The sequence below is a fragment of the Zosterops lateralis genome (genome assembly GCF_965231275.1).
Source record: "Zosterops lateralis genome assembly, chromosome: 2".
Classification (NCBI taxonomy): domain Eukaryota; kingdom Metazoa; phylum Chordata; class Aves; order Passeriformes; family Zosteropidae; genus Zosterops; species Zosterops lateralis.
In genome coordinates, this window is record NC_139763.1 from 61,983,070 (window position 1) to 62,127,248 (window position 144,179).

At 41.1% G+C, this 144,179-nt stretch overlaps 1 protein-coding gene and 1 long non-coding RNA gene across 11 annotated transcripts; both read right to left on the bottom strand.

The window, feature by feature from the left end:
* Positions 1-14,536: 14,536 nt before the first annotated feature.
* LOC310906094 lies at positions 14,537-18,596 on the bottom strand. Its single transcript, XR_014589347.1, has 3 exons — positions 18,537-18,596; positions 18,257-18,426; positions 14,537-16,555 (listed from the first exon to the last, which is right to left on the bottom strand). It is a non-coding gene; the product is annotated as an uncharacterized lncRNA (long non-coding RNA).
* Positions 18,597-21,688: 3,092 nt separating this feature from the next.
* On the bottom strand, positions 21,689-111,871 carry TSC22D1 (TSC22 domain family member 1). Of its 10 annotated transcripts, none has more exons than XM_083854884.1 (4): positions 111,415-111,871; positions 107,914-110,780; positions 23,950-24,001; positions 21,689-23,092 (listed from the first exon to the last, which is right to left on the bottom strand). In XM_083854884.1, the coding sequence occupies exons 2-4, from the start codon at positions 110,745-110,747 to the stop codon at positions 22,835-22,837; spliced, it is 3,144 nt and encodes a 1,047-aa protein (XP_083711010.1). In that variant the 5' UTR covers positions 110,748-110,780; positions 111,415-111,871; the 3' UTR covers positions 21,689-22,834. The 10 variants fall into 10 exon arrangements, 5 of the variants coding, with proteins under 5 accessions (XP_083711010.1, XP_083711008.1, XP_083711012.1 ...); XR_014589315.1 differs by lacking the exons at positions 21,689-23,092; positions 23,950-24,001; positions 111,415-111,871 and adding exons at positions 71,854-73,952; positions 74,916-75,105; positions 81,683-81,789 and having other exon boundaries at positions 107,914-110,789; XM_083854882.1 differs by lacking the exon at positions 111,415-111,871 and having other exon boundaries at positions 107,914-110,786.
* Positions 111,872-144,179: the final 32,308 nt, after the last annotated feature.

The following is a 144,179-nucleotide window of genomic DNA, read 5'->3' on the forward strand; positions in this document are numbered from 1 at the left end:
AACCAGTCTAACTCACACAACCTGGCCTTCTCCATCAGGCACACTGTCACCTCAGAGCACAGCCAGGGTGGGAGGTCTCTGCACCACACAGTGTCACAGATACAGCCTTTCTCTCTCTCCACACCCAGTAAAATGAGAAGGCGTGCAAATAATATGAAAAAGAGGTCCCTACGCCTTTCTACAAAGATAGCTCTGTCTCAATCAATAACTGTTTTTTTTTTTTTCCCAGCCCTTAACAATGGGATATGAAATGTCAATACTCAAAGCAAACACCAGAATACCAGCCTTGGGAAGGGCCATCATATTCCTTGTTTGCTAGCCAAAAGTTGGCCTAAAAAGCATGTAGCAATAGGTTTATTGCTTTTTGGTTGTCAATAACAATCTACATTATTTACAGTAGAAGTCACCTGGTCAAGGAGCCATGCCATGGGGCACCCTCTCTCTCCTGCCATCTTTAGTCATACTTTCACAATACAGATCTTGTTGCAGGGCTACTGCAAACAGCTGGACAATTTGCCATGTGTTTTCTTGCTACAGCTTGAAATAATTCCTGGGGACGTGTTATATCCTGAAAGCTGAGACAGCCCCAGACCAAAGCAGCCAGTGAGCCGGCTGCACTCTCATTTCAGGAACCGCTTTGTGTGTCACAAGCAGGCAATTTACACCAAAACACTCAAGATTGTGCTCACATGGGCTTGAAATAAGTAGGGCTTGTCACAAGAGGAAGGGGGGTTTTGCTTTCATCTTAGATGGTAATCTTGCTTCTTCTCCCAAAATCAGAAAGTGACACCTCAGGGTTTGGTAGGACATTGTACCAAGCTGTCAGCAGACTTCACTGCCCAGGGACCATAAGGAATGGGGCAGCTGGGAGAGCTGGTGGGGAACACACAAGGAAGGTGCAAGGGACAGGCATGGAGAAATAGTGGGACAAGCATTGGGGACCACTGGGGACATGCAGGGGGTTTGGTAGGATGTGTGAAGGTGTGGGAAGCATGTGTGGCACATGAAGACACTTAAGAAGGTGCAAAGGGACATGTGGGATACAGGGGAGGTGCATGTGGGGGCACAGGAGACTCATGGGCATGTGGTGGGGCACGTGGGACCACGGCAGGACAGGTAGGAAAACATGGAAGGACAGGTGTGGGAGGACAGCACGATGCAAGTGGAGAAGTAGTGAGAGATGGGGGCACATGGGAGAGCATGTGGAAACAAGGGGGAGATGTAGGGGTTTGGGAGCCAGGCATGGCATGACACAGGTAGCAGGAGGAATGGGTGTCACAGAGTGGGGACACACTGGGGATGGAGGGGACAAGGCTTCTCTAGGCAAGTGTCCTCACCTCCCATAGAGCCCCCCATGTGTCCCACTGCCACAGCATGTGGTGTGCAAGGGGGATGTGCACCCTTTGAGAGGCAGAGGAACAAGCACCAGCAGCTCCTTCTGAACCAGCCCTCCACAGAAAAGGTGGGTGTGATAGAATTATACCCAAGAAACATAGATAACACATGTATGTGTAATTATTTGTGTATACATACTTACAATTTATATATATATATATTAAATAAGAAAGCAATGATGGCCAAGCAGTGGATCTGGAAGGCAAGTGAAGCACGGTGAACCCAACACAGAGGAAAGATAGCCCAGCTCTGGTAAGGCAGTGCTGAGGTGGTGTGGGGGGTGTTGGGGGCATTAGGGGGGCTCTCTGAGGGTCACTCAGGTATGCTCCCCTGCAGCCTGGAGAAGGCAGGACTTCTTTTTCCCAGACATCCTCTTCAAAAGGGAGGAAAACCTCCTGCCTGTTCATTGCAAAGTGTATCTCTGACTCAGTGAAACCAGTAGAGGAAGCATTAAACCACACCCTGCAAAAAAAACAAACCCCTGTGAATGTGTACATCTGTATCTACAGACAGATGGCTCAGGGGGAATGGAGGCTTTGTGGCTGAAGGGATCCAAAATCTCCCCTGTGGCTGTGGTGGTTGTGCCCAGGCTCAGGCTCTGGCCCTGCTCCATGGGCTGAGAGCCCATCCAGCCACACAGGCCCCCCAGCTCACCAGCACTTGGGCTGTCAAAGCTGGCAATAGCCAAAAGCTGGCTTTTGAAGGACGGCTTTTAATTCCAGCCTAGTGTGCCTTGACTCAAAACTCACAGTTCTTCCTTGGTCTAAATCTACCAAGAAAAGGAGATAGGTGGAAAGTGCACGGATGTACTCCTTTCCTTTCCCTCCATCCCAGCAGTGAAGTTTTCCCCAGAAAGGGAGGAAAGGAGATTTTTTGGTGTCCCAAGGCGGTGGAGGGAGACCCACAGCCAGAATTTTTGTGTGGCCAGGCAGAATGACCCACTACACCACGGTGAGTGGGACTATTCCTCAGATGTGTTTGGCCACAATCCAGCTTTACTGTGGAATCGTCCTCACATCTCTGAAGATAAACTTTAAAATAAGTATATTACAGCTCTTGGTGTTTTCCAATCCTTAGGAAAAACTTGATGATTTGCTTTTCTTACAAAAAAAAATGCAACTCAAAATCACCTATTACAAGCCAATTTAACCCACAGCATTCCTACAGCCTGGTGCCTTTCCGATAAGGCGGCATGAGGGTTTGGGTGGATTTGTTTTTGTCATGTTTACTTTAAATCAAGTCAGTCTGTTTTTCTCTTTCACTTCTGCTGCTTGTTGATGTGTGAGGCAGCGTTTTTGCTCAAAGTGCCCATGACTCACAGCGGGAGCTACCACGCACAGCATAAACAACCTGGGATTCTCCGTTGCTGCCTCACATCTCCTCTGCCCAGAGCTCCAGGTCTCACCCCTTGGCGTTAAGGTGATGCTCCTGCTGAGTTTCCTTGTGCTGGTTAGTGGGACTTTGCACTCCCTGCACCAAGATTGTGTTTGAAGCTCGATTTCCATGCTTTGCATCAAGCAGACACATTGTCCTCAGTGGGAGGGGGACCAATGTGGGTGACACCCCTCAGGCCCATTGCTCTGAGCCTCCTTCCCTGCTCAGCAGCTGCCTTGGGGAAGGGGTGGCCTTGGCAGCTGCCACCAGGGACCTGACCCAGGACCTGCCCCCTTGGGGTGGGCACCCAGGGCAGGGGGAGAGGAGACGGAGGCTCTTGGAAGGCACCAATGAGACTGAAATTAAAAAATGGCAAAGAAAAGAAAGAAGAAAGGGAATCCAAAGTAGAAATTCAGATACTCTCTGGAGCTGGGGGAAGGAGTCAGTCTGTTACTCAGCCTTTACTCTGCTGCTGTTAAGCTCTGCCCACTGAACGAGTCCAATTAGTAATTATCAGTATATGGCAGCTGTTATTTCAGTCCTGGCAACATCTGCATTTAGAGAACATCTGGTTTTCTGTGAAGCTGCAAGTGCTATAGTTAACATACTGGTATTTAATGGTTTTGGTTTGTTGTTTGTTGTTTTTTTTTAATCTTCAACCCATTCCATAGTGCCATGCTAGCAGTACCCATGAAAATGAAACTTAGCAGTTCAAAATTACTATAAATTATTGAACTTCTCCTTTCCACGTTTTTCCCCAGCCTCAGAGCCCTGCCTCATGCTGCTTTATTGTACTCACTCAAAATAAACCAAATAGAAGTTGCAACATCTTAGCATATTTCACATAAGGCTATTCCTGGCACATGCTGAAAAGCATCTATTTTAATGGGACTTGAGGGGGGTGGGTAAACCATTTCGCCGGTTGTTGGGAGGAGGTGCCTGTATCAGTAGCAACTGAAGCATCTCTACAAGAGAAATAAAAGGAGAAACCTCCTGAGAGATAGATGCTATTGAGTTTTTGAGGCTTTCAGATCTCAGGGCATCTTCTATTTTATTTATAGCTCCTCTGTGACTAAATATTATTTTTCAATTACTATATTATGTTTTTTTCAGTTGAGTTTCTTATCCTTTCTTCGAAGCAATGTGACCACATAGTAAACTGTTTTTGAGGAGTGTTTGCTGTTTGAGGTTACAAGATGAAACCACAGAGTTCCTTATCATGTCTTTCTGCATCTGTTTTGACAGAGTTAGCAGAGCAAGAGAGCAAAGCAGTAACAACCGAAAACTCCTTTTTCCCCTCTCCCCACCCATATTTTTGAAGCCACGGGAGAAGTCCCCTGTAGGATCCAGCTGCTGTCTCTCTTTGGTTTTTTGTCTGCAGACCAGGTATGAACATGCTTCTGAAGGGAGGGAAAGCAGGAAGGTGGAAAGCAGTCACCAGCCTGGCATGGTTCCCCCTGAAACTTGTGTTTGTGCCTTGGGAAACAGCTCTGGAAATAGCAATAAAGTTTGTTTTGCTACCTTTCCTCCCCAACTTTCAGCGTTCAATATTTAATGGCTACTAAGTCTTGATAGAAAACATGTCTGGACATGAAAGCTGGTGGACGTTTTTGCTCTGTGCTTGGAATCGTGGGCAGCAGTGTAGGGGGTTTGGTGGGCTGTTTTCCTGAAGGTTGTTGCCAAGTATTGGGAAGGCAGCCACTGTCACTGCTGCCATCTGGAATAGCTTTAATTGCTCCCAAGGGAAGACTTTTGGGTGAGCCCCGGTGACAAAATCTGTTCCTGTATTTATAGTTTTAGGTTACAAGCTCATTAGAGACTTCTAACAGGGATGAACTGAGCCACCTTTCCAGGCAGGGATGTGGGGTTTGGGGGGCTGGACCCTCTGATCCCTGAGCTGTGCAGTGCTCTGCTGGTACCTAGAGGTCTTTCCAATCCACTCAGCCTTCTACAAACCTTGAATTGCATTCAAAGGCATGTTTTACATGTTCCAGTAATCACACTGGATGTATCCCAACGTAACATTTCTGTATAAGTGTGCTGGTACAAATCACTGTGTAAGGCTATCTCCTTGCAAGGGTTCAGCAAAGTCTGACCAAGCTGGGATTGCTGCTTAGTCCTGAGCTTTAAGAACAGCCATACTTGGACTACTGTGGTTTTTTGATCCTTTGACGTTTAACTAAGAGGGAAATTACTAAAAAAAATCATTATAAACAGCTTCTTAGACATATGTCTTAAGTTATCATTATCTCCAAACTATTGCTCCGTTTCACACCAAGGTGCCCAGCCACTTCAAGGATCCTTGGGCAGACAGCAAAGCTGCCTCCTGTGCCCTCTCCCCGCATATTCATCACACTGAACCAGCCCTGTAGGAAAACAAAATCTGCCCCAGAGTACCTGCAGTGCTGGGATGCTGAGGAGGAGGAGGCAGTGGAGGAAGCAGTGAGCACAGGAGCTGAAGCGTGCTCTGACTGAGACCAAATCGACAGCACACATCTGACTAGGTACACTCCTCTCCTAAGCTCATAGCTGGATTTGGGAGACAACACAATTTTTCTAGCAGTAAATTACCTCCTCAATCAACAGATTGATTTCTGAGCAAAAACATTTGTAGTATCGAACTCTGAGGGACATTCATTATTTGCACACAGCCTCCAGCAAAGCACACGGAAATTTTGCTTGACAAACAGAATTAGTGTCATTATCTAGAGAACACATCTAGAAAACACAACACTGATAATGACACAGGTTTAGTGCTGTCTCTTGGAAACTCCAACTTTTCTTCTTGAATAAGATGGCTGGTGGAGCTGGGTTTAGACAAACATTTCCTGCTGGCAGAAGCCATTTCTGAATCACTTGTGAAGCTCCGTGTAAGTCCAGGAGGCTTCGCCCCGTGGATGACTTCTCACTGCTTAGCCTTCATCTCAGAGTCTAACCTGAGCCTTGCTCTTCCTTCAGCTTCAAGCCATTGCTCCTAATCTGCCACCTTCAAGAGAAGAGCAGCAGCTTGCTTTTGTTTCTGTTGGTATATGTCACTGAAAGCTATTTTCCATCCTCTTCCTGTTCACCCAAGGAGGACCCTAAGTGATCTCAGAGGTTACATGCCAGAGGTTACCTGTACCTTTTATGTGTTAGAGCTGGTTCTTACAGGCCTTTTCTAAATACCAAAGGTGAAAAACACACACTGCATCTCAGGTTGGCTGCTAGAGATTCATTAACCTTGTGGCCTTTACCCATAAACCCTTTTTCACAGAATGAATGGCATGGTTTGTGTTGGAAGGGGCTTTTAAAGACCACCTCATTTCAACTTCCCTGACATGGGCAGGGACACTTTTCACTAGATCAGGTTGTTCAGAGCCCCATCCAACCTGGCCTTGAACACTTCCAGGGATGGGGTATCCATAGTTTCTCGGAGCACTCTGTGCCGGTGCCTCACCACCCTCACAGAAAATAATCTCTTCCTAATACCTAAAATAAACCCACACTCTTTCAGTTTAAAGTCTTCACCCTTTGTCCTGTCACTACATATCTAAAAAAATCCTCTCTAACATTCTTGTAGCTTTCTTTTCCTATGGGACCAGCCATCAGTTCTCTTCCCAGTGCTTTTTCCACAACACCTTAGCATTTCACCTAACATCCTCTTTGCTGGTAGCTGCTCCCCAACCGATCCCCCTGGAGCTGGGTTCACAGCCCCAGGGTCCCATCAGGCAGGGGTTTGTTACACCCAGCCCCAAAAGGTGAGGGTAACCCAGGTTCTTGTTCTCTTGGGGTGGATTAGAGTGAAAGGACATTGGATATTGATCCGCTGATCGGATCAACAGTCTTGATCTGTTGGGGGTGGGGGGAAAAAGCCCGTAAACCACAAAGCCTAATGGGTTCAAATACACTCAGTGGGAATGCCCAGGTACCTCCTCCCCTGGTGGAGAGCTTTCAGTCCTCTGCTGGAAGGCTTTAGGAATGAGTCTGAGAGCACTTTGGGGACCTTTGATGGTTTGTGACATGTTCTAAGACATGACAGCTGCCCCTCATATCAGCACAGTTGAGCCAGGAATGCTCCATCAGGAGGGATGAAAACCCTCAGGACCTTTCCCAGGAGGAGGTGTGGGAGGAGTTTTACAATGGAGTGACTTATGTAAGGGAGGGCAATTGGCATGGTGAAAAGCACCATCCCAACCCACCTCACAGGATCTGCCTCTTATCGGCCTCAAAGGCCGGCTTGTAGCCTCTGTTTTATGCAGACCAGAGGTTTGGCATTAACACATCCAAAACCTCCCCTCCTTCCCCTCGGGGGGTGCAAAGCACCCTGCTGCCTCCACAAATGGGCTATTGTTTTGAGTCATTAACCATTAACATTTTAGTCTCTCGAAGGGCTGGTTGATGGCAGGACCTGATGGTATTGCCTTCCCACCAGACATGAGTGGTAACCTTCCCCCATGGACACTCCTGTTCACACCCTGTCACACCTGAAAGGCATCTTCTTCAAAACTACTTCATCTCCTACACTGAGTGGATTCTCTCTCTCTCTCTTTTTTTTTTTTTTTTTTTTTTTTTTTTTTTGTGTGTGTGTGTTGCCCCTGATTCACCTGTTGCGTGAAGGGAGGGATTGACAGGTCTTGCAGGAGGCAAACCAGGCTCACTCTTCTCCCTGCTTCACCCTGAGTGGTTGGGGGCAGAGCTTTTGCCAGTCCCAGGGGACGTTTCCCCATCTAGCCACATCCACATCCCTGCTGTACCTCTCCAAGGGCACCCAAAATCGGTGCTGGTCATAGGCCCCCATGCAGAGGTGAGCTCAGTGCTCTGGCCTTGCCAGGGGTAGAAAGCACCCGTGTCCTCTTTGCCTTGACCCATTTCACTCCCTTTCTCTGCTTTACTTCCTGTGACAAATTTGCTGTGCCGGGTCTGTGGAAAGCAGCTGGAACAGTTTCATGCCAGCACTGTTTTTCTCCTTTATACCACTCAGCAGGCTTGGAGCCATTCAAATCTCCCTTTCTTTTCTTTATTTTTTTCATCTTTTCAGTGCAGCTTCCTACAATTTCAGCTTTTTGGCTGACTCGAGGCTTGAAATCTGTCTTTCCTCTTCCCTGTGCTTCCTCCTGCAGTAACCTTTCATGTGCCATGGCCTTGCTTTCCACAGGCACATGGAGGTCTGGTGTGAATACCAGAGTGGAAAGCTGCTGGCATCCAACAGAGGCATATATAAGGAATCTCATATAAGGTAGAAAGTTTTCAGGACACACTGCAAGCTGTGCTGGCTCCATCCTGCAGACAGGTAAGGCAGGTAGATGCTCAGCACACAGGAGGACTGCAAGCTCAGGCAGGTCCTCAGGGACAGTCAGGAAGCAGAGCCATTCCATGTCACAGCTGCCTCTCCTACAGCACAGCTGTGCCTCGGGCTTGGACACACCCAGTTTTGATGGCACAAATGCAAACACATTTCTGGCCATCTCGTGTCTTCTGAGGACTTGCCACAGTGTGATGCAGGAAGGCCAGCAGTCAGCTGCTCTTCCATTTGGCAGATGCCTGTGCAGCTGGAAGCCTGTGGTAGGACACCAGTGGGATGTCCCACCAGCAGCCAGCCATGCTGCTGGCAGCTGCAAGCTCAGCTGTTGCTCTGCAGTTGGACTAGATGATCTTTTCCAACCTAAATGATCCTACAATCAGCAGTGATGTTCACATTATTGGATAACAGTTAAAGCAGGGCAGGATGACTTATCAGAGGGGAATGGGAACCCTCAGTGGGATTCTACCAACCTCCCTAATCAAGGACCTGCAACACAAAAGGACATTTTTGTTTTATACTGATTTTAACCATATTGGTAAGCCAGCCTGAAGCTGGTATGATTTTACTCTGTCTTGCCAGGGAGCATTTGTGTGATGACTGTGTGTTTATTTCTGGATACTGTCCACTGTGTGCACACTGTCATATGAGTCTGTTTGATGCTGGAGGAATAATAATAGTAAAAAATAACAATAACAATAATAACAGTGGATATTGTTATATGCTTACATGTATGGTGTGATGCTGGCACCCAGTTCCCAAAGACCAGGAGTCAGACATGGAGCTCAGCACACTGTTTCCTGAAACAGATTCCCAAGTACCACAGACAACTCTCTCAAGTTTATGCTCCAGATCAGGCAGCTCCTTTGGGCTTTATTTTTGTTTAAGAAACACATTTGCCAAGAATAGGCATATTTGCTGATCTGGATTTTTTCCTGGGACATTAAACGAGCCAATGGCAACAATGCAACAGTCATCCTTGTCACATGGTCAACCTCATTTTACTTTTTAAACAAATGAGGCATCTCCAGCCTCACAGCCCTGCCAGCTCCGTTCCCCCATCCCAGCAGCAGAGTGCAGGGCAGACTCAGTGCCTGGCAAACCCAGCCTAGTCAAAAGCAAATGACAAAGGAAAATACCCTTACCAAAAAAAGGTGACTTTCTCTTAAGAAATGCTCTTTCCTGCTTTTTATCTCCGATTAAGTTTTTTATTCATATGATTTTGTGGCATTTCATTTGTCCTGCATACTATATAGGCAAACCTTATTATTTTTTTATTCTGTTTCATTTTAAAACTATTAAAACCATCTGCCACTTAGTAAACACTAACATACTTTCTTTTCTAGATCAAAGTGTCTCCTGTCTGTGTTGTAATGGAAGTTTGACATTATTTTTTTTACAAGACAGGCAGGAGAGACTTTGATCAGGTGCCAAACTGTTTCACTACAACAAACAGGCAACACTCTGAGCTAGAAATGATAAGATGTTATTATGCGCTGTGATGATTTCATGACATGTCAGCCATGATGTTAAAAAACCCTACAGAACATATAACTTTGAAAATATCACCGTGAAATTCCAGTTTTTTCAAAATGAACAACTTATGGATTGAAAGCATTCCGGTTACATTTTTTCCTCTACAGATCTATGGCCATTTTGTAGCATTTTTGGCTTTTTTTTTTACAATTATTTTGATTTTGATCAGTATCTTCTGTCAAAAACACTTCATTGAAAAAATTCTGATGGATTCAACTTAAAAAGCCCTTTTATAGAGAAGATATTATTGTCCCTGTCAGAGAATGAAGGAATCACCTGCCAGCTCTTTCGTAATTCCTAAATAAATGAATTGCTTGAGGATTATTTCATCCATATTTTCAAATGCACTGCTCCAACCAGCACCCCCCATACATTTGCCTTTTATCCTGGGATGCAGAATGACTCCACAGAGAACCCATGGCTTTCCAATAACATATATACTGTAGCTACACGCTGTGGAAAAACAATCAAAACCATGCACATTGCAATTTCTGTCTTTATTTGCATTCTGAAAAGAAGATGAGCTCTTCCATAGTCACCTATGCCAAGCACATGGACACCACAGACACTCTGGGTTCCTGAACACAGGAGCTGCAGGTAGAGCAGGTAAAGTCAGCCAGCCTCTCTTCCTCTCCCTAAAGGTAGGTTTTTTTCCTGCTTTGTCAGCAGAAGCTATTCCAGCTTTCCATGTGGACAGTCACAGCTGAGGAAGGGTTGGTTATCTCTGATGGACACGGCAGCTGGAGGAGGTGTCTGCAACTCAGGATAACTGGTAGTAGAAGGGAAGCAGCATGCACAAGGTCTCACCAGTGGGAAAAAATGGGCACTCCTCCTCATCTGCACCTTGCAAATTATTTCACCCCAAATGACATGAGAAACTTCATGGGCCAAGACAAAAGTTGCACCAAAGAAAAAATCTGATTGGATATTAGAAAAAAAAAAAAAAAAAAAAAAACCCAAACAACATCAGAAGAGTGTCCCCAGAAGGGCTGTGGATTTTTTGTCCTTGGAGGTTTCCAAAACTCAGGTGGACACAGTCCTGAGTGATCTGCCCTGATGCTGAAATTAGCCCTGCTTTGAGTGAGAAGTTGGAGCACCTGGCCTTCACAGGTCCCTTAAAGGTTCAGCTATTCTACATCTATGCTACCATGTCCCTGCAATCATGTGATGAATGCCAGGCCAGGAGATAATGAGTCTCAGGCTTGCCCAGGCGTGATCTTTTATCCTTACCCACAGTAGCAATGGCATTGGCTGTGCTGGTGGTGCAGGTCATCATCTCCCATTCCAGGTATGTGCCATGAGGCACAGCACCAACCTTTCTAGGAGAAAGTCCTTGGCTTCCCAAATAATTGCATTTCAAGCATGCATTTGAACCAGTCTGGGGCTGAAGGATGCATATCACACCACCCAAGGTCAGGCAGAGACCCAGGGCAGCACCAGTTTGGGGGCATTTTGGCACAGCGAGTTGTTTGTCCAACACAACCACATGCTGGTGTGGCATCCACACATGGAGCATGTCTGAGCACAGCCCAGGCACTGCATGCAGGGGTTCTGTGTCAGGATGTGCAGCACAAACAGGCACCAAGCACAGGTCACTTCATGTTTGGGTCTGCTTTCATTCCCTGATGCTTCGGGTCAGCAGGTGACACAGCCTGGGAAATGACTTCCCAGCATCAGTAGAACAAAGGCTGCTCACTAAACAATTAAGCCTTAGATCAGCCTCTCATATTTTAAAAGCAAATTGTATAAAATCAAAAGCCATTGTGTACATTTGTCATTTCAACCCAGCAGTAAGTGTTTTAATGTGCGATAAATCATTATTCACAGAATCACAGAATATGCTGAGTTGGCAGGGACCCCCAAGGATCATCAAGTCCAACTCCTGACCCTGTACAGCACCATCCCCAAGAATCACACCATGTGCCTGAGAGCATTGTCCAAAAATGAGCATGTCCAAAGCTTCTTGAACTCTGCCAGGCTGGTGCTGTGACCACTTCCCTGGGGAGGCTGTTCCAATGCCCAACCACCCTCTGGGTGAAGAACCTTTTTCTGATATCCAACCTGAACCTCCCCTGACAGCTTCAGGCCATTCCCTGGGGTCCTGTCACTGGGCACCACAGAGAAGAGATCAGTGCCTGCCCCTCCTCTTCCCCTCACAAGGAACTTGGAGACTGCAAGGTCTCCCCTCAGTCTCCTCCAGGGGGAACAGACCAAGTGACTTCAGCTGCTCCTCATAGGGCTTCTTCTCCAGGCCCTTAAATCCAGAGCCTGGGAAGCTAGAGGTATGGTTTGGGCATTGCAAACCAACCAGAAGCAATGCTATTATTCTGCGATTCCAGTTTTTCAAACAACTCTCCTGTCCTTTGCTATGCCCTGATGAAGTTCTGAAAGGATGACATGTAGTAGACTGGAGATGGGACCATTGCTGCTGGTGGTTATTTTTGCTGAAAATGGCCGCTTGTATTTTTCAACCTCGTTGACTTAGCCAGCAGTTTCTGGAAAACAGAAAAGTCAGTGCTTTGTCTTGACCCTTCAAAACACAACCTAAGCTTTAGGAAACCTGTTGTTGGAGAGTTTTGGATCCACAGATCTTCCCTCACTGTTGGGGCCACTGAGAAAGCACAGCTGGCTGTATGAACAAAATGCTACTTTGGAAAGGCTCAGTAGAGCTGTAGCATTCTATAACCCCAATCCGAACACTGTTTCTCCTCACCCATCTGCACAGCTGAAAGAGAGTGGCTCCTTGCCTTCCCCATTTTTGTAAACAAGGCTGCAACCTTTATTCCTGCCTTGAGGAACAGATTGAATTGCTTTTGATGATCCAGAACAATGTCATCCTTTATTCGCTCTTCAAAAGCAATTAGTATTTCAGCTTGATTATTTGCAGATAATATGAGTCACCAGATAAAACACATTGAATACAAAATGCTCCTTGGGTGGGAAAGAGATAAATGGTATTTAAGGTTAAAAATCCAAGCATATGCTTAAATATCACAAAACTGTCACACATTAAGGAAAAACAAAATCAGTCCCACTATGTGAAACAGAAAGATTGATCCTGTGTTTGTTTAACCCCAAACTGTTTCTTAATTAATTTGTTGCAGGATCAGGGCTCCATGACACAAAAGGCAGACTGTGTCACTGTCACAGTACAAGAACAAGTTTGGTCCAACACGATTTCAGAGTTGTCAAACTATCCAAAATTTCAGGCCAAAAATGTCATTTAATCTTAAAAAACAATTTTGGATTGCTTTTTTCGCTTATTTCTTTTCTGATTTCTAGCTTAGTGTATTGCAGCTCGTTGATATTTTCAGCTCTTTTACCCAGAAACCCAAGGCTAGAAGCTGACTCATTCTTAATAGAAGGTACAAGGCTCACAGGAGCAGCATTATTTCAGGAACTCACATTTTAATGGGAACATCAAATCTATCTGGCATTACGATAAGGTCACCAGAAATTAGCAATACTGAGGGTTTATCCTGGATCAGTTTCTAACATAGATGATAGGTGATATATCCTTTATCTGTACTGATGTTGCCCAGTAGCGTCACTGGCAAATTTTGAAGTATATATAGAAAGAGAGTTTTGTGAAAATTTAAAGATTGCTTTACTTTTCTCTTTTTCTGAACAGAAAATTAATGTCTGAGAGTTTTCATACACAACATCTCAAAAGGGTGTGTTTTAATTTCAACCTTTCCCTAGATTGGTTGGTCTTCCAGGAGCTGGAACAGCCATGAACTCCCAGGCTTTGCTGGAAGGATTCTTTCTTCCCCCTACGATGTACAGCCCTGTCTGCAGAACTCCTATAGCCTTCTACAGAGTATTTTATATTTACATTAGGTTTTTAGCATTGATACAAGAATTTTTTCCTCTCTAAATTACTAACAACTGGTACCCGTACTTTCACATCCCCAAACGAAACCTTTTTAAATAAAGGGGTGCTTGCCATCGAAGCAGTGTGGTGAAATGCAAAGAGAATTGTGGTACAAGTTAATTTTACCTCTAGATTGCCTATAAGCAGCCATGCTGAGATGAAATTAGAAAATCCATGGAAAGTGGAAATGTTTTCCCCTGGGCTACAGGGTGCAGAGGTGCAGCCCTCTCCCTGCTGCATGTGCCTCACCAGAGTCTGGGGGCATAACCCTAACCAGGAGCTCCTTGAGGGAAGGGTGGGTGGGCAGTGGCCAGCTGAAAGGTCCTACATCACCTGTCTTACAGGCCTTCCACCTCCTGATCCAACAGGCTTACCATGGATGGCCTGGGGGGTCTAGGCATGTGCATGTGTTCTGACAAAATCCAGATTGTCCAGGAGCAAGTTAAAACACTGCAGGCTTTGAGGATGCTCCAGTAGAAAAGCAGCCCCAAATCTTCTCACCATCAACTCTTTAAAACAGAAAGGGACCTCTCCTAGACTAATTCCTTTCCATGTAAGATTTCACTTGATTTATTAAAAATAAACTAAGAACAATATTGTAAAATGAGAAAGCCCATGGCTTCAGGCTTCCCACCAAGGCTTTGCTAAGCCCTATACTTAGGGGCACAGACAGGTATGAGACTGACCAATCTGCTACGTTCAGCTGCATTGTTCTGATCCCCATTCAATTTTCTCCCATCCCAGTTAAATATTCAGTTTTACCCTCCATCAACTGGGGCCCAGTTCCCCCTGAAGGCAGGGGAACTTGCAGTGAGCTGCAAACCAAATCCACTCTTCATGCTTACCTTCACTTTTCATTTCTCCTCAGATCTGGGGTTTTCATCAACTATATATTTTCTACAAAGAAGCCCTCCTGGCTTCTTGTGATTTTGCAAGTCTTTATAATCAGTTCTTACAAATGCTTTAAGCAAGACCACTGAAGCACTTTGTAACATCCTTCTGGAGCATTTATAAACAAAGCTGTGGTTTGTGTCAGGGACTAGCCTGACATCACTTAAGAGACCAACATTTACCTCTAGGATCATGGAAGTATTCCAAAGAGCTGTTCCTTGCAGGAGTTCAGTGGTCTGGCCTGCCCAGATGCTTGGTTCTCACCTCAGTCACCTCATAAGGGTCACTGCAAGCAGGAATGGTGGTGCTGGAGCAGCTGCACCAGGGAACACTTCACTTACAGCACCAGAGGCTGAATTAAGTCAGCGAAAAAGTCCAACTTCTTTTGGTATGGACATTCCTATAAATTCATCATGCTTTCATCTCTATGCAAAAGATGTTACCCCTGGAGCACCTTTGGAACTCCTTAATATCCTACCTCCCACGGCAGAAAGATTCTACTCTGCAGCAACCACCTTCAGTACATTATACAGCAGGTTTGGTGGCTCCTCAGTAATGCCAAGTTCCCAGCTTCTCTCCGGCTTTGCAAGGAAGAGGAAATGAGCTCCTGCCAGCCTCCTGTTGGGGAATGAGTCCTCATTTCAAGCACCTGTAAGCGGGGCCAGCAGGGCAGGAGGGGGATGAAATGCAAAGCACCGCAGGCTGCAGCCCCAGTGAGCCCTGTTCTGTCAGCAGCTGGTTTCACAGAGATCATGAGTTTAAGCACAGATCTAATTGAATTGCAGATGTCTTTTCCGATGGCTATCTGCTAGCAAAGTGTCAATTAAAGCAGGAGCAAAAAAGCAGAAGAGGGAGGTTCTCAGTCATAAAACTAATGGAAAAGTGGCCATTTACAAGCAGCCCCCACAGAGAGCATAATGCAGGTACATTCTTTTAACAAGATTTTTTTGGGGAGGTGTGGGGGGAGAGATCTGAAACCTCAGCACAGACACCCAACTTCCAAATCCTAGAGATCCTGAGTATATGCTGGACTAAAAAGCAGCTAACAGTAATTTAAACAATACACAAATAAGCTCATCTCTTTTGCTTCCAGTACTCCCTGATGAACAACTTCATCTGCTTTCCATTCTGAAGGCCATTGAGATTTGTTCTTCTTGACTTTGGTTTTAAAGGCTGGAAAGTTTTATTCACTGCTGTTTTGTTACTTCCAAGATTAAGGTGGATTGCCCTGAGCTTGCACTTGCCAGATCAAAACCTCTCGTCATTTTACAGCACCATTAGAGCTCCAAAGAGGGAGAACTTTAACAGAGCTCTCAGTGCACCCAAAATCCAAGACCATCAATTGGAGTGTTATGACCTTTATTTTTGCCTGTAGCTACTTTTTCACGATGACTTGAACCACGTCCAGTGTGTATTACCACATACACATCACTGATAAACCACCCCCACCCAACGCAGCTGAGGAATCAAAATTAAGCTTCAAGATGGCCTGAGAATCTGACTTAGCTCAGGAAAAAGGTTTTTGAGAACTGTTTTCCCTTTCCTCAGCCGATTGTTACGCTGTACCCAAATTCCTGTTGTGCAACAGTTTGGAGGCCTCTTGGCCATGTCCTACCCAAACTCTCTTGCTTCTTGGCGCAGCACAACTCTCCTGGGGACATCTCAACGGACAATCACCCCCTGGGATTCAGGTTCAAGGAAAATAATCAGAGTTTTGCTCATTTTCCCTTTTGAACTGCTGCCCTTTTCCGATATATTTACAATGTAAGGAAGTCAGTTTATTCATGGTTTGGCTTTTAACTTCGTTGTTGAGCTTGGCTTTGCTCCTGTTGGAAATTGGACCCCAGTTGAGGAGGGCAGCTGCCAGTGTCTGCTGGAAACTCCTTGCCTTGGATTTTGAAGCAGGGCCTTTGTTGACCTAGCTCAGCACATACTAAATAAATGCAGTCAGAAGAGTCTGCTTACTCATTGCAGGAAAAGAACTGGCCCAGGGCAGGAGTTTTTCAGAATATCCCCAAACATTCAAATGCCTGAGTTCACTCCAGACTTCTCAGGAGGTCCCTCCAGCAACCATCTTCCATTTAATTTCATACATCTGAAGTAACACTGAACAGCAAAGGTTGGAATTGGGCTGATTTCCTTGAATTTCTAACTTCTTTCAGGTTTACTCCAGCAGAAAATTCACCAGGAATTTAAAAAATATATTCCTAAAGAGAGAGGAGAAAAGTGAGAAATAATGCATCATCTGTAAGATGTGACCTGTTACTAACATGCTCAGGATGCTAAACAAGAGGTTTTGCAAAGGGCACGTAATAAATAAACAAGTGTTCAGCCAGCAAGCTGCTATTTCTCCCTGCAAAGAATAAATAATAATTAAAATTCTTTGTATTGAGATTTGTAGCTACAAAAAAATCATGGGTGGTAATTCCCAAATAGCCTTGTGGGGTTCTTTCTGCAGCTGAACCACAGGAAACTGCCTCCCAGGCATTGATTTATTCTGTAAGAATTAGGGAGAGGCATCTCTAAGGCACTGCATTTACTCCCCTGCTGCTGGGAGGTTTTGTCTGGGTGCTCTCTGGACAGTTTCCAGGCATGTTATTGAAGAGTATTTCTCCTTCCTTCCACAACAGTCACTTGCTCACTCTCCCCACTGGGATGGGGTGGAGATTCAGAGAAGTGAGAAGACTTGCAGGTTGGTATCAAGACAGTTTTACAGGTGAAGCAAAAGCTGTGCACACAAGCAAAGCACAACAGGGAATCCATTCATCACTTCCCATGGGCAGGCAGGTGTTCAGCCATCCCCACGAAAGCAGGGCTCCATCACATGTAATGGTGACTTGGGAGATGAACTCCATAATCCAAAACATCCCTTCCTTCTTCTTCCCCCAGCTTTGTATGCTGAGTATGATGCCATATGGTCTGGGATATCCCTTTGGGGTCAGCTGTTCCAGCTCTGTCCCCTCCCAGCTCCTTGCACACTCCCAGCCCTCTCACTGTTGGGGTGGGGTGAGAGGCAGAAAGGGCCCTCACTCAGTGTCAGCCCTGCTCAGCTGTAACAAACACATCCCTGTATCATCAACACTGTTCTCTGCACAAAACCAAACTATAGCCCCACACTAGCTGCTCCTATGATGAATCCTAGCTCTATCCCAGTCCAAACCAGGATATTCTCCATTCCTGATTCCATGCCATTTACTTCATGTTCAGGTCCCACACTATCCAGTACATCCTCATGATCCACCCCCACTGCCCCCATCCTTTGATACAATACACAGGTATCACTTCCTCAGTCTATGGATCACCCCTGTGAAATGTCTGTCATGCACCCACAAACATCCACAAAATGGATCTGAGTTCATCCTCTGAGTTCATTAGTCCATGACTTTGGTCAGGACAGGAGACATGGTATGCTGTGTGGAGTTACTGGGCACCAACAGCAGGTCAGGTCAGGCCACTGCTGCACTTGCACTGCTTCCTGTAAGGCTTGTCCTCCACTGGTTTGGGTGATCCCTGCTGGAGTAATTCCTGTAACATGCAAATTAAATTCCACATTACAACAATTTCAAGAGATTTCCATTACAATCTCCACCTCTGGTTCATTTGGAGCAGACCATGGGGTTTAAAATTGTAGTTAACTCTTCTGCTTGCCCTACTCTGGCTTGGACTTTTCCAGAGACTGCAGTCCCTTAGGAGTGTACCTGCTCCAAGTGAAGCCTTATCTACAAACCACAGACTCTTCAAGGGTTTACCTGCTGTGGCATGGACTTTCTCACAGCCACAGTTGCTTTGAGGTAGACCAGTTTCAGCATGGCCTTTTCCATGGGCCACAATGCCTTCAGAGATGTTCCTGCTCCAGCATGGCGTCACCCACAGCCAGTCCCTTTGAAAATAAACCTGCATGGCCTTACCCATGACTGCAGTCCCTCCAGGGGTGTATTTGCTCTCTCCTGGGCTTATCCACAGCCACACACTTGGGGGAACTCTTGCATGACCTGAAGCACAGCCACTGATGTTCCAAGGTGTGCCTTCTCCAGCACGGACTTACCCTTGGGCCACAATCCCTTTAGAGATCCAGCTGCTGTGACAGACATAACCACAGGCACAGATGCTGTGAGATGTACCTGCTCTGGCATGGCCTTATCCAGGGCCACAGATGCCTCAAGGTGTCCAGCTCCCACATGGACTCACCCACAGGTCACAGGCCCTTCCACTCGAGTTCACGTTGGAGTTCCAGCCTGCCCAGAACAGCAGCACAGCAGCTCTGGCCATCTGCCAGCCCAACACATTGCCATGGCTGTTATCAAAATGTTCCCAGGCACCACAGAGTAAGGTGATAAGCAGCACAGTAGTGCAGCGAGCAGCCGCTAATGAGCACTAGACTCAGGCAAGCAAGCCCTATGGCAAACAGGAGCCTGTCAACTAACAGCAAAACAGCAATAGCAGCTATAAAATCGATCGAGCACATTCCAATCGCATCTAGCGGTACTTCGAGCCAGAAGCAGGCAACAGAAAGGACTGTTGTGGTTTAACCAGGCAGCTGCTCAGTGCCACAACAGCCACTTGCTCTTATTTCTCTTTCCTTCCACAACAGTCACTTCCTTACTCCCTCACAGTGGGACAGGGGAGAGAATCAGAAAAGTGAGAAAACTTGTGTGTTGAGATAAATACAGTTTAACAGAGAAGCAAAACAAGGAATCTATTCACCACTCCCCGTGGGCAGATGTGTTCAGCCATCTCCAGGAAAGCAGGGCTCCACCACACGTAACAGTGATTGGGGAAGACAAACACCTACATTCTGAACTTCTTCTCCTTCTTATCCCAGCCCTATACACTGAGTACACCACCGTACATTATAGGATTCCCCTGTGGTCAGTTGGGGTCAGCTGTCCAAGCTGTGTCCTCTCCCAGCTCCTTGTGCACCCCCAGCCCTCTCTGGTGGACTGGGCTGAGAGACAGAAAGGGCTCTGACTCAGTGTCAGTCCTGCTCAGCTGTAACAAACACATCCCTGTGTTACCAGCACTGTTTTGGTCACAAATCCAACCCATGACCCCGTACCAGCTACTCTGAGGAAAATTAGCTCTATCCCAGCTCTAGCCAGCACTTTCAAGTACTTATAGAGACCTCAGAATCTGAACCACCTGGACTTCCCTCAGAATTATTTGCCAAAGAAGTATTGGTTAAAAAAAAAAAAAAAAAAAAAAAAAAAAAAAAAAAAAAAAAAAAGCTGTAAGAAGAAAGAAGACCAACAACCTGGTCTCAATGATAATTTGCTTTGATCAGCTTATCATATTGCTGTTAAAAACAAAGCCATTGTGCAGCTAATTGACAAGTGACAAATAGCTTGAATATAGCCTGAAGAGTTACTGAATTGGAGATAAGCAGAGAATAAAAAACTTGACATATAAAAGATAGGTTACATTTAATATGACTTTAAGTATGGATGAAAACATTAGCATCTCAGACTTTGTAAAAAGAAAAATTTTGGTGGAAAGAGACAACACTCTTGACCACTGATAACATTTGATTTAAAGTTCTCTGAAAAATTATTTGTTCTAGAACAAAAGCAAAAATCAAAACAATTCATTCCAGAAGTATTACAACGTAACTGACAAACATCTACTCTTTGTCTGGATTTCAAGCACAATTTTAGAGTCAACTTGAATCTGTTTCATGAAAAGGCTGCAGCTTTGACAGAGCTATTGCTAAAATCATCTCAGAAAAAAAAAACATTGCTTGGCCTCATTTTAGCAATTAATAAACAGCTACAAGAACCAGCTCCACAGTTTAGAACTAATCAGTACATAAATGATCAGATTTGCCAGCATTGATTTGCCACTGTTTAGTACAGTGTACTAAAATTATTAATGCATTACCTAAGCAAAATCCTGAAACCTTCCAAATCCTTTATCAAAAAACAGTCTAAAAACCCCCAAATTCAGAATTTAGAATATGTTGATGCTGTTCTTAAAAGAAATAAACCCAGAGATCAATTTAATTAATTTAAAAAAAAAATTCTTCACAAATTTTGATAACTGAAGCAGGTGAAAAAGCTGACCCGTGTAAGTATATAAAAAAGTCAATTTTCACAATATTATAGCCTGGAAGCACTAGAGACAGTCAGAATATAAATGCAACTGGAGACAATTAAGCCCTTTAAAAAGAACCAAAATTAGCATTCCTTTTGTTGGATCCAAATCATTCAAGTGTTGTTCTGCCACAAAGGCCATCAACAATTTCTAATTTTAGCATAATCCATTAAAAAGAAAAGTCCTGCATTTCTTTCTGGTGTTTCCTTGTTAAGAGCACTCCTAAACCGTACACTGAAATCTCGAGAACACCAGCCATGAATTCAAATTCACACTCCCATGAAGATACTCACGCAAGCACTTTAATATGGCAACCCCAATAAAGGCAATTCAACTACTTGTGATTCAGCTAAGCAGTGCCTGAACTGCTGCATGGTCAGTATCCACTGAAAGCAAAAACTTGGCTATAAATTACACAAGAGTGACCCGTCTTACCATTGAGCCCTCAGCTTTCTAGTTTCCTCTGCTACACTTGATTGTTCTCAGTAACGAGAAGCTCCACAAAAATAGTATCTCCTGATTTTCATTATGTGAAGTAAACAGTCATATGACCTTATTAAAAAACCTTTGTAATTACCCCTCATATTTAAAGTCAAATTAATTTCTTGTATTTAGATTTTAAGTCACTGCTGTAAAACTACAAATTCCTTTGCTCCCCTGGTTGCAGTGTATCAATCACACCTTCACTACTCATTAGCCTAGAAATTCGTAAGCTTAGATTCAGTTTTAAGCACTATTACTAAAGAAGCATTTTTTCCAAACTTACACACACAAAAGTGGAAATTATTCTCAACATTTTTCAGAAGGCAGAATTAACACTGTAATAGAGGCTGACCTGGTGGGATGGTTGAAGTGCTTTCGCCCTTTGTCACCCCGTGTTAAGGGTGGGAACTGTGCCAGCATGGGATGACCAGTGCACAGGCAAGGGCAGTTTGTCACTAGAAAACAACTTATATATTCATATACAACAGGTATCTGTGGCCCAACAGTCCTGACCATATAGGACTGGATTAAACCCAGAATTCTGCTTAGTCAGGTGCCCTAATCCCTTTTCCTCTGATTAACATCAGTATCTACCTGTTTTAAAGAGACACGGAAAGCAGAAGCTGCATTTTTAGCTGAAACTAATGACCTAAAGCCAACAGGCATCATCTTGCACCAAGACTTAGCTTCCTGACCTCACCACCCATGTAGAACTGCATTGCAACATCCTAAAAGCAGCTGTGGTTAACACCAGTACAATATACGAACAGTGATTTATCAACATTGTATGCTTTATTGAAAGTTGACAAGTGCAACAGTTAAATACATTGACGTGTTACAACTGTAGAGAACATGCACAAAAACATATGCATACTACTATACAGATCATATGCAAAAAATCCATACTGGGAAATCCAATTTTTTTTCTTTAATTCTTTGCTAGCAGGGCTTGGTAATTTTTGGAGTGGTTTTTTCCCATCTTGAACCAAACTACAATGAACAATGATTTACTTCGAGATAATCAGCAGCCAGGGAACTTCAGAAGTTACACAAACAGCATTAATTTGCCAAATTCTGAACAGTTGCGTAGGTGCATTCTTATTTATGTAGCATAAAAAAAAACTTTTCAAACTTCTTCAGATCAGCCAATGAAACAACTAAACTTCAATCTGTACAACCTAAATAGTTACAGTTTTCTATTTTACAAAGTAATTACACTAAATACACAAATATACAGTAGGCAAATAACCTTCATTGTAATTATCCTATGAGCCAACAACTGTATTGTCACCTACCTGTTTTCCTATATATAATACAGCTTTATGCACCTGTCCACTGCTTCAGAAAACGGTGCAAATATTTGCACTTAAGGTTTCAGGTGACAATTAAGTGTTAAACACTGAGATTACCTTTCTCCCTCTTCCTCTTAGATCCTATGCACCAGTCCACACTTTGGAACCCCAATGCACTACAGGGGGTTGAGCCATCACTTTTTACTCCAGTCTATTTCTTCACGTTTCCAAGCTTGAAAAGCACTTGTATCAGCTGTAGCACTGGATGAGTGGAAGATCTAAAAACAAACCAAAAAAATTCAGGCATGCAGCTTCGTTTCTCAGCCATTTGCAGAAGCTGCTCGAGTCCCCAGTGTACTTGTGCTAATTCTCTGGAAGAAGTTTATTTTATTCAACCAACCTAAGAACATAGACTCCTTCAAGCCAAAAGGGTAAGGGAGGTAAGAGAGAGACAGATGAGTGTGTAACACAAGGGGGAGAAGACTCTCCTGATGTGTGCAAGGCATGGAGTCCTCAGTCTGGGTTGCGATGTGCATTGAAATGGATGAAGGGCGGGTTCCCGCTAGTCCTCCTCGCTCTGGGCAGTCCCGGAGCCAGCAATCACCGTGGCGATGACATCTGGAGCTATGCTGAAGGCCCTGAGCCCTGTGACGCCGGCTGAGCAGGCTGCTGTGTCGTCCCTTGTGACTGGGAAGAGGAAGGCGGAGAACCAGTCTGCAGCTGCGCCTGGAACTGGGCGAGCTGCTCTGGGCTGGCAAGTGTTTTTAGCAGAGTGTTCTCTTGTTCCAGCTGCGAGTTCTTCTCTATCAGCTCTTTGATTTGCTCTTTGAGGACCTCCACTTCCTCCCTTACCGCGTACATCAAGTGGCTCTTTACCAGGTCCTGGAAGGCAGGGTTGAGGGGGTGCGTTAGGAGAGCGGCCCCGCAGTGCCCAGGCCCGGCCGGGCTGTCAGGGCCGGCGCTCACGTGCGGCGCGGCCTGCCCCGAGGCCCCGCCCCTCCGCGGCGGGCCCCGCCCCCCCGCGCGCGCCGGCTGCAGCCAGTTCTGGGCGCAGGTTGCCGCATTTCCCTCCCTCCCGCCCGCCGGCCGCCGCGCGCGCCCGCGGGTGACGTCAGAGCGCGGCGCGGCCAATGGGCGGGCGAGTTATTTATAGCCGTGAGTTAAAGGCTCGCAGTTTGCCTAGCAACAGCCCGAGAGGCTCCCGGGAGAGCGGCTCCGGCACCGCTCCAGTAACAAAGGGCTCCGCGCCGGGCGGGGGACGGGGCAGCGGGCCCGGGGTGAAGCCGCCGGCTCCGGGCGCCCGTGGGGAGAAAAGGAGCAGCGGCGGGGGATGCCCTGGCTGCGGCCCGCGGGGGATGCGCTCGCCTGCGCTCGGTGGAGAGTTAGAAAAATAAAATGGAAAGGACCCCAAAACGCCCCCTCTCTGGGACTATAAAACCCCACAAATAGGCTCCGCGTTCTGCCCAGCAGCGCCCCTCCGCCGCCGCACGGAGCCGGGATCAATCGTTGGGGAAGGCAGGAGCAATGCCGTCATTCCCTCCCCGGCATCATCAATACACAAACGTGCGCGTTCCTCTCCGCGGGAAGCCTTTCATCAATTAAAAATAGCAAATAAAGGCTCCCGAAGCCGACCCCCGTGCCTCCCCTCCGTCCCCGCACGGGTTAACCTCGCAGCCGCATCCCCATATTGTTTACTGCTCCAAACACCAACAAGGTCTACGTGCCCCAGCGGTACCTACCATCGCTTGCTCGATTTTGTTGTCGATAGCTACTACGCTTGCACCAGAGGAGCTGCAAGAGAGAAAGAAAGAGAAAAAACACATACATTAGCAGGGGCTGAATTATTTAAGAGACAAGAGACGCGAGCACGGGTAGCCAGTTGGCTGGGAAAGTCATCCTGCCCTGCCGCCGCCTCACCAGGATGCTCTAATGCAGCAGAGCGACCTGTACAGCCGCGCCGAGCCCCCGCCCGCAGCCCGACCGAATATCCCGGCATTCTGCCCCCCGACGGCCCGCAGAGCCGGAGCTCCATGGCAGGCTGCTGGATGGCAGCGGGGCCGGGCCGGGGAGGGCAGCCCCTCGGGGGAGAGGCGGCCGCCGGTGCCGGGGCTGCGGCTCCCGGACAAAGGAGCCGGCCGGGCTCACCTGCCCCGCCGGCAGAGCCCCCGGACACAACACTTATTTACCTACTGTCGAGCCTCAGGGACGAGCTGTCGGTGCCCAGCAAGGACGATAAGAACGAAATCGAGAAGTGTCTTAGTTGATAAACTCCTAGATCCATTGCCACCGGTCTACAACATTGGGCATTCATGCGACCGCGGCCAGAAACGCTCCCCGGAAAAAAAATTTTAAAAAATCAGGTCTCGCTCCTCCCGGAGGCGTGTGTGCGTGCGTGCGGGGCCGCTCCGCCGGGCGAGGCGGGGCCGGAGCTGCGGGACCCGGCGGGGCTGCGCTCGGCCGGCTCCGAGCGGGGAGAGCGCTCGGCCGCGCAGCACAAAACCCGGGCATCCCGGCCCCCCCCAGCGTTTATGCGCCGGCGCCGCCTCCCATTGGCCGCGCTGCCCGGGCCCCGCCCCGCGCCGGCATCTCATTAGCGCGGCCCGCCCCCCCCGCGCTCCGAGCCGTGCGCGGCCCCGGCCGGCGGCGCCCACGCGGGACGGGCCCACGCGCGGGGGAACGGGCGGGGGGGGGGGGCTCGGTCACGCCGCGCCCGCGAGCCCCGGCACGCGCGGGGCCGCTGCGCCACTCCCGCCGCCGGCCCGCACCCCTGGGAACGGAGCGGGACTAAAATAAAAAAAAAAAATTAAAAAAAAAATAAAATAAAGAGAGAGAAAAAACAAACCCAATAATTAGCGGGCTCGGGGAGCGGCGGGGAAGCCCCGCACGGCCCGGCGGGAGCGCGGGACGCGCCGAGGGGCCGCCCGTGGCCGCGCCGACAGCGCCACCTATCGGCGCGCGGCGGCGGGACAGGCCCGGTGCGGCTCCCGCGGCTCGTCCAGAGCCGAACCTCCGCCTCCACCCAAAACCCGCACGTTTCAGCCCGCAAAGCCCTGCTCGCTTCGCCCGTGCAAGGCAGGGAAAAGTAGGAGAGCCACACACTGCAGATGAAACTCTTTCAGACGTCTACGATCTCCCTCTATCACTTACACACACCTTTACAAGCCTATAAAGCCATTTATTGAATAAAAAAAAAAATCAGCCACCGATCATCTACAAAAGCACATATGGCACAAACCTGTGGATTTCTAGCAAGCCGGCTGATAGTATTCGACAGTGACAGGGAAAATGCCTATTCACTTATTTTTAGGTTGCTCCTTAAGTCTTACAAGTTGCAGCACGTACATTAATAATTTAGGAAAAGATCCTTCTCCTATCTGTGTTTTTCTAAGCAAATGCTATGCTCTCCTGTGTCATGGAACACAACTACATTCAGTGCCCGTCCAAGTGATCTCCTCTACCAGGAAAGAGAGCCGAGGCTGAACTAGAGCACCATGAAACACTGTCACAAGAAACAGCCTCTACAGCCACTCTTTTCTAGACCTGCACTTTAGCAGCCATTACATTACTATTTTAGGTGCAAAAAATAAAGTAAAAAACCTCTTCCATTCTCTATAGCAAACTTCTCCAAGAGCTACAAGTCACACACACCACAGGTGCTGCTCCCAGAGAAGCAGGAAAGCCAGGAGGCACGGAATAATCATCTTAAAGCTAAATTTAGCATTTGCGTATCTGCATCATCCTTCTTAGTTTATTTATATTGTCCTGGACTACTATTCTTTCATTCAGTAATGCCAGCAGAGTAGTACAAACTAATCCTGTTCACAGGGAGGTCACATTTGAGAACAAGAATTCCTCACAGCCACTTTCCCGCTACCAGAGAGGGTTCACATCCCACAAGGGCACAGCTCTCCTCCCACCCTTTGGATATGTAAGGAATTTCCACGGGATAGCACCTAACAGGCTGAAAATTAAAGGAAGTGTTTTAGACAAACCCTTTCCTGTACTTGCAATCTTGTGACAGCACGTAAACTGAAGGAAGGCATTTGAAGATGTGCATGAGGCTGGAGCTTCCCCTCCTTAGGGACAAGCACCAGGAACCCAGTGCTGTCCTTACACTTCCCACAGCCCTTTCCCTGCAGAGGTTACTCCTGCACACGCTGCTGCTCATCGCCTTCAGTGACCAAGTGAGCCCTTCAATAGACAGTGCCAGCAGCACATCACCTCTGCTGAAACCTGTATCAACTCCTGTCCCGGACTTGATCTAAATTAATGTTTTATGACAGCTTGGGCTTCAAAATCAGTAATGTCTCAAATGACTCCTCCCCATGGCAGTTACTCAGCGCAATTAACAAAATTGCAGTTGGACAAAAACTCTGTGACAAACTCAGATACTCAAACTCAGACCTTGTAAGTCTTTATCAGAAAAAGGGCGGAGTAGGTGTAAAAACAGGTAAATCCTATCACTGCTAATCAGGCTCGTGTCAAAGAATTTGAAGATAGCAAATTCACTGGCCTGGACAGACATCCTCACAACTTCTGTTTTGCTGTTGCAGGACAGGCAGCAGACAACTGTATATAGTTTAATTCATACACGTAGAAATAAAGTAATGGATGCATCCCAAGATGGTTATTCGTTCTGCCATAACGACTGATAATTATTAAATGCCATTATTCCATTTACAACAGAAAAATTATACCATTCTCAAACTACATTAACAACACTGCCATCTTTAATCTATATTAATCTTTACAAAGAAGAGATAACACATATGATCCTAAATCAAATTCCCACTAAACTCATTAACCATCTTCCATTAACTTCAGTGGGCTTTTAACAAAATCTGTCATTTATTTTTAGATGCCTACAAGCAGAGTTGTGATTCAACAGAAAGCTGTCAGCTGTGAAGGAAGGACTGCATATTAATACGCACGTTCTGCTTTGCCCACTCTATAAAAAAGCAAACCATAAGTGTCCCTTTATGACTGAGAAAACGAATCATCTAGGAAATAAAAAAAACACCAAACATGATATAAATTACTTTAATCTCCAAAATTGGGGTGAAATTTTTTGGGAGGTGGGGACAGCACCATATCTCCGATGTTCTCATTTCAACACCCCATCATCTGCCTGACAAGGACAGACACTGAGCTCTAAGGACTGGGTTTTTGCTGTTGCTTTTAACAAATATCTCATTTATGAAATAAAAAAAAAAGTTACATGGAAGATTTAAGGAAGATAGTTCTCCAAACTCAGTTTTCCTTTAGAAGGGTGTCAAGATTACTACTTAAAACCTTATAACCACCTCTTTTAACACCTCATTAACAGATAATACAAGATATTTGGCTCCTGAAAAAGCTTACATTCCTGGGAGTAGAGGTGAGGAAGGCTGTAGAATTCCTCAGTTTGGTTAAGGCACTCTAGGTCTGCACTCTGGGTTGGACAAGTTCATCATGCCCCTGTTAGCACACGCTTTGGAAGCCTGGGTATCTACAGAGATACCCAGGCGTTCACAAACTGCATAATGTAACAGAAAAGGACTCGAGATAGGTTCCTGAGAAATCAGCAGGGTAGAGTACAATACAGCAAACAAGCAGCTCACCAGCATCTTTGATCCTCAGATAAACTGAGTTCTTAAATTGAACATATATACAGTAGTCAAAGACTTTTTAGCATATGTCACCTTTTTGAATATTTCAGCTTTTAAACAATGTTCCTCCCACTATATAATTTCCTCTTGTCTCAATTTATTCATGCTAAGCACTTGAGAAAAGTGCTTTTCATCTTAAGCACATAATGAGGTAAACTACAGCACAGAGTCATTTTGTCTCTATGCAAGTCTGGTTTGTCATATTTCTCCATGTGTGTTGAAAACTTCTTTAACTTAAAACATTTACCTTTTAAGTACCTTGTCAGTGTATGCTCCCTTCAGATGACAACATTAAAAGCCCTCTATAAGCATCTTCTGAACATAAATCAAATCTCATCTTTTGATGATATTACGACGATACCACACCAGAAACCACATTAGAAAAACAGCAATTGCTATCACAGCACACTCATCTTACACTCAGACAGGCTCAGATCTTGTGAACTTCAACTACAGTTTTGAACTGCAGAATGCAAGTACTGAAGAGGTTAAAAACAAAAATCTGCTATCTACTCAAGAAAAGGCTACAGTAATTAGATTCTACCTGACATCTGACTGTGCATTCCACTTGGCATCTAAACATGGTGAATAAATGGGTAGAGTCGTATTCTGCCTTAAAAATTCATAGATTTGAAATTCTTTGTGTACTGACAGCAACCCCCCCCAGCATACAACTCCTGCAAAGTTGCTCCAAGCTAATAACAGAGAGAAAGCTCTGTCTGTATTCGACATCAAGGACTAAAGGTTTGTTTATTTCAACAGGCCGTGATTTTTTTTCTTCATCTCAGTAAAGGTATATAACTGGAGAAGCTGTCCAATGAATTAACTTTCCCACAGTAAATCAAATATTTTTAGCAGACTAAAGACCAAAGAACCAAACAAAATAAACCCACCCACACAAGCCCCATCTTCAGATAGCCTAAATAAAGATCACAAAATCTCATCCAACTTCCTTTTCAAGCTCAAAATCTTTAGCTAAGATCTTGATTTAAAGAAACCAAGCCACTAAGAACTTACTGCTCAGCTCCAAAAGACATATATTTTATTTCTAGATTGAATTCTGCTATTTCAATTTACGTACTACTGCTAAATTGAAAAAGCTCTTTCTACAAGACAGTACTCTCTCAGTTTTCCTAAATGTGAGCTTTCCCTCATCCATAGTAATGTTATTTGCATCTATAATTTAGTTTATTAGTTTGCTAGAAATTGGGGTTTAGTCCATGAAAAACAGATAAAAGGGAAAGAGCTATGCAAGATGCTAGTGAAATGAAGTGTTGTATTTGTAAATCCTTTTTTCTTTTTTCCAGATGTGCAAGCATAACTAAATAAATATTTAGTGGAAAGAATATACACACCCTACTGGGACTCTGGAAATAACCAGTGTCTCTGATCACAGTGCATACACAGAAGTATCATGCTGTGAGCTCTGCACAAGAGACAGAAGGCTGCATTTAAAGCAAGAAGATAACCATGTAAGATCAAAAAGAAAAACAAAGAGAGGTTCTCACTGGTTCCTCTGAGGATATCCTCTTTCTCTTTGATAGACAACTAATTGCCAAGTCAATCCAAGTTAATGAGAATTATAATGATTCTACCAATTTTAATGCTGACAAAACAAAACATACTGTCTATAATCAAGTACCTGCATATAGCCAAACAGAGATATGACCCACTTGTTACCCATCAGAGAAAACTCTGCAGGGAAGTATGAGCCATCTTAAAGCCATTTTGATGCTTGGAGAGGGATCCCCTTTCCCAAGATTATCTATGGATAACCATCTAGCAACACAGTTGAGATGAAGGTCTGTGTTCTGTACACATCCAATGAGTTTCAAAGTTCCCTCACAGACCCAGCTGAGGTCCATCAGCTCAAAACCTGAAACTACATCCAGTTGCTATTCCACCTTAAGGAAGTTATACATTTGCAGTAAACATGCAGCTTGGGAATCAGCTTTCCTGATTTCAGAAACCTTTAAATGAGTAGTTGCAAATTATTTAACTTCACTACAGGTGAAAGCCCTCCGCCTCAGCATCCCATAAAGTGCCCTTGACCAAGGGCTGCAAAGGAAAGAATCCACCAACATGTTAGCATCCTGGAAGTTTTAAGTGAGACATCTGAGCCAGGAATTGATTTCCTTTCCTCCAGAAAGCTGCACAGAACATCACACTGCATGCTGATACTGTCCCCAGGATGGATGTAGGAAAGAAGTTTAGTGTCATAAAGCAGCATATATAGACGAGTGATAAAATGTTACAACCTTAAAGTTTCACTACCCAAATTTATTTTTCCTTTATGTGAAATTTGGCTTCAGTAATTTTAGATTTAATGCATAGAAAGAGTGTTCAATTCCCTGGTCTTCTGTGTACCTTTCATGCGTAAATACTTTTCTCAAAGGCAAGAACCCTGAAGTAAAAACCACACAAATATTTAATCCTAGTTATTCTAACTGTAAAACAGATTTTTCAACCACATATCCAAAATTAAATGAAGAGGGAAGGAAAGAGTCACTGCAGCATTTTAACTTACACTTAACATAAGAAACACGACAAGTATAGGGAGTGTTTTGGCACACTGACATGACAAGCATTTGGAAAGATGAAATTCTCTGTATTAAAAGGCATCTCTGACTCAGGGGACAAACAGCCCAGGAGGGACAATGGCTGACACCCACTCACCCCAGGTTACCTTCAATAGTACACAGTGGGTTTAGTAATCAAATTAAAAAACAGCCAAATTAACCTGTAACTAAGAAGGGTCACCTTCTATTATTTTTCAACTTGTACTATTTTCTGTTTCCTTAAGACTACAGAAAAACCACACCAGGTCTCATGAAATGGGAAAACTATATCTTACTGAGTACTGCTAATTGCATAAGGGGAAGAGGGAAGATGTGAAGCCCCTTCATTTCCCCTATCCTCAGCCCCTTGTAAAGTCTACACCCATTATGTCTTTTTTAAAAGTCCTTAATCCATTCCTTCCTCTTTTCTCACCTTCTCCCCTGTTTCTAATTGTTACTCTTGAAACTATATTGAAAATCTTGGATCAGCCAATAATTTAGTCATGTTTATTTAAAAAGTATTTATATAGCATTAACAGCTGGTCTACACTTCCACTGAATATCATATGCCCTTTGATGGCCATTTTTTGGTGCAACACTTGAAATTAAGCCTGTATTTTCCACAGAAGCCTATCACATTAGAAGCCAACTCAGGGTTCCTAGGAACAAAGCCAAAACCTCTGCAATTAAATAGAGTTGTCCTATGGTCTTCAGGCGGCTGGGAATGAAGTTCCCTACCCCAGCTTTTACAGAAATTATTAAGAACAGCTGATGAAAAGTACAGAAACAAAATGTAAAGTCCTCAATGTGGGAAGGGAGCACCCGGGATGCGGAATCCGAATCCGTGAACGAGGATGAAAATCGGCCACTTCTCAGCTTTTGTGGTGGCAGATCCCTCGTTACCACCCTGCTGTGCAGAACCATTTTAAGGTCATTCAGTTAAATAATAATAAATTCTCAACGCTGCAACTATTTTACAGGTATAGAAGAATAAAGACAAGAAAGCTCAGAGCTCGAGGCCACTTTTCCTCCTCAGCAAGTATGTTAAGATAACAGACCTCTATCCAGTTTCCCATTTGGACTCCCATTTACAAGCAGAGAGTTTCAGTCTCTGCAATCACTAGCAAATGGCTTCACATGTATCAGCAATATCAAGGAACAATTAGGTAAATGACTTTCAGATTAACTCCCCTGGCTCCAATGCATGCATATTACACAGATTTGAAATACCGTATTTTCTAATCTGAGTTGTCAAAATATTCTACTCTAGTAATGGCACAATCCACAGTTTATCATAATTTGGTGACTTCCTAAGAAAATATAGGGAAAATTCAAGACCTTCTGTACCATGCAAGAAGAACTGTACCTTAACAGGCTGATTTTGCTGTAGCCTATTTAAAGGTATTTTTCTACCTGAATGGAGACTTTCATTTATAGAAATCAAACTCCATGTATATCCAAGCAGACAGGAAGCACTGGGAGAATTTCCACAAACAAATCAGAATGTGACCTGTTTTACTGCACAGTGCAGTGTACCCCAAAATCTTACTTTCCTTTAATAGCCACCGAGTTGGGCAATTGTGGGATAATTTTCTACCTAAGCTGTACCTTCCCCCCATCTGTGAAAACAAGCACATGAGAGGAATTTGATGAATGCCCGTGCTTCAACTCAGTACAACACTGAGAAACACATACAGCTCAACTCTGGAGTGGGAAAGCACTCCCCGGCTTCTTAATCCAGGCACAGCTTCAGTGATTTAAGAGACACAAATCCTGCTGACTCACAATTGCAGAAATCCCAACAGAGTATCTCCATTTACATTCTCCTTGCTGAAGGAATAAATTGTAAACTAATACTGATTTGAAACAAGATACCTGGGAAAGTATGTAAGACTATGAAATGAGGTGTGCTTCAAAACTTAAAAATTACCTAAAGAACGGATTGATTGAAATTTTAATTTGACCTGACTGCCTTGTGGCTTTAGGGATGTATTACCTACTTTAGCACAACATTTCGTTCTTGAAACCCTGCCACACTGCAAACCAAAGAGAACAGAACACAGATGTGCTGGCTCAGCATATTTTGAACATGTCCGTGGAGCATCTTCTAGGTTGGAGACTGCAAACAGCTGGCAAGGGTCCAGGTCATCTACAAAAGGCTGTATATCCTGATGTCCTGGTTCTCCTTCAAATGGGATCCAGCCTTCCTCAGTACCCTACTGATCCTGTGAAGGAACCTCAGGCAGTAAGAAGCTCTAATTTTCCACAGGATAGCATCTTCTAGATTAAAAGCAGCAAGCACCTCGAGACTGCTGGATCCATGGTGATGTGCAGGGCACACACCACTGACATTTCGCTGCCCTTGAGCCAGACATTCTGCAAACAGCAGAAGATGTTCTCTTTATCTTTTAATACACAACTTGCAAAGGAAAGATTACAGCATATCTTTGCATACCTAATCAGTATCTGGGTAATCGTCTTTATGCAGTGATGGCTAAATTCACAAGTGGCAACCCTGTTTATGAAGCATGCCTGTCCTCTCCCTAAAACTGCTGATACATGTTTTTTGGTGGATATCCACCTAAACAATTTAATTAGATGTCCAAGGGTCTTTTGTAAATACAAGGTCCAAGGCTCGTGTATATACTATGTCAGGCACCTAACACTTCTGAAAAACAATTACTTCATCCTCCAGAAACCACTATCATTATAATGACCCCCTAAATCTCTGGCTTAAAGCAATTCAAAACAAAACCCAATCCTCACAAAAACAAAACCGAAACAACAGCAGTATCAGAAGTCTGAGTAACCCACTTAGTAATGCATAGGAGTCCAAAACAGCTCCCAGGAATGCTTCCTCATTCTTACACAGGGTGTTAGCCCAGTAGGCAGGCACTCTTCTTCGGCATCAACACGATGAGCGGCCACACTGCTCTCAATATTCGACAAGGAGAGAAAATCCCTACTGCAACACAGACTTTCAATCCCCTCTTCCAGCTCCACTGACAGAGCCAGGGAGCCACTGCAGTCCACCAAGCACAGAGGACAGAAGGATCTCTTCTAAAACCCACACTAGGCAGCCTCCCATCCAGGGAGACATGCCTCCTCCCACACAAGTTACAGAACAGGGGGATTCCTCTCTGACTCTTCCCAGCTCATTGATAGGGCCCTCACCAGGTGGACAGTAACATCAATCAGCAGCTCAGGTATAAGCAATCATGACAATTATAAACAAAAATATTTGTTTATTATTATTATTAATAATAATCTATTATAATATAATATATATAATATAAAAATTATAATAATAAGTGAATGTTTGAGTCACAGGGTAGCACTGCTGCCACTCAGATAGGCTCCTGACTTGAATTCATTTTCCCAAACCTGTTTCTCAGCCCATTTCTGAAGAACTCTGCATTTTAAAACAAGCTGTCAATAAACTGAAGCAGGTAAAAAAGAAACATTAAACTGATCCTGAGGCTGGGGGGATCTACTTATACTGATAGACTGAAAGATGTCAAGGTACTTGAAAGGATCTTTTAAATCCTTGGGAGGACTGAGAAGTGATTTGAGTGAAAAAATACCCTTAAATAGAGAAAACACTAGGTTTAATATTTAAGGGGCTATAAGACATTAGTTTTATTTCCTCATATCAGAGTACAACTGCCTAATATTTGCCTAATGATGAATTAAGGCCTCTTTTTTAAAGAGTAAGAACATAAAAACAGTGGGTTTTCTATCCCTTGATATCACAGAATCATAGGATCATTTAGATTGGAAAAGACCTTTAGGATCATTGAGTCCAGCTGTAAAACTTAACATTGCCAAGTCCATCTGTCAGAGACTAGATGCCCATCACTCAAGTATGCTTTAAATGAATTTAAATTACTGATGTTCTGATAGGGATGACCTAAATACAACAGCAAGAGATGTTTTCGTGCCTGCCTTCAATATTCATGTATTTTAACCAACTACAGCCCACTTCACCCATCCTAAGAGTTAGCAGGTGTACCCAGTGCTCCCTCCTTCCAGTTTATGCCATAAACAAAGGCTGAAGTGTCTTCTGACCTGTGTTTATTTCCCTTCACCCTCCTTGCTCACATCTTCTGCACTTCCAATCAAGTTTCAAAAAGAAATATGGAGGATGCCACACTGCCATTAATTCGGTATGAATATGGAAAGATGGTGGTGTACATCCAAAGTGGATACAGTCATCTGTTTGCAGTCTGCACTGCACAAGAGGCTGGAGCTCTTGCACACCCATACGAATCACCATTTCCAGCTGTCTAGGGCTAGACAGCTCTTCAACAGCACACAGACATTAGGGATTGTTCTTCCAAAACAATTTGGTGGAGTTCCAGAGCATAAATTCCAAATCTTGGACTTCATTCTGGCCAAACTTAAAATTAAAAATATGCATGAAGCATTTAATTTTATTAGGAGTACAAGTCGTTCTCAGTATGCCGTAAACTGCCCTTGACCAAAGACTGTCTGTATGTAGGAAGGTTCACCAACTGTATCCATATCCTCTAAGTTTTAAATGAGATGCCTGACCCCAGAATTGCCTCTCTTTCCTCCAGAAAGCCACACACAATGGCACTCACTCTCAAATTCTGCATCTACACCAGGAAAAGCTAAGTGCTTTTTTGTATTTGACCCATGTATCCAGCAGGGTCAGTTTTGGGAAAAAACATAGTCACATGCAATATTAGCCAAGAAAGGGTGCCATTTGCAATCACCATTTACCATTTGCTATTTATGGTGACATGACAACCAGCCAACCTGAATTCACAGAACAACAACCAGGAGAAAACCAGCATGTCTGCAAGAGAAACTAGAGGAAACATAGGCAAATTAAAATTAAATAGAAAGTAGCTTGCAGAGTAAGACTACAGGAGAAACCGTCCAAGTTTTCTTTATAATGCTAACAGATGAAGACTGGGTGATGACTAGAGGTGCTCCTGTGTGTATCAGTAAAAATCAGTCACAACAAAACCTTTTGTTTCTGCAGATGCAGAAAAGTTAAAAAAAATTACGTGTCTACTCCACCATACCTTTTTCATTACATATTCTGTGGAATGGCTTGGCTGACAGTAGGAAACAACCTCCTCAGATACTACTACCCTTGTTCAGTAATACATGACACCTGCTTTATACCTGTGCAGCTCATGCATAGTGTACCTGTTGCCATTATATATCAATTGATATTAGAGAATATTTCCATTATACTGATCCTTAAGCATTCAGATTAATTTACTACAATTTTACTGTTCCATTGAAAGTTCATAATTTTTTCAGAAACTGTCAATTATTGGGGAAAAAAAAAGAGCTTTTAAAAGAAAGTTTTCCAATATATAATTTTATATTCTTTAAAGTGACACTATTCACAGAGGAAAGCTGTTCTCCACAGGCAATACCACAAACATAACGCAACGAAAATATGAAGTTAAATCCATTAGTTGATATATATAAACATTTATATAAGATCAAGAGGTTTAGATTTTAAGGGTGTGGCAAAACAAAAGCACCAGTTCAGAGATCAGAAGTTAGGAACAAATTCCATGCTCCCTCCCACAGATGAGTATTTTTCTTCTGCACACAGAAAAACAACTCTGCAACATGAAGAGTCAGGGCATTTTCCCTGTCATGTATTTTTAACTCGGTAAAATAATTCTTCCACTTCACCAAGTTACTTGGTATTTATTTTAAACACTACAAAGAACCACATCAAAAACATGCAGTTCATATTTCACTGTTAATATGGAAAAGGGGGTTGCAGAAGACTAAGCTGTATTTCAGTGCTCTCCAAACATTTAACAAGACTGACTTTTCTTTAATCATGTGACAGTACAGAAGATAGTGCACATTATTTGTGGGAAGTATTTTAATGACTACAAACTTATTTGATAATGAGTTTCAAATCCTGTTTTTTTAAATTCTCTTTTTTGGTTTAATATTACATTAAGATTTGTAATAACTGGAATAAAAAATTTTGAAATGAAGAAATAAAAGCACTCTAAGAGCTAATGTATTATAATATGGATTATTTTAAATACTGCAGTAAAGATATTTCAAGGCATGTAGCTTTTCACTGAATAAGTAATCAACTCTGCATGACAGTACTCTCAACTAGCTTGAAATAGTTTTAACAAGTGCCAAGCATCTTGATTTAGAAGTTCTAAATACTTGCTCAAACAAAATCAAGGAACCTCCCCCCAAAAGTAAAACAAATGAAGCATCTACATATTTAAAAATTTACAAATACCTCCTCAGATGCTGTTCCAGTTCCAAGAATAACACTTTCATGATTATTTGGTCAGGCACTTGTTTCTGGAGAAGTGCCACTTTCATTGATGTATCTGTTTAGTATCTGCTGATTAGATTCCCCCAGATGGAGGGTTGGAAGAAATACCTCTCAGTCCTTGGTGGCTGTAAGATTAGCATTAATATTCCATTATTAACTACAGGTCCTGAATTCTTCAGCACTTTAAAGAATCGCCAAGCCTTGCCTGTTAAAGATTATCTACTTGCTTCAATTCAAAGTTTGCTGAGTTTAATACTGGTTGGTCACGAGCAAGAAAAACAAGAAGGGCGAACAGTGACACCACAGATCCTCAGGTCACATGGTGTTCTGTTACATAAAGCATCAAAAGAGATTAAAATCTTCACGATTACATTTTCAAATCTCACACAAATGCATCTTCTCTCAGCAGTGCCAAATGCGCCAACTCTGAAGCTGATTCAGCCTGCTCCCACTTTTTGTGAAGCACATGTTAATCACTACAGGTAGCTAATTCTGCTTAAAGAGAGGCAGCTCAAGTTGTACTGTTTCTCGAATCAAAGTTCTAAGGCTTAGTGGCAATTCTAATTAGACACAAAAGTGACAGTAGCCTGTTTGCCAGAAAATATTTCACACAGACAAATCCTGTCCGTCACTGCTACTTTAAAAAGAACCAGTGATGAGAGTTGGAGACATGTATCTAGTTAGTCAGATAAAGATAGCAACTCATCATGTATCAAGCCAAAATTCAATCAATCAAATACTGCATATTCTTCCTCACAGAACCACAGATTGCCATAAGGAGGTTCTGGTGCATTGTAGTAACTCTCTGCCACGTAACTATGACCCTCTATGCGTAGGTACCATAACCAACGCAAGCATGTTCCTTCCTCGACCCCTCTGAATGCTCTTCAGTGGGAAGTTGACTGCCCACAGTACATTGTAGAGAAGCAAAGAAGATTCATTTCCTTACTCTGCAGGCAAGCTGCAGAGTGAGAGAGAATCCCTCACCACGGAAACAGCCAGCCACTTGCAGTATGTGTACAGGAACTCCCACCACACCAGAAAGCATGGGTATTGATTACAATGGTTACACCCTTCCATCAAACCAAGACCACACAAATGCAGAGACAAAACCAGAAATCCAATCTAGCAGATGTTACTTGGGCTTACTGCTGACTGCTAAAGTGATGTCAGACATGTCTCCTCAAGTAGATTTGCCTTGTAACAATACATTGGAAAGAAACCAAATGGAAGGGTTGAACAAGTTCTTAGAATCACAGAATGATTTGGGTTGGAAGGGACCTTAAAGATCATCTTGTTCCAACCCCCTGCCATGGACAAGGACACCTTCCACTAAACCAGGTTGCTAAAAGCCCCATCCAACCTGGCCTTGAACACTGCCAGGGATGGGGCATCCACAGCTTCTCTGCACCTCCTGTCCCAGTGTCTCACCATTCTCACAGTAAATAATTTCTTCCTGTTATCTAACCTAAACCTGCCCTCTGTGAGCTGGCTCAGAGCGTGGCCATATATTATTTACCCACACTTCTGTTGTACCCTGCCAAGGAGGTGAAGAGGTGATGGCAAGAGAAGTAGGTATTACACAGTAAAAATAGAAAGGGGTCTGGCTTGGGTGAGGAAGGGAGAGTTCAAACCAACTCTGCTTAGGACCAAGAAGTCTACCATCACACACAAGGAATTTTTTCTTTTGGAGGTAGTGAGGAAGGGAAGAAAAGAAAAAATGCAAATTGTTTTCCCTTGGAAATGAGGGGTGCAGTGGAATTAGTTCCCCATTCCCAAAGCCTAGAGGGAATTCAGATAATTTAAATGGAGCTTCAGATGTAGCGTGAAGAAGGGCAGAATATCTCTAAACAGTCTTCCCAGATCCTTGTACGCCTGTCTTACAAGGACAGAGCATAATGTTCCTTTTAAAGCACACCAAGGAGTTGAAGCTGACAAGTTACACTTTACCATAAATGTTTCTCTTATTACATCAAGTCCATCTCTCTCAGCGCAGCATGGGAATGGGTAAGAGTCAAGGCTGATTTTAGCATCCTACTCTCACTCCCACTGAAAAGGCACAGAGCTGGGACTACTCAGATGGTGGAGCAGTTGTATTCCTGGATCTTGGTCCTTGGAGAAGAGGCAGACTGATGTAACAGCCCTAAAAGAGGGATGTTTACTCTGAAAGCAGAGCTACTCTTGAAAGCTTCAAGTGGATACAACCACAAGTAAGAGGGAGGTGAATCAAAGTCAACAGGCTTCAATGGAAAATAAACAAGGAACAAAGGGAACAGCAATCACACCAATAAACAACTACTGAGAAAGTCTGACCCGGTATGATTGAGTAAATTCAGTATTCAAAATGAAATATTACTTATAGTATGGAATCTTACTTATTTTAAAGAACTGAAGCATCAAGCTGACTAGAAGAATGCTCAAAACCAATTCCAAAAAGCTGATCCAAACCAGAAATTTTACTTTGGCATCCTTATATATCCTTCCAGAGTTGGAGACTTGATACAGCAATAACTCCTAATGAATCCTGCTGGTTAAACAATCTCATATATCAGATATGCTACAACCTCAGTTGGACATTCTGCACAGCTAAGCTGTGGCAGTCAGACTCAGCTAAGTCTGTTTCCCACAGAACTGCACCAGGAGATAGATTTTAAGCTGCCATTCCCCTAATGATGTTAAACATCCTTCTTTCCATCTCTGTTGCTTATAAAGCTGCACAGTCAACACCAGATAGGAGAACAATCTTTCTACAGTGCAGACAGTACCGTGCACCGGTCACAGGTGTCTTCCAGGATGCCTGAAACTGTGGATACACACTGACATTTGTTGGACTGGCAAAGGGACAAAAGCAGTAACATTAACCTTTTCAGTCTTTACTTTCTCCTTTCCTATCCTGAGATGCCCTCTGAACAGGAGCTCCATCACACTAGCACCTGTGTCATGAGAGTTAAATACAGGGTCCAGTGAGTTGTGCACATCTGACTAATACACCACCCAACTCCAAAGCTGTTCTGATTCAAATCTGGGGTTTCCATATAGCCAGAAAGATCATTAAATGTTGGATTACACGAGGGGAAAGGAATTTCTTAAGAGACACAAGTCTAAGCACTAAATAAAATTTATGAAAGATTAAAAACTGTACTATCAACTCACATCCACACACAAATAAAAAGATACTGCAAATAGTTATCTTTGCAGCATCATTCTCATAAATTTCTGCTAAAATTTTTGTCATTTGCTCTGCTTATTAGAAGAAGCCACATCAGAAGAAATTTGAAGGTGAAAAGCAAATATATACACACCCAAGCATGTATGATGTGGGACTACAGCATATATGTAGCTGTTTCGTTCTGCAAAGCAGCAAGTTCACTGCTGGGCCAACAAAGAAAAACCACAGGTAGCTCCATCTCTGGTAAACCAAATCACCTTTCCTCACATTTCAGCCCCAGTTCTGCTAATGACTTTACAGTAAGGCAGCACCACAGACTTCATTTGATGCTACTCCTTTAGCTACATCAAGGAAAATGGTTTCTATACCACTGATATAAAAGCACCTGATCCAAATCAATCAACTTTTTATTTGGGGGGTGGTTGTACCCCAGAGGAATCTTTATCAATTCCATTTCTCTCCTTCACAAAAGACAGCAAAGGATATGCTTTGTCAGTGACCAGACTGAAAACAAATTAAAGTGAAAACACAACTGCTTCAGAAGCAGGTATTCTGACAACTACGTAATTTTTCTCGTAAGCATTTCCCATAAATTTGACAAAGTAGGTTCCAATGCATTCAAGTAATTAAAAACATTACTCAGTTATGTGTAAGTCAACAACTTGCAGGTAATAGAAACCACAAGAAATTGTAAACACACAGGATTAACTAAGAGATTGAAAAATAGCCTCTAGCTGCAACTGAAAAATGCCTGAAATGCAAGGATCTTCGTTCTTCTCCTGTCACATTCAAGAATTCAGCATCAAGCTATGCTTTCCTTCCTTTGTCCTGAACTATCCTGGCTCTTATATAAAGTGACAGATTGTACACAGATGAATTATCACTCTGGGTACATGAGAATGTCAGATACAGGCAAACTTTAACATTTAATGAAACAAAAAACAAGATTTCATGCATGAGAGCATCAGGGTATCTAGGCTCTCCCCCATGCATAGCTCTTATGTCCAAAGGGGAGGAGGGAGTCTATTTCAAGATTCTTGATTTGTGGTACTCCTTGGCAGTTTTGCTTTTAAAAAAATAAAAAAATAAAAAATACATCAGCCCAAGTTTAAATCTAACCTGTGAATGAGTAAATCTGGCATTCATGCAGCAGAATGTACTGTTAATGTCAATCTGAATGAAGTGTAGCACTTCAGCCCAAATTCCTCAGCACGTCAGGCATTGACTGCCACACCTTCACAGGGTAAACGTTTTGTAGGTTCACTTTCCACATTCTATAGAGGACTTTAGACACTGTTTGAATAATGCAGACTTCACCATAAGACAAAGCAGAAGATGAAGCCAGCCATTAGACTACAGACACAAAGTGCCCCACAGTAACAAGCATCGATTTTGATCTGATGCAACAAACTAAGAATAAATAAAAAATTCAGATGTGCCTATGAGTGCTTGATAAAGCACAAAATATACCAGACATTCAAGCTCCTCTGGAAACTTTAAAGTTACAAACATGCAATCCTTAAGATATTTAGCGATTAAAAAATACTTTACAAATAAGGCAAAGAAACCTTTATATGAAGTTACAGTTCTTCCTATTACAGGAGATATCCCATACGTCATTTGCATCCTAATCTACAGGATTTTTAATGCCCTGTTACCTCGCACCCTCCTATTTTAAATCAATCTTTATGGAGTGCTTTGACATGCGGTTTTGCAAGGCTGCTAGTCAGCAACAGTAGCACACAAAAACTAAAACTGACTTCAGAAAATATTAGAATCCATGAGTAAAGCAATGCATGCCAGATTATTAAAGGAAACAGTTTTGATGACAAGCAAAGGACAAAAAAAAACCAACCCCAAAATCCCTGTAAAAAGACATCTGCACTACAGTGAAAACCAAAGCACTGAAGTGAAAGACAAGAATATGGACAACAAACTGGGAAGTATCTCATTACCAAATGCTTGCAGCAAAAATCACTGCTGCACTTTTGCTATCTTCATATTTTGAATGACTATAATGAAGTGCAGTTAGATAAGATAGCTTTCAGTCCACCATTAAGCAATTAAAAAAAGTCTTTAGCTATTAACATCCTAATTGAACATCCGAGGAATTTTCTTACACATCCCTCATAGTCATCACCAAGCACTACCAAAGATATGGCTTTTAGTTACACAGAGATAAACAATACAATCACACACATTTAGCCTGTTAGTTTACACTCATTTTTTATTTTATTCTTGCTACCCCTACATATACTGCTGAAAAGCAAATTCTCCCTGTGCAAGAGCAAGAAACACATAAGGGGAAGATCTCACTGGACTGAAACATCCATTTAGCCTGGGAGCCACTTCTAGGCACGGCCAGGGGAAGGTATTTAGATGAGAACCCAAAAAGACAAGCAGATCAATACAATTTTCCTACAGTATCCTCCAACCTGCCAGCAACGAGCAGCTTGGGCGTCCCTGCACAATAACTTAGTGTTTAATGATGCAGAGAATTTTTTTTCAAGGTCTATTTATTTTCCTTTCAATAAATAACTTACATTGCATAGCTCTGAAGTTATCACAAAATTCTGGCTGATTAATTTGGAGTTAATAACCCAGGGAATGGACATGTTTTAAATAATCAAATATGAGGCATCGATGACCCTGGCTTCTAAAGAGATAGGATTTTGAATCTCAAGAGCAGTCCTGATTTAAGAATAGACATTAGAAACACCTGGAAGCCAGCACAAGCATGAAGGAGGAGCTGCAGCAGTCAGTCTTCTCCAAGAACCACAGTGAGCCATCTGCAAGAGAAGGCTTTACATTCCACTAACTGAAAGTCACTGAACTTCTGTCATGTAATCATTCAGAAGAGCAAATGTCAAAGCATGTTCAAGTTGTGGAACTGTTAGCATTGATAGTGAACACACACTGCCAATTAGAATAGTTACTGGTTACTGCTTTTTGTACTGTGGAGATGAGTCAAATCAGATTAAGCCTACAGCAGACAAGCCCAGTATCTCTTCTACTTCTACAAGTAAGGCATCTCTCTGCCCTGGCTATGTTTTGTTATCCTAGTCTAAAGTGAGTGCTCCTTTCCTTTGCTGTAGCACCCATGAAACACAAACCAGTAGAATCTCTGATTAAAAAGAAGCCTGATGAACATGAACTGGCACAGCACTTAACAGCAGCTGAGCATTTTTTGCTGCAAGGGATTGACAATTTATTTTGCATGTTACATCAGCTGAATACAGAATTAAAAATGATGGATTTGCAGACATTCAGCCAGACCGGAGGGGAAAGAACCCTGCCCCTCCAAAACATGTTGGCATTTAACTTAAGCATATAAGAGAGAACTTGAGAATACTATGGAGTTGTAGTTGCCAGTCATACAATCCATGAAATTGAGCCTCACAGTTTCAACAGACAAATGCACCATGAAGAAAGACTCAGAGCTTCCTATTGAGAAGGACAATCCAAAACCTCCACAGGAAAATTGCAGACTAAATCTCTGTCCTGCCCAAACCACCAAACTGAGACTCATTACTAGATGTGAGCTAACAGGAACCAGTTAAAGCTAAGCTTATGATATTCTTCCTCAGTAATACTGGTGCTTTGTGAAACTAAATTATAGCAGACATTCCTTGAGCATTTGGTGACATCCATATTGAAAGAATAAATCAAAGATTTAGAATAACGTAGTCCTAACCATTTTCAAGATAGAAAAATCGGAGGGAAGACAGCTGTAGAGTTAAAATTCTTCCTTTATTTCAGATTTCAGAGAGCAGCCTGTACTCAAGCAGCAGTTCAGGCCCAATAAGCTTTGGGAGCCATAAGGCTACCATCTTATTTTTAAGAAGTCAGCCTGTTTAAAAAAAAGGAGGAGAGTAGAACATCACCTCTGAGACACTACAAAAGCAGCAATTCATACAGGAGTAACCAAGCCCTTTTGGTACCATAAGCACAGCAGTTTTACCATGACCCTCACTGCTCTAAGCAAGCTGCAGAGACCAGACGGACTGGGGTTCTCTCTGCCATGCCAAGTATTTTCCTATGGAAGGAACAACGCTTCCTTATCCTGCCTCTCTTCTTCAATTAGGCCAGAAATTCTGCAAGGCAAGATCTAGCTAAAAAGTTATTCTCTAATGTTTAAGCCATAATAAAGCCCTCCATTAACACATCGCCTCCCAAGAGAAGGCCACTCCCTCAGGCCCAAACATTTGGCTTGTGGACCACCCCGGGAGCTCTCATGGGCAGCACAAGGCAAGTGCTGTGCATGCAGAAGAAAGAAGGGTGTAGCTTGCTGCTGACACTGAAACTTCAGGGTCTGACAAGTGTTCTGTGTGTTACCTGTTCTTGTGCAAATGACTTCCATCATGCTGTGAAACTACTGAAATGCTGAAAGCGCTTTGACAGGAAAACAGCATCAATGAAGGAACACCACAGGTGGCAAAGTAAATACCCTGCCAGTTTGAGAGAGCGATACCACACAATTCTTCTCCTGTAATGAATCCCATCAGTGGCCACCGGGAATGATTAAACTACATTAGTTCAAGTGTCAACAACGCCCTAACATTAAGCATTAGCTCCTTTAGCAGGCATATAGCACTAGTCCTATACTTCATTATTTTTACTGTGAACATTTAACTCTTACCCTGTGTCTATTTCGGTAAATTTCTAAACTGACTGTTTAGAAGTCAATGTTTATTTCAGAAACGACTGAAAGTCATCACCTTAAGTTTTCTTATCTGGCTATGTAACAACAGCCAGCAATTCTGAAATTAGCTGCTTCTGACGAAGCATTTTCTTCAGAGACCTTCTGACAATTTTTTCATTTCTTCCCTTATCAGTCAGAAGCACAGTGTGTGACAACATTTCAGATGTGCTGAAATGTCCCTCAAGCCAGAAACTGGGACTTCAGCTCCACAGCCAGTAATTACCAGTGATTTTCTTTAACTGAATTGCTGTAATCAGGTGGGCAAAAAGCTATGAAGGTTATTTGGGAGACCAAAATAAGCACTTGGAAGAGTATCGCTGCATCTCAGAAGAAGAGAGATTATTTTTATATACACTACAACTGAGACTGAAAAATGTATTTATAATGAAATTAAATATTAAATAACAGAAGCACAGGAAAACCATTAAACTACAGATTTGGAAACTAGAAAAATTTGTCAGCGAACTAAAGAGAGATGTAACTGTAAGAAGCAAAGATTAGAAATAAAAAGGCAAGTGGAAACAGGGAAGAAAGAGGGAGAAAAAGTAATCAGGGCAAGCCAAACAGGAGAGCAAAGCATTAAAGAGAGAAGGGTCAGGAACTGCATGAGGGAGTGAAGAGGATAAAGGAATTTTTGGCTAAAAATACCCAAAAGGAAGGTAACAGCAGATTTTTTTTTTTTTTCTCTTTTTTTTACATTTAATACAACATCTGAAAAACAGAAAGAGCATTTCTGGAAGTGCCATATTTTTCAAGGAAAAAAAAGGAAGAAATATAGGAAGGGAAGAATCAATAAACTAAATCTACAACAAGCAGCTGCCAAAGCCCTGCAGTTTCTCTTGGCAGAACAGCACTTCCACTGATAAACCAATGTCATGGGATCACTCCCTTATGATGACAACTTTTAGAAAAGAGAAAGAAAAAGGGAAGAAAAAAATTAGAAGTTTCAGACTCTCAAGCTCCCTTTTCCACTTACATGAGCAAAAGCATCCAGATGGTGACAACTCTCTCCTTAGTTCATGCTCCAAATACAGTGTACTAGAGAAATACTTTAACCTAAAGTACCAGAAATAAACTAGTTATATTAGCCAAGACCCCTACATGGCTCATCCTACCCCTCTGGAAAGGGCTGAGATGACAATGCTAGGGTAGCTCCTTCCACATGATGCATCCAGCCCTGATGATCCTGATGCTGCCTCCAGCACGCAGGATGTCCTGCCAGGGGCACTGAAGCTCAGCCACACACCAGCAGCCCCTGGTGTAGCCAGCACAGCAGCTGCCCTTCAGTGCAGGTTGGTTAAACACCATTCAAAGCAAAAACCCAGCCTGCATCCATCTTTCCACAATCACAACTGATTCGGTCACATGTGTGAGGATTTTTTTTAGGAGGGCAGAATTCCCATATGAGCTCTGAACAATAGGCTATTTTCACTCCTCTTCAGCCATTTTGAGTGGGAAGGACAGATGGATGGATGCAACACCAGTTTATTGACCGATGTGCATTTCTGCTGTAGTTAATAATGGCTAACACTTCATATTGTTTACTGAAAAATGCACCAGAAGTGGCAAAGATGATGGATTCTAAATGTATTCCAAAGACTCTGTACTTCTGGCTTCCGCATATCAAGTTAAAAGAAGCAAGAGTTTTGTTTCCAAGGTAGCTGGGGGGAGAAAAAAAAAAACATCCAACCAACCAAAGTTTATTACTTTCCCCTTTGGTGGAGAGTTCAATATCCCATTAAACCTTTGGAACGATCCTTATCGGTACATACATATTGAGCTAAGCCCAAAGATGTAAGTAACCTGCTCAGCATTCATGGCCTTCCATTGACTAAGGCTGAATTTTACATGTTTTAATAAAAGGCACAAGTGCAGCTAACAAGACAAGTTGAATCACATTTCTTTACTCTCACTCCATTACACATATTCCACTACAGTATTTCACAACGGGCTCCAGCTAACTGCCATGAAAGGTTCGCCTACTTCATCCTGCCCACATGTTTTTGCCTTCTCCTTTTCACTGGATTCAAAGGAAAACCAAAAATTACCACCTGCTACTCCATGTGAACCATATAAAAGTGAAGGCAGAAATGAGTGACTGGCAGAGTGGGAAGAGTGAGACTGTATAAACATTCTTTTTTTCTAGGCTGCTTTCCCCCTCCTTACACACACACCCCAACTCCATTACAGGCATAATGTCTTCCAGGAAACACCAGGCAGGATATGCTACCACCAAAAAGCAAATATGAAATTATTATTGTCTACCTGGATATTTTACTGTTGTTAAAGATGGGGAGGAATAAGAAAGAGCAGATAAGGAAACAAATACTCCTGGCTAATTATCTTTTCTAAAGATGCACACTATGGCAGCATTTCCCTTTCCCAGTCTACAGCTGTGTGGCATGTCTGATTCAAGATTGACTGCACACTGCCAAGCAAACAGCATGCTCAGTAAGTATGATACAAACAGACTAGCATTTACCTGTGTCAGAAGTTTATCAGAACAATTGCAGAACCACATTCCAATGAAGATAAGCAGGCAGGCAGAAATGACAGCAGAAAAGAAAAAAAAAAATCTCAGTTATAAGCCAAGTTATCATATTAAGAGACACACAGGTACAATTAACATTAAATCTGTTATTTCAGGATTACTCAAGAAGTGACTGAATCACTTTTGCCTATGAAGAGAGAGGTATTGACACAGATACAACATTATCCAATTATTTTATTCAAAAGTATTACTAGAGTCATGGATTTGTCACGTGTGACTGTGTGTGGACCCTTCAAAGGCACCCTGCAAGGTAAGTGCATGGTTAAAAAAAGGTCTGCTCACAAGCTTATAAAAGTAATTCACATTGGATATCATGTGGTATTTCTAAAGCTCACTTTAGCACAGACAAGGTTAGATGTCTGGAGGACACTGCCTTTTCTCCACTGATCACAGAAATAGCAGAATGAATATCCTGAAGTAAGGTAAGCATTTATAAATATCCTTCCCTCCTATAAAGCAGACTTTTCAGTGGCCAGCACAAGCCAAAAGGAAAGCTCATAAAAAACCCCCAAAAAACCACAAAGCACAAGCACACAAAACCCCTAAAATCATAAAAGAATTCCAGTAGCTAAAATCTACTATGCACAGCAACTACTGGTACTATGACTTTACAAGACTACTCAAGCTGAGACCTTCACTGGAAAGGATTTTAGGAGCACCTTTTGTGTTCCTGTGCTTTGTGCTGGCTTCTGAGCCCATCCATTTCTCCATTCCCACCTCTCCTGTGTTCTTTTCTCTATTCTTTCAGGTACACTTTTCCCTTTGGTTTACCAAACTGGCACAAAGTAAACCTTCCAGGTGTTCTCCTTTCCCCTGTTCCCAGAAGACACAGTTGCCAACGAAGTTCCAAGCATGAGGGAAGTGTAAGAAGATGGACAGAAGGTGAAGGCAATGGATACCAAGCATACATAATTAATCTGAGCTGCAGATATCTCAGTTGAGAATGCAGAAAAAGGTCTTGTAGCACCCCATACTGTAAGGAAACCTGAGATCTACAGCACACACAAAAAGGTCAATCTGGCACCTTTAAGAAAGCCAGAGATAACAAGATTAGGAAAAAAAACAAAACAAAACAAAATCCAAGAAAAAATCATTATATATTATCCTAAACTGCACAGACTAACCTTAAAATAATTTTAGCTTCAGATAGTTGTACATTTATATCAAAAACTCAAAAAGAGTGCTCAGTATCTAGCAACTCCCATTGAAGATGAAAAAAATTATGATTTTTAAAGATTTGAACCTTTGCTCAACTACACAGCAAAAGGTACCTTAAGAAACTGGAACATTATCATCTTATTGCTGTTTTAGCATTTATCCCAAGTGTTTTCTTGCCACCCTGAATTAAGAGAAAATTAGACAATTTTCAGTCTCAAATTTCCACTTGTGAATAAAAAAGTTTTTACTAGTATTAAAAGGTATTCCAGATTTTGTTTTTAAAGCAAGTGGTTACTCAGGCTGATTTGAATCTTCCTTCACCAGTTGGGTGTCTACTTTGTTTTTCAAAGCCCCTATTGTATAATAATTCAACTGCTTATAAAACACTCGTTTTCATACAACAAGGATAAAAGACAAATAATTTTTACAACAAACACTCCTCTGTTTTATTTTACTTTTGCACCAATTGAGGGCAAGATGAAGCTGCCACTAATATCAGCGCTGCAAATATCTAAAATACAAATGCAGATTAAGAAAAAAACAAAACAAATATAAAAAACCAACACACCCAAAAAATAATTAAAAAACCCAAACAAAATCTCCCCAAACAAGAAGCCATCCTGTGACTGTGTGCATAATGTAATGCTTAGAGAAAAAGCAAAGAAGTCACAAAGATTCTCAAACTTCCTATACAGCACATTGTGCCCCAAAAGAGGAATTAAAAGTGCATAATGCCTGCTTGCATAACCAGAATTTCCTCCTTCTCAGTGCAGAAAGGCTCAATGTTATCACCACCAACCTTGTCCCCAGAGGGCTCCTTATATGTGGAATTATCTGTAACAGTCTTGCTAAGACAGAAAAGCCTCCCTTATTTATAACTGGGAGCTCAAACAAGAAAAATATAAAGTGTAAATACAGGTCTAGACAATTCACTACTTTCCTCACAAGCTTCATCCAGTTTGGAAGTTATTCAACTACTGCAATAATTAAGAATACCTTGAGAATAGCATACCTGAGCAAAATTTATTTAAACACACCACACTGCTGACACTGCAGACTCAGTTGAACACCACCCCACTCTGGCAACTTTAAAGCTTTTTCTGCCTTTCCCACCCTTGATGCTTCCCTCCCTTTGGGGTCCGTGGGCTTGGAGAGGCAGACACTTCTCTGGTCAGACACACAGCTACCTCACAGCGGTCAGGCAAGCCCCTACTGACAACCCTGCTCTAGAAGTCTAGCTCTAAACATCTTTTAAGTTAAAAGCTGAATCAAAGTGAAGTTTAAATAGGAAATACCAGATCAGGTCTCTGCAGAATCAACCTGTAAGAAAGTGGAAAAATCACCATGATACATAAATGCAAAAAGCAACTACTTCCATCAACCCTGTCCTCCCAAGAAACCCATATATAAGATCAGTGGAAAGCTCTGCCCGGCTTAGTGGGTGCCTGTCCCAACTGTCATGTACAAACAGAATCTGCCTTCTTGTGGGGCATCTAGTCCTTTAGCCTGACCCACTCCCATTAATCTTAACTACCGTTAGTTTTAGTTTTACTTAGGCCGGGTGTGGATTTAGCTTCAGTTCCGACTGGCGGACAGGAGCTGTTTTCCCTGTGTACATTAACCGGGTATAGTTTGGAGCAGCAGCGCCGCTGGGATGGGTCATTCCGGGACACGGCGGCCGGCGCTGGGCAGGGATGGAAAGGAGGCGGCGGTGGCTCAGCGGCGCCACCTGCCGGCCACGCCCGCGCCCCGCTGCGGGCAGGACGCGCCGCCGCACCCGCGCTGTGGCCGCCTCGCTCCGCTGTGCCCTGGGGAGCGGCCCTCCCGCCCGCTCCGCACGGGGACGGGGCTGGGGAAGGAAACATCCATCCCTCCCGGAGCCGCCGAGCCGCGGGCAGAGCCCGCAGGGCCGCCGGGAAGGCGGCACCGCCCCGGCGCGGCCGCCAGGGAGCGCTGCGGGCCCGGGCGCCGCCGCCGCAGGGCCCCGGCCCAGGCCCCTCCCCGTGCGGGCCCAGCGCGCACCTGCTGCGGATAAATTACTGCCCGCATAAACCGGGAGACGCGCACACAGAACGGCACGCACCGCTCCGGGCTCCCCCGCCTTCCTCCCTACAGAAAACGGCTTTATCTCGCTGGAAACAGCCCGAGAACGGAGGCACAACGATGTAGCTATCTGGCCTTCACCCACAGCGATAAGGGCCAAGCGCGCTGGCACAGGAATATCTCGGGTGTACACAGAGACTGGGTATATAAATAAGAGCATCAGAGCAGACGAAACCCGACTGACAGTGAGAAGCGGTTTTGCGGATGGCGGTGGAACACAGGCGGATATGGGAAAGCACGGCTTGCTGGGCACATCTGTCCCCAGCTACTGTGCATCACCCCGGCCGGGGCCACACACCTCCCACCCAGCAGCGCGCTGTTACTGCAGCCCCACCGCATAGAGAGAGTGCCAAGGGAAAGCTCACAGGGACAGAGTCCCACCGAAAGCCTGAGAAAGGGAACCTTTACCCTGGGACATGTTCCCACCTGCCCTTAGACAGGGGGTGCCTCCAGGGTGCTGTACCAACCCCACCACCACTACCAGCCTCTTTCCCAGGGCATCCAACAGTCACTCACTACCCTTTCAGGTCTAAAAATACCTTGGGGCCAAAACCTTTATTGGTTTTTTCTCTCTGACCAAATATTTAAGGTTGTGTGCATGGAAGAGAAGCCCAGAAAAATCTTCCTGGTGCTGCACATACAGGAAGCCAGCACAGCTTTGATTGCTGGAGCCTGTGAGTGAATGGAGAAAAAAACAGTGATCTGAATCAGACTGAGCACACCATGTTTTCCTTGGGAGAGTAACCCACAGAACGCCACAGCACAGGCTGCAGTACACCATGTTTGTCAATTCAAGTCAAGCTAAAGCAACATGCTTCCCTCCCCAGTCCTCAGGCAAGGGTAGCAAGATACTGGTGTCACACCAGAAAATCCACAGTTCATGAGAAAGGGGAAAAAAAGATACTTTCGCTTTATGGAGGCATAATGTGTAAGAGATCTATTTTTTTTTGTTTTCCTTTCCAAACACTAAATTGACAATCTATTTAAGAAACCTTCTCTTTTTCCCCACTGTAAAGCCATTGTCATTTCTTAGACTGAAGCAATCCTGTCAACTGGATTATCAGATTCCTTCTTATGTTTTCCTGAAAACTCCCCTAAATTTAGTCCTTTCTATAGCTAGGAGGTCATTAGCCAGTCCACAACAAATGCATGCCCACAGCATTACAGCTTTATTGAGAGAGGATTCTTATCCTTTGGGCCAGACTCACAGCATATGGAAATAAAAACAATCCAAAGAGTTGCTTTAGCAGAAGCTGCCAAAGGCTCATCACACTCCAACCCAGTCAAACTTTGGTAGCTTTGGTGGTTACCTGTGAGCAAATACTAAATCAATGAGATGTTGTGCACTCAAATCCTGCCACTGTTCCCAGGGATACCACAAGAAACAAGCCCTTACTGGACCTAGCTTAAGAAAATACACACAAGTGTGGGTATGTACACAGTGCACACAAGTGAGGTTTTATGTCAGAACACAGATTTCAGAGTCTTAATTTTCCAGAGTTTTTACTGCTAGAATATACTTTTTTAAATCAGTTTTTATGTGGGTTTTTTAGCACTTCTTTATGAAAAATGTGAAACTTAAAGAGAGTGTACTCCCCAGTGCAACCATTTTCAGTGTTGGTGAACATGCAGCTTAGTGTTTTTCCTTTTTATGAATACACAAACACTTGAAGGTATTGTTGTTTGGTTTTTTCCTTCCTTGTTTTTTTTCTGTTTGTTTGTTTTAACAGAGCATCAGCCAACATGGCACAGACTTGTTCTTCAACTGCCAAAAGCATCACTAGTATAAAAGTGATGTCAGCACTGTTTTGTTAGTAACACTGGCCTTCCCTCTGAACAGGCAGAACATACACATTGCCAGGTCAAGCATTAATGGAAACTATTGTTAGTTTTCTTAGCCCGGCAGTGTGAAAGCTTGTAAGACAAAACATCATCAAAAAAGATCTAGATTCACCTCAAACAATCACTCCAACTCACATGAAGATACACATGTTCAGAAACTCAAGTGACTGAAGAAACAGCAAAGGTAATCACAAAAAAAGGGTGATCAAGCCTTGAGGTTTTTCTGCCCTCCTTCACCTTACGTTCCCCCTCACTGACCTACCTACACCTGCACTGGAACATAGTATTTTGCAGAAAAAGATGTGCCTGCAAGATTGTGAATGCAATGAAAAGCAGGTGCTTTATGCAACCTACTCTTCCAAATTTAGTATTGAATCAACTGTCATAACAGGATTTAATACAAGAGTCTGAATCTTTTGTTACTGTGCCAACCTGGAGTTTTGTCTACTATGGTAGTTTCAATACAGCACGTAGACTCTGCAAGTTATCTGATCAAATCCAAATGTATACTTTTAAATTATCAAAGCAATGCTTTATTCAATTATTTCACTGAATCATCTTAGCTTTCCTGAAGTAGTTGAATTCTTTCTACTCTCTATTTCACAAAAAAGTGAACCAAGCAGTGCGTTTTCTTAATGAGAAAGGTCTCTGAAAATGGACCTTTGCCAGGATGCACAGGGAAGAATACTGACAGGCAACTCTTAATTGACCAAATGTCTCTTGCTATAGGTTTTACAAGTTAGAGAATGCAAAGTGTCTGTCTTCAACATATGGGAACAAATAATAACACAGCAAGTCCAATAGAAATTAAAAAGGAATGAAAAAAGTAGGTAAAATGTAAGACTTCAAAACCACTTAGTTAAGCATAACACAGGTGTTACCAACTACAAAACAACAGAAAAAAAATAGACTGGAAGGGTCCTTTGGCTTCCATCTAGTCCAGTCTCCTGCTCAAATGAAGGTGAGCTTCAAAATTATATGAGGCTGCCTTCTGAAGCAGTGGTACAAGAATAGACAGAGCCCAAACCTCATGAATACTACTACCCTGACAGACCACAACAAGTTGGAAGGTGCCATCCAAAAGACTCAGCTTTAGGAATGCTGAAGAGCAATGAACAAAGACGGTGCAAACTTCATATGGACCTTGTGAAAGCCACACATTTGTGATCCCCCACCCTCAACGAAAATAGCACAAGTTATTTTCTGAAACTGCAGAAAGGAAAATAGAGTATCCAAAGAACCAGCAATCAATTCCCAAAATATTATATCTCTAGGTTATGAGAACCAGGAAAAACTGTATGGCTTATCAAAAGTATAGTTACAAAAGTACAGCAGGCAACTTGTCAGAACATACCTTATACTAAGCTGTGTTTGAAAAATTACTTCAGCTATTTGGTTTCTGCACTCCTGGTTGGAGAGCAAACCAGAATCTCAGCTCTCCACAAGCAGTATCCTTTAGTATGTCATATTCATTTTCTTGTGACAGTTTAAGGTAAGAGACCACACTAGCCTGAAAAATAAAAAGTGTAACACTCTTCCCTCATGGATGTTTTTAATAAGGAGGAAGGTCTCATGCCATCAGACTTCTACTGGTAAAGGTGATCAAGACAACAGCCAAAGACAGTAAGAAACTCAGTACACAAAACCTTTTCATAAATGCCCAAATTGCATTTGAACTAGGGCAGGAGGGGTATCAAAGGGAGAAATGACAGTGATAACACCAAACACATCAGTCATACAAAAGGTAACAGGTTTTGTAGTACTCCCAGATGAAACCCTGCTCTCTTGCCTTGCAAAGGCAAATAGGACTAGGTCCTAGCTCTGAAGCACCCTGAAACCTCAAGAATTCAACACAGTAACTGTATCAGTAGACTGTGCTAATTAGAGCCAATTACATATTTAAAAACAACGGTCACAAACAATTATGTTGTAATTAGGTATGATATCACGATCCAAGGTGCAGACAGCATTGAAAGAAAGCCATATCCAAACTGACAAGAGAAAGAACCCCAGAGAGTGATCCAAAACATTCATGCCAAGTAGAATTCATTTTAAAAATGCCACATCTGTAATATACACATATACATAATATCACAAAAAAAAAAAAAACCTTAAAATGCAGGCAAGAATTAAATATTTTGGTCTTAAGCTCAAAACACACCTATGAATCTGCACAAGTGTTATCTGCTTTGGTGCTATTCTGTAGTACTCGAATGACCACTTTCACAAAGCTCATCACCTGTGTAGCTTGGGACTGCTTTCTAATTTATCACTCTGAACCACTGTTTCAGTCCAAGTGTTTAGATGAATGCTGCCTGAATTAAACCACTATTATTAGTTTATTAAAGTTTAAAGATAGATATTTAGTGACTCAGTGGGTACAGCTCTGTACAGTCACAAGTCAAAAGCAAAATACAGCAGAAAAGGAGGAGAAACATTAGAGATGTAAAAATCAACATTGCTATTACTACAAGAGGGAAGAAAAGCAAGCAGGTTACATGAAGACTGTAAGTGAACTGGAGATGTTTCTTAACCTTACATCATCCCATTTAACATCATTCTCAAAATGTCTACGTTACATAAGTACAATGTTAAGTGTTTTTGAAGTATATTAGGATCAGTTACTTTTTTAATGCACTCACTGCCAATACTAAACACACCCTTCTACACTATAGATTCTAACTGTTAAAGACTGATATTTCTAATGTTCAAAAAGCTTGATGGTCACAAAGTTATGATGGAATTTTCCTTTTTTTTTTTTTTTTTAGGAGTTGCACTCTAGACTGAGCTCTAACAGCAAGGTTAGACATACTGGAAATGTTTGCAATACATGTTTGCTGAGGTTAAGAATAGCCCAAAGATAAGCAGTTGCCTAAACTTGGCAGTTATGAACTGGGACTCTACACAGGCACAAAACATTCCTCTGATGCTCAGACTCATTTGTTCTCAAACAGTGACTGTCCTGGCTCCAAAGCCATACAAAAGTTTAATGAGGTGACAATCCTCTGCTGTCACAAAGTTTTGAGAGATTCAGGTCACAAAAAAAAAAAAAAAAAAAAAAAAAAAAAAAAAAAAAAAGGTACCATGGGTAATTTGACACAACAGGAACTCACTGAAGAGAATTAGATAATAGGTGCTGGGACTTGGGTTTTTCCCATCATTAAGATAAAAATCTTGTTTTCTTCCCAACACTAAATGAGAAGCTCACACTTGGTATCAGAAAATGTGTGTATATCTGATCTCTGAATCTTGGGTAGAATCTAAAGAAAACCTCTGATAAAACACATTCTTTTCAGGGGAGTCACAGTCATTTCTTTCCCAAAGCTTTCAGAAATCTGAAGCATCTTAAGGCAGACTTACATTTATATGCATCCATATAAAACCAAACTTGAATGAGTAGGCTAGTGCAGAAAGTTTTAGCAAAGCATGTAATGTTATCCATGGCAATTACATCTGCCTTTCATCAGCAATACTGCCGTATTAAGTCTGCCTTCATTAACAGCATAGAATTTCCCATATTTGTCAGAAATACAAATTTTGCAAATTTAGCACTATTTGATCTCACATGCATTCTGTAACATTTCTCCTGAAGCCACTGTCTTATACTGAAAAAACAGTCATAGCAGCAATAATCTAGCCCTTAAAACACATCCATCTTGCCATCTTGTCTACAGTAAAACATGTTTTTTAGGTTTGTTTTTAACATTCCACTTTTATAAATAAAGAATACTGAATGCCTTGTTTAATACCAGTAGAGCCCATCAGACTCATTATTTCCACTTAAAATTTGATGAAATAACACTCACAAACACCCTGAATTCAGACACTCTAACAGTAACTTAAGTAAGAGTAATTGTACCTGCCTGCTCTGGATTAATTTTATTTAACACCAGTCAGCATAACATGTAAGGGTCCACTAAGTTCAAACGATTCCCTATTAGGAGCTGCACTGAATCATTTTTCAGTCAATTTTAACTGAACAAAACTTTTCCCTAGAACTGGTGATTAGTTTCTAAAAGCAGATAAGGCACAATTATTCTTCATCTAAATTAGTCAGACATTAAAATATTTCATATTCTTTCTTTTCATCATAGATTCTTACTAGGAAGTACCCAGGTTTCCATCCACTTAAAAAGCAAAACCAGAAACAGTGGTATTTTGGTCCCTGAAAATGTAAGAGACTTCTACATTCAGTAAAACAGCGCTGCTTCACAACAATATGCAGGACCATTGCAATGTCATTACATTTCACAATCATTAAGAAAGTGGAATTTCCAGATTAAAAGAAGAGCAGGCACAACAATCTGGATATTTCCTCATCACATGTAATGGACAAAAATTATATGATAGCAATTTAGACTCAAACTTTACATTAGAAACTGTGCCCTTGTCTGCGCACAGAAGACAGCTTCTCATTCTCTTCTAAAATAGCTTTGTCCCAGAATTAGCTTTCAATGGAATGTTCCCCTATCTGTTAAAGGATACTGCCACTATAAATACTTTCTGGAAATAAAGTGTTAAATACATTGTAAAGGCTTAATGGAAGACTTGTTTTCTCCTTCAAATTGACTCTCAAACTAGCCATAAACAACAGTATGATCCTCAAATATTAGCTAATAAAAATGCTAACAGGAGCCACGAGAATTAAGGAAAAAACTTACCAATCAGAAAGGCAGAATATTCAAAGTATACCAAAACACAGGAAAGCACCATAAACACAAGATAATCAAAATTTTAGATATAGCTTGAAAGAATCTCAAAATATTTTTATTCCTTTCTTACCCTAAAGGACATGGAAAAAGAGAACTTCAGCTTCTCTCCTCTCTGTATCATGGGAAAGAAGTTTTATGTTTTTATCTTCATAATTACTATTTTTATCTTTTGTGAACTACAGTCACCTATTTCCAACTGAAACCAATGCATTTATTATTAACTTAAGCAAGGAGGATTTGGACTTCAAGTCATTAAGGATTTCAGAAATATAGGTTGGATGATCTATAATTAGCATTCCTGATGATTTCAAAATGGTTTGATGATTACTAAATTCATCATCTTTAAATAAACACTTCTGACTCAGCATCAGCAAAATAGAGACATTTTCATCAACTAATTTAGCCTAAGACTTTTTGGCAAACAAGAATAGGAAAGAACCAATGGCTTTATAAGATCATTGAAGGCAGGAATAGACATGCAACTATGTTAACAAGTATAAGGGAAAATATTATCATGAAACTGAATCCAGAATCACTGCAGACATTTGTTCCCATACCCCAGTGTTTTGCATTTTAAAGTGACTAATCAGAAAGCAGACACTACATAGACAAGAAAAAAGTCCTTATCTAAGTATTCAGGTAAGTGACCTACCCTTTTTTAATTATGATTAATACTAACACACGTTCGAAGTCAAGCTGTATCTTGTAGAAGCTCACAGAACATAAAATGGAAAACATTTATTTCAGTACTTAGTGGTCAAAGAGGATAAAGCTAATGACTTCTGAATCAAAGTTTTAATCCTATAACGGAGCCACAGTATTCAGTTGCTAGTGATGAGCAGGAGACTTCTCAGGAAGTCACCTGCTAAGTGAGCCAGGAAACAAAACAAATTAAAAGCACTGTCTACCCACAGTGGAAGAGTGTACAAAGGCTGAAAGAACACGTGCCCATTATGATCCTCAGCAAACAAACAGAAATAAAAATCAGGCACCACAATTATTTCATCAGTTCATTGTCGTCCAGAACTCAGACCTTCCCACAGCTCTCAAAGATCTGATCCTTATTTAACAGCCAGAGCCAAAACATTACAGGTCATCTGAACTTCAAAACCTTGTTTCCAATACACTGGTGTCACACAAGGCTGTCAGTCTTTCTAAAACTCTCACGCAAGGATCTGTTCAAGGATAAATATAATCCTTTACATTAGATAACTGATAACACACACGGCCCCAGTAATTAATTGCACTAGGACACAAATAATTTTGTGTATCAGGTCTTAAGCTTTGTTTTGCCTACAGACTCCTTAGAAACCTGGTTTGCATAACATGTTCTTTCCAAAGAATTCCTCTGCTGAAATTAGTATCTGTTTGTTTGGCTTTTTTACTTAAAGATAAAGCTTCTAGTTTTCAAAAACTCATCTAAATTCTTTTAAGTTCAGCAGAGGACTCTTCCTTCCATCTTCATGATGCAGGCATTCCAACCTACATATTTTGAATGAACTCATTCTTTCCAGATTCAGTAATCTCCTCAGCTTTTACATATTGCATTAACTTACTCCACATTAAGATACCAGAGACCTTTAACTCTCTTTTCTACTGTGTTACATCAGTCTTCAGCCACTGGACTACATACTGTTCCCCAAACAGCACTAGCCATTCCAGATTCTTTTACCAGTATGTACTTTGTATGAAGCAAACCATTCCTCATTTTCCCCCTATATCAGTTGCTTTAAAATAGATGAGACTTCAGAATGATGCAGAATGTCTAATATGAGCTTCTTCAGAGGTCTGACCTCATTTCAGAAACAAAATAAAAAAGGGGACAGGTGTATCTGTACTGGTTACAAGAATATAGCTGAATATACTACTAACCTATTTATACAGTGCCTGTGACATTTTGAAACAGCCTTGCAGCACAGTATCTGAAGCTTCACAGAGCACAACAGCATCAAACATTTATTCACGATTGCTTCAAGGAGCTTTTCACTTTTTCACTTTTCCTGGTTTTCTGTATAGAGGTTGCTGAGATTTTTTTTTTTTTTTTTTTTTGACTGATAGCTATTTCCTCCAGCCAAACAGGCGAAAAAAATTCACCAAAGTATGTTTTAAAAACTTGTCAACTTATGTAAGTTTAGACAATATTACTAAGTAACAGTTTAAGTATCTAGAAGGTTTTATGAATGATGGCTTTTCTTTAGATTAAGTTTCTTACATCATTCCAGAGAAACTTGTTACAGACTTAGTATGATCTGCAGCCTCTGCTAAATCAAAATAGAGAATTATCCCAGAAAATGGAGACACTTAAATAATATGCTGCTTGTATGGATTTTGCTTTAGGGTACACATGCATGGAAAAGGTTTCAAGGTCAGATCTAGGACCTTGAATTTGCCTAAGTTGCTTCAAAACAAAGTGCAAAAGTAATAAATAAATGACAATGTACTATCAAAAAGATTTCACTAGCAGTCTGAAAATGGACTTAGTAGAGGTCTAGCAGGGGAACAATGCTTTCCAACACCATATGGCATACCTAATAGCTGTACTTTAAACCAGACTTTGTATTCTAAATTGTATATATGTTCTAAATTAGTTATAAATGGTGTACATGCAGACTTCTGACTTTCTGTAAGCCCCAGCATCTGTAGGTCTTTACATTGAAATTATTTCCCATTATACTACAATTTCTCTTACGTGTTTCACCAGCACAGTACATCTGAAAACTAGAATCAGTATCTCCTGAAGTAAATTATCTCACACAATCATTTTGAGTTTTGATAAGGAGAGATTTTTCCAAGAGCCTCGGCATCTTTTCTCAGACCCACAACCCTTTAGTAGTAGCTGCCAAATGCAGCAGCCCAACAGAGGCGCCGCAGTCCCAGCTCCCCACGCCAAGGTCTGGCCTGGTAGCGAGGCTGAGCACAGCTCCCCACAGGCACACACAAAACACGTGCACAGCACACACAAGTCTAGCAGCACAGGTCACTGCAAACTCAGCACTTTGGTAAATACAGCCAGCACCAACATCCTCTTCCCGCTCCTCAGTGCTCAGGGTGAAAGTCCATTAGGAGAGAATGTACGTATGTGCAGAGGCACTCACCAAGTATAACCAGCCCTCTATCTGCCCTTGGGCTCACTCGTCGTCTGCCCGGCCAGCAGCACAGGGCACACCAGCCCCCGTGGCCCCACTCCAGGTGCTGGTACTCAGACCCCCTCACAAACATGCGGACAACTCATTACAGAGCCCTCTGAGATGTGGCCTTGGAGCCTCTATCCGGCAGCTAGTCTCCAGAGCCCCCCATTACTTCATGCACAAATACACACACTAATGGGGTCTCAGCCAGACCCCAGAGTCTCTGCAACACTTGGCCTGGACTCCCAGCTCCTCCAGCTGTATCATACAGATGGACACGGGGGTTTTTCTGGACTTCATGGCCACTCCCAAGTCTTCTCCTACTCCTTCTCCTGCTTCACTGTCCTCAGTCATTGCACCCCACGCACACCCCCTCACCTGACCCTGCCACGTGGGCCCTTGTGACCCATGGCCAGACTCAACCTCCTGGCACTGAGACCCCTACAGGCACACACAGTATTTAGCCTCTTACACAATAAAACAATGAGAGTTTAATGAGACTGCACTGATGAGGCCAGAACATGGCCTCACAAACACACTGACCATAATGGCCACTTGCTTACACACAAGTGGCTCCCTTTGCTCCTCTATTTTACCCATGATTCATTCCCCACAGTGTCACCAATCCCTCCTTTCTCCAACATCCCATTATGAGCTGTGTACAATTCCAAAAAGTTCTTACCTGCATCTACCCCCTTCCCAGTCTGCAAGCTGGTCTCTGTTAACTTGAGTGTCTGTCACTCAGGTCCCCAAGGGCTGATAATCTCCAGTGACAGCCCTGGCAGGAGCCAGGCCATGGGCCTCATTTCTCTGATGAGGTTACTGGGTTCCCCCACCCACTGCAGTATCTCAGGGCTTTGCTGGGAGCATGGAGACAAGCCTTTTAATCACATAACCTATCACCCTTAATATTTCCAAGCTGAACATCCAAAGCCATTACAAGAGTATTTATCAAAGCCAGGAAAATAACATCTCAAAGTTCAAAGCTAGTGTATTTGGAAAATCATCATGTTCACCACTTGTTTCAAGTTGTGGGGGTTTAGATTAAAAAACACAGGCATATAACTTATCAGATTTACTTATTCAAGTTGTTGCTTTTAAGTGTCAGGTGCTGGCTCATGTGCAATCCTAATAAACGTTTTCCAACAGTTATCAGGACACTTAAGTAATACAAAAAGCACCACATACCTTGTTGACCATATCGTATTATATTTGCTTTATAAACACTCATGACTGTTAATGTTATTGCTAAGCAACTAGATGATCTACCATACAGTATTTGCATAGCACTGTCTATCAGCAAATAAATGACTTTGAACTCTTTTTTAGTTCACAATTCACAGATTTACACACCTAACACTGAACAGTTTTTTTAAAACTTTTGATAAATTATCCAAATCACTGGATGACAAAAACTCAATCATCACTAGTATTTAAGAAATTTGAACTATAAAGAGATAAAAAAATGTGGGAGGTTTCAGTTGTATTGGAGATAAGAGGAAAGCTGAAGTTTTAATTAGACAGCAACTCAACAAGGCAGAACTAGAACTGCAGACATTATCTGGAATTCAAGAAACACTCTTTTATGCTTAGAAGGTGAGAGAACTCATCACTCCTTACCTAGTGGTTACAGTAGCTGCAAAATGCAAATCTGTTCATGTACAGAAAAAAAAAAGTTAGTCAGAAGAGAAAGAATTAATTAGAAAATGAAAGAGGAACAGACAAAGAGGAAGTAGGGCTGGGTTTTTATGTTATGAGTAAAAAACTGTCCTCTTCCAGTGGCTCCTACATATTATTGCCTTCTCCAGTAAGTCTGTGCTCTCCTTCACCAGTATATGGGGTGACAGCTCTTTCAAATCCTTCTTCCCTTCCATTTTCTCTGAAAAGGAGAGGTTTTATTTGAATCAAAAACCTCACTATTTACAAACTATTCGATCTCAATGACATCATGTACAACCTAGCAAAAGAGCTACTGTTACTGAATTACTTTTAACAACCCCCTTCCCAAGTCTCACTGTTAAATGCTCACTGCCTTGTGCAAAACATTCTACAGAAATTCATATTCTGAAGGAGCAATGAGCTTGGCTAGACAAGCTGAGGGAAGAAGAATGGCTGAGCAAGCTGCTTAGGGCAAGCAAAAATCTGACTTAATAAACAAAACACACTCTCAACACCGCAGTGATGAGCTGAAACCCTATCTGTCACTGCTATGGAAAGGCCAAACACACAGCAAGAGTCAGCATATAGTTTTAAATGCCCCATCCTTCCATGTGGAAGCATCATCTCACTTCAGTGGTGTAAGCAGCCATACACCAGCTGAACAGCAGCAGGAGGAGCTCACATATTCCCATTTGTCAGGTCAAACCAGTGGGTAATTTTAGAACTACTCCACAAGAGACACATTAAAATAGACAGATGAATGACAGGAATTTGGAGCGGCAGGCATGACTACAAAAATTCTGATTACCAAGTGTCTGGAATTGAATGTTCTACTAGCTAGAGAATCATCCAAATATTAGTTAGGCAGGTTTTCTAAACATGGAACTCCAAAAAGTCTGTGGCCACCCACACAGCCATATGCTTAGGTTATACCAGACATTCCTAAAACTGCCTTACTTTTTCGTTTGATCTTTCCCTCATGAACGTTTATTTCCCACATGTACTATTACCAGGTAAGCTGTGCCATCACTGTTTGCAGCCTAAAGCTCAACACAGACATAAGCGCAAAAAACCTCACACACGAGGATAAGATAATGGATTTAAGCTGCTTTTGCAAAAACACTGACCTCTTAGCATAGTTTGGGAAAGTCCTAGGACAGAGAATCTCTTTTCTATATTGAACATGAGGGAGGGAGGAAGTTTCAGTTTGCTTGCAAAGTCAACATTACAACAGCTGGGGCAGAGGGAAGAAGAAGTGGCAAGAACAATGTCCTACCCACCAAGTGGAAGTGGGCAGTCAAAAGAGAAGAATATTGCTAGCCTTTTAAAAAGGAAAAAAAACTTTCAGGGCACTGTTCTTAAAATTTTGGCTATCAGCAAGAATCAGAAGTAGAAAGAGTAAAGCTGAAGAGAGGATAACTCCCTACCTCTCCAGCCCTACAATGTCTAACATGCACTGCACATTAGCAAAAACACATTCCACACAGAATAACAGCTTCTTTAGGTTAAATAGTTTTATAAAACAATACACATTTAGTATGAATATAATGGCATCACCTGGCATCATACAGGCCTAAAGTATTTGTGGATAATAGACTATACATCAATTCTGTCTCCAGGTTAAAATGTAAGATATTCTAGAGACTACATCTTTGAATTTTTCCAGGGAAAGTCAGAAGGAAGAGATACAAGACAGACAGAAGCTTTTAAGTACATTATATATGCTTACTCAGATTAATAGTCATGGGTTTTAAATCCTATCATAAACCTGTATTATATTTCAATATAATAATAAAAGAGAATGGAAACAAAGCTCCCACCACCAGTGTCAATGGAGAACTACTCACATAGTGATAGACCAGGGTAACTTTAGAATTTGAATGTGATAGCATCCAATTTGTAGCAGTTTAATGTCATTATCAAAATAACAAGTTGGACCAAAATTAATGCAAAGTCCTGACACATCCAATTATGCTAGAACTTGGATATCACCATTATAATACGAAGGCATAAAAAGAGGCCTTTCAAGAAATTATCTTTAGATGCATGTAGTAGTTATACATGGCCTAAAATCCTCAGAGGGAAATATTACTGAAAAAAGAGTATGTCATCCATTTCTGTGGTGATGATGATGATCACAGAAACACAAATTCTAAAATTCTCAAAACTGTTGAGATTTCAGCACTCAGATTACAGAGGAAATGACTGACCACCAAGAGTCTGTTATATCAACATTATTTTAATTACTCTTTGTGTAGACTCCCATGTAAAATCACGAGTGTGGTACTTGGTTCAAAGTATACATATGATGGAAGGAAAAATAAGTCTTTATGGCTCAGAGACCATTTCCTATGCTGACTTACACTTTCAATCCTACTTTAAAAGCAGTCAAGCAAGACTGCAGTGGATTTCTTCAGTAAATTGCAATTCCTTTGTTGTAACAGTTAACCTGTTAAGAATCTTTAGTTGGTCTACATAACAGCAAAATAAGTTTTAGGAAGAGGACTGGTCAAACCCAAGAACTCCAGCCCCAGATGTGTGCTAGGACAATCCAAAAGTTACAACCAAGCTGTGTAAAATTGTCACGTATCTGCATAAGCAGAAATCAATTATTTCTGCATGTGAAGCACCATCTGCATGCAATAAATTTCTCTATCTTATTCTGGCATCCAGAAACATGACTAATGGCCTTTCACATAAAAGATACACAGCTGGAGAGGGTGCCAAGATAAACCTGGAGTACTTGTGTTTATTGTACCAAGTCTTACACAACTGTTAAGAATTCCCAGGAACTCTTAGCCTCTCCTGAAGTCTGTGTCTTCCTTCTCCCTACACATGCCCTAACTACATCATATTTTCTAACATGCTGTAACAAATAGGTTTAGTATAATACCCCAAACCTGTTAATATGCCCCAGATCTCCAGGTGAGATGTTTGAACAGACCCATTTAACAACACAAGCAGGACTGCTCAACACAGCATTTGGGGGAAAAGCACTGCCCTATGCACTAGTATCCCTCCAAGCAACAGCGACTCTGTTTAAGCGCATTTAGAGTCAGGTGGTCCCCCAAAATTTGCAAGACATACAACAGGTGACTATGTCGCCCAGAAATATCAGCATGTCTTTCAAGGGTACATCAACACACAACAGCATAAATCAAAACTAACCTCTATGTAGTCCTAAGAGGTCAAGATGCTACAAGTTGGTAAGTGTTGGATAGTACCTGTCTATACATAAGCACCACCACATGCCCACAAAAATTCAGCAGCCACCTCTCAAGGAGGCTGCTCTGCAGTAACAGTCCTCTGTTAAAGCCAAAAAGAATTCTTATGTCTTTCCCACAGAGCACTCAGTGATCCTCGTGGGTCACTTTCAACTTGGAATATTCTACAGTTCTATGAAATAAGGAGTAGTATTAATGAGTCCTCTGGAATTCTTAGATCTAAGAACCATTCTAATGATGTAAGATCTTTTTATGGAAAATCTTTTTACAGATGGCCTCAGGACTAAAAAGCACCTTCTCAAAACAAATCTTCAGTTCATGCTCTTCAGCATTTGAATCTACTTCTAAACCATAAGGATATAAAATCATTTTCCCCTCCAGTGGGACTTTTGGTCTTAATCTTAAACGCTGTTATGGTTGTAACTGCAAAATACTCTAAGTCCACCATATCTGAAGTTTAGAAAGCATGGAAAAATTTGGTTGTAGGTCATATTATTTCAGTACCATCTAGAGGACATGACTCCCACCTTCCTCAAGGCCTAACCCACTTTATTTCAAGTTTCACTAAACTAGCACCCAGGTACTAAGCCTGAGTGGCAAAGCCATCTCTTGCCTAGTAAGTCTAGCGTTGTTTTATAAAACAGGAACATCCCTCCTAAAAACCACATTTACAAGGCTCACACACTCAAACTCATTTAAAACCTTCCTCTTTAAACAAGCTACTGACATACCTGTTGTTCATTACTGCCACAGCTACCATGAGCAAGGAGATTCAGCAACTTAATTCCTGTGAACTCCACAGTTTAAGACTGAGAACTAAAACCACCAAAAACTCCAAATGGTTTAGAATCCACACTGCTTACATAAGACATCTCTAACTTGTAATGCACATCAGTGACCACCAAAACCATGTTAATACTTTATTTAAAAATGAGAGAATTAACTGACTTAATGCCTTGTTAATCAGTCTGTGCTCAGCATTTAAACCTCACCGCCCTTACAGGACAAGAGCATTCAGGTCAAGTCAAAAAAGCAGCACATAGGCGTAACAGATGGCAAAAAAAGCTTTGATAGCCCTATCTAGTGACAGAGGGACACCACTCCTGCAGAGGCTGATCACTGCTCCTTGTGGGGACAAGCTCCTTTGATTATATATTAGTGGAGAATCATCAAAAACTAGACCACTGTAGTACAATAACAATGTTTTGAAAAGCTGGAGAAGGTTACTTTAAAGCCCTTACTACTTAATTATTAGAGGCTGATTTTGACAGTCTTTAAAGTCAAATGGAAGAAATAGAAGTTCTGAATTCCCATAATTGTTTAGAAAAATTACACTCCACATCACCTTGCTCCATCTAGCTGTAGAAATAGAAAGACATAGCTATGGACCTGTTTATCTACATTCAAATAATCCCATTTCCACAGAAAATAGATCCAATACTCCAACTTACTCTTACAAACTGCAGGAGATTGGCATTGACACAAATTCATTTTCTTAACTTACTAAGCACTTAAAAAGATACCAAAAGTAATGAGCTTGAAGCTGAAGAAAACAATATCCTTTCTCACTGAATGACACTTTAAAAGTAGTCATCTGCATCCTTCACCCAACATCCTTATGACCACTGGAATTGCTTCTCCCCATATCCTCACAGAAGTCATTATCTTAGTCTGTTTTTTTGCAGGCAGTCACGTTAGTTGCTTTATTATGCTATATTAATTATTTGGGGTTTAGCTTTCATTTTAAATATAAGTGCCGAGTGCCATGAAGCAGTTCTTTTTAATAAGACATCTGTATTTAATTTACCACCTCTATATACAAGAGCCCAATGTTTATAAAAAACAGTAAAAATATACACCTAGTTCCCCATATCTGTAAGAATGGTTTCACTTAGCAAAAGGCTAAAACTCACAGCTGAAGCTGTCACTAACAGCACAGTAAAAAAAAACATAGACACATTCAAATATTTAACCATAAAAAAAATCTTTTTACTGTCTTTAGATGAAGAAGACACTACTAGAAACACAGTAAAAAAATAAATAAGGTCAGTGTGTTAAGTAAGACAGGAACTAGGCAACAAGGGCAGAGGGCTTATTAAAAATTTGTGGTCTTCACTACCAAAGCTTTACACCATTCACAGGTACAAATTATTCCTTTCTAAAACACATCAAGCTGTGAGAAAAAAACCCTAAGAGGGCACAAGCCCCAGTCTCTGAACGTAATTATTTTTTTGCCATGTTAAAAAAGAGATGTTGTATTGCACATTACACCATACTTTATACTACATGTCCCAAAACTCTGCCTTAGGGAGATTTGTGTCATAGCAAAATCCTTGTATGACAGACTATGTTTAAGTCAGAATTTTGAGGGAACAATCATCAACTTTAGGTGCAAATGAGGTAGTGACATTCATTTGGGGTGTAAATAAAATCCCTTGCCTTATAAAACAAATTAGTTACCTTTGTACTAAAACACCACCCAATGGTCTCATGTAATAAGCAAAGTCTCCTTTTCTTGGCATAGAGTGAAAAAGGTGAAAATAATTACATCCTGAATTTTATACAGACTAAGATGAAGTTCAGATTTGAGGGGGCATGTGGAAACAGCACATTACAATCACTGTAATTTCAGGTTGAAAGGTAAATTCCTGTATTTTGATACAGGCTGAAGCTTAATTGATACTAATGTACTTTGTAAATTAAATAAGGGATCATATTGAAAGCCATGAGTCTTCCAGGCTTATCTAACCTCCATGAATTCCCCAAATGGTGGATGGAGTTTGTTAAGTATGTAAACCTCTTAATTGTATCAGAAATTAATAAGTCAACACAGGAGTAAAGAAGGGGGGAATAAATACAGGGCTTTAGCAGTTTTATTGTATTTTCTTTCAGGTACTGTAGAAAAAAAATTCCTTCAGGCAACAAGAACACCTGCCTTGCAGAAAACCAGTCACTACATCATTTATTCCAGTGAAGTCCACATAAAAACAACGTTCTAAAAAGTAGCAACCTGAAAATATGTGAATGTCACAAATCAATCAAACTGATGAGACTAGTCACTAAACCAAAGAATTACCTTATGTCGTTCTCAAACATCTCCAATTTAATTCTGCATTCTGTGCTAAGAACCAAACAAGAACAGCTAGTCAAGCCATCACATAAGTCTTGCATATACTTTGGTATTTACAGAAAGGCGGAAAGGAGAATTTCTTTAGAAAAAAGTAAACAATCAAAAAGCAAGCCAGATTTTGAAACAGCAGGCGCTTAAGGAGGGACACAAAACAGATGGCAGTTCAGGGTGACAAAATGTGGCAATACAAACCATTTACTGCTTAAGTGAAATGGCAAGTGAAGATCTGAGATTTATCTCATCCATGCATATGTGGTGCTAAAGCCCGAAGAAAAATGTTGAACTAGCAAATTAGTATAGAATTGGCAAGGAGCACAGATAGCCTTTTGTAACATTATTACATCAAATATTTGTCATCAAAATTACAGTTTTTAAGAAGTCTTTGAAGAAGGCAGAAAATTAATCTGAAACAGTAATTTGAGTTCAACTGCAAGGAGGAATTTGGGTGTTAATGTTGCCTGGAGAGACAAGCAAAATGTCCTGTAGCTTCAGTACTGCCACACTGGAAGCACTGGTTCGACTGCTAGCAGTGGAGATACAATCAGGTCTTCCAAGTAGCGTGCATTTTTGGAGAACGATGTGAGGACTGACATGAGAACAGAAGTTTTTATTCTCTGAACAAATGCAGCATTACTGTTCTCATTTGCAAAGCTGCTTTATTAAAAAACCCAACAGTTCTGAGCTAGTTAAAAAGGAAGTATCAAACACCTGACTAGTGTACTCATTCAAAAGGGATAAATGGGAGAAATCTCCAGAGCAGATGCAAGTAAAGGGAAGAATAGCTAAAAAGTTTTGATAAAATTTAGCCTAGTACAAGGGAACAGATACTTGGAAGGTATCACCTGTACAAGGATAAAGAGAAAAAAACATCAATACAAAAATCACTTCTTGGAACATCCTCAGATACATAACAGAAGAAAGCACTATTGTTCCCTAAACTCCAAGAAATTAATTACTTTGTGTGCTTACAATATTGTAAGTTCAGAAGTTCAGAAACCAATTAAGCAATTTATGAAAAACATTAGTTGTACTCTAGGATATTATAAAGGTAAAATTGAGCAGAGCTTAGCACATGAAAATCTAAAAAGCTTGATGAGAATGTGCTACAACAAATGTTTTAGTTCCTATTCTCATTTTTGTCACCACTCAATTTATTAGGAAAGAAACTAACACAAGTTCTTTCTTTGAATATCCTTACTCCTATGTTCTTCCCGCTTTTTAACCTGTTTCTAATTTCAAACAGCTGCAAGTGTTGCAGCTGCCAAACATATACAAGGTCTTTAAAAGTTACATAAGAATAAATGTGCAAGTCCAGAAGCCCTTTTAACTTATCCCTACTTTCTTTCCCTTAAAAAAAGCTGCAGTGTTAACTCGGGTTTTAGACACCACTAGGTGATAAACACTAGTGCCCAAGGCATAATAAAGTTTCAAATCAGCACTTATACTCTATTATACAGCAGAGAACCTAACCACACAAGCTATAAATCTACAACTCCAGACTTTTCTGTCATTGCTTATAGAGGGAAAAAAGGCTTAGCTGCTTCAAGTGATTTTCTGTCACGTCTACTGCCTGTTAAGGGCAAGTTCCTGCATTAGCTGGCTGCTTGTCAGTCTAGTTCCTGTGCTGTTCCAGTATCCAACTAAGCTGCAATTTCACTGTAATCCTGAAGTCACCCAGGAACATTCCATCTGTACCCAGCAGCTGTGCTGATGTCAGCTGTTCTTCATTTACTCTTACATACTTCAGTCTGATTTAATCTTCCCATTGTTTATATATGCACACAAAGATTTTGCAAATCAATTTTTCATGCTTTCTCATCTAATACAAAGTACAACCAGGAAACTATTTTAAAAAATAGTTCACATTTTACTATTCTGAAAAGTTCTAAACACAGCAGCAGCAGGTAGGTGGAAAATCCTCTGAAACATTCAAATGCATAAGGACGCTTTAATGTGAGCTCTAAAATAATTCCGTCTAATGAAGAAACCTCAGTTCAAGTCAGGACAATTATAATTTGGGAAAATCTATATAAATCACACTTCTATCTTCAAAGGCCAATTATGATCTCATTAAATCCATTTATAACCACAGAAGTTGTTTTTTATTCAAAAGTTATTTTCTTCAGAATTCAGGTGATATCTTAACCTGAATCTGGCAAGAGGAGGTCAGATAGTGATATGGCTACAACTGTTGAAGTCATTATCCAGAAGAAAACCACAAAAAGCTATACACCGCCTTAACTGTCCAACCTCCTACAACCCTCTCCCAAGATAAAATATTATCCTGCCCCCATGAAAGTGACACCCATTTGTGCAAGGTACAATTTCTTCACTTAATGTTCTTTAACACCAGGCTAAACCCCACACATTTTCCTGACCTCCACTTCTTCAGTACAGGGGAAAAACAAGAAACATCAGTTTCTACCAGGCAGAAAGCAACGTCACTCGTGAGAGCAACCAAGGAAACGAAACAATATAATACAGAACAGTTCATGAGAACAGTAAATTTATATTTAAAAAAAAAAATAGCAAGTGATCAAGGGAAGTGTTACTGTCACTTGCAAAAGAATCACAAACTTAATATGGTCTTTAAACTGACAACCCAACTTAAACAGCAAAACACAGCAATTCCTGCAGTAACCCACCAACTCACCTCATGTTGCTGGCATCAACTTACGGACCTGTCCTAGGAGCCGTGCAGCCGCCAATTCTTCGCAAAGTCCATGCAACAAACAAAACTGGAATGGTTCAAGCATTTGTCACCTCTGCTTTCAGAGAATGCCTTTTTCAAGCTTTTAGTTAAAACCACTTTTTCTAAACTTACCCCTAAATCACATTCATTCTTTCAAGACTCAGGAATGCTTTCATGTCTGATAAACCAAGGTATGAGCTGACTTTCCTCAATTAAAACAAGATCTGAAAAAACATTTTTGATACTGTTACCTGCTCAAATTCCCCTGTCCTGCAAACAGGACTGAAAGAATGAAATCCAACTTAAAGCACACCATTGCTGATAGAACAAGTCTGGCTTTCAGAAAATCACAAAAAATTGTTCATGTTTTGTTACCCACCTCCTCAGTGTAAAGCAAGGGGATACAAACACCCCAGAACCTATGCTCTTTAGTCTCACTTTCTTGTTTATAAAATCAATGTAATTTTCTGGTTTACAAAAATAACACTTTTTGATACATCTCCTTTCCTGAAACTAAACTGACAAAGCATCTCTCACACAAGTGACAAGTTTAGCTGTGGCTGAAGTAGCAACATCAGCAAGAATTTCCCCCAAATTTCCTGATCTTTACAGGGTATTTCCTCAAAGCATCCTGAAATAGAGAAAAAGCTGCAGCATAAGCCACAGAGGGTGGACAGAAGTGAAAAGAAGAAAGCAAAATTTTCAAGTTAAACAAGGTAGCTCTTCTGGGACAGGAAAAACAGTGTCAAAAGCCAGGATTCTATTGACTGGCTATGAAACAATTAGGAGGAGCTGGTATCTGGTCAAGAAGACATTAAGGATTACATGAAGTGAGTTAGGTAGCTGAAATGCTCAAAGAAATATTTAAGAGAATAGAAAGAAGAAAAATAGAAACATTATATGCCTGCTTTTCAAAATTCTGTTAGGACCAGGCATTAAAAACCTCTGAAATTGTACTGTGTTTTTCCACATTTCCTGGCATTCTGGAGTTTGTCAGAAGAGTCACTCGATACATACACTTATGGCAAGTACAATATAAACAAGAAGAAAATAGTTTCAGATATCTTTATTATTTAATAACACAAAGGCAGGAGTTATTGTTCTAAGGATGTATCAAGAACCCAGGATTCCAGCTGTAAAACTCAGAGCACGACAGAAACATGCTAACGCAACGGTGATAGACAAGTATCAAAATACTCAGTGTAGAATTGCAACAGGCTTTTTAGTTTGGTTTTTACTTTTGTTTCGGTGGTTTTGTTTCTTAATTGTGATGGGGAGGAGTAAAGCCATTTTAGGAACTGAGACAATAACATAAACAGTTCTCAGTGCTTGTTTCGCAAGTATTTGACAGTCCTAAATTTACCTACTTCCAAAGAAAATGACCAAAAACTGTGGCTGAGGCAAGTGTAAGTATACCTATTAAGGCACAAAGGATATCAGACCTTAAATGGACTAGAAATTTGAAGGTATTTTCAACTAAAAGCACTGCTGGCACAAAACTCTAGTCACAGATGTTAGAATTCACTTCTGAGACCCACAGATCTTCAGGTGTTAATGTCTAGATTACTTCTGTTCAGTACACAATTCATATCTATACCTGTAAGAACTAGTCAGTTTTCAGTTCATCACATACATATTTCCACATATTGTATTAAGATTGAATTTGATATATTAAACTGATTTATTTTTAAACTTCAAAGTTAATGAGTGTTACTGTGCTTGCATAGTTTAACACAGGCACATGACTATCAGTTCTCTAAAAATACCAGGTTATAAATTCAGCACTTTACTCAATAACCACAGAAGCAGCAAGACAAACAAGTTTGATAATCATAGCAAAACAAGATATTAAAAAGCCATCCAACAGAAAGCCAATTTCAGAAAGTCCAGTGAAAATGGCCCACTACGTAAGTATGTACTTGAACCATCTGAACAATTATTTTTAGAATGTACTGGGACTGCAATGCATTCCAGAATAGTAAGAAGTCACAACTGCCATGAAGCAGTAGCCTCAAGGCTATGTTAAGACTGTTGAATAATTTAAATAAGCTGGTGAATTTAACAAAAGATCTAGGCATTCGTTAAAAAGCAATGTTTTGTGGTAACTGATTTAAGAAATTAATTTGATTCAAGTACAAGCATCTGGCTAGTTTACTTCAACTGCCAGAAGCAGAAAACAGAAAAAACAAAGTGCTCTTCACCTACTGCCAGAGGGGCTGGTATACCCTCCTGCCTCCTATTCTCACACTCAGCTTCAGAACAAAACTTTCCCTTTTCCTAATCTGGACATTAAAAGTAAGTCCCATTCTTCAAAACTAATTTCCTATAGTGAGAACAACACAAGTACACAGGCATGTGTGTGTTGTTCCCTACCGCCAAACATAAGTTTTTTATTTGAGATCTTGCAAGACATTTAATTAAGTTTGACTATGGAATCCCTTAGGGGGAAAATAATTAAAAGCTTTCTGCTTTCTAACAAACAACTTCTCACTCTTACAGAAAAATCTAAGATTTCCACTTTTAGAGCTCTCAAAAGTTCCAACACACTTTTTTGTGACACAAAGCCACAGGAAACCTCAAAAGATGCAGTACTTCCCATATTGCTCATTATGACATTTTGGCTCAAATTTACTTTTAAGTAAACCCAGCAAGGTAGAGGTCTAAATACCATTTTCACAAGAACCTTTATTAATATTATTTCTAATAATTTTAACGTAAGTAGAAAAGGCTTTACAAATATAACAGGCTGAATCACAGTAGAACCCTGTTTCACAGATTCATGTGGCATCTCCTATGCAAGGGACATATTATTAGACCTGTAAACTCTTAATCCTGGATTTATTGACCTGATCTTCAGATAGGAAGATGCCAGATTTAAATTCTATAAAGGATAATTATTTATCTATATGACATTGTAACAAAAGGACCATGGGAGACCAAACACATTTCCTAAAGAACGGTGCATTAGAAGTAATTTTCTGCCTAGGCCTCCATTTCTAGGGTGGTTCTGTGTGATGGAAAAAGGAGTCATTTCTTTCCCAATCCCATTTTTTGCCAGGAGATCCTGCTTAGGGAAGGCCAAGATCCAAACCCAGTCATCTTCCAGCAACATAAGATCTTCTGCTGAAGGCTTGTGATGCAGTATAAAGGTTAGAAGGTGTCCTGAAGCAATTTGGAGGGAATGAAGAGGGAGAGAGAGTCACAAGATGCACCAAAGTAATAATGCATGTAACATAGTTCCAAATGACTTCAACTCAGCACGAAAGAGGAACTCGCAAAATCTCCTTAGAATTTCATTGCCTGTTTTCAAGTGATTTCTTTTGCTAAAAATCAAAAAGGAATTTAGAATAAACTCCCCGTGCCAGCAATGACATAGCTGGTAAAAGAAAGGTCTGACTGTGGGCTACCGATGTTTGCAAGGAAGAGGCTGTTGCTCTGCACAGCATGAAGCGAGAAAGGCAGAATTTACCTCAGCTGATTCCCTTTCTCTGGGCCTGAGGGATTGCTGATCATGTGGGTTAGCAGCACATCCCCTTAATCAGCGTATTCCAGTCTATTTTCTTCACATGGACAAAAGAACAGGACTTTACAAACCCAGCAGCCACAGGCTCCTCTAAAGGAAGAAATGTATTTACATGTTTAGAACTGGGGAACTTTTCCAGTGCTGGGAATCAAGTCAGATTTCAAACCCATTTGATGAACTCCACCTTACTGAACATTCAAACCTAGCACTAGTGTAAAGAGACAGGGAGGAGATGAAAACTGTGTGGCTATGGACTATACAGTCACTGGCCTTATCTCGGCTCCAGCCACCAGTTTCTGCTCTTGACTTAGTTTCCTGTCTAGAGAAGGGTCACACCAAGAATGTCATTAGTGCTTCACAGAACTGAAGTACAAATATGACCCATGGACAGGAAGCTTACACAGAGGCATTCTTTCCAAGTGCCCAGAACATTTTTCTCCTCTCTCTCTCCCCAACACATTTTCTTTACAATGTTCACACTCTTTCCCTCTCTCAGCCTAGAGAAGTGGAAGACAACATCAACAAAAAAAAGTGCATAGAAAACCAGCATAAAGTCATCCTTCACACCTGAGTGGATGGCAGTTCAAAGGGGCCCTACCTACCTGCAACCCTGTTGTTTGCTTCAAGAACTGTTTGCCCAAGGAAAAAGAGACGAGCAAATCCTGGAAGCAGATCCTTCCCCAAAGGAAGTTTCTTTCTGAGTCTGCAACCTGGAGCTTTTGCTTGAGACTCAGTCCTCTGAGCGGATTCTTTCTTCAAACTCTCACACTGGTTCTTTACTTTTGTGGGCAGCTGGAAAAAGAATGAAGCCGTAGGCTGAGGCAGGGACTCCATACTTCCAGGATAGGGAGGCAGAAAGACTGGAGGGGAAGGAAAAGTGCTAGTTGGTAACTTCTTGAATAATGATCTGTATTCCCTCATTTTCTGCCACACAGAGACATACACATAGTCACTGCAATAGGGGAGGATGACAAGAGATGAGTACTAGACATGCAGTTTTTTCATGCTCTGATGCCAAAAAAAACCAACCCCAAAGTGCTGAACTGTGAACTTTCAAGACTGTTAAGACATCTAGCAACAGATGAGATCAACCATAAGATGTTTTGTCCAGAAAGTTCTCTCAGTTTGTTACAAGTGGATGTAGGTAGGGGGGAGGGGGGAATTTAAGCACTCATTTCTTGGAAAAATAATCCAAATATCTCCTCTGTTCACTTTTTCTCAAGTGAAATAAAAATGGTATCTATTGCAATGCAGTGAATGTCTCCCCATAATCTCTTTTAAGAAGAAATGGTCATACTTACCTGAATGTTTCCCTCACCAATGACTTCCTAACACCACTCCCAACTCCTCTGTAAAGGACTTAGTCCCATCTCAAGTCTTCTACTTTATTTGCCAAAATCAGACTGATTGAATACTAACAGCAGTTTAATGCTGTTGTGACAACTTTTGATTTAGCCTAGGCAGATTATGATTGCTGTGGAAGCTAAGAACCTGCTCAAATTCCTGCATCATGTTTCTGGATTTCTAAAATACTCCTCTTTTTATTCCTGAAAACCCAAATACCCTAGGAGTTGTCATTACACGAACAACAACAAAAAATAATGTGTAAGAGACCTGAAATCATCTTCAGAAATCCTGAAAGCTGGTTAGGACCCCCGTGAAATTTTATCAGTAGCATGGAGCCCACATAAAACAGAACCAGAAGTCACTGGGCTTCCAACAGGTACAGGAATAGCTCCTCACACATGCATTTAGTTAGCATCTACTGCAGTACCTTCTGCACAACAACAGTGTCAGGCATTTACATGTAGGGCAGTCCTTGGGCTGAGGCACACAAGGCACCATCATTTTACCAAGAGGGCTCTTCTTGGCTCTTAAGACATCAGGTAGAGCATGATCTAACAGTTAACTAAGAAGGTATGTCTGAAGGTATGTTGTTATATCTGAAGAATTTCACATAATTCCTTTTGGGGCAATTAGTGGTGTTTCTTCATCCTCTCCTCTAGAGCACACACCTAAACAAAATAGCTTCATATGGTTAGATACCTCACATGTTCTTCAATTACAAGCTTTCTTCTGCTCAAAAAAAGCCTTCCTTCTTTCATTGTGCTCAAAATAATACAAGAAAATAGGGGGATGGGGAAGGTTTTGTCATTAAAACCACAGCAATTTTGCAGTTAGAGTAGCATACAGGAAATATTTTTGTTTTTAAAACAAGTGACAGATAAAGTCATCAAGGACAAATTCTGATACTCTAAAGTAATTAAAACAGAAAAATTAGCAAGCTCTTCCCAGAGAAACTGCTGGAGCATGCAGAAGGATACGCTGCTTCTTTGTTCCTGAATATGGTTACAGTATCTCAAGCTCAGGTAAGAGGTTGTAGTCTAAATAGAAAGAGTGGTTCACAAAAACAGGGTTATTTTTTATTGCAATTTCATGACTTTTTATCAACTTAAGATCAAGATATGTTCCTATGCCTTTCAACTGGACAAAACATTGTCTCTCACATTACTTCAGACCAACTTTCAAAGATTAGAGAGTGAGGCTCAGACTTTTCATCCCACACGCACGTTCTCGTGAAAGGAGGCTTTCCTATTCAGAAAGAGTAAGTGATGAACATAAATATAAATGCACTTAGCCAAGAGCTGTCTCCAGGCTGATGCTTGTACTATCCTCTTCCAGTAAAGAAGACAGAAGAAAAATGAAAGAAGATAAAATACAATAAACAGAATGTGTTCAATGCAAGTTACTAATGCTCTGCATCTGCTGGCTAAGAAAAATATTTTAAAAGGACAGCAGCAGTTGAAAGCATTATTTATTCTTAAAGACTCCCTCATGAATAGAAGGTTCTTTTTAATCAGATAATTTGATAAGTTCCTGAGATTCAAGGCATTGCAAGTTGCTCTAACACTAGTTATCATTCATAACTACAATGCCATACACAGTACTACAGGCTTCATTTCAGGTGATGCATTGAAGCTGACAAACATTACTGACTTCCAAAGTCAATATTCTTTTCCAGCAACAGAAGGTATCCAGATATTCAAAACAACAGAAGGTGTCAGAGCAGATCAGCCCAGACAAAGCAGCGTGACCCAGCTCATTGCAGGTTCTTCTCCAGCAGGAATCTGTCTAGGGCCTCTGTAAGAAACAGTCCTTCACATGGAAGACCTGATTCAATGGGAAAAACTCCAAATGACTTTCAATACACTAAACAGTCTGACATCACCTATGGCAGCTTCAGGAGTGTAGGAGAGAGGAGTACTTGGTCTTACTTGATTCACGTCTCTTCTTCAGCAGAAGACGCAAAGATCCAAAGTGAAATTTAAGGGGAAAATAAAAGGAGGATTATGAGGGTTTTATCCAATGGTGCTCTCACGGAAACAGCTGAACAGTGTCTGGAAGATGAATCTGAAACAAGCTCTTAGGAATGATTTGATTTTAAATGCTTTTTCTTACATCAAGATCATGGTATCTCTCTCCTTTTACAACCAAGGAAGAACTCTCATTTTTATCCTTTCATACATAATTCTTCCCTTGAGCAGACTTGTCTTGAACTATAAATAATAAATGAGGTTGGTAATTTTTGTGTTCTAGCTACCAAAAACCCTAACCTGATTGATTCCTACACAGAGATATGTATTTCAGGCTAAAACAACTAAATTCTTCTGCATTTTGAGATGAGAAATCTTAATGAATACTCCTCTGCCTTTATGAAGATTCAAAAGAATGAAAAAAAGTCTAGAAAAGACCTTACAATGTACCTTAATCCCTCTTAGAGGAATTTTGAAAAGTTCTTTTGTTGCCTCACGTCCATCACCAGAAGTGTTTTGTACTACCTAGATGGCAAGTTAAGTCAGCTAAAGCAGCTGAATATCCAACAGCTCTTCTCAGTCACTGTACTGTAGTTTGTTGATTTACCTCAAGGGCAGGCTCTGATGGGATCCTTCGGGCTGAAGCAGAAAGAAATTATGGCCGTGATGACACAAGAAAAACATGCTGGTGATCTACAGATACAGATGAATTCAGTCAAGAAAGCACCAGTAGCTCTGTTTCTGAGCATACGGAAAATGGTAAAGGAATCCTATAACGAATACCCTCATCTTCTTTGGGTAAAGAGGAATCTCTGCAATGCCTTTCCATAGTGCCCTGCCTGTTGATAAATACAGCAGGAGGAAAACTCCCTTTAGTGCTTTCTTCCTTCCTTCTCTACAGGGCATGTTCCACAGACAATTCATGAGTCAGTGAGGAGTGGTCTCTATTTTTCTGCATCAGTGAGTAGAAGCTCAATAGCCAAGAAATTGAAAGTTTAAACAATTGTGAGTAAATTGTACAGGATACCATCTGCAAAATAAGCAAAAAATTGAATCTCCATATTTGGTTAATGGTATAAAATCTAAGCAACAATATTTATCATATTTCTACTACTCCAGCTCCAACAACTGCAGGATCCAAGTGCAAGAACATAGAAAACCAGACAAATTGCCATAACTGATTCAAGTTACCTGCAGTCAGGTCAAGTACTTCTCAACTCTCAAACTGAAATTTTAAAGCACTATGCAATTATTTTAGATGCAAAGTGCAACTACCCCTGCAGAGCATTTGCAGCTCCTATAGTTGTTGTCCTGCTGCCATAAGTTACACATCCAGAAGTATGTGCAGGCTGCAAACCCACCACAGGATCCACACAGCAGCATCCAGTTGAACAGTTTTTCAAAATAAACATTACAAGAGCAACAAATTTTAGTAAAACATATTTTTCCCAGATACTAGCATGTGTATGGCATGTGTATTAAAGTATCAACAGGAATGATATAAGCTGTTCAAATTCCAAGCTAAAAAAAAATTAGTTTTCCAAAACTTTCTGGTTTAGGGCTTTTTTTGGAGCAAATAGGAGGAGGAGACTTGACTGGAGAGAAGGGTAGAAGTAATTGAATTTTATAATAGTTACATCAGTTTATGTCATTTAGTCCCAAGACTGAGAGAAAAGGCACCAAAACCTTGGTCAAAATGTTATTTTAAGATTATCATGCAACTTGTCATTAAAAGATAAATATGCCAACAAACAGAATGGTAACAATCTTGATACTCTAAATTTCACAGGGTGCTTTAAAAGCATTTGGCCTCTCTCCAGAAATGTTTTGTGCTCAGCTTCTTTAAAGGCCTACTAAAATCCAGAGGGTCATAGCATTGTCTAGATTATCAGACAAGGCATCAGACAAGACCTACTTAAGACTGGCATAGGTACCAACCCCTGAAACACCCTCCATACACTCCTAGTTTGGGAATGGCAAAAAGCCCTGGCTTTTCTGAACTCAACATGACCCAGAATTCTGAAATTATATATAGCTATCACAACACCACACATTTGAGAAACACAGCCAATATTTCTTGGCACATACACAGCAACAGGAAAACACTAGAGGTATAAAACTGAATGATTGGTTGATTATAGAAAATACTACCTTGTAAAAACAATTCCCATTAGTAGATGCATTAATTTTATACAATTAAAAAATGGGTATTTGCTAAACAATGATATAATCATTTTTTTCCTTTTTAAAACTGTTTACATTGCAAGAATATTTTTAAATGTCTTCATTAACATGCTTTTTATTTCTTGTCAGCTTTTATGCCAAGTACAGTTGAAAGCAAACCTTTTTTGGCCTAACTAAACCACATTTTAATCAGATTAACAGACTTTATTGGCACTAACATACATTTCTGTCATAAAAGCAGACCTTCTTTCAGTCTTAGGGAAATTCTATGCTTCTGGGCAGAGTGCATGAGCCAATATTTAAAGAAAAAAAAAGCCTGTTTTTTTTAAGACATCATATGATGACTATTTGCTTTTTTTCTGCTTAAGAAAGCCAACTACAGAAATAAAGGTTAGAGTACTTCTGTATATCTTGAACTTATTTGAAAAATGACATAAAACCTGTAGTTTCTTAGCATTTTCATACTTTGCTACTCTTGACACACGGCTTGCTTAAAGTAATTTGATTCTATTTACATACAATTTGGTAACAAATTTCTTACACCATTTGTTTCAAAGCACCATTTATCTTACTGAGTTTTCAATCTTCGCGTAATTCCTGCACTTCTCTGGTCAGAGTCTTCTAGACTGGCTATCTGTAGAATCTGGAAGCTGAAATACCATACACAAGGAAAGTTAGGAAGATTGATTTCAGTGCTGTTCCAACAGCCATATCAGACTGGATGCTTTGATTTTGTAGGAGTTTGGGTGGGTTTTCTGGTGGGATTTTTGGAGGTAGGATGAGGTCGTATCTGAATTTCCAGATGAGAATACCTCAAGATTTTTCCCTGTAAATTTTGACACTTCATTACTTCCCTCTGGTGTCTGGAATCTCTGGAGAACTCAAATGCAGCAGAGAAATGCCCCTTTAATGCAATTCTTACTCCAATATAAATATTTATTAGATTATTTTTATGAAAGGGCAATATGGACACACTGATAAATAAAAGTGTAACAGGTTATCTGGGTTTTTATAAGTCATCAATTTCACAAAGTTTTGTGTGGACAACAGTCAAAACCTGTATTTCATATTTGAGCACTTATGTTATTTCCATATCAAATCCTGATTTCTACAAAGGATTTCCTTACTCTTAGAGTTTATAAACTTAGCATGCACTCAGAGCAACAGGCTTGATCCCTTCTTCATTTTCAGAAGCAGTAAGGATTTTACAGCCAAAACTGGACTGACTTTTCTAATAGCTGTTACTGCTCAGACACACACTGATGTCAAATGCTATTGTAAGCTGTCTTAGTTCTTCAACATTAATAGGTCTGTGATGCAACAGGCTTATTATTGTCTAACATGAGCAGTTGACAGTGAAGACAAACTGATTCAGTCATGACTTGCAAATGATGTGCAAGCACACCATGATACCTCTGTAATACAGTCTGACTCTCAAATTCGAGATACAAGTTTAAAAAGTCTCATGTGCAGTCAGTGATGCTTTAGATCAGAATTACATTTTTATATTTTTACACCTAGTATGTGTTAACAGTACATGAAAAAAAGCATTCTAAACTGTCTTGTACTGCTACCACCTTACAAAATATGCTGTCTTTAATTAGCTAATTAAATGTTTTCTAAAGGTTTGCTGACTTAACTTTCCGTATTGGACTAGTTCCTCAGTTCACCCACATTTCAGTACTAAATTAAAATCGTGTCACTTTTTCCAAACGGCTTGGAATAAGACCATCACAAGTTTTATTATAAAAGTGTTTCAGTCAGCTGAGGTAAAGGCCATTTGAAATGTGTAATTTTGTTCTGCTTATGTAAAACTATTTGCATTGAGTTGTCCCCTTATCTTCTCTCCATGCAAGCACCTTCACACCTACCTGCTTTGATCAGCCAGAACTCCAAGCTTTTTCACTAGACACAATTAACTTTGGCAGTGCCTCTTCACAGGCATACCAGTGTGTAGTGTTTGACTGTCATTCTGTATCTGTTGAAATATTAGCACTTGGTTTAAGTTGTATATAAGAAAAAAAACAGTATTAAGTCACACATAAAAGAATACATACACAAAATACTGAGATCTATTTCTAGGCTAGGCATACTGTCTTCACAGAAACAGGGAAAAAGACAGACATCAAATAACCATACCAAAATAGCAACTTACCCCACTGACTGATCTGGGCTGTAGAGTGTTTAACCATACACTGAATCTCACAGGACCCTCTTTCCTTCATTTGAATCAAGATTTCATTGATAAAAATAACCACAATCCAGGGCAGATAAAAAAGAGCTTCCCACACACTCAGGCAAACACGCAAGACGGTATCACAGAATCATTACAGTTGGAAAACTCATGAACCCTCTTGAAAACAACACTACCTTTTGAATCATTACCTAACATTTCTGTGTATGATTAATATCTACAACACAGTTTATTTTGAAGCAAGTCTGACAATAACATACAATGAAGATATTCTTGACATTACTCTTTTAGCATGAAATTAGTTGCCTAATCTCTGATTTCTGTACCAAATATATGGAAAGGTCAAGAGAGTTGTTATATTTAATAAAATGCTTTTGCCTAATCCTAAGATTAGACAGATCCTAAGAACAAATCTACGGAAGTCCAATGTATCTCCTTCCCTTCAATTTTCTTTTTAAGGCAAGATTCTAAGATAGGTTTGCAGCAGGACTGAAAAGCAATCTCCATTTAAAGTTACCAGGTTTTAGCTGCATACTATATGTAAAGTACAGCATTTTCTACTCAATAGCCTTTTAGCCACCTAAAAAAGCCTGCCAAGCATTCCATGCTGCTGTTATTTCTTCATATTCTTAAATTTAAGTCAAGCTCAATCTTCTAGTTTACCAATATGTACCAACAGCAAAGCACAGTACATGTGACAAAGCTTGGCACAGCCAACATAAAGAAAACTGCAGTGGAAGAAAGTGGAAGTCCTGCCATGTGTTCAAAAGCCATTCTCTAGAGAATGCAGTTAAGCATTACATTCTATAAAACACAACCAAGAATGAGTCTATTTCTTAAGTGCAGTTATTTTTCCAAACAGCTATTTCCCCACATTTCAAATTATTCTTAATTCATGGTTTTGTAGCTGTGTAACTGAAATCTCCATAAGCATTTTGCAAACTAGATCAGAATTTAATGCTGCATAACTGCTTTTTTCCTTTCTTTTTTGATGGTCAAGCATTATATTATTACTTCACACATTTTACATGTGAACATCGAGGAATTCCTATTCTATTTCTTAACTGTTTTTATTGTAGACTTCAGTCCAACAGGAACACAACTGCCAACTTCATACTTCAAGATGCAAATTATTGTAACAGTGTAGCTGGCCCATCTTTGAATAGCCTTTTTCCACGTCAGAGAATTTCTATTTACCAGCCAATTTCTTTCATTTTATTTTTAAAAATAAAGCATGTATATATATATATATATATATATATATATCAGCATCCTACCTGACAGAAGAACCATATCTGCTACCCAAAAATATGCATTCTAAGAGTACTTGCATAGGAAACTACACAACTTTGTTAAAGAGAAGCTATAGGAAGTATTTGGGCAAGCTCACAACGTCACACTGCAATACAGCATTAACCTTTTTTTCCCCAGATGAACCAAATGCAGGTTTCAGAAATATGGCATATTCATCCTATGCTAAAAGTCTGCTTTTCCAGCAATGTATCATGATATCATGAATCAATATTTTCATTATTTTTTCTCTTGTACACATAAAGTACATAGACAGAAAAAGTGGTGCCACAAAAAAACAAAAAATACCAAGTTGTTCACAAGCACAATCAAGTAATAATCTGCTTTCATACTTACTAGTTCATTATAAAAATGTGCAATAAAATATATTCTGCATTAAAAAAGTTACTTGGAAGACGCTCCTCATCTCCAAAGCTGGGACATGGAGCAGTGGGGCAGGAGAGGATGCAGAGAAGGGTTTAATTCCACAACTCCGGTGGAATCATTTGATCTCCTGTTAGGAGCATGTGGCAGAATGTTCTCGAAGAGCTAATAATTTCACCATGATGACCTTGGCCTTTAAGGAAATGAATCATTAACTGGATAACACAGATTTTTGAACTCCACCATATCTAGAGTTCTTTAACTGCAGCAAAACAATACTGAGAACAGACTAAAAAAAAGCATGCAAATATATGACAGGCATTTGAACTATATTATCTTCACTATCCCTTGCAACACAAACCGTTCTACAGTTCTATGAATCTAACTGCAACTTAGTAACAGTGGTAAAAGACATTACTGACAAAGCTTAAGTATTTTAAAGGGAAAGTTAAGAGACAAAATGTAAGCATTAACATTCTTCTTACACACTACCAATCAATCCATCTTTCTTCCCCACTCCATTCCCCAGTATGTATTAACACATTTTCCTTTTCTCTTTTTCACCACTTACATCTGAGCAAACAGTTATTTTGAGCAGTGTCCTAAATAATAATGTAAAGAAAAAAGTCTGTGCAACATCTGGCAATCAGAAAAACCAATATTATCTGATTACCCTGTTCTCTAATTATCACAAGGCAGATTCAAACTACAACTACACATTAATTTGCAGCATGAATATGTAGTGAATCAAAAGTTAGTCTGATGTAAAAACATGACACTGTGGACAAGGACATCAGTAATCCATCTCCCTGTGGCCCAGGCAAAGTACACAATTCAAAGGGAGGAACCAGAGTTACTATGAGGAAGCCAAATTCAAACAAGGTTAATAATCTGTTTCAGAATTGGAGCTAGCATTAAACACAGAAGTGTACAAGTCACAGGAAAAGGGGGCTCAGAACTAGTGTAACAACTAATTCATCTCCATGTTTGATTAGAATCATTAATTTTGTTCAGAAATTGACAAAGTTAATAGAAATTTAGTTTATACACACGGTTTGTAACTCCATGGACTTCCAAATTTCTAGTTATTACATTTAAATAGTCTGCAATCATAAACCTCTCATACTCGACAAGATTACTGCCCACTACACACAGCTCAAACACAGTTCTGACTGGGTCTTCAAAAGCAAAACAAACCCAAAATAACAAAAGAAAACAAATATTTCTGCTGCACATTCCCCACAAAACCACTTTTGAAGGCACTGTTAATTTTATATCCAGTGTCTCACATCAAAGAGCAGAAGAATGGATAACCGGCCCTATTTCTGCCTCCACAAGTACAAGGTGAGGAGCATCAAGAGACATTCCCAACATGACTCATTCTGGTGGACAACCACCAGCTATCCAGGCAGTACACCCCAAGTGGAGAGAGCAGCTGCAGCCCAGCCAGGGTTTCTTTTCAGACACTCAGCAAGCCAAAATCCACAAAAGAAAAGGGAAACTGCAAGGGGAACACGGGAAGGAGACACGAGAAGAACTGAAATACGGGGGGAAAAGGGAAGAGCAGCACAGCGCAGAAACAGAAAAAGCGCAACTGCAGTGCCACAGTCAACGAGACTTTTGACAGAAACCCCTGAAAGTCATGCACACACTTTATTTTTTTTTTAAACTCCAGTCCTCATGGATCTTTTTGTTTGTTTCTCCAATATTAAACAAAAATACCCAGGGGGGGCTAACATATTTGAAAATAAAATCTTTCAAGGCTGGTTCCTACAACCTACACTAACTCATAGCAGAACCACTGATTGGATTGGACTCCCTGAATTCAAAGCTCCTGAAGCATTAAATTAATTTATGAAGCCACTAGCAGGACTAGAGTCAGTGTTATGGGTATAACACTTAGGCTTCAATGTTAGCCTGACTACTGCACCAGCCACACTACTTTTAATTACAATCCAGCTTCTTTCATGATCTGATGCAAGTCTATATGGGTTTTTATTTTGTTTATTTGTATCAAGGTTTAAACAAGCCAAGCAGGGAGGATTCTCAGGAAGACAGCTTTCAGTCTTTAGTATTTCCAACCAGTACATGTCTATTTGTGTTGTATTTCAAAGAGCCTGATCAGTTGAATTTACAACTCATAATTTTAATGTATTTTTAATTCTGAATTTCTACACGTACTTTTTTGGATGATCAATGAACACATTAGTACTTACTGGAGTTGGCCATCAAGTACTTGAAGAAATGAGGCCCTGTCAAGAATATTTTGCAATAGCTATAATTCTTTTTTCCCACACTTGTTTTAATTGATCACATTGGGAGAGAAGAACATTAAGTTCCCAGTTTTTATGTACCCAACATTTTAGAAATCTTTTCCTCCACCAACCAAAGCAGGGACAAATGTTTTTACTGTCTTCTCCAACTGCAAATGGTTCTGAATGAAGAATCCATGTCCCAGTTTCAGAGGCATTCCTCTTTTGAGACCACCAGTACAAGTGCACTTTAGAAAAATATTAAGTGAGATTAGTCTGTGCTAGAATAAGTATCATCCAAGAGACAGCATGAAATCGAGAATCAACTATAACTCAAGCAGTTTTATTAGAAAAATCTCATTGGGCCTAGTGAACCCTTGAGAGTTAAAGATACATACAACAAGTACTATGGATGTCTCTCCCCTTGTGTGACAATCCTGCCTATCCAGGTGCTCCTTCCTCTGGAAGGAGTATTGGACCTGCCCAGGTTATCGGCTGTCCAGAAGCTTGTAGGCTGCTGCCCAAAGCAATGGGTTAACAGTGTACCACAAAAAGTGGAACTGCTGACAGACAGCAGCAAATTCTCTGCCATATTCTGTCAGACAACTTTACAATTCTTTACTTCAAGTTTCTGTTCCCTTCTATAAACACCAGTGAAAAGGAATTCAAACACGCAAACAAAATCAAGACTCTCATTCCGTACGTATCTCCCTAAAAATATGAGTCACAGAATTTAAAATCCTTCAGTCCCAAAAGTTTGAGGTCCTAGCAGCTTTGCCAATAAGACAGCAGATTCCAAGTCTGTAGGAGCCAGAAAAGGGGACATGATGTGGTTATAACCAAAGGGTAAAACAGGCAAGCACTTGTTATAGATTGCAGAGGGAACAGTAAGTTTTTTCATGGTCCTTCCAGAAACTTTAAAGAAAGCTGGATGTTCTCTCTCAAACTACAGTATAATAAATTAAATTAATTTGAAATGTATGTTCACCATCATAATACATAGTTTTACATACTGATGGCAAATATATATTTTTATGATTTGTGTTGTATAAAACACAAATTTTATCACTTCCTAAAACTTGCTACTTTTAAGTTAAACTTACAATTGCATAATGTATTAGAATAAACTGAATATGGATAATAAACAGTGCCACATCCATGGGCTTAAGCGAGCCAAAATACTACAGTGAATTCACCACATCATCTTTCATCTTCCCAAAACATCCCATCTGAAGCCTTTAAATAAACCAACAGGTCAGGGAGAAAGGCAAAGCTACAGACAGCAAACAGAGAAAGGTAACATGACCCTAGGAAGGAAGCAATCTGTTTAAAACAAGGCAGCCACTGGAATTTACAGCAATATCTATATGAAGTTTCATGAAAAATGTTCCTGGGGGAAAAAATAAATAAATAAAATACAGGTGTATGTGTCAGGAGTAAGTTAAGGTGTTCTAGAGAACCAATAATTAACTGCAAGCTTAAGAGGATTAATAAAACTCTGTCTTGCAGTCCATACATCAACCTAAGACACTTAACGTTCCTGGTTTCACTTCTACGGTTGAGGAAGAACATTGTCTGTTTTAGTGAAGCTCCACCTTCAGTTCTGGTTTTACAATCACTGATGCCAATTTCTATGTTCATTTCTTTTAAAAATATAAAATAGAATCATCAAACAAGTATCTTATCTCCTTGCATTGCACGTGATGGAGCTTAAAAGAAAAAATTATGGAAGTATACTGAATTTCTCACAGGATCACCAACCAGCTGAGGCTGGAAGGGATCTCTGGAGACCACCTAGTCCAAACCCCACAGCAGGGTGGGCTAGCAGAAAAGCAGTAAGAACCTACAGAAGAAGGATACACTGCAAGATGGCCCAGTGTGCCAACTTCTGGCATGCAGGAGCACACAGGGCTAGCAACTAACAGACCACCTTCCTCTCCTCCTGCCCATTTTTTAAAAGAGCATCTAATAATGGTACGTCCTTTTAAGAAACAGAAGCTTCATTTTAGAATCCTGTGTACTACTTTTTGGGAAAACAGGCTTTTTCTTTACAGGAACTATCAAACATTCAGTGATGCACAATGTGCCACCAGCCCACGAGGTAACTATATTTAACACATCATTCTGACACCTGATTATCAAATCAGTAAACTTCCTTGTTTACATGTGTCACAATTTGGTATTTCCCAATTTAGGGGAAGCCTGTCTCTGTCAACAATTTCTTCCAGGCCATATACCATACCCGCACTGTCAGGAGCTGTCTATAATTGATTTGTTACTAAAGACTTATATACAGGAGAATTAGGATGTCATATAAAAAGCTTGCCATCTTAAAGTCTTAATTTCAAGAGTGTAAAACATTTAGAAGATGTTAAATTCTTTTCCAACTGATAGAGTCCAATAACTGTATTTTTTATTTATAACTACTTGTTTTGAAACTGAAGAGCAAAGACACAGCTACAGGAAATGTGTGAATTTTCTTCTACCTATCTGCAAGACCTAGAAAACACCAAAAGACATAAAAAAACAAAGTGTGATCAGACACAGAAGCCTCAAAGAGCAAGCTCCAAAAAGTGCAAAGACAGCAAGTTATGTTCAGGGACACTATTTTGATTGACTTCAAGAGATTTTCATCAGGATGCTTTGGGACACACAAGTTTGAAGAGAGTACACGACAAGACTACTAAATAAACCAAAAAAAGAAGAAAGCAAGCAACATAATCACTCTGGAAGCATGAATATTAGCACAGGGGATCTTTTTGGTTGGTTGAATTTGTTTGTTATTGCAGCATTTGAGTGCTGAGTTGTATTAAATCCAGAAGAAGAATCAAAAACTTCAAGGAATGTATCCAGAATCCTATATTTGAGTTTCATTGTTACAAGAGATAGATGAAGATCAAAGAACTAATATAATCAGCTCTGTGTCAAAACCACGGCAATTCACATTTCACTCTGTCTTACTAATGTTCCTTAGAGAGCCATTCCGACAAAAAAAAACCCCAAAAAACCAAAAAAACACAACCTGCCCCCTTCCCCCCCCCCCCCCCCCCCCCAAAAAAAAAAAAAAACCACCAAAAACAACCCCACATTGATAAGCAGTTCTAATACAAAATCTCAATGAATTTTTAGACAGCTATGGGTAAATTCCAACAGCAAATTCTTCCCTGGATACATCACTCTTCCTCCAAGGAAAAATGGGCTCCAAATATCTAGAAATAATAGGCATTTGTCAAAGGCTTTGAAATTCATGCTGCCTAGATACAGCACGGAAATAACTGATCACATACAAATATCTTAAGAATGCTTTTCCTACATCTGTCTAGGACTGGAAGAATTATTAAGTATCAATTAAAAAGTTAAGGAAAGTATTTGTTCATCTCCCTTCAGCAGGACTTCCATGAATTAAACCTGAGGTTTAATGGGATTTTTATTAATTTCTAAGTATGTTTTCCATTACATAGCTGATTATTTGAACAGATTACATTAAATTTAAAGGGCAAAAACTATTAGTACAAATAAAATAATTTAACAGTTTGTTTTGATGCTGGAATGCAATGTAAGGTTCATTTGTGCAACATCTGAAAACTTAAATTACATGGGGGATCGTCCAAACCAGAACAGAAAATCAGCATTACACAAATATCTGAATCAAGATATTACAACTCACACATTCCATGTGATTTTCAAACAGTGCAAAAATATTTTGCTTTTCAGCCTCATATTCCAATAAATAATACATTTATTGTTACACATGGTCACTGAATTTCTACATCTATTCTATTCCATCCAATAACTCCTTAAGCTGCTGGATTTTAGCAGTTTATACTTTTTTCAAGAGACATACTAGAATGAATAACAAGCTTTACAGTCAAGATCTACATAACATGAAAGCTTTTCTATTCCCTTTTGCATTTTTTAAAGGCAATGACATCAGGGGTCACCAATTTCAAAGCAATTTACATAGCATAAATTATGCACTGAGCTGTTCTGGCTTATTTTTTCCTCTGAGTTTTCTGTTCATCCTTACTCTACTTATGTGATTTCTTTTTTTAGCTAAAAAACTTCAGTACCATCTTGTTACACAGTTTCTAAAACTATTTAATCCACATCAATTAACCAAATCTAACTATCTAAACTTGGCAATACTAGAAACTCAGCGATCTCTTTCATAATTTTCTTCCATTAGTCTCAAACCCCTAATTACAAGAGCATGAATGTTTCCAAAGCACAAATAGCAGTGACAATTCTTTTCAAAGGCAAAACAGAGTCATTACGATTCTTGGTTTTACGTCATTAAAAGGAAGAGTATCAGGACCACCTTAGCTTGAAGTCCTCCTCTAGCAGAAATAAAATTCCATCCATCTCCAAAGCCTATTAACCAATATTGCATACTTCAAACACTTATGCTAAAATCCAAACTGATTGCCTAATAGAAGGTTTTGCAAAAAGCACCTAATAAAATTTCTGGCACTAAATTATTAGACTAATTAGATTTATAAACTTATCCAGCCCAGCAGCCACTGTTCTACAGAATTACATGGCTGGTTCAGAGCAGCTTAGTCTCTTACACCGCTGAACTGTTCATCACAGCCATATCCTGTTGCATCCAGGAAGCAGCACAAGCACATACACAGACATTTCTTACATGCACAGCTTAAACATCATACAGTACCATAAATATAGAAGACAAAAAGACAAGACACTTTCAAGTTCAGCACAATGCTCTAGTCAATGACAGTATGGAAAATGTTTCTGAAATATGCTGGCCAGTCTGATTGCATATACCTAAACACACTCAGTACAGCAGCTAAAAATAACGGGCTAAACCAGCACATACTGTTAGAGAGCAATATCTGGAGGACAAAGATGTACTCACAGCCTTGGCTTTGTCTTCCTACCTGCTCCCTCTCACCAGGTGTTTATAAACATTCCCCACACACAGATGTCTATCTAAAGAACATACTCCTGTTAGCCTTGATTATCAGCACCTCTTCTTTATCCTGTATGTTGGGTGCTTAACCACCTTCATGAGCAGAGTCTTTCCCTGCAGTAAAGCTACTCCTGATCTTCAGAGGCCACACATTGCTCAGCCATATAGAAATTGCTGTCTCTTCTGTCATACAGAACAAGTCCAAGATCAATAAAGTCACAGCTTCCTCAGACCCCCTTCTCTTAGGATGCTTTACAGAGACATCAACAAAGCTTTATTAGAGAGGATCAGGTACATTTTCTAAAGATTAAAGCTACACGAGTAGTTTACACATGTAACTGCACCACCCTTCTCAGTCTTCAGCAGTTTTTCTTCCAAGAATGTAAAATGCTCATGTCTGTGCCTCCTCCAGTAGACATGAGCAAGGCTAACATAGTAAGAATTTTAGTTATTATTCCTTTATGGGTGTTTTGTTCCACTTTCAGTAATTCTGCACCTATTATCTGAAAAGTTTAACATATTCAAAACCTGAACAAAAAATCCATCACCTTAGCATTCCCAACAAACACAGCATATTACAGTATCACCCAAACAATAATCTGATGTAAATGACTACCCAACATGAGGAAGAAAAATTTCCTGAATAGTTGTTAAAGTATAAATAAAACACTCGGCTAATCCTATTTTAGAGATGTATTATTTAGCACATTCTAATTTCATATGCAAGATGCTTCACTAAGAAAGATACTACAGATCAACTTACTACATAAAATAGGTTATAGACAGAAAAAAAATGGATGAAGAATAGAAATTCATGCCAAGACACTAAAAGCAAAGACATTTGCTAACTGGCCTCATACATTAGCTATATGCCACGCAAAGAGTTGGAGTATATTACACTGGGTTTTGAATTTTCAGAGTAATTCCCTCCAATGCTACCTCATGTGGCAGCAAACAATTCGAAGTAACATTTTGTGTAAACTAAATACGTGCTATGGTTATTTATTGACTTTAATAACTGCAATTAATTTTTAGAAAAAGCTTAAGTTTTGCCAAACTTTTTATATTTAAAACAAGATCAACAGGCTTCCTGCATTTCTAGATTTATTACTCTTTTTACTGTTAACAGGTGGTGTAGATCAAACACAACACTAACATTTAGCTGGAGAGAAATGGCAGATCTGGTACCTGAGCCTTGCCTTAGCCCAGGTTTTGACCCAAGTCCTTCCCACAATGGTACCCTCTGGGGGATCATATTCAGGTCTTGCCTGAGCACAACACTCATTTCCACACACTGGACAAGATACAAACATCCTCCTTTGCTCTTGGACAGATTAAAACAAAAATACAGCACAACGAAAAGAAAGCTATTTTCAATATATTTCAAACTAGAAGTTATAAATAAAGTTAGAAAAAAAACCCCAAATGCCTAAGTAGATTACTTGTCTCCTTTAGGGTTTAGTGACCTCTGACGTGCTTCCGGATCTGCAGAGAATCAGATATGCCAGCAACTCTCAAGTGCTGGTAAACATGCTTCAGTATTTATTAGTAGCATAAAGTCAAATTTCTCTCCTATGTTAAAACATTTGAAAAAGGAGCACTGTGGTGAGGGCATATTTTTAAAACTTATGCCAGATCTCAGAGCCTGGGTAATTAATTTTAAAAAAGTAACTCCTAGTGTCCTGGTTGCAAACATGACCACAAAGAGATTTATCAACTTAAAATATCTGATTATCTTCTTTTGTGGTGTTTGTTTGTTTGTTTTTTAGGTTTTTTTGTGGGGTTTTGGTGGTTTTGTTGTTGTTTTTTGTTTGGTTTGGGTTTTTTTGGGTTTTTTTTGGGGGGGGGTTGTTTGGTTTTTTTTGGGGGGGGAGTTTGTTTGGTTTTTTGGTGGTGGTGGTCGTTTGGTTTTCTTACTGTGAAGACAATTCACAGCAACTTTGGTAACAGCATTTACCCAATACAATTGCACATGGAAGCACAAGAACCATTCACCATCTTATTCCGAGTCCTTTCCACACAGCAGTACAATTGAGAACCTGGTAATATTAAACCCTTGCTTTTTGCCTATTTATTCATTAGCAACAGCTAGGAGTTATCCACAGACACTTTTAGAGGGGTTTTATGACAGGAAGCATCTTTCCTACCCTGAGGCAGGATGTAACTACCAAGGGTAGGGAAGAGCAGAGGAGGCTGCTAAAGGCCACCCCTCCCTCTGGTACCAGAGGAGTCCTGCAAAAGGACGAACACACCTCAACTGCACCAGGTAACCACTAAACCTACTTGTATGTTTAGAAAGAAGAACTGACCTTGAAGGGCCTACACTGAAACCTGATGTGTAACTAAGAATTTGAAAAAATACACAGGCAGGGAGAACAGAAAAATCCAGCTACTGCAATTATTTCTTTTTATCTCACTGGTCCAGTGACCACTTGACTCTGTACAATTTGAGTAATTCTTTGCAGTTACCTACCTACATGCACGCCTATAATCAATATGATTATTTTGTGCTGCAAATAAGAATTCTTGCCATCTACTGTGTTTTCACACAATTTAAAGTTCACTCTCAAATATTTTACTAAATAGGTATATAATTGGAAAATTTTAGAAAATTTAAACTTAAAGAGAAATGAAAATTTAAATTAAATTTAAACAGAAGCTTTTGAAGCTTTAACATTTAAGGCATTTTCTTCTTTTACAGACCTCCTGAATGTTTGCCAGCGAGGCTCGAATGCCAGTGCAATAGCATCCAAAATGCTATTTTGAGCCATTGCTGTGCTGACCATTACATTTTTCAAGCACAAGAACAACTTCCTGAAAAATAGTAATTGTGAATAAGTGGGTTTCTTCTTAATGAAATCTCAAGTATCTTGCTTCTACTTACACAACACCTTGATTTCTGGTCAATGCTTTGACAGAGTAGGGCAGTTGTTACACTTCTCCGTACTTTAAAGGTGCAACAATCTCTGAACTTTTTTTTCTCCCCTGTAGGTCTCCACAGGATCTTGGGGCAATGAGCTCCAGACAAAATCTTACTATTAGCCAAGGCAATTTTACACATGGCCTCTTGTTCCCAAATTGTTTGAGGGCACACAGGCACATACAGTCTAGATCATGATCTAAGCTAGTCCTCATCTATAATTTAAAGCACAAAAAAGTGACTCATAAGGAGTTAATGTCTCAATCAGAAGTCTGATATAAGTTTATCATTCAGCTTTAGAGATTTACTTCTTGGTTTAGGTATTACTTGGTTGTTTCATTTGAATTCTTTCTAATCCCTGTAGATTATCTTTTGTCATTTAAGAAAAACACACCACAACTCAATTCTAAGATGTTGTAGGACAGGCCTCAGCAACAGCAGCTTTTTGCTTTCAAAGAACCAAGATGAAGTACCTTCCTAATTTACTAGAAGGACATTCTGTGCTTTATACCTGTCCACACAAAAGCCAAATGACCCTTTTGGCACATTTGGCAAGAGATCTGAACTCTCAAACATACTAATTCACCAAAGTAATAGTGGGTGAGAGTGAAAAATCCTCAGAAAGGCAAAAATGACTGGGGTAAGACACTCCATTTTACTTGGAGAATATATGAGTGATGTAAGAGGAAAGGAAAGCCAGTGACCCTGACATTGGCTTCACTTCCTACAGACACCAAATGTTTGGAACAAGCAAACCTAGTCTACAAGGACAATACAAAGGCCTTCTGGTTCGGTAAGAATGACTTTCTGAGAACATAAAGAAGGGAAAATAATACAAATGGAGGTCTTCTCACAATCTGACAAGGAATTAGCAGCACACCAACTCGTTCCATTCTTTTCCTTACTCTCTTTTATTGCTTCTACTCTTCAGACTCACCAACAGAAGGGTCACTTTCCTGAACCCAAGTATTTACCATTCATCACGAGTCCTCAAGCAACGAATAGCACATGCTGAACCAAACTGGACAAATGGAAAAAGCACAGGAAACAAAGCTGAAGCAGAACTCTAAGACATCATTCCAGGCTTAGAAATGGGATGCATTAGTTTATGCAGCATAAACCAGCTCAGCAAGTGTTGCATTTTGCCAACATTATCAGGGAAGAAGGAGAACAAAGTTCTGAAGCCTGTACCTCAGCATGTAAGCAGAACAATATAACGAAGCTAAAATACAAACAGTTCACACCAAGCAAAGAAAATACACAATGAAATCTTGAAATGCAATTTGTACACACATAAAACATGCCAACCTAGGAAATCTACAATTAACATCGAGGAATTGCTTCTGTTGCTTATAAATCTGGATGGTCTTGGCCTCAACAGTTAAGCATTGATTAAAACTTCCAAGGACATATGGCATGCCCACAACACTCAGTCATACCAGCCAGACAGCACAAAACCCACCCCAGCTGGCCAAATGCTGCTCCACAGCCTCTTCTCCCTATGGCAGTGGGCCTCCAGCCCTGAACCATTAAGTGAATAAACTTCCACCCCCTCCCAAGAACTTATACTGAAGGTAACAGACACATACACACATTACTAGATGCCTCCTTTTTTCTAGGTAAAGGTTCAGAAGTTTCTAGTAGGTAAAGGTTTGGAATCCGTACAGCAAAGTGCTCCAAAAGGCAAACCTCAATCCAGGATTTCCAAATTCTTCACCTCACAGGGCTCTTATTGAGCCTTCTCTTCAGCATTTCTTTCTTCTATGACTCTTATCAATTACTCACTTAGGTGAATTAACTTGATAATCCTTCAAGAAAATCCATCTGCCACATCAATAGTGGCCACATTGACATTTCAGGTGTTCATTGCCATGTTTCAAACACACCTTCTATTCAGTTTTAATTTTCAAAACAGGCAGAAGCAAAAAGTTCTAATTTTCATGCTTCCTATCTATGCCATCTTCATAAAATCCACCACATCAATACTTAGAGAAAAAATTGCTTACTTCACCAGAAAAAATTGCACATCTCTTCAGACACAGTATTTCAAACCATTTCTTACCAATTTCAGATTAAAAACAACCCTTGTTTACCACTTAAGAACAATCTCACAGAAACTAGTCACACTCACTGACAGACACTATAATTAAATATTATTCCGACATGGCTGGATCTTCTTTCATGAAGGAAAAAAAACCTACTTTTCTCAGAAATTATTTTTGGTACATTTTTCTTGTGGTCACATTAGGAAGATGAGACTACCAAAGATAGTTACTTCTTTTAACTCTTATTTCTAAAGCAAAATGCAAATCTTTCCAGCAATCTCATGATTTCTGAAATGGCTTTGTTTCCAAATCTTGCCTCTTCATCAGAAGCAGACAACATAAATCAGTGGTTAAAAACATGAAAGAGATGAGAAAAAAAAATTAAAAGAAGGGTTACCCACATGCTTGAACAATTCTGCAATGGAACAAACCATTTTAATAACATCATTTTAAATGCATACCTTGGGTTAGAGTATATAATTTAGGATATAAAATGCTACAGAAAATATGTTTCATTTAATATAATTTTCCATATTATAATTAATTTTTTTAGGAATGGTATCCAAGAAAACTGAAGTTTTTAGTAGAAAACGCATTAAGAACTTCTAATATATAATTTACAGAAACTCTACATACACATATTAAAATCTGCTACAGACAACCAAAGCTTAGACTTGACCAACTGTGAGCACAGACCTCACACTGCCAAGCTGCCTGTGCCAAGCTGTGCACAGCTACATGGCAATACCATCTGATGAATACAATGTGTATGACTCTAGTGATCACAGGAACAAAAGCATGAGAAGGTTTGTCTGCATTCACAAAGGGTACAGACCTAATCCAAAGCAACCTGACAGCAACTTTGACAAAGTATTTTTAAAGAGCACCTATAATTTCAAAAAATCATAGGATTCTAAGGCCAAATTAGAAGGATGATGTCTGGGGATTTAGGTAACTGCATGGCTCTTACATTGATCTGACTTATCTTCTGAGTAACATTTTATGTAAAACTCATCATTTAACAAAAAGATATCCCCAGGGCTTGGGTGCATTTTTGTTCTTCATAGTTTTTCTTGCAATATTAGGACAATCAGAACATTTTAGGTCGTTATAAAATGTACATGCTTCTGAAACATTAAGAATGGTTTAGTCTATCATGTTCAGAGGTTGGAATAGGAGGAAACTTTGTTAAAAAAAAACCAAACAAAAAAAACCCACAAAAAAAAACCAAACAAAAACAAAACAAACCAAACAAAAAAACTTAACAGGTTTCCTTAAACATCTCCCCAGATAAAAAACTATTAAGAGGAAAGATTACATGGCTTGCTTAAATATTTAAATCTGTAAGAATCAAGACAAGCCTCTAGTCAAAAATACGTATGAACGCTTCATACAATTTCAATGTCCTTTACAAAATTCTTTGGAGAACTTTTTCAGAGAAAATATTTTTATTCAACAACTTGACAGAAATTAAAAAAAACCCTACTCTAAATACTTTAAGAACCTGGACAGTAAACATACATAATAAAGATTCCACATCAGATTCTGATGGTCAGACAAATGTAGAAACTGAAGATAACTACACCGGTTTGCTATAACATGCCACTATTTCTTTTTCCCTTCCATAGATCACAGTGTTCTAGAAGCTGAAAGCACCTTGATGCAAACCATTATCTTTCATTTACATGTTAAATTCCAATGAAATAACAAGACTGCTCAGTTTCTTCTCCACCTCCAACCCTGAGCAGCCCTACAGATCGACACATCCCACAGGCGGCCAGTGAGGCCTCCTGAAGGGCCTGACCTGCGCCTTCCTGGCGAAACGGCAGCTCCAACAATTCCAGTGCAGTGCTGTTCAGGATATGATGCACTTCATTACTAACAGGGTACAACTCCGCAAGAACACAGAAATTACTAATCCTGCTTTGCTGCTCTGTTTATCCCTAAATCACTAAAAACATTCAGGATTTTGCCTGCTTTAAAGTATTGCTGTCTTAAAATCACTTCAGAAGTTGTATGGACATCAGACACCAAGTTCTCCAACATTCTCTCTCCTGCTCTTTGTTATAAAGCAGCCAGCAAAACAGAGCACCAAATCACAACAGGGCCTTTTAGCTACTATCCCATAAATAGGAAGAGGCTGTATTGCCAACAACTGCATATACTGGACTGACACACTGCACGCCTGACAGTATTTCAAAAATTAAAATCCCTTTCCCCACCAGAAAGAAAGAACAAAACCAGCATCACGAACGTTTCTTTCACACCTTCTACCCTCCCTCCTCTCCCTCCAATCAAACACGGGCTCAGAAACTCCTCTTTTTCCACAAGCAATTACAGAACTGGAAGGAGTCTCATACACTTGGAAAGAAAAAAAATAACACGGAGGCACATGCACGTCCTACACCAATCCCTGAACATTCACGAGCAATTCAACATTTCACCCAATTTGGGATATTAGGCCTACTAAAGAAACACTTGGCAGTGCAATATGTTGATCCATTCTTAACATAATAACCTCATTCAGCAGATTAAAGAGGTACATTTATACCTTGAACTCATTTGGGTGCTACAGTAAATTATTTAACAAGTACTTAAAGTACGTAGTCATTAACTCATGGTTCCTTTTATTTTATTTTCACTTGGTTTTATTTTGCGAGACTCCAATAAATGAGACTGTAAAAGCAGCAATTGCTCATTCTTTCACCAGTAGGTTTGTTTCAGGTTGTTTCATTAAAAAGAAAAGCTTTATATATTCTCATATGTGTACATATGCATAAGGAACATAAAGCATTTCAGATTAAAGGATTTCAAAAACAAATTAATCAAGATGTTCTGGAGACATTTCAAGTAAAGGCCAGGTCAAGGTCCTTCACTAAACAGCTCGTAATAAAAACATACCATAATGCTAAATATAAACATTATATTACTTTATAAACTATATACTATAAACATCAGTTATTACTATAAAATCCTTCCTTGACAGATTTCAGGGATGCTCATAGTCTGAGAATCTTCTACTGAGAGTGATATCAAGGCAGAATGACAATATCATGCACAAGTTGACACACACACAATAATCATGAAAAATCCTAAATTGTTCTCCTTTCTATATAGCAGGCATTACAGCATGAACCCTCACGAAATCTTAAAGGGAAAGAAAAGCATTCCACTTCTGTCAGGCTCAATCTGGAAGTACAAATTAAAATGCTGTTTATAGTCCACAGACAGACTTCCTTAGAAAAATATGGAATCTTTCATATGGTACAAAAACACATTATGATATTTCAACACACATACATCCAGTAAAATTATGAAGCTTAAAATAATCTTCCAGGAAATCTACAGAAGCCTTTTTTTTCCTTTGCTTATCCCAACTCAGTGGCAATATATGCCAAACAAGTCACTCATTATTCAGATTCTGTCTGAGAAATTTTTGCTTGCTTTTCTTTAAAAAGAAAAGTATTTCAAAACTGCAGTCACAACAGACATCAAAGCAATCACACATGAATTACTGGGTTAATTTTTAATCACAATCTTCTTTAATAGCTATAAGAGCACTAAATATATAAAAACACAAAATTAGTATGGTTACATTCTGATTTTCTGATTTCTACAGCATCTTATAAGTTGACTGCCAATCATCATGTCTCTGTCATCTATCATGACTGATGGAATTGGGTGAAATGAAGGTCAGAGGAAGCTTAAGAGGCATTTAAGTTTTCTCTCATCTTGACAGGGATTTCATCCCTCTACACTGCACAGACTCCAAAGTCACTGGAGAAACATTAAAAGCTATTTCTATAGCTTGTATTTGTCTACAAGTATTTAAAGGAAAACACCATTTATAAACCAACATAAGCAACACTTAAAGGATACCAAATTCAGAACTTAACACTTCATGCAACTAAAAGAACTACTGATGATATGTAAGCACCAAGGACAATCAACACTCAGTTATCAACAACTAGGACCCACAAGACAATGGATCACAAATGAAAGACTGACAACATCGGGAAAAAGATGGTGTAACTTACATTTGATCCACACCTTGTGATCTTACAGGGGGAATGAACCAAATGTAACACTGAGGGTAAAGAATCAACCACACAGTAATAGCACTGCATGCTGAAATTATGTTACCTGTGTAACTCACCATTAAGAGCTACACTGCAGTACCATAGGAAAAAAGAACCCTATTATTAAATGCATTAAGATGCCAAGACTATTGTTGAATGTGTATCCACATTTTCAGCAGTTTTCAGTACTATCCCTAGCACTTAGCACAGTACTTTGACACTGTTGCTTAAACAGCTGCTGGAAAGGTTCAAAACTCAGTAACACACCAAGAAATCAGAGTCCTGGAAACTTCCTGCTGATATCCATGCTAATTAAAACAACCAAACACACACAAGTTAAAATAAAATCAAACAAAACCAAAAACAAAACAAGACCAAAAAAAAGGAAAAAAACTAAAGACAAGACACACAAACAAGAAGGCTGGAAAAATACCTATATCACACAGAAGCTCAAACAATATGCCTGGCCGAGTCATTTAACAAACTTAAGCAGAAGGTAATAAAACACTCCACAACCATATTCCAGCTGCTATCAAATCTGTACCTTACTAGAAGTAACGCCTGTATTTTTTAACAGATTGTGGTCCCATTCACCTACAGTAAGTTCATCTCCAAGTCTAAACCTAGAGATCTTCTGCTGCCTGTTTTAGCAACTTATAAAATGGTACTTCTCCACTACACTCAAAATAATGGATTATTCCAAAGTACGTAAACAGATGAACAAGACACCCCTTAAATTTAATTAAAACAACTACAAAGCCATTTTCTGAGAATCTCCTTGAGGGAAAAAAAAAGCACCAATGATAGGTGCATTTGTTGCTCTTTGAGGACTACAGTAAGCTCCAAAACTGTGTTAAATTTCCAAGCCATAATGATAAACAAAACCCCCCAACTACTTTACTTCTTAATCTGTTCTCCTAGTGTAACTTCATAATTCTATACCCTTTTCAGTCTGTACAATACCTACAAGCCCCAGCAAGGAAGGCTAACTATACAGAGCAGTTTGCTTTGGTAGCCATTCTCTGCTGAACAAAGAAAAGTTACTTTTACTTTTCTGGACCACCACCAACCCCTGCACTGCAAGAAGAAACAGAAATTGGGACAAGAACTTCAAGCCTGAATGCCTACAATTCTTAAATTTACATCATCGTGTAAAAAAAAAAAAAAACAAAAAACTCAGGAGTCATTTCTGGTACACAATAATGCCAAAATAATTTAAAGGAAGCATAATCAAAGTAATTGTTTGCTTAAAGAAAACAGTGAAAAAGTTTACTGTGACTTTTCTGGTTTACCAAAAGACATTAAAGATTTTACTTTTGCAAGTATAGAAAATTTCATAAAATTGAACAAGTTCCCATTATTAAAGCATAGTAGTGGGTTTGAACATAATGAATATCATTCTTCATCTCTGCACAGCACCAAAATCAGAAGTCCTTATTTAGTAGGTTCTAGCAAGTCATTTAGTCCATAAGGTAACCAGCAATGACAGATCACCTAAACTACCATAGGCTCTGGCATGTATGGCATCTTTACAATCCCTGCCTGCTGAACATTCATAACCTCTAAATATCTCTCTCGGGAAAGTCAATTCAGTGGAAGACAGAGATTTTTGATGTAACTGCAACCACAAACCAAATGCTGCTTCCAACACTGACAATGCACAATAGGTGTTTGGAAGCTTGCACAAAATGAGCTGATAAGGATTTCTACACCACTGACTGCAGCACAATTACTATCTTTGTTAGCAAATTCCAAAGGCAGACAAAGAGTTAAAGTGTTCCCGACATTAAAGCCTGAAGGATGATCAGGTGCTCCAATTTGATACCATAATTATGCTGCACTTCCACCATGCAATTCCTAAGTCTGAATGCTTTAGAACAGGCTAAAAAAAATAAAGTGCTGTATCTCCAGTCACTCAGGAACTCTTTCCATCATAGCTTTAGGCTATGGTTTCCTGTACAACCATGCTGAGAATAAACTAGTTTCTTATTTAGAGTGATCATTACCATGAAATAATTTACTAAATAATCTTGCCCTTAATTCATCTTAATAGCACTGCATTTGGTGGCATAAATGCAGTAAATGAAAGGTATAGGCCCACCTTAAGAAGTTTTCAGGTGTTTGTTAAGGTATAATATGTATTACACACAGTACATTTTAGCCTCATAAATTAATCAAAAGAATAGAAAAAGAACCAGCGCATTAAATCAAAGAGAACAAAGACACACTATTCTCTTCTAGTCATTTTTATGTTTCACCTACATCACACTGCAAACCCAGATCACAAATTATTCCCAGAAAGGTCATACCAAGAATACACTTCCTATAATTGCACTGATATTCAGGCATGTGCAGTTTTTTGTTTAAAAGACCATACTAGCAATACTGCTGTTTACAATCTGATGTACTTCCTAAGCTGTTAGGAGACAGGTCTGAAAAGGCTTATTTACTTTATTACAATCTGTAAGATGACTAGGTTATAGGGGGTCTTTTTGTAGCATAGGTGTGCTAACCATACGCCTTTTTATTTATGTCTAAACCAGATACATTAACATATTGGGGGTTGCTAGGTTGGGCTAGGGTCGTTTGTTTGTTTTGGGTATTTTGGAGGGGATAGTGGTGTTTGCTTTTTAATTATTTTCCCCTCCTACTCGGCTAACTTTGCTAGCTTACCACTGACTGATACCGTCATTACTCTATTCCCCATTATCGAGATCACAGTAACTTGTAAAGGCTGAAACATTTTACTACCAACCTGTTTGTCAGTGGGTTTAATTCTAATTTTCAGATTAGCCTGTAAAGAATGCAAATCCTGAGACAGTAATAAAGATTGTTTTTCAACATTAAATACTTTAAAATCCTGTTTGCTCATTTTCACACACACATACATAGATGGTTTCATACTGATGCAATGCTCTAATGAGCAACCAAAATTGCAATGCTAAGGAATAGTTTCTGGAAATCAGCTGAAAAGATGAATTTCTCAGCATCCGCCTTAAGTGCTAAATTACTGCTTTTATAACTCCTTGGTATCTGTTGGTTCCTCCTGTCTTGAAAGACAATGCAATACCAAGCACTGTAGCAACCCTCAGTTCAAAGTGTATCATGGTATGCAAAAAATGCACCTGTAAAAGACACCAGGAAAAGCTCCATCAAAAAAGATATTGCCACCTACAGCTGGTCAGCAGACATACAAGGCGCAGACCCTAAATTCCTCATTGCTCTTTACTTAGAGCAGAACTAACAAAGTCAATTCCACCGACAATGGGTATTTTACTTCATCAGACAAAGTGAGAAACTGGACTCGTCAGCATGACACAACAGCAAGCACAATTTCTTCATCAGTTTTCTCCTTCTACTCACTTGACTTGCCATTAGTGAGGTTAATATTTTTTTTCAAGTTCCACAGAAAGCTCAATTGAAGATATCAACAGATTTTTTTTAACAGTTCATCTCCTAGAACTCAAATCACATGGTTTTCAAAATGGTGGCAAGACTATGAAGCAAGTTTAAAATCTGCAAGACAGAAAATAACACCAGCGCCCCTAAGATGTAACTAAAAAAATAAAAATCACTATAAATCTATGCTAATCCACCAGAAATCCTTTGTTGTATTTATTCCCCTTCTCACCAAATATAGAGCAGCAAAACTTCCAGCAAACAAAAAGCCCATACAAACTCTAAAACCACTTACAAAATCAAAATAAGCATGCAAAATAGTTACTGCACCAAAAATATAATTAAAGCTTCCAGTTCTATCTTACTTCATTCACTACTGCTTACAAAAATCTTCAGAAAGTATTGAATTACATCTGTAAAAATCTCAGTTGTACCTGGTCAACCTTTCCACTGCACAGCTGCATACATGATGAACTTTAGCTCAGCTTCCTGATTGTACTTCACTTTACAATCTAGTACCAGTTACTACTGCTAGAGGTTTCTCAATGGCTGCTCCCAAGTCTTGTGATTCTCATGTTCAGTTTTAATCTTCCAGCCCCTCTACAAACTTAGTAACAAGCTAAGAAACACATATCCTACACAAAAAACATTTCTAAAGGGATCTTCTAGTAAAAATTTCTCTTAAAAAATAATGAGATTGTCAAATAACAAATAATATTTTAAATCTCTATGCCATTCTTGTGCTTACCATCATCTTTTCCTCCTTTCTCTTCAGCTTTGTTGGATAACATGCACAAACAGGTGAACACAACTTGCACCAGCCTAAAGAATGTGAACAATTCTACAGGAAATGTTTTCAAGGACAAGGAGGCAGTTATTAGTTTTCTTATCCTTCATTCACAAAATCTGCTTTTGAGTAATGGCAAACAACATTTCAGATTAAGTTATTTTTAAGTTCACTTATAGCAACCTTTATCAATGCTGTAAAATACATTAGCTTTTGAAGTCTTCACTTTGCAGTGAAATTTTATGTCTTCACTTAAAAATAATAAGTCCATACAAAATCTTACTGCAAGCATGTACAGCAAAACATTGTCTATGAAGATGTAAAACTGATTTTGCAACACTAAGTATAAATACACAAAAAGATTCACTGCAATACAAACATGCCTTCTTCCATGCTTAAATATCAAACACGTGAAAATAAAAGCAATCCTGCTTTACAGTTCTAAAGATGAAATACTAAACTCAAAAGATCATGTCTAAAATTAGCAAGATTTAATAATTGTAGTGAATAAATCAAGGTAACCAGTCCAAATCCAAGAAACTATGTAAGAACTATGCATTGAGTCCATACCATGGCTCAAGCTAAGGAGAAGGAAAAAAAAGTATTTAACAATCAAAAAACTGGCCTGCATTTTTGTAGACCAAAAATTAAGAGATGGTGAATCTACCAACACACAAACATTTATGGCACACCCAACCAGCTTAAGAAAGACTAGTCAGAAGAATTATGGGTGTTTGGTGACTTTGTTGGGGTTTTGGGTTTTTTGTTCGGCAGTTTGATTGTTATTTTTTTAATACAGAAAGTACAGAGACTATTATTTGTATCTTCTCTTTATTTATTAACATTTGCAATTAGTTTTCCATATGGCATTCTGCCAAGCAGCTCATTTTTAATATCTAATCTTCACTATGACTTAAAATAAAAGTCATTCATACTGGAGAAATAAAGGTTACGGTTCTCAAAGCCGATACACTCCACACTGTCTATATTTAAAAGGCCATGCCCTGATAACAGGCATAGAAAGAGCTGCAAATGGTGTTCTAAAAACTGAACAGACTTAAAGACACTGGCACGGCCTTAAATGCAGTTATATACAGGTTTAAGGAAAGCTGGGAGTTAATCTATACAAGGTATTACATGGGTCAGATGTTTTTTCAAAGGCACGCTAAATGGAATTTTACAGCTTCTTCGCTGGCCCAATTATGTCATCACTCACTTCTTTTCTCCTACCTTTTCCTTTGCCAGGTTTAGAATCACTTGGGATGTATTGATAGAAATCTTCAGTGATATATGTGCGTGCAGATAAGACCGAGCAAAATGGGGATTTCAAACACACATATTTACAATACACCTGCTTCTGAAATGCTTATGGTCTTTTCACAATACACGACCCTTTACCTCCTGTAACAGTGGGGATAATCTAACAAGCCAGCAAAAAAACTCACTGGAGAAATCCCACAGCCAGAAAAGTGGGGAGCCAAGCAGAATAACAACGTATCTTGCACTGCCTTTAGTGAGTAACAAACTCTAAGCTCCAGCCCAAAATTCCAGTGAAGATGACAATAGAAGCACTATGCCCTGAGATCCCCTGGAAGTGGAAACAGAAGCAATTTCACTAGGTTTTTAATGTCACATACAAATATACAGGGAGACAGACACGTGCTGCTGTAAATTGTCTGACTGTACACAAAAGTGATGGCCACTACTGCCACACACTAAAAAAAAAAAAAAAAACCAACAAAAAAAAACCAATTATTTTTTGTCTCTATTTAATAGAGTCATATCCTGCTTTGTGTAAAGAATATAAATGGTTTTCCAACTGCAGCTAAACAAAAGTGTAGTCTACCTGGAGATGACAGATTGAACAAAGGCGCAACGTGCATGGGAGAAGAAAGGATATGATCTGTGGCTAGCCAAACAACAGAGGAAGAAGGTATTTCTGGCTATTGTTACCCTGAGGGATTTAAACATTCTGGAAAAACTACCAATCATGTCAAAGTGTTAACATATGCTCTTAAAATCAGGGTACAGACATATTCTAGATGTCATTTTCCAAAACACTGAGTATCACTATGCTTATGATTCTTCTACTCAGCTAGGACCCCCTGAAAGCTTAGGGGGATTTTTTGGTTGATAAAAGAAAACAAAACCAAAAAACAACAATCACACAACTACAAAAACAAATAGCACCATCAAACACCAGCAGGACCCGTGAAGAGAAGAATTAGTGTCCAGGTTTACAAAATTCAAATGACAAACCAAAAAAACATTTCTGAAAAACTGCTAGTAGCATAATGGTGACACTGTTGGGTTTAACACTTCAGTCTGTCTTCTACCACCTTCATGAACTTATTGACTAAAAAAACATGATCAGAATGCAACAGTGTTGGAACTTGTCTTCTAGAAGACAAGCTGCTACTCATTACAGTTCTCTGGCATTTTAGAAAGATGTGATGAAAGCCACTACGGCAGTCAACACCTTATGATCAACATAATCAGAGACTGCTGATAGAGTTAGGATTTTCAATATTAAGAAAATAATCCAGCCTCTCCCAACAACCCATTTTATTTAAAAAAAATAAAATTAATGAAGTCTGGCCACTGGTATTACTCCTGATTTAAGTTACGGCACCAGAAGGTATTCAAAAAGTGTTTCACCTCACATTGCTACGGCATTTTTCCCACCTTGTGTTTAATGCCTAATTTTGTCTCCTCACTCAAGTCTCAGTTTTTCTAGTGTTTTCTGTCCTGCTCCACATTCCCAAGGCAGGTTATTTATCTTAAAAGTTACTTCTCCCATTAATGTAGCTTCTCAGACAGGAAGTTCTTTGGAAGAAGCACCAGTCTTCCTGGCCACTCGCAAACCTGTATCACAAGAGGTCCTCAACACATTGAGGACTTTTCACACATAATTAATATCAAACCATCACACTTAAAAATTGATGTTTCAATCAATTCAGCCTGCACATACAACGGTCTCAACTTCTCTGCACACACTGTCAAAGAAATGAGAATATTCACATGCACGTACTATTAAGACCAGGCAGTGGTCATTTGCTTGAAAAGGTGAAGGTGAGAGAATGTATGTAGCTGGAACTGGTGAAAATGGGAAAAAAAAATATAGTTTTCTTACTCTAACTGCGCAGAATTGGCGTACCAGATTCACAGGTTGACCACCCTTGGGCAGGCCTGAGCAGATCTCACCGTGCATTACCACCTTGAAGGAAAGCCATCAAGCCCAAAAGTATCCCAGGCTCAATTTTTAAAGAGCCACAACAGTGTTGCTGAATATCCCTTAGCTCACCATACTCATTTGCCTAAAGCATCTCTTGGCCGTCAAAGAGGATTTAAATACACCACAGAATCACAACTGGTTCAACCTTAGTGAAGTCAATACTCCAAAGAGAGACACTAAGGCAGGATGAAGTCTAGGCTTATGGAAAAAAATATATACCTGAGAATAAATATTAATTATTTTCATATAATAAATAGTTTAAACTGCAATCACCACTAGTATACCCACACTCTACAGTATTCTTGTCTTCCTCAACACAATGGGAACACACACACTGAACAGACTGTTAAGCACAATTTACCCACATAGTAGTTTCAAAGCATAATCAATACAACCCACCCCCTCAAGAGAAAAACAAGTTCTTTAATACAATATATGCAAGTGCTGAGACTTGAGAAACAGTATTTTAATTAGACAGAAACATCACACTGCTTCATTTCACAGAATGGCTGTAACAAGACCTACAAGTTAGTGCAAATCGAACTATCAGAGAGTCCATCTTTTAATAAAGTTACAGGCAGCCTTACCTCTCATCCTCACCATCTACAAGAGGCGTTGTCAACGGCAGCACCTTCAGTGGGAAGAGGGAGGCCGAGGAAGGCATGTTGCTGCTACTGCCATCTGAAGCGGCCGATGCTCCACCGCCGCTCTCGACGCCGGCAGCCTGAGGTAAACCCACCAAGGAAGGTTCTGTAGGGCGTCTGCCGTCTTCCATTTGGCTTGCAATGGACTGAGCTAGTGATTGTGCGGGGAACTGGGTAGAGCTTAGTGGCATCTGCTGTGGCACACTCTGTGCCACTGGCATACCTATACTTGTTGATATCAAGGGAGGAGGCTGACTAACACTTTGAGCCAAACTGCCATTCGGCACAGCCGAAGCCTGTGCTATATTCTGTGGCTGCCCCAAACCTACAGAAGCAGAAGGTATGCCAGGAGGCACAGCTGAACCAGCTTGACTTGGCGCAGGAACAGTACTAGCAGAGGGTATAGGGCTTACCGCAGGCAGCTGCTGGCCAGTCATCCCTTGGACTACAGATTCCACTCCTTGTGCCTGTGGCTGTACAGGTAACAAGGTGTTTTGCTGAGCAATGACCATTTGTTGAGGAAGGCCTGTAGCGCTAGCCTGTAATCCCTGCTGCATTATTCCTGTCTGCACAGGTTGCACTACTTGGGAAGATGGAGGAGCAGCCGTTGATGGCATAACTGGAGGTGGAATTTGGTTTGCAGCAGATGGTGGTTGCACCACAGCAGCTACGCTTCCTTGCTGCCCAACATTTAGCATTTGACCACTGGCAGCTACACCTGGTATTGCTGCTGGAGCATGTGCAACAGGCTGAGCTGGGGCGGCAGCTGGATGTGCTTGCACTGAAGGCTGCAGGCCCTGTGCCTGGGCAACAGGAACCGGTTGCCCAGTTCCCACTCCTGTAGAACTTGGCTGCATGGCAGGGGCTGGAGTCTGAAGGATCTGCTGATGTTGGATGTAGTCTGGCATAGCCCCTGTGACGGAGTTTTGGTTCACCGGCTTAACGTGACCCGCGGCCATCTGCGCAGGAACCGGCTGCTGCTGTGGCTGCTGCTGCTGCTGTCCGTACTGCAACTGCTGCTGCTGCACCACTGGCAAAGGCTGCACAGGCTGTGCCGGCTGCGAATACGGCAGCTGCTGTTGAGCCATGCTCTGAAGGGCAGGCTGCTGGTGGCCCAGAGATGGGGATACACCTAATATATTAACCGGGGCTGGCTGAACCCCAGTAACAGTGGTTAGACTGGCCTGTGCAGGAGGTTGGACCCCTGGCTTCTGCTGCGGATAGTTTACTTCTTGAGAATGCAGCTGGACTTGTGCAAGCTGTGATTGAGAAACACTCTGTGGTATACTAGATGCTGGAATTGCTGGAGGAGCAGCACTGCTAAAATCCATCTGCGGACCCACACCTTGAAATGCTTGCTGCTGTACCACAGTAGGTGCTCCCATTTCTCCACTTCCCACACTTTCTGTATAGTGACTCAGTGTGCTTACATTGCTGCTAACAGAACTCCCACTGGTGCTCTCCCTTTCAGAAGTCACTTCAAGCGGGTTTTGTTTTATCGTCTCTACTGCTTTGTTTACTGCTACTCCCTCCGAAACTGCAACAGTGTTTTCTTTATCATAGAATTCAGTGCATGTCCATCTACCTTTTTTGAAAGGTTCAGAACTAGAATCTAATTTTACAACCCTAAACCTTGAGGTGCCAGATGCAGGCTGCTGCTGGCTTGATCCCACTGCCATTCCTGCAGCTGGATTAGTAACATTGTTAATGACACTAGAGGAAGCACTCGTACCATTGCCAACACCACTCAAGATATTCACATTAGCATTGCTGCTAGCTCCAGACAAAGCATTTACATTACCAGTACTCATGATGTTGCTTAAATTTATAGTACCAAGCACATTGCTTGCCACACTAGAACTACCACCACCAATATTATTTAAGGTACTAGTTCCAGCAGCAGGACTTATACCTAAATTGCCAGGAGTACTTGTAGTGCGGATATTAGACACGGCAGATGCCGGGGAACCAGTGGATGATGCAGCAGAAACTGGTGCAATTGATATAACATTGTCAGAGCTTCCAGTTGTTGATAGTTTTCTAAAGGATGGACTGGGCGGTGGTCCTCCAGAAACTGGGGCACTACCCACCCCAGGATGTGATGGATGATGGTGTCCGTGATGGTGGTGGTGAAGATGGTGGTGATGATGAACATGATGGGGATGAACGCTTCCATTGATCACAACACTCTGCTGTGGGTGATGAGGCAGAGGAGCATGCTGCTGAGGAAGATGAGGCTGGTTTGGAGAAACAGCCCCAGGAGTCTCTGCCTCTTGGAAGTTATTTAGAGTCTCTTCAGAAGAACTCCTCTCAGGCTCTCCCAAGTCAGTGGCTCTGGATAAAGACACATCCAAGATTTCTGAAGATGACAGGTCTTCAGTGTGAGATTCATCCAGGTCATCGTAGCTTTCTGTATCCTCAGCTATGCTGTTATTAGAGCTCATACTAGCTGATATTTGAGCAGGGGTCACACTGGTAATTTGAAAGCCACTTTTCTTTTTCATTTGAGCTCCAGTCTGTGCAAGGGGCTGTGGCTGGAGCTGAGACTGCGAGAGGAGGTTCAGGCTTTGTGGATGAGGAGGTGTCGGCTGTGGACCCGCTGTCGAAGCTGCTGCAGGAGATGGAGGCGGCGGCTGGACCAGCAAAGGCGGCTGATAATCCTCGGCAGAGAGGGCAGCGCTCCCAACGCCGGTACCTGGTGCAGTGGGAGCAGTAACGCAGCTGCTGCCGCTGCTACTGCTGCTGCCCCTTCTAGGAAACATCGCCGGGTGCGCCATCTTCCTAGCACTAATGTCTGCGGCTGAGTCAGGCTGGTGCATTGTATCGGGTGTATTTTAAGAGTGCAATCCCCCGGTATGGAAAGAGACAGACAGACAGACACACATACACACACAGTTAGCTGTGTGCTCAGGGCAGGGCAGACACCACCGCGCACAACCCCCACCGGCTCCCGCAGCGCACGGGCTGAGGCGGCTCGGCACCGCCAACCCCCTCCCCTCCCCTCCTCCTCCCCTCCGAGACAGGGAGGGGGCGAGCACCGGTCCTCCGCCGCCTCTGAATGTCACACTTTCAATCCTCCGCCATTCACTTTCTTTCTCCCTGCCACCCTTCCCCCCGTCTCCCTTTGATTTCCACCACCACCTCCCTGCTCGGCCGCTCCCCCCCTTCCCCAGCCCCCCGACTGCGCCTCTCTGGGGAGGGCAGCCAGCCGGCCGCCCCGGGGCCGAGCCCCTTCCTCCTCCCCGCCAAGGCTCCGCCGGGCGCCGCGGCTCGCCGGCAGCCGGCAGCACCGCCCTCCCTCCTTCCCTGCCTCCCTCCCTCCCTCCCCGCCTCGGCGAGGCGAGGGCAGCCGGCGGGCCCGCAGGGCAGCCCGGAGAGGCGGCCGGCGCCCCTCGCCATCCCCGCTCTCAGCAGCGGGAGCGGGAGGAAGGCGCGGATACGTACAGGACTGGCGCACGGCAGGGCGGCAGCGGCAGGCTGAGCCGGGCAGGGACATCCCCGTCAGTGGCAGCCATGGAGCTGAATCATTTTGGGTATCAGAGAGACGGAATAAGGACGGAAGAAAAGCAGCTGCAGTAACCCGACAGGAGAGTCCATGAAAAGGAGAGAGGGAGGAAGGGGGAGCCAGCCAGGCAGCCTCTCTCTCCTCCCTGTGTCTGGCTGTCTCTGGAGGAGGCTCCGCTCCGCACGCTCTTCCTTCCCCCTCCGCCGCCTCCTCCCCCTTTATAACAGGCGGCACCCGCTCGTCCTCCGCAGAACCGCGCCTGGAATCCGTCCTCCTCCTCCCGCGTGTGCGTCCGCCCCGTCCTTTCTTCCCTCAGGGTCTCCTCCCGGCTTCCCCGCCGCCGCGGGTCTCTCCCTCCCCGTGCCTGCCCCGTCTCCTCACGGAGCGCCGGAGGAGGCGCCGCGGGGGGGAGGAGGGGAGCGCTCGCCAAAGGGGAGGGCGGGCGAGAGACAACGTAAGATGGCGGCGGCCGCCGCGCACGCGCGCCCCGCCGGCAGACATAAAGCCCGTCTGGCCGCGGCCGGCGGAAATGGGGCTCGGCTCGCGTGGCGGAAATGGCCGAGCGGCGCCGAGCCCGCGGCGGGCGGGGGCGGCCCGGCCCGGGCAGGGGGCGAGGCTGCGGCCATGGCGGGCGGTCGCCCCCTCCCTCCCCTCCCCGGCCGCGTCGTGCTCCCGCCAGGTGCCCCCTCTCTGCCCGCAGCATGACTGTGCCTCACATGACCTGCCGCCGCCGCCTCCCTCCCCCTCTCCTCAGCTCCGCTGCAGATTTATTCAAGTTATTCATCACCTTCTCTCTTTCCTCCCCTCCCTCGGTCCAGAATATTCCTGCCCGCTCCTTCCCCCGCGCACAGGGAGGCAAGCAGAGTGTGCGCGCATCCCCCTCGCTCGGGGCCGCCTTTCCTTTCCCTTTGTGCCCGGGGCGGGCGGCTGGCCCCGGGGCCCCGCTCCATCCCATCCCATCCCATCCCGGCGGGGTCGCCGTCCCCCCGCAGGCCCCTCAGCACCGCCCGGCCCGGGGCAGCGCCTCGTCCGTCAGCGGCCGCATGCGGCGTGTGGGTGTGGGGGTGTGTGTGTTTGGGAGCGGGGTGTGTGTGGAGCTTCTCATTAAAGCTCCAGGCGAACCGTACCAAAACATTGATAAATTAAAAAAAATTAAAAAATAAAAATAAAAAAAAAAAAGAAAATAAACACCCCACCTTACTACACGGGGTCGAGGTGAAATCGACCTTCCTTCCCTGTTCCCGCTCCGGCCTCCTCAGAGCCTCCACACGCTCACCACGGTGAGGCTACTCCCATATCCCTTATCGTTCCATCCCATCCCAAACGGAGCCTCTGTCCTGTGGTGAGCAACAACTATCTATCTCCTATCATCCAGAGACACTCGATGCACACATACCTGCCAGGTGATTTCCCTTCACATCTTTATGCCTGTTGGCTTGCACAGAGCTGCCTGGAAGGTACCTCATGGCCCCACCATGATCAATGGATCCAGCCAATGGATCCCCAGCGCTGGCATTGCTCCACCTCTCCTGACAGCAGAACTTTCTCCAGCTGGGCTTTCAGAGTTGCATAGGTGGGGTGTCCTGCATTCCTACAGAGGTGGGGACAAGTTCACACCCTCTGCCCTGATGTTCCAGCAGCCTGGTGGTCCATGGGGTGTGCACCGTGCCTGGAGAGCTGCTCCTATTGCCAACTCCTGGCAGCATGGCCTTGCCTCCAAACAGAGCCATCCATGAGCTGGCAGGAGGTGTCTCAGATCACTGCTCTGAAGTTGGTCTGGCTCGCCTGCAATGCTGAAGTGTTTGGAGGACTTGAGGGGCTTAGGGTAATGTTGTAACCCGACTGTGGAGCCCACTGGTCAGGACAATCAACAGGGCTTGGAGAAAAAGCAGGTCTTGCCTCTTGCTGCGGTGAATATTTAAGCACATAAGGAATAGTAGTAGAGCTTTAATAGGAAAAAAGGTTGTGAGAGTCCAAGGTATTTTATCATATAGCTGAGTCATTAGAGAGTTCTTATGGGAGATGTAAATGTTAGTTCCTTCAGGCAGGGAGGAGATTTGAGTCTCCAGTGTTTAGTGTGTGGCATTTAATCACCAAGGAACTAAAATCCTGCTTTTCTTGCTCCATTTTGTGAAAAGGGCAAGGATTCAAGGTCACACAGAGTGAGAGCTTTTGCTGCCTGTTCCTGAATTTCACCCTTCCATCTTGCCTCTCCCTATTAACCTGGCTTATCTAACTCTCATTTGGTGTGGGGATAGGGGTGGCTTTTGAGAAAACCCTGTCTTTTGCAGTTTAATTCCTTTTATCTGGAATGCAGGCATTCAGCTCAGGTCTCCAGCTACCTGAAAGGTAGACTTGCAACCCTTGCTCCTTCCATGGCTGTACTGCCTTTATACAGACACTAAAGAACAATTGACATATACGTAAATAAGATTCTTCTTTTCCTGAGGGCAAGACAATGTTATTATTTTTAACTGATAATCAGATAAAAGCCCATAGTTAAAGACCATATTAGCTGAAAGTGAGCTGCCTCCATGTAACCTTTGCAGATTTCTGGACAGGATCACAGAGGTGCCCACAATCTCTCTACATCTTGATCTTTGGTGCAACACTGAAATCTTAGATTGTCTTTAATGAGCTACTCACATCTAATTTTTGAGATGAGAGCTCAACATTGCGAGTCAACTGCTGTTAAAAATCCCTGTTCTGTCTGCTTATAACTTTCCCAGAACAATTACCTTTGAGGACTTGAGTCTTCTATGATGAGTCAAAGCTCCAGGATAATTTTTTGAATGTTTGGTAGTAGTCCAACCACTTTTAAAGTACATAGCCTATGAATACAAATGAGTTGGTTTCTAGACTTAAAAAATTGTGCAAAAGCAGCTTAAAAAGGATTGAACTGTAAAGTTTGTATGCACTTAATCAATATCAGTGAGGCTGAAAAAGGATTTAATAAGCAGTACTGTTATTGATTAAATGTTTTCTTTGCCCATGCTAATTAACTTATATTCATTTTGAGTAGGTGGGCTGCTTCATAGTACAGTGTGTGAAATGGGGAATTTTTTAATTGTCTGTATAGTTCTCTTCTTAGAAACAGAAACTGAAGAAAAAAATGAAATTTAGATAACAGTGTTAACTTATCTGCATAATGTGGTCACTGATCTGTTAACAATCAAAATAATGGTCTAGACTAGACAAAGCACATCAGAAGTGGCATGTTTGAAATTATTTTTTTAATGCTGTTCTTAAATATGAACATTTTCATGTTAAACCCTTTTTCTTTCCTTATCTATTTTTTTTCAGGTATAAGCTTACTTCTCTTTCTTTCATTTTGTAAGTGTTAGTCTATGCATAAAAATGGGATTCTCAGATAAATAATTTTAATTTCTTTTCATATCCATTAGACTATATGAAATTAAAATTAAACCACTGAAATTTGTGATTGTTTTGGATTGTGTTCTTCAAGGTGGGAAAAGAAATTTCATCATATACCTGATTTACAAAACACCAGATATTTAAAAATTCAGCCACCACACAACTAACCATGTGTAGAAAGTAAGTGAAATTCCCCAGTAGTTATTTCAAACAGGTCTACCTGCTATTTTTTAATTAACTGTATTGATCAGCCAGCTGGAACCCGAGTTACTTGTGTCATCACTGGGTGGATTCAGCAGCTTGTTGACCATGGTCACTGCTCATGATTACAGGGCAGACAGTCCTGCAGTCCCATCATTACCTCAGCTGCAGACCAAGGACTGCTGGAGGGTTGCCAGGATAGAGGAATCCCTTTGGATTGGATCTCACACATACCATGCTTCCCAAATGAACAAGCACAGATGAGCTTGATGCAGTCCTCGCTGCCAGGCAGGGAGATTGTGTGTCTGCAATAACCCATGTTTCAACTTTAAAGTCTTCTGATTCAGGCTAGTGCTAAAGAACAAGATCTTCTCACTGTAAATATTTAGAGATTTGTCTCCTGTATATGTAATGTTTCTTCAGACAGGAAACAACAAGCCTTGTTACCACCACAGATTCTCCAAGGATACCAAAAGAAGCAGTATTTTAATATTTTCTTTCTTTGGCTCCTTTGCTGTTTGACACAGTTGCATGCATTCATCCTAGCATATGCAGTAGTTTATGTCTTTGTACCAAGTAATTATAAAGCCAACAAGCAGGAATACTATGGGGGTTTTATTCAAAACAGTCAGAATTATGACAAATCAGTCTGATGCATGCTTTAAATCCTGTGTGACTGCTTCATAAATATTTTTTTAAAAATTTAATGAAAAGAATTTTTTTTCTCATGAAGCTGCCATTGTTGGTTTAGACAGAAAACTTTTCTCTGTTCATTAATATTGCTGACTGTAATCTCTAAGTTGATTTGCAAAGATATGTGCATTTTTTTCTTCCTTCTAAGAGAAGTAGTCATAAGAAAATTCTCACCTTTCAGCCCTGAAAAAAGTTGTAATTCCGCTTGTGCATTTTCTTAGAAAGTTCAAGTCAAGTCTTGATCTTTCTTTCTTGTTTTGTTTTTAGTTGGCTGGTTAGTTGGTTGATTGAGTTTACTGATTCCAAAACGCCTACTGAGACATTTTTCATCCCTTATTTTAATTCTTATTAAATAGTGTTGAACATTTGGGAAAGGGAAGTTTTCTCACAAGTTTTTATTAAATAAATACTTGCAGAAATCCACAATTCTAGCAGTCTTCCAAAAAAAAAAAAAATCAGTTCTCTTTAAACTAGTAAGGTATATTCCAATGCCAATATACACAAAATCATATCTTTCTAGATCACCTGGAAAAGTTGTTTTAAAATATTCATTATACCTGCACTTGGGGAATGTGTCCAACTAGGTAGTCTTTTTTTTTTTTAATGGGGATTGCATTCAAATTCAGATTTAATGAAAGATGTTTAGGAGCTTTATCATCACTTTAAACTTTATAGGTGTGCAGACTACAAACAGGATTATATAGGTTGCATTGTGGGAGCAAGGGTTAAAAGCAAATCCTCCACCAGCCTATGACTAATAAATTAACAGCCAAAAGATCACCACGATTTTATCACTGTATTCATCTTGCTCTCCTTTATTCCTCCATTTTCTCTTGAATTTGTAGTCAACTGATGAACTTGCATCTTACAGAAGTGCCAAGTTATGGGAAGTATTTCCCAGATACCTCAACATGCAACTGTAATGAATTCAATACCACTGTAGTGTGAGATCATTTATTTAATTAAGTGTTTGTAGACTACAGGTCTTAGATTGCTAACTGTTTGATCTTTGATTAGTCAGCCAAATGGTATATATAATTAAGCTGAAGATTAAATAAAATAGATGATCAAATCAATGGAAAATGGTCCAACAGTTAAATAGAGCCTTCCTCCCCTCCCCCCTCTCCCTTTTTTTATTTTTTTTTGTCCGGTAAATCAATGAGCAAACTAGCAAGTCAACCAATTTTTTTTCGATTAATTTTAGTTTTTATGAATTAATCATAAACATTTGCATAGGACTGCTTAAAAATGCTGAAAATATGAGCTCTTAGTTTGTAGTTCTCAGTTGCAAAGATTGTGTGGAATTGTTTTCTTTTGACTGATCCTAACCCTGATAGAGGAAAGCACTTAGGAAAATGCTTTGTTTAGGAACGTACTTTGTGTTCCCTCACTACACTGGGAATTTCGTGATGTCTAAAAGTTTTGTGATTTATGTGTGGTTTCCTTGAATGGTCAGGAGTGAAAAGTGTCTGCTGTGATAAGGCAGAAATCTTTAAAATCTTAGCCCAGAATTAAATTTTGTTTTTCCCCTGAAGAGATAGGTTTCTTCGATGCTGAATTCTTTGGAAAAGTAGAATGTATAGTTAGTTAGTACTTAGTAGAGCCACACCATTTTTTTCATATTATCACACATTAACTGGAGGCAGATAGGATGTCCTGATTGTGGAGGGTACAGAGAAATTCTTCTTGAACTGTTTTAATTGTCTGAAGCTTGTGTATCTATTTTTCATTTCCCTTTTGGCTGTGTCAGCAGTATTTCTGGCCATTTAAAACGTATTCTGTGGAAGCAAATGTTTGTTTGAAGAAATACAGAATTTTCTATGGGACGGTACTTGAGCAAACTTCAGCTTTGTTTTTTATATGCATTAGTTGCAGTGTAAGTGAACTGCTTACTGAAAGCAAGCACAGACTGGTCATGAGCATAGCAGAAGTAAACACAACTTTTTATCCATTGTCACTTGGTATGTTTCCTGATAACTCCAATAATAAAAGTTATATGTACTGCACTATTTCTCTGCTAAAGGACTTACAAACTCATTCACAATAACAGTAAATTTAATTCTTCTGCATTTGTGAGGTCTTTGGTGTGTTTTCCTACATTACAATTTTTCAGGCATCTTGTCTCCGATTATCTCTGCATTTTAAATACTATATATATCACTTTTGCTTCTGCACACATACACTGACAAGCCTTGAAAGTCATATTAAAAATGCCCTTGTGACAAGAGTTAGTGGGAAACAGGTTTAGGATTTCCAACTCAAGCACAAGAAAAAAATTTGCCTTTATCACTTTCAGTAGAAGAAAAGATATGCAAAGTCCTGACAGTTCAAACACATAGTCAGAGGCTTAACTTCAGTCATGTGAATAGTCCCTCTGACTATTAACTTTTGGTCACCAAACCTCTAAAAACTTAACGTTAAATGTGTAAATATTTGTAGGCTCAGAAGACAAAAAGATGAGGTATGTGCTAAGGTGTGGCCTTATGGAGACTTAGGATTTTATTTACCTTTAGTTGGTAACACCGTTGAGTCCTTACCAAGAAAGAAAGTTACTCCTTATGCTGCCAATATTTTTTGAAAGATGCTGACATTATGTCTGCTGGAGCTTTGTGTCTTGACTTAAAAGTCAGCCCTGCAATATTTCATGGCTTTAGGATCAAGCCACATTTCCAGTTTTACCTGTTATTAAGGCATTTTAACTGTTGTTCATAAGAAATCAGAAAATTCCCCATTTAAAACAGGTCATCAAGCAAAAATGCATGCTGCTATTGATTGGAAAGTGCTTTATTCCTGCTCAGTCTTAATACCTTTATTAGTAGTTTCAGCATGGAAGCACTGATGAGAGTTTAAAACCCACTGGGGTTACTTGGCACATCTCACTGCTGAATGAATTCTTAGATAACACATAGAAAGGCAAAAATAGTGTCAAAACACACCTCAGACTGTGCTGATGGAGCCCATCCTACTTAAATAAAGTGCAGTATGTCAGTGTGTCTGTCCTGTGAGACAAAATATGGTGGCATTGTAAGTGAGGGAATTGCTTCCTGCAGCAAACACCCCCTGCCCAGTGTCTCCCAGTTGTCTCTTTTAAACCATCTGTGGGAAGCAAGAGACAAATCCTGGTCAGCACACATGCTAAATCGAGCTCAGTAACATGCAGAACACTTGCTCTCAAATTGACAGGTGCCTCCTCAGCAGCCTAGTGGGGATGGTCAAAGGGGAATCCTTGGTGAGAGGACTTCTAACAGCTCCCTCTTGGCGTGGGCTGCAGGAGATAGTACTTTTTTCTTGGTGCATAAAGGAGGAAGTTAATGGGATACAAATGAAATTCATGGCCGTGAAGATGAGGGGTGGTGTGTCAATCGCACAGGTCCAGGAAATAACATGCAGGCTTAGTATTTCCAGAAGTATGTTTGCTTAGCTCACATGCTTAGTAAACACAAAATTAGATCTGATTTTGGAATATAAAATGGATGCAAAGTAACATTTTTAGTGTTTGGCAACATTTGTGAAGATGGTATTGCTAGCATGCCCTGTGAATTGTAATAATTTTAGAACATTAGAACATAGGTACTAGAAGTATATTGGGGAACAGGAAATAGCCCAGAAAAATGTAGCAAAGAAGTGATGATGGAAAAAGCAGGAGTTTCAGTCATAATGTGTGTTTGTTTGTAAGTGTCCTCAGGTTGAGCCATTAAATCACAAGATAATCATCTGTGACTATTTAAAGGGGAGGGGTTGTATTTCAAAATCCAAATTCAGCTCACCCCCAGTGAGATACCTGAATTAGAAGTGCTGCTGTAACATTGCTGGTACAGAGCAGGAACATTCACCTACAAGCTCTGCATCCTCTGGAGCTGTCTCCACTGACTGCTAGGAGAATCTGGAGTAATTAGATGTCTAGCTTGTGTCTATCAATAGGGACCTTGGGAAGGTGGGAGGTGTGTGAGCCCATGGCATCAGAAAAAGAATATTTGGACTGAACATCAGAACAAGCAGTTTGGAAGGTACCCTGGACACTAACAGCAAAAGACAGTCCATGAGAAAAGGGTAGAAAATCAATTACAGTGATACTCAAATTTAGCCAAGATAAATTACTAAAGAATTGCCTGTACAGAGTAATCCTATGCTTACCAAGAGAGGGTTCATATAATCTGTAAGATTATTCCTACCATTAATATATACAATACTCTTATCTGGCAAAGGACAACAATCAATAATTGAAGGCTCTTACCTGATACCAGGATTAAAGTGACAAGTGATTATCCAGAGCAGGAAAGAATGTGATTTTATTCTTTAACATTATGCTGGGGAATAAAATCACATTCTTTATATAGATAAATCTACGAATGTATATAAACATGTGAATACATATGTGAATATTTTTATCTGTCGTTTTATATGTGAAAATACACATGGTATTATTTTATATGTATAATCTTAATATATGTTTCCTAATTGAAGCTTAGTGATGCTCTCATTGTCTGCTAATTGACACTTCCGCCTCCTCCTGCTGTCACATGCTATTAGCCAAGGGTGCTCTGGGCTTGGTTTTGCCTGGCCTGTGCAGCTGAGCACTCCTTCCCATGTTTCTTGTCTTCCTTCTTCCCAAACTGGACACCTCTCTACAGTTCATGTGAACGTGACCTCCCAAATCTGTCACTGGCAGGTAGGTGAAAGCAGATTTGTGGGTTCAGCCCTGGCTTCATGTTACTGGTGGTGTTGTCTTTTCTCTGCTCTGGCATCCACTGCATTTGAAGGCAGTGGTGCTTCATGTTAATTCAGAAAGTGTTTAAGAACACCAAATCTGTATTGTACAAATTTCTTCACTGAACAGCTTCTAAAAACTATCTGAACATACCTTTAACCTATCGTTTAAGTTATATACCATGTTCCTTAGCACACTTAAATGCATTTGTTAAGGTGCTGAATCTGAGGTTATTTTTTCATTTGTCTTCTATCCTACTTTTCACTTACTTTCTGTGACTCTGTTTCCTTTCTGATGTTTAGAGTATTTTCATTCTCTGCAAAACTGCCCCTTAGTTTCAATCCTAGAACAGCTACATATAGCTGCCACCACTTTCAAAATACCGCTTTCAGGCTTCTAGTTAGACCAGCTTCTTCTCGGGCAGGGTCACACAGAGGTTATGCTGCTTCTCAACTAATCCTCTGAGGCCTAGAAACAGGTTTTTCAAGCAGAATAAATAACTCTGCTGAGCCATTACACTCATTGCAAAGTGTTAAATAGCTGATTTCAGTGTTTTTGTAGACAATGATGAGTGAATACTGCATTTTGTTTCTTTTTTTAGCCTGCTTTCCTAAGGAAACAAAGCTTACACATCTGTTCTGCCTGACTGTCTGTCTGCTTGTCTGTCAGCCCCTCTTTAATAACTCTGAACCTGTTTGTTGATTTCAGACTGGAATAGACATCCCAGAGGTGTGCTAGCACTGAAGATCCTTCACTTCTACAGCCTAGGAAAGGATGAGGTCCTAACACATGCTCTGGGGAACAACAGGTGACCCCACTGCCATTTAGGGCAGCAGTGGCCACAGCATCACAGTTCAGCTGGCAAGGTCTGGCCACCACACAGCCCTCTCTGGGGGCAAGAAAAGCTTAAAGAGGGGCAAGGTTGTGGTGAGGAGAAAAATGTTGATGAATTGGGAAGGATGGAGGCCTGCTCTGTAGCACAGCAAAAGTCTGTAGGCAAGCAAGTCTTGCTGTTGCTGTTACTCATGGAACAAGTGCATTTATGACAAAGAAAGATGCATGCAGAAAGAGTTTCCTTCTCTTGAGTCTTTCTCTTCATGTGTATGCACATCACGGACTCATGGTACATGTGTATTCATTTTTCAGTTGGTTGGCTTAGTCTTGGATTTGGGTCACTAGGTGCCACTGAAATACAAACAGATGTTAATAATATTGCAGCAGGAATGTGAGATTTCATTCTCTTGTACCCAAGAGATGGAGCCTACAGCTTGCAATTTTCAGAGTCCTCATGGGCATTCAAGTTTCCTGCTCCTCCAAGTCTTAAATCTTCTCAGCATTGCTACAATTTCCAGCTGCTTATCCTGCAGGAGGCTGTTCTTCAGATATCCAGTGTGTAGCTAGCTACTTGGTATTTGTCCTCTGTGTCTCTTTGTGCTGTGGAAGATGAGACTTTGCAGCTGCTGGTTAGCAGACTTCATACTCTAAGATTTTAACATCTTCATGCTTTAGTCATGGAGGTCACGGTCTGAATTCTTAGTTGCCTCTACTGATAGCAAATAAGATAAATCATCTGATTCACATGTTAAGCAATAAAGGTACACATAATTACAGTGTCTTAAAAAAACAATCATGATGGCAGCTACTACAACCAAACTAGAGAACAAAATCTGAACAGCTAAATGAATACTAAAAAAGAATACTCATGCATCTGGCATCCAGGGCTGAGAGTTTCTGTATCATATCTGAAATGGGTTGCTAGTGGGAGTGAATTCTAAATAAGGTGCCATCAGCTAAACAAGTCATTCTGTCAGAAACAGATTTAATGAGGACTATTTCCTGGAGGTTTTTACTTCATACTTGGATTCTCCCTTGTCTAATATGGTAGTGACCTTGATCCAAGATTTTCTTGTGGATGGAACATTCTTAAACCCTTCTCTTTCAAGTTTCACTGCCAGAGGCCGTACTACATCAAGCAGCCCTATGGAACAGTTCTGGCCACTCAAATTCAACGCTCTGTACTGTCAAATTATCCTATCAGTGCTTGGGGTGGTGCAGACCTGTGTCTGTAACAGTCCTCCAAATGGATCCAGAACACAGTGTGGGAGTGAGCTTTGGCCAACACCATTTCCATCAAGTAGCTGGCCACTCTGTTTTGGAGCACAAGAGCATTTAGTAGTATGTGGCATGGGCTGTTCACAGCCTGCTGCCCTTAACAGCAGAAAATGGTCCTGGAAAATTATTGTAGGGATATAGACATTACACTATAGGAGTTACACCTTTTCCTTTGGACTACTGATAGATGACCAGAGCTTTTATTCATTAACTAACTGCCTATTTATACAGACCCACAGAAAATAAGCATGTTAGAAATCTCTGCTCTGCTGTCAGATTTGGTTGGAAGTGACAAAGAGCTTCAACATTACTAGTGGGTGATAGACAGTGATGAGAAGGGGAATTCACAGCCATGCAAATGTACACACATAATTATGCATGTATGTGCCCTTGCATGAAGGCTGCAATCACAAACCTTTCCTAAGGAAAGCAGGCTAGAAATGTCATGGCCAAACACAAACTGGTCAATCTGGTGGAGCATGCTCTCTCACCAATCTTGGCAGTTTCGATGGAGCTTAGGTAAAGTAAGCTGTAACCTGTGAACCTCCCCTTTTGGAGCTCTACGTTTGCTCAGACCCCTGAAATTACTTCAGTTGAACTGAATTTTATGTGGAAAAAGGCTGCTAAGAATTGACACACACTTTTTGAACACATTTGACTGCATTGCTTAGCAAGCAATCTACGGCTGTGGATGTGCAGGGATGTGCATGAGCTACCATTAAGCCATCTTGGAGTTGCTATCAGCGTAGCAATCTGAAGCTTAACACAAGTGGTAGAAGCCACTTGAGGAATGGGGCGTTTTCTTGGCTGCTGAGCTTGCCATGAGCTAGTGCACATGTTAGTGCCTCATACAAGGTTGGGTCAAGGACACTGCAGTGTGCCAGAATGGACTACCCAGGCAGTGCCAGCACTTGGCACAGTCTAGAGCTTGTGTGGTGTTGCTGTTAATTTCCAGTCTGAAGTACCCTCCTGCCCTTTGAAGTTGCAAAGAAAACTTTGAAAAGCATGATCCGCTATAAACTTGGGTACCAAATCCTCCCAAGTCTGCAAGCAGCTGAACCAGAGATTGCAAGTGGCAAGAAAATAGCTTGTACTTTCTGTAGCGTGCCATCTTCGTGAAAAGGCTTTAAGAGGTCAACGTTAGCAGGTTACATCTCGTCTTTTCCATAGGTATAGTTTACATCCACAGCCCAAACCTGCTGCTCACACTTCCCTTGAAATACTATCCCTCCCTTCATCCTGCTTCCCCCCAATGCCAGAATGTGGAATTGTTGATACTCCACCAGCTGGGGGTGGTTTATTTATCCTGCGCAGGGGAAAGACATTTGCACGTTGTTTTTTCACCCGCTTTCTGAGGAATTTCCAAACAATCTGTGCTGAAAAAGAAAAGTTTCCTCATGGAATTCCATGATTTGGATGGTGGTTATTAATTTTTCCTCTCTTATCAGCAATCAACAGATCGAAATGAAAGCCTTAAAGACAGAGTGGTATAGCTAGCTAGGGTACAGACATTACAGGCTGTCAAGATAGTATCGTCCAGGGCTGTCAAAATTAAAGGCAATTTATGCACTGTAATGGCAAGCTAAAATCAAGGCCTCGCAGCTGCAGAAGAACCTAAACATTGTAGTAGTTTAGCTTCTAGAAATATTTCATTGACTGAATGTTAATGTGTCTGTGGGATTTTCAGGAGTGCGCATTGAGGGCAGCAGAAAATGGAATGGAGTTTAATCTGGAAAGAGACAAGAAAATTATGTCTTTCCCTGTTAGAATCAAAGCCAAAGAGAATTTGGACACTTTCCATTACTTAGAACTGACTAAGCCTCTCTTTTGAATTTAGTGTAGTGTCTATTGCAGAGATGCCAGCAAAGCTATCCATCAAAAGCTGGGAGGGAAAAAACACAGGTGCTCCCCTGACCCAGCTATTTATAGGAAAGGCTGGCAATTGCATGTGACACAAATGCCCTGGTTGTGTTTTCACATTTCAGAGCTTTAAATCCAGGTCTTTGGCTGAAAACACAGCTCAAAAATGATAATTGGCTACCAGTTGTTGCTGTTTAGCAAAGTTGAAAAAACAGGAATTAAATTTAGCTACCAGAGACTGGGAAATAAGAAGAAAGTTTAGGAATCTTTGTAGAAAACATTCTGGTTTGAGATAAAGATGTAAGGGTACCAAAGAATTTGCATGGTATATTAGTGTAAGTATAGTAACATTTTATCAAAACCTGTGCATCCAGTCATATGCATACTTAGGGTGCAGAAAGTGCTATGGCTTCTAGATACAGGCCATTGAATTTCACAGGCAGATATTCCACTGAACTTCTCAGAAATTTTCTATTTGTTCTCCTGCTATTTGAGGAATTCCCAGGTAAACTATTTTTTTCTAAGATGATGATTGTTGCCACAGGTTTCTAAAAGGTCTCATAATTTGTTAATTCTTAAAGCTAAAAACTATAATAAATATGAGAAACATTTTGGAATAAATGAGAATCGTTTGGAGCTTTGCATAATGATACAAGCATGTTGCTTCCTTTCTCAACATGACTGCTATTGTCTCAGTTACCATAAAAATTGTTTCACTATGTTTTTAACCACTTTTTAAAGTAAGTCTTAGCAGATTGCAAAGCCAGCAACAAATAAAGCAGTTTCAGATTTTTACCTCTCTCAGGAATCTTCCAGCAGTTCTGCTAAAACTGATGTGCGAACACATTTGACCTACTTTGGCAGAGATTTCCACAAGTCTTACAGGACTTAGAGTTCTCTGCTCTATTATTATTTCCTTCTATACGCTTTAAGCAAGGGATTTGTTAGAAAGTCACATAATCAGCAGCATAAATTGCTGCTGGACAAAAAACGAAGTGCATATTTATGAAATAAATAAATTTTTAAAACCCCAAACCAGCTCCTGTTCTGTATTGTGAAAGGGATTCTGCTTTTTCAAAGGCACCAGACTCTATGCAGACTACCTGCTCACCTGATAAGTTAGTGGAAAAAAACAGCATAAGCAATGGGTGTGGACAACAAATCCAAGGATATGCAGTTTTGTGGGAATACCAGAAATCTTAGAGCCTCTGTCTCAGCTAATCTAAAAAAAAATAGAAAGAGATTAAATTAAAGAAGTGTAGATTTGGATTTGATATTAGGAAGAGTTTCTTTACTGTGAGAGTGGTGAGACACTGGCACAGGTTGCCCAGAGAAGCTGTGGATGCCCCATCCCTGGAAATGTTTAAGGCCAAGTTGGATGGCGCTTTGAACAACCTGGTCTAGTGGAACTCATGGTAGGAGAGTTGGAACAAGATGATCTTAAAGATTCCTTCCAACCCAAACCATTCTGTGGTTCTGTGAAAGCATATCCCATCAGTACTCCATTCTGCCTTGTGCAAACCCTTTCATAAAAACACTTGAATACATTCAGGGAACTAAAAAGGTGACTATAACTATATCCAGATTTTGGTCACAATATGCCATGGACAGCATTTCAACTTGTGCTTCTGTTTTCTGGTGTGCCCAGTATCTAGAAACATTACTGTAGGGCAGCGATGGTGACTGGCATCCTACTCATGAAAGGCTTTTTCTGCAGAGCAGAAGGGCCTCTGCCAGCAGGATGTCCAGGAGCACTGCCCTTGCACTCTTTCTTTAAATAATCTGCTGTTTTACTCATCTTGTTGAGCAGCATGGTAGAAAGCAAAAGCCCTACAACTCACGTAGTATTTTTTTAACCTGCTTTCCAAAAGATTCAAAATATCTCTGAGTGAATATTTTTCCCATTTTTTTCTCCAAACTCCAGCAATTACATGTATTTCCAAACAATATGGGAATTTTAAGGTATTCGATAAAAAGATGCAGGTCCCAAACACCTTTAGTTTGTACAAGCTTAATGAAGTACAGGAGAAATGTTGTATTGTAACTTTTACTCCTGGTATAACATGAGGATGGAGAGAAGTGTGTAAGAAAGAGAGGGAAGCTCTAGTGCATAAAAGCCCTATAGCCACAGCTCTCCTGAGATTCCTGGACACAGATCTGCAGGGAGCCAGTCTCTCCTAGTCTTGCTGCAGACCAGCTTGCCACCCTGAGCAGCAGCAGCTGCAGAGGAAGGTTCTGTAGCCATTACTAATGCAATAGCAGATGTGATGACGATTTTACAGTACTGACGTAAGGAAGGTGGGGAGGTGACACACCAAGCCCCACACCTGCCCCAACACCGTAACGTCTCTGTGGAAAGCCAGTGCTAGTCACTCACAACCCCAGAGGCTGTCAAAACGTTCTGAACGTAATTCTCTGTGTGATAAGCAATGTGTACATAACTATGACACTATCGAAAGTTCCCTGTGCAAGTCATGCCACCTGGGAAGGGCAGTCTCATTCTGAGAAGTAATCCTGGCACTGGCTGTATATCCTACATCCAGACCATTTAAGCATGCTTAATGCTTAAATGCTTGCAAAAATAGTTCAGGGTTCCTTAGTAGCTTAGTAGAAGAAAGAGTCCTGTGAACTCTATAGTTTGTTGGCACACAGTGAAACTCTGATACTGTGGGGTGCAATAACAGTCTGGGAAGATCAAAGTACCAAACAGAACAGCATCTCAGAAACCAACTGCTCACCAGTTCGGGCCTGGACTCCTGTGGTTAACATCATGCTTCAAAGAAAGTTTAAGTGACAGCTTGGGCATAGGCAGCCATCAAATCCACTTAAAGTTCCTGGATGGGTTTTTGTTGGGTTTTTTTAATGCTTTACTTCCATAGCAATGTTTCCAATTCATAATCAAAGGTGAAAAGCTTTCCTTAGCAATAGCAAAACTACTTTTATTTGGAGAGCATTCAAAGCATCTAAAATGGATGTGAGTGAATCTGTTGGGGTGTAGCAGCATTTTTTTTTTCCTCTGGTGGAACCAAGCCAAACAAAGAGATATTTTTAGGCAGAGCCTATGGGTACCTTCAAGCCCTTCATCAATCTCAAGAGCCATCTTCAATCAAAAAAGTCAATTTAAGAGCTGGTCTTATTTTACACTGGGGAGAGGTACGTGGAAGTCTTTTTTCTGTTTTATCTAGTGTGTCTCTGTGAGGAGCAGGCAGTAAAATGACATCATACAACTCTGAGAAATATATAACATCACACTTTATGTTCACAATGTTTATGATTAATTACTTGAAATACACAGACCAAGAAATGCAGGATTTGAAAAAAAACCCGAAAACTAATATTGGTTTCTTAGAGTGCTGAAATAGCAGAAGATAAGCTTATCAAATGAAAGCCTAGCTCCACTGAAATCAGTAGGACTTTTGTTTGGGCTTTCAAAAAAATGATAACTTCACTGTGAGCTAGTTTATGGCTTTCACTAGGTAGGAACTACAAAGTGAAACTATATCCTTATACAGTAGACAGGTATTTGCCAATCATATTTGGGTTGGGATTACAAAGAAACTTTTCTCTGTTCTTTCTTTTAGGTCTTCTAATTAACTTCTGCTTAGTTCTGCACTGCCTTCTTCTGCTGCAAAGAGCAGACATTAAATTAGGATTGTGTGTGTTGACAGTCCTGGCTTGCGCCTTCCTGCTCATTGGCTGAGATTTCACAATACATTTTTTCCCATGGTGTTTTCTGTCACATATTTTTTTAAACAAACACTATTCTGTCAGCTATAGAGGACACAAAGGAAAGATGTGCTGTAGAACAGCAAGCAAAAGGCAATTTCAGCTTTAGCATTTGCAAGATTATATAATGGTATTAGCAGCTTCCCTTTCTGTAATATCTTTATAAAATGTATATTCTATTTATTAAGCACACTATTCAAAGGAATAAAGGCAATTAAAGAAGATCCATTAAAAAGAATGACGCAATTTACCTTTGTCCACAGAAGCATAAGCTCTACTGACATTACAGAGTCACTGCCAACAGATCTGGACTTTGGCTTCAATCTAGAGGAAATAGACACCTGAAAATGAGCCTGGCTGAGCATCTACTTGCTGCCACATTAGCTGGGAAAAATATGACGGACATGCGGATCCACATGAAGTCATATAGCAAATATTTGGTCCCATTACATGTACTGTGGTTCTTCCTGTTCAGGTAATTTTTCCAAGAGACACAGTTGGTATTGACACCATTGGTATGAGCTTGCCCCCTTTGAAATCACTAATAAAATTTCTGTTGTCTTGGACAGAAGCAGTATGGGGCCAGGAAGCCATAGAGATAAAACACCACACACTACTTTGAAAGTTAAGGAAGCATTAAGGTCAGAATAATAACTTTCATTAAGTGTGACAAACATCAATGCCATTTGGACCATCCAGCTATTCAGCTTCGTACATGTAGATTATCTGCATCTGGTTATCACACTTCATAATCCTGGGCTGGCACCAATTGAAAAATGCTTTACAAAACATACAGCCCAGGGCAGAAGACTCCATAAAGTCAATGTTTTTACTGCGTTTCTTACTGACGTAACAACCCTCTTGTCATGGTGGTTTTTGTTTTGTTGTGGGGTTTTTTTTGTTTGTTTGTTTGGTTGGTTTTTTTAGGAGAGAGGAAAATAGATGATAAAAAATGATAGCATAAAATTGATCCAAAATTTGGAACACAGCCAAGAAAACTGCTGAGAAGACAGATCCTTGGTATCATGTGCTGAAGATCAACATGGGACCATTGCAGAGCTTGTCTCTGGACTCTAGTTACATCTCTGTAGGCACCAGTGTCCCCCTGTATAAGAACCACTATATTAGACACCAGAAATCAGTACTGTCAGCTCTTTAGGTGGGAGAATTTACTTGCAATTAAAAACTGCAGAGAGGTATGAGTTGAAAAATAAAAAAGAGATGGAAGAACAATCCAGAAAGAAATACTAGTATTTCTGCCACCTCAAAGACCTACTGTAACAAACAAAAAATTGAGAATAGGAACAGAGCTGAATCAAGTTCTACTCCAACAGGGCTCTCTGTTGTGGTGGTAGCAGTGCATCTCTTGCTGCTGGTCCATTAACTGGCATACTGCTGTGGTTAGTGATGGCATGAACATTTATTTTGAGATGATGTGCATGCAGGGAGGAGGGAGGGGTGATTTTGCTCACAGCAGCTTGTCCAGACACACTGGGTCTTGATATTCCTGTACTGCAATTCATTACTTCCAGAAGAAACATTGGACAATCATTTGCTCTTGTGCTTGCAGGCTGAGGAGGGATTGCAGATCCCTTCCCCTTGGCTTGTTTGTTGAAAGTGGCACAGTGCCTGCTGTAGCCTGGCCACACGTGCTGCAGTGATGCAGCTGCCCCTGGGTTGAGGAAGACAGAATGGCCAAGGATGGAGCTGGTCCCCCCAGCAGCAGCAGCTATCCCTGCAGCTCCCATTGCTGTTTACATGGCAGCAACCACAATCTCACCTCATCTTTCTCCTTCCCACCTGCAGTATCCCAGACTTGACCCCCAGGGCTGATGAGGAGCAAGTGAAGGCTTGCTTGGCATGAGGAGGGAGAGAGACAAGAAGCTCCAGATACAGATTGCAGAGGAAGAAGATGCATTGCAGTGTGGGGATGGACAATCCCAAATCCCAGGTCCAGCTGTTGGCTTCTGAAGTCAGACTCCTTCCTACTCCAGAAGGTCAGCAATGTACAGCATTGTTCAAACTACAGTGACAGAAACCTAGTTAAACAGAAGTGATGAGAAAAGCCTGGTGGAATGAGGCCAGAAGGAGGAACAAACTCCTTACATTTATTGAGCAAAGCCTGACTAGCAGCTTCCCCACTTGGCCCAGGGAAAAAGTGCAGTAAGTGCATCTGAACTATCCTTCCAGGGGTCACATACAGAAATAGTCTATTGGAAGGATTCACACAAGCTGAAGAACCTTATTTTATCTCTTTAATAATACCAATATTTGTAACCAACTGCCACAGAACCTGTAGAATAAAATACCGTGGCACACCACTCAAGGTTCCTCACAGCAATGAGTGTCCACCCGAGCTGGTTGCATTTTTATGTGCCAGGAACCCACTTGCTGTAGAAGGTATTAAGTTGCAGTGAGCATAATGAAATGCTGTAATGTATGAGCCTGGATGGATGGGGCATTTCCAAGCAGACATCCCATCAGCAGCAAGGTTCAAGCTGCTAAGAGGCACTATGTCACGAGGCTCTCCTGAGCTTTTGGGTAGAGTAGCTTTTTAATTGCTTCTTCCCCAATCACAGCAGAAAGTCCTTAGTGGTTATGTCTCTTAGCTGAATTAGGTTGGTACCTGGCCAACCTTGGTCACAGAATTTTTTTGAAGAAACCTCGTGCTGTTGGCTGCAATAAGTGCTTCATAAGTGGGTGATCACTGCTGGTATGCATTAGATAATAGAGGAGCTATCATTCAAACCCTCAGCTCAATAAATTTGCCTAAATGATTTTAGTGTAATAAAATACAAGATTGGGTGTAACATTAATTTTACAGACCAGAAGAAAGATAGCTTAAATAGTAGTATTCATTAAAAAAAAAAAAAAAAAAAAAAAAAAAAGTTTTAATTATTTTAAAAAACCAGAACCAAGACCTATCTATTATTTATTACAACATAACATACTGTCTAACCATACAACTGCTTGCCTGTGACGGCTTGGTTCTAAGAAGGCTTTCTTAGGAGATGGAAAATCCCTTTGGACCACAATCTAGAGGAGTCCAAACCCACAGTGCCCACACCCCAGGAGAGAACACAGTTCCACAGGTAGTCCAGTCTCTGTTCTTGCTGAATATAAACCTCCCCAGAACACAGATTTGTGGAAACAAGATGGTGGAACTAGCTGAGAGCAACTTTAAAGGCTCAGGATTTAGAAACAGAGGATGTTAGGACTTAAAAAAAAAAATAAATCTTACCCAAAATTAAATGCAGATGCTGCCCTAGGATCAAAGACCTGAACCTCAGGCTCTCCTTTCCTATCCAAGTTCTTTGCTTACTGGTGTTATTGAGAAGATACCTCCATGGGTTATGCCATTTCATATGTAATCAGCAGAAACAGACTGTCTTTTCAAGGTCATTAATTGCAGTCGAGCTCAAATACTCGGTGTTCTTGGGGGGCATGTTTATGTAATCTGGAAGTAGTATTTATTGAATTACACCTCTCCTAATTGTGACTCCTAGAAAGTGAACATTCATTTCTGAATTTGAGGAAATCAACAGCTTAATATCCTAACTACAAGCCAAAGCTCTATCCGGAATGCTGACCAGAGTACTTTCCATTAGTGTTGGCATAAACCCAGAACTGCTCAGTTAAAATGCAGTGATCTACAACTGAGGTTGCTTTACACAATTTTAACCAATATCTGTCTCCATCCCAGTTTTCCACACTTCTGAACAAATGCTGCTGAAACAGTTCTGCAGAGATTGAATATACTTTCTTCCAGCTGAAGGTCCAGCCCACCACTTGCTGCAGTCTCTAGGAAGTTTTCCATGGCTTCAGGATGCACTAGAGCTGGCTTGGAGTCTGTTCCTTTAAAGCAGCAAACTGGTTTAGCTAGCACAACCAGCGCTTTGCAGACAACTCAGCAATTACAGGATCATGTAACTACAGTAAGAGGCTGAGCTGCAAATTACTGTAATTATGAATATTTCTGTTGCAAGGCAAATTTGCAGCCAGATATGTCACATCAAAATTATTTTATTTTATGGGTAATTCTAATTTTGCAATACATTTCTAGAACTTCATTTTCCTGTTAAACAGCATTTTAATTTGAAGAGTCTACTACAGTGGCTGTGATGAATTATTTTAGAATTCAGAGGCAGATTCTGAAATGCAAGCATGCTAAACCCTGATCTGAGACTGAATAGCACAGTTGGGAATGGCGATTAATATCATTATATAGGCATTGGACAGCGTCTCAGAAGAGGCTGAGTTGTCTCCAGTGCCTCCTATATACCCAGATGAGACTCCATCTGGCGTAAAAGGGAAGACACAAGCACCTCCAGCTTCTGGGGGTATTAATCTCAGAAAAGAGCAGGAATGTGGGACAAGACTGTTCTCATGTGTACCTGGTTTGAATACAAAAAGCAAGGCAGCAGGTCTTTGCGTGACCTTGACTAAGTCACTTTATTTCCCTGTGCCTGTTTTCGTTTAGTTCTTCACCTGTACAGAGGTAAATACAGAGAGGACTGGGGAGGATATATTCACTGATGGCATTTAGGTTCCCAGAAACTTTGGTAAAATGGTTTTGCACATTAACAAGTTCCCAATCATTTTTTTTATTACAACATAATGTCGGGTAATCTGCATCACTGCTGCTACCTCTAACCCTGGCTCCAGGATTCTGAAAGCAGTACAGACTGCAAAGTGGTGATTTCCATGGATCACCATTGTGGAACATACCCAGACTCCAACTATAGTGCCATTTTTTGAGTAGACCTCCATGTTTCTAAAACATCAGCCTCCTTAAGGAGGCTTAAGGCCTCTAAAGCTTAAAGCCCAGCTCAAATGTTACGGAAGGTGATGTGCAGCACAGCACAGCCAGTCTTCTGGCTATTCATGTTCTCAATATGAACGAGGTCATGCCCTTTCCTTGCCCCATCCCTGATTGACATTGGGCAAGTGCAGCAGCTTCACCCAGCTCCCTGCTCTGCACGAGGCTGTGACCCGGTGCCAGTGGATAGAGCTGTGACCTGGGGCTGCCAAAAGCAGGGATGACCTGCTCACTTTTGTCTTCGTATTTAGTTACGTTAGGCTCCCTCTCAGGAGGAAGCCAAAAAAACAATCACCTCTCTTGCCAGCTTGTTCATGAGCACTTAATGGACAGGCTTGACCCGGCTTCCCCCGCAGCTGCCACCGCTGTTGATTGCAGGGGGCTTGAGGCATGCATGGCATGCAGGGCCAGGCTGGGGGCATGCTCTTGTCCAGTCCCAGGTGGAACCAATGACCTGGGCTGATTTTTTCAAGGAACAGCTGCAGGCTGGGGCTGAGCTGGGAGTTGGCTGCAGCAGCACGTTGTGCTCCAAGGGCTTGCACTGCTGAGATGTGAGCAAGAGGTGCTACGATCTTTCTGCCCCCTGATATGTTGATAGAGGGTACTTTTGCTCTGTGTCCCTAAAAGGTCTCAGCAGTCATCACTGTGATACTTGGGACCTTTCAGATCTAATAGCCTGTCCCTGAGATATAAAAGCTTTGTTATGTCTCCTCTTCCTGTTGCAGAGGTAGCTGATAAAGATGTGGGGTGGATTTATTTCCACCCGAGTCTGTTTTTCTGCTGTCTCCAGTGTCTGGCAAAATCTCTCTTCTAAATTTTAGGTGCATGCAGACAGATCCAGAGCATAGGAGTGTAGAATCAGACCAGGATATGCAGCCATGTCATAAAATAGCCTCACTCACTGCCTTCCCGATCCACAGGTATTCCCTGCAGTTTTTGTTGTACTCCCTGATTATTTTCACATCCCTTATCTAGACTCTAGGTTGAGTGGCAAGGCACTGAGGCACTGACTCTGACCAAATGGTTTGCAAAAACCTCTGGTTGCAAGCTTTCCTGCTGATGGCTGTACAGCCAGTTTTCCCATCCAAAGTCATGTCCTTATGTACAAACTGGTGGGTGACACTGAACCATCCTGTTTCTGAGGTGCCATTGGCAGGATCCTCACCCTGAGCCTTTGTTTTAAAAAATAGTTTTAGTATTTTCATTCCCAAATGCAGAAACATCCAAGAAGCTTGTGGAAATAGCAGTGGAAATAGCCTGTGCACTGTCTATTTTGCCTACATGCTTTTTAGAGAGCTGTTTTGTTCTAGCAGGAATGTCATGACACCCTTGTGACCAGGCTGCTGGGGTCAGAGGGCTCCAACAGCTGCAGCGATGACTGGGAAAAAATTACTTTTCAGACACTGGAAGGGTTTAATGAAGAGCAGAGAGTAAAATGGTATAACAAAATACTGACATGTCGTTAACTTCTGCATTATGTCACAGCCAAATTGCTTATCAACAGTATTGCCTATGGTCTGGCCTTGCAAACATCCCCTCCAATGAGGCTAATTCCCATTAGCTTGACGGCTGAGACGTGATAGTCCCCCTGGTGAGGTATCAATTATTTATTCTGTGCACTCCAAAAGTCAGTGGGTCCCTTTGATATGCAATATGACTGTTAAATTAGCTGCTGAAGGACTGCCGCTGCTTTTCATGCTTCAGCCTCAGCGAGAGACATTTCCAGCTCATTGCTCCTTATCTCACTCATTTCCTCATGCAGCAAAGCCCATTTAAGTGATTACGGCCCCGGTTTGCCTTCCCACCTCCACCCTGCAATTCACTGTCCCGCACTTGTGCCGGTGGAATTTTTTTGTGTGGGCAAGAAGTAAATCAGGTCTCTGAGGTATTAGTCCTCCTCCATGGGATGCTGTCAATTATTTTATCCGAGAGCTGACTGTCCCATTTCCTTCTGATGTTCCTCTGCACAGGCAACTTTTCAGAGATGTCCTTCTACAGCCAAGGAGGTCCACTTGAACCACCAGGCAGGACACACCTCCTGCATAACTGTTGTCCTTCTGTCTCATACATGGCAGACTAGATTAAATTCCCCATGAAATTCACTAGCAATTTAATTCAGAATTAATGTAAATAGCCAATTTAAAATATGCCCAAGAGGAGATATTTAAATACACACTTACTGGTCATTTATATTCTATTACATTACATTAGGCTGAAATATCCATCTGTTATTTAGCTTGCCCAAGACCTTTCATTAAATAAAATTGTAACAGTTCTTATAATGCAGAATTTTTTAATGCTGGTTAATAGCCAAATATTTTATTACCTTTCAGAGTAAAGACAGGAAAAAAAAGTGTGTGATCTCTTGTGAAAGAAACATTCCTTCTATTTCCTTCAAGAATGTGAGGTGAAAACCAATACATATTTTGAATTTTTGAACAGTAAATGAGGTCAATCATCTTGGTTTTGTCTCAGACCTCACATTTTCAGTGGGCTACTTCGAATAGACTGAAGGATAGGCATCATGGTAGCTATTTCAGCTGCATAAAAATTATTAATCCAAGGATGTGTCTACAAAGGAGTTTGCACTGGGAAGTACTTCTGAAATACATCCCCTAGGCACGCCCACTTTCCCTGCTAGGGTTCACATCATGGAGTAGTCTCAGAGACACCAGATGGATCCCTTGCTGATAAAACTCAACGAAAAAGTGTTCCCTAGGGACACATCTGGTGTGCTAATGGGATGAGACTAGAATGAGACCAATATATATCGTGTAAATGTCAAGTTTCCAGCATCTGATCCTGTTGCACTGAACTATTTGCTTAATTGGCAAATAGTTGGCCTAGGTCAGTACCAATCCTCAAAGCTCACCTTCCATTGTGGAGATGTCTGGATACATCCTAGGTAACAAACTTAGGAAACTCAGTGCTTTGCAGTTCAGTTTGGAGACGATGACTCCACCCCAGGCTTGCGTCTGTCTACAGTTCCATCAAACTACCTACCAGCTGGGACTGTGCATGTGGAGGCAGCTTGACCTGCTTTCAGGCTCCAAAAAGTGCTTTTGCAAAACACGTATCTGCAAATAAGAATCTCTGCTCTCTAAATTGGAGTCACAGGTCACAAGTGCTGTCCTCTCAAAAATCCTGGGAATGCCCAGAGACCTGCTTCCTGGCATGGCATGGCATGGCATGGTGTATTGGCACAAGAAGTAACTAGGACCCAGGACTTGAGCAGAAACACCTCCTAACGATACTGTGCACACCAGAAAGTAATTTATGGAACCCAGACCATGTAAGTAAGGTAATGTCTTCTACTGACCTCTCTCTCCCCTCTCAGCTCTCAGCCTTATAAATAACTCTTACTTCCACCTTAAGGATTCTTCCAGAGCCCTGCTGAGGCTTTTGGTCTTCCTATTTTTAGCTTTGCACTTATTGACAGGTTTCCTCCTTCTCTGCCTATTCAGACTGCAACATAGAAAACACAAAGGTTATTTGATTCCCAAATTGGTTTTCTGTGGACAGATCTGTAAAATTTCTGAAGACAAAAAGAGAGGTCATGGTTTCTTTCCATCACAGCTGGCATATACAACCTTTGCGAGTCACCAGGGGAGCCAAATGCTGTCTGCTTTCACAAACTTCCTGAGACCCAGGAGCACACTCTCTGATATCCAGATGCAATCAATCATCTCTGTGGAAGCCAGCAGTGAAATCTGTCGTGCACATTACTCGGAGTAGGGAGGGCAAGATGCAGTTCAGATAACTCCAGCCAAAAAATATTATCCCTAAATGCATAGGAAAACTTCTAGATTTTAATAACACAGGTAATTTTTCCCATTTTTCAGCAGGCATTATTAAATCACTAATCTTGATCTGTGCACATGTAGCGGTTTTGATATATATCTAGTATACTAGATATAAACTAGATATGAACTAGAAGTAAAATTGTTATTTGGACAAATTTCCTGCCATGTGTTCGGGTGTAGTGCTTTGTGGGATCATGCGTATTTAGGGTGTTTGTGATTTGCAAACAAACTTGTGAAGCCTAATGGTATGCCCTTACAATTTATGGAGTTTAAGGGAACACACAGGAGTAAATACATCCTGTCAAATGTGGGTTTTTCTGATGTCCTGTTTTATTCTCATTAACTAAAAAGAGAAAAAACCCTCAAACTATGAGTAGTTTTAGGAGCAGTTTTTTATATTTTACAGGGGTAGTCCTTTCTTGTGGGATAATAATCCAGAAAAAAATGGAAAACAGTAATAATATCACTTTAAGCCATAGGAGAATAACTGTTTGACAAATGTAATAATTTATAAGAATTGTATGTTTCCTTGATATTCTGCTTCAAGCATGGAATTCCAGACAAATCCAGCAAGAGAGCTCAAATGACAGAAAAAGCCACAAATTGCGACAAAAATTGATTTTTCAGAGGTACGTGACATAAGACCCGATTTTCAGAGACGTGCTTAAAGTGGGACACATGATTGAAGAACTTGCTGAATCAGAGATTTTGTGTACAAAAGACCAGTTATGCAGCTAACAGGCTGTGCAAATAGACTGTGTGGCGTCCTCATGCAGTTGTAGCTACGTACGGAGGAGCTGCATGTTACATGGACATTACCTGGGAAAATACAACTCACAGTATGGCAGCAGCTCCAAAGATTTTCAACAGTGAATTGAATTTTGACTTCTACCTTACTGCCACAGGTAAGATCTGCCTTGAAAAGCCAGCAGGTTAGATGTGGCCTGTGGTAGATTGATCCCCTGGGACTTGAAGTGACTCAGACACTTGATCTGAGGGAGTAATTGATAGTAGCGATAGGTTGCCATCCAATCTTTGGACCAGTGAGAAGATGAGGGTGATAGCACAGTTTGTGGGTGAGTTTCAAGGCTGTTTCTTGCCAAAGAAGGAGTGCCAGGGTGGCTTTTATCCAAGACCATGGTAGAAAACATGCTCCAGCCTCTCCCAGCCTCTGCTGTTTCTTTTCTGATCTGTGCCTCCTTCTCCTGGTCTTCTAGCCATTCCAGCCCTAACTATTTGCCAGCCTTTGAGCTGTTTATCCTTCACCCAGCCTTCTCTCCTAGTCCTTGGTTCAGTCTCTGTAGCACTGCAGGGGACAGAGTCAGTGGCCTTACTTCAGTCATAGTCTGTTCCTCTTTCCTTTGCTCACCTTGCAAGGCTCCTAGTTCTCAGATGTTTTCACCATGAGCTCCCATATTTGTGCTGCTGCTTGTATTCTCTGCCACTGAGGTGGGAACCTCCTTCTCCAGGTAGCCTGGGCCTCAGGCAGGGGAGTATCAAAAATCCAGGTGACACAGGCACCATGCCCTCAATTTCTTCACTGAGAACCACACTGGCCACCAACACAAAAAACGTTTTGGTGTGAGAGGCAAAACATACTCAAAACAGGTGAGACGCCAGGAGAATGTAACAACCACAGTCAGGCAAGATGAAGACATAACCACCATCTCCCCCACAAATGAGTCTGTGAGAATAAATCGATTAATAACCACATTGCAGTGATGAGTGACACAGAAGGGACCATGAGGAAAGGAACAAATCTGCCTCTGAGAAAGAAAGGCTTGGATAATGTGGGGTCAGTGGGCCATGCACTGGATAATGAGAAACAAAACACAGAACAGCTGTTCACCTGGTGGACGCCATCCTTTCTGTGCCACTCATCACAGTGACTGGAGGGTGTCACAGTAATCTGACTTGAAGGCAATTTAAAGGAAGAGGTTAAGAAATTTGGTTGGTGGGGATGGGTTGTGTCCATGTAGCTTAAGATATGAGCTGTAAATACTCCTTTACCCTATATTTAATGAAGTCCAAAGTCTTCTTGCAAAGCTTCCAAACTAGAAATTTTACTTCACTTTGCAGGCTAGTGTTCCTTTAGCATAGCTCTATCTGCATGCACAGCATTGTATAGATTCAAAGCAGCACCTCCCACCACACCCTCAAATGAATAGCTGGGGCAGACGACAAGGCAGATGTGTTAGACATTTGTGGTATGAAATGCTACTGAATAAGCAAGCAGCTGTATACTTATCTAGCTTCTTTTCCCAGATGGTCGCAGCGAGCAGTATCCTGCAGGGAGCATTATAATGGTCAAGTCCTGAGCTGACAAAGGCTGAGTAAGTGTAATAATATCTGCGACTTGAAAGAAAGGATTGTACAATTCTTGCCAAGAACAGATGGCAAGATAGTGTTCTCAGCCACAACTGATACCGACCTACTAGCAGGAACCACAGATCTTTATTGCAAATATATCTTATAACAATTGATGCAATCCCTTAATCAAAAAGCATTGACTGCTCCTCTAGTTAATTCCCCCATCCAGTCGGCATTACCGGGCAGTGTCTGGCATAAGGCTTAGCCACATAAGCCGCTCCTAGATTCCTATCTCGTGAAGATGCTGGCTCCTATCATGCATTACATCAGCCCAGTCAGATTAGATAGAGAAAGGGGCTTTATTCAGACTGCCTATCAGCAGTGCCTCACGTAGATTCTGTGACTCTTAAAGGATCAAAGGACTGATGGGTGATCCAAAACCCAGACGTCATGGCATCAAGAGACGTACTTGTGGCACAAAACTTAGGCAGACCTTCTGCTTAAAATGCCAACCAAGGCCACAGCAACTACTCACTTTGTACATCTTAGCATAAACTGTGAGTCCAATTTTGCACAAGAGTCCCCTTTGGGAAATTATGTGAATTCAGTGTCGTGGTGAGTTCAGAGTAGATACACAACCAGTACTGCAGGTCAGCTGATGAGGGAAACTCAATCAGCTACTACAACTGCTTCCAGTCATGGACCTGTGACCTTAATCTAGACAAGGGAAACTATTTTAGTACAGATTAGCCAGCTAGAGCAAAGTTATCTCCTCATTAGCCTTCATTTCAGTCTGAGCTGTACCTTCAAATATGTGATAATATAAATTTAATATAAATATAAAATAAAATTAAATATATTCTTTAATATTAATGTTAAGAGGTAGCAGTTAGAACACAGTAGTTAATGGATTTTACAATTCCTTTTGTCCTAAACTAATCAAGTACTCACCTGGCATAAGGAAATCACCTCCGGTGTTTCATTTTTCCTTCATCCTAGCTTTCCTTTTTGCTACAGATGCATTCTCCCTTCCTTTCCCATGAGAACTTCCATATTTAGACTTGCTTCAGAAAGCTGTTGCTCTCCAGCCTACCATACATAATACCGAGACTGTGAAATTTGGTTTGCCCTTGACCATTCACTCTGAAGCCAGCAAAGAAAGAGATGGGAAAGGTGAAGAGAGAAGACAAGAAGTGCTTTTAAAAGAGATACACCAATGCTGTTTTAAAATCCACCCTTTACAAGCTGTTTGTAATGGTTAGGGGAATGGTGAGGATGTGAAGATGCACCCTGAAATGGATTTGGGAACAATGGTCCTCTCCAAAGGGAAAAGAGGATTCCCATGCAGAGGAAATGGCAGACCCAGGCTGTTTCAGTGGGCATCTCCTTGAGGTGTGGACAGACAAGGTAATTGTGGAGCAGTTTGAACTGGTACTCTATAAATATGGCTAAGCTAATTTCCAAGTGTCCCCACTAAATCCCAGCACATGTTAGAAAAGTTCTGGTGACCTCAGAGAGAGCCCAGGGCTCATGTTTGGTTTAAAGGTCAGCTGTGGTGCCCAGAGCGATGCCAGGTTGAACATACATCTCCTTTGGGCAGGGCTTGTTCCTCACTCAGCTCCTCCACACACTACCAAACTTGCCCACTCAGCACAAGTCATCTCTTGTTACATCAACTGAAGTGCATTCTTCTCAAAAACCCACAGATTAAAAGCAAAAGCAGCCTCTGAAATGCCAATTGTATTTCACAGGGATGCTTTTTCTTCTTCTATCTCTATTGCTTTTCATCTTTACTGATGCACAATTACACAAACCATCAGGGCTGGGGGCTGTACTGTAGTTGCTATTTTCTTTTCAAACAGATGAAAAACTTTATCTTTGCAGATCAGGTGTAAGCTCAAATGCTCTCTGTGCCACCAGAGTCTGAATCCACCTTTGTGTCTGTGAGCCAAGCGTTTGCGTTCCCTTTTCCTTAGCTCAGAGGTTCCTAGGAGCCCAAGTAGTTGTATTTGATACTCTGGTTTATTAAGATTGCCAGACATTACTGTTGCAAACACCAGTGGGGATAGATGGAGTCTTAACATACCAGCTGAAAAATAACAAAGTGACAGTCACTGAGAAAATGAAACATAATATATCTAGGGAGAAACCAGATTAAAAGCAGATGTTTAAGAGGATGAGAAACCTAGAAAGTCAGAGCTTTGGAGGTGATCTGGGACCGGCAGAATGTGAAGAATGAGCTTTGCAGAGACACATGAAAGGAAATGCTGGGGACAATTTTGACCCAATGTTACATGACCCCTGGGCAGACAGGCCAGTGTCAGTGGAACGTGCTGGAGCTAGCTGCCCAGTCACTCTCACAAGGTGCCAGACCATACAGCTGAAGGCACAGCAGGGTGAGGCATCCCCATGCTGGAGCCAGGCTGCAATTTGCTTTCCTCTGAAGCTTTTCAGTATTATACACCTACTCTCCAGAAGTCCAAGTAATCCTGTCTTCACCCGGGTGTCTTCCCACCTGCCCGTCTCTGGCAGCTCTCCCAGCACTGACAGCAGCAGAAGTTCAACCAGACGAGTCCTCAGACTGGCCAGATCCACAGAGGCTTCTTTGTGCCTTCTGTTGCAACAAGAGAAATTCACTCAAGCGATAAACAGGAGGTGCAATTTCTAAATGTTGATGGGCTGCAACACAGTTTCAGGCATCAAAAGAAATTTGCCCATCTATGCAGCTGCAGTTGGAAAGGCTATAGATCCAAGAGTAAGATTTATATAGCTGACAATGCCATTACTTTAGGTTAACCTTTTGCTATCTCCCTTGTGCTTCTTGAAAGTGTTGGAAAGTACACTTCAAAGGGGCATTGATTTCAGTGGGACTCAAAGCAAAGCATGTACTCAGGGGGTGGGCTGAGGCAGGACCTGTAACTTCTTTGAAGAGTAGGTCTGGCATGTTGTATTTCAAGTGAATTTTGAATGCCAACATATTTACCATTCCTTAGGATCTGCTCTGTGCAGGGACACATTCCCTCCAGCCTTCTCAAATGGAACAAAGATGACTTTGCTCGTCAAAATCAGCTGGGGAAGTGTTGGCCTCATGCAAGCTGATATCTTCCTCTGTCACCTCCTTCTCTTTCCTACACAACAAAGAAACCCAAACTGGGTGCATGTGGTCAGCAGAGAGGCTCTTACACACTCCCTTTTCATAATCTAGCACACTGGACTATTCTAGTGAAATCAGGCCACTGATGAACCACTGTGACACCTGCAGAAGTTAGAAAACTCCAGTGAATCCTGGCCTCAAAGCGAACCTGTTGGCAGGTTCACTTTGCTTCCATCACTACATCTGGGTTCCACACAGAAGGTAAGTACCCTCATTTCCCAGGCTTATCATAGCCCATTAAATAAGAACATTTTTGTGACATGAGAGGAACAAAAAAGGAAAAAGCATACTAAAAGCTAAGTCACATGCATATTCTGTCCCTCTTGCACACCCAAAACATAATATAAAATGAATAAGAGGTTTTATATTAGGATTCTTTTCATTTCTCTTTTCCTCAAGCTCAGGATAATTCTCCTTCTGCTTGGTCTGCCCTTATTGATTCCTTCTATTCATAGCTGAGGTTCTCGTGTGACACAAGCAACTCCCTGTGTCCAGATGTCTGGATGTCTTCCTCAACATCTTTAACTTGCAAGGATTTTACAACAGCTTCCCTTACAGCCCTGAATATACATCTGAACCTCTTTCTGTGCATTTTTCTCATCCTCATGTTGGTATTCCTAAAGCTGCATTGCTCATTTTGAAGAAATTTTTGAATCATTTCCAATGCTAATCTACTTTCAAAAGCAGAACACATGGAAGATGTTATGTATAAACATGGTTCAAGGCAGTTGGTGCATCTACCTTTGATCTTATCTTTTTTCATACTTTCCTAGAGGAGTCTGAATAAGGATGTCTTTCTGGTGGATGTTTTCTGAGATCTTTCAATTTTTTCTTATATGATTTTATTTTCCAGATAAAGATGGAATCCATTAATTTTTTTTTCCAAATTATTTTTATTTGCAAGCATCTATCCTGTGACTCTGAAATAAAGAGTTCAAGTCTACTAAAGGCTCATTACTCTTCACTGCTTTTTATTAACTCCTTCGCTGATATCCAGGGAAGCCTTGGACTGAACTATGTTTTGAAAAAATCTGAAGATGATTCCATGTTGATAAACATTCAGTCCCAAGATGTTTGAAGGAACAATGTCCTCTTTCTTATTCCCACCATGGTTAGTATTCATCTGGCTGTGTAGGGGTCTGAGCATCCCCATGGCCCAGATTCCTTTCCTGACTTGCAATTGTTTTGCTGCGTGACCTATCTTTGTCATCAGCCCCCACAGCCCTTATTGCTGTCGCACTCCAGTCCTGGGAAAGGCACTTAACCTCTGTGAGATTCAGCCCTGACCTCTGCTAAAGAAGGAGTGCTCTGGAAACTGAAAATGAGCTGGTTTCGCTCATTAATGGGAGCTCAAAGGAGTTAAAATGCAGGAGTTAAAATGGCCCATGGTCTTGATAATTCTTCCCATTTTTTGAATCATTCCAAACTACCAAGGAGTGGTGCCTGCTACCTGACATGCATCTTTTCTGGCCCCTAATGAAGAATCTGATGGAGCCACACATTCCCCTGCCAGAACAGACAGCTGCTCACAAGGCATTTCAGCTTTTTGCTCTGTGTTGTCCAACATCCAAATGTTGATGGGGAAAATATTAAACATTTTCATATGTTTTCCTTTGTCCTGAGACTTTGCTAGACAAGCTAAGTTCTTCCCAACTGTTCTGGTGGAACAGCATCTTCTGGTGTGCTGCGGATTAAACCGCAATGGCCTCCTCTTAAAATTTCAGAATTTCTGCATGAAACCTTCCCTACCACAGAAGACATTATCTCCTCTATTTGAGGATCATAGCACATTGATGTAGGCTTTATGTTAAAATGTCTCTTTCCTCCTCATAACCCTTCACATTCTCTGAGACTCATCTCTTTATCCAGACAAACAAGGCGGACTTACTCATCACAGACTTGAGCATATGGTTAATAACAACTCATTCATCTCCAAGGAGCAG

Coding starts and splice junctions, on each gene's coding strand:
- TSC22D1 (XM_083854884.1), bottom strand. CDS start 110,747: ATGGCGCACCCGGCGATGTTTCCTAGAAGGGGCAGCAGCAGTAGCAGC. Junction 24,002..107,913: donor GTAGATGGTGAGGATGAGAG/GTAAGGCTGCCT, acceptor TCTCTCTTGCAG/CTCCTCTGGTGCAAGCGTAG. Junction 23,093..23,949: donor ACAAAATCGAGCAAGCGATG/GTAGGTACCGCT, acceptor CCTGCCTTCCAG/GACCTGGTAAAGAGCCACTT.